General features: G+C 45.0%; 1 protein-coding gene, 3 long non-coding RNA genes and 1 pseudogene across 9 annotated transcripts; 2 read left to right on the top strand and 3 right to left on the bottom strand.

Moving 5' to 3' along the window:
- Positions 1 to 9,601: 9,601 nt before the first annotated feature.
- Positions 9,602 to 12,716, bottom strand: LOC131420615 (uncharacterized). The gene is made up of 3 exons (XR_009223601.1): positions 12,642 to 12,716; positions 10,376 to 10,465; positions 9,602 to 9,701 (listed from the first exon to the last, which is right to left on the bottom strand). It is a non-coding gene; the product is annotated as an uncharacterized LOC131420615 (long non-coding RNA).
- Positions 12,717 to 36,780: 24,064 nt separating this feature from the next.
- On the top strand, positions 36,781 to 70,774 carry LOC131420599 (ral guanine nucleotide dissociation stimulator-like). Of its 4 annotated transcripts, XM_058566782.1 has the most exons (7): positions 36,781 to 36,858; positions 59,419 to 59,466; positions 59,716 to 59,837; positions 66,814 to 67,130; positions 67,897 to 68,112; positions 68,487 to 68,590; positions 70,684 to 70,774. In XM_058566782.1, the coding sequence occupies exons 3-7, from the start codon at positions 59,834 to 59,836 to the stop codon at positions 70,757 to 70,759; spliced, it is 717 nt and encodes a 238-aa protein (XP_058422765.1). In that variant the 5' UTR covers positions 36,781 to 36,858; positions 59,419 to 59,466; positions 59,716 to 59,833; the 3' UTR covers positions 70,760 to 70,774. The 4 variants fall into 4 exon arrangements, with proteins under 4 accessions (XP_058422765.1, XP_058422764.1, XP_058422767.1 ...); XM_058566781.1 differs by lacking the exons at positions 36,781 to 36,858; positions 59,419 to 59,466; positions 59,716 to 59,837 and adding an exon at positions 65,807 to 65,924; XM_058566784.1 differs by lacking the exons at positions 36,781 to 36,858; positions 59,419 to 59,466; positions 59,716 to 59,837; positions 70,684 to 70,774 and adding exons at positions 65,808 to 65,924; positions 70,545 to 70,599.
- Positions 70,775 to 73,288: 2,514 nt separating this feature from the next.
- On the top strand, positions 73,289 to 100,227 carry LOC131420608 (uncharacterized). 3 transcript variants are annotated; one of them, XR_009223588.1, is made up of 3 exons: positions 73,289 to 74,113; positions 78,346 to 78,446; positions 99,768 to 100,227. It is a non-coding gene; the product is annotated as an uncharacterized LOC131420608 (long non-coding RNA). The 3 variants fall into 3 exon arrangements; XR_009223590.1 differs by lacking the exon at positions 99,768 to 100,227 and adding an exon at positions 84,323 to 84,480; XR_009223589.1 differs by lacking the exon at positions 99,768 to 100,227 and adding an exon at positions 79,091 to 80,979.
- LOC131420616 (uncharacterized) lies at positions 75,163 to 109,812 on the bottom strand. The gene is made up of 2 exons (XR_009223602.1): positions 109,747 to 109,812; positions 75,163 to 75,643 (listed from the first exon to the last, which is right to left on the bottom strand). It is a non-coding gene; the product is annotated as an uncharacterized LOC131420616 (long non-coding RNA).
- Positions 91,845 to 92,654, bottom strand: LOC131420604 (large ribosomal subunit protein eL34-like; annotated as a pseudogene).
- Positions 109,813 to 144,179: the final 34,367 nt, after the last annotated feature.

Raw genomic sequence — 144,179 nt, 5'->3', positions numbered from 1 at the left:
AGCAGTATCTCAATGTGGTTTTTATGTGCATTTTTCTCAAGATTAATGATGTTGAGCATCTTTACATGTGCTTATTTGCCATCTGTGTGTCTTTGGTGAAGTGTCCAAATATGTGCCCATTTTAAACTTGGAGTTTCTTATTGCTGAGTTTTGAGAGTTCTTTAAAGTCCTGTCAGATATGTGATTTGCAAAGGTCTTCTCCCAGTCTGTGGCTTGCCTTCTCCATCCTCTCACCAGTGTCTTTGGAAGGTCTGTGTAACGTAACTCGAGAGGCTCCACATGACCTTATCTTCCTTCGTTGAGAAACAGAGTGAGGTTGGAGCACCTGAGTCCAATCAGACGTTGATCAGAGTTGGGGCCGGGTCTCACTTTTAGTAAAGCCAGCCCTTCCGCTTTCCCCCTGTTCCTGTTTGCTGTGCTCCTCTCCCCCGCACAGGTGTCTGGTTCTAAGTCTGGTAGATCTCTGTCTCCTCAAGTTTAGGAGCCCACAGAAAATTCAGCTACGCCCTTCAGATATCTCAGCGCAGCTCTCCAGCCTCTTACCTTAATATGGCAAATTCCCTGAAGGTCAGACTAGCAGTATGTTTGACTTAGGCCACTTCCACCACTTCTGGAGGTTTCACTTTGCTTTGTGGAAGCTTTTGGCCTAGTTCCCCAGATTCCTGTGTGGCACCAAAACGTAGCACAGGTGCTGTGAGGAAGAGCAGCTGTGTATCTGAAAGCCCTCAGGTTTCCTCTGCCAGACCAGTCCTGCAGAATCACTACAAGTTTGGCTAGTTGCTCTTTTCCCTAGCCGAGGCTCTGACTGAGCAAGCCAGATCCTTGGCAAGCACCCAGAATTAGAAAATGCCTGCAGGGGAAAGAAAGATAAAAACTCTTGCTCACATAAAAGAGTTTTTCTTCTTTCTGGAATTTTAGTTGGTTGATTCTGAAGTTGTCTGATGCTCTAAAAATATAATTTATCTGTCTTTGTCCAGTTGTGCAGAAAGAGTGCTTTCCTGTCCTAGTCTCCTCTAAAACAGAAGTTCCCTTGTCATTAGTTTTTAACTCCATCAGTTATACATTGTCAATATTATTATTATTTGGTAAAGTCATCCTTTCAATGATTTATTCAGATGTTTACCCTTTTTTATCCTCACAATCCATTTTTACATCTTAGCATTTTTTCTTCTATCAATTTTTTCCTTCTTAAAGTACATTCTTTTTTACTTTTTAAGTTTTTTCCTCGAGGAATATTAGCCCTGGGCTAACTTCTGTGCCAGTCTTCCTCTATTTTGTATGTGGGTCACCACCATGGCATGGCTGATGACTGGTGTACGTCCACGCCTGGGATCCAAACCCACAAACCCAGGCGTCTGAAGTGGAATGTGCTGAACTTAAACCACTACACCAGGTGGCTGGCCCCCTTAAAGTACATTCTTCAGAAGATCCTTAATGAGCATTTGTTCATGGTAATACTCTTAGTAAATGTTTACATAAAAATATCATTAATTCACCCCAGTTCTTGAGATATGGTTTGATTGGGTATACACTGAATGTTATTTTCTCTCTGTACCTCGAAGATTTAATCCAACACTCTGTTGCTTTCCATTGTTAAGAAATGTATCATAGTCTAAATGTAAGTCTCCATAAGTGTTCTGTTCCTCTGTGGGGCTTTGAATATCTTCTTTTGTATTTAGTATTCTTTGCTTTCCCTGTATGGATCTGGCTCTAGATTGTTTTTTTAATTGTACTTGAGATGTATTCAGCTGCCTGAATCCAGAATAGGATTCTTTTATTAATTCTGGAAATTTCTGTTATTATGTCTGAATATTCCTTAAATCATATATATATTTATATTATTTAATTCAAATATATATACATATACTTATGTTATTTGTACACATTCAATATATATTCATTACATATATATTTATATTATTTAATTCAATATATTATATTACTCAACATAAAGATTTATATTATTCAAAAAATACACATATCTTATTTATATATATGATCCTGTACTTGACCAAACCAAGCCAGGCTCCTTTGAGCCCTCTTCTTGACTAGGCCTCAATCTTGGCCTATAATAACTACGACCTCTCAGCACAAATGATTTCACCACACACACACATTATAAGACTTAAACGCTGACATAGTCTCTAACAGCTCAAATCCACATCCCTAGGATGACCCCTGCCCCCTTAAAGTGCCTGCCTGAGAATGCTCAAGGCAGCCAAAAGAATTGACTGTTCTGGCCAACACTTGATCATTGGCCCCTGACATCCCTTTCTTAGAGCATTTACCCAAAAGTGCTTACAACTGTGAATCTTTCCTCTGTCCTTTCGAGTTGTATATGTGTCTCCTATAACTGCATTTCTCAAGGTCCTGAAAACCATTCCTTGAGAAGAGGACAGGGTGTCTGTCTCCCAGACTCAGTGAGAGGAGAGAAGTGAAACTTTGATCATTTCCAACTAGCAAACACAACTGGCCAGATCACACTGCACTGACCAACACTCTGTAACTTTCCCTCCCTGACTCTTCTGAGCCCATGCTCACCCCCTGCCTACTGCCTCACTCTCCCTTTCAAATGCTCAGTCACCTCCGTACAACAAAATTGAGTTCAGTTCACCCTGTTCCCTCTTCCCTATTGCAGTGGTATATTACTGACTAAAATCTGTCCTGACCACTTTAACTACAGTCTGGCTTTGTGTATACTCTACAGTTAACACATATACAGATAATGTCATGCGTATGCATATATACGCATATACCAACATAACCATGGGCCCTCCAGGACGAGTTCAACTGACCTAATCTTATCAACAGAGTAGTTAAGAGTTTTCTTTCAGGAACTGAGATCCCTCATCCAGTTCAGGCCCGTTGAGACCACCAACCTATCAACTGGGCCTGCACAAATGCTTGATAAGTGACCTCTTTAACATCAGGGAGCTAAAAACTCCATCCTCAGATCATGGTAACACTACCAATTTGTGAACACATATCCAATGAAGAGCCATGAACCTTGACTATGCTTACACAGATCATCAATTACCTCACTTCTGGTATCACACTCCCTGATTTCAAAATATACTACAAAGCTATAGTAACCAAAACAGCATGGTACTGGCACAAAAACAGACACATCGATTAATGGAATAGAAGCGAAAACCCAGAAATAAACCCACACATCTGTGGACAGCTAATCTTCAACAAAGGAGCCAAGAACATACAATGGAGAAAAGAAAGTTTCTTCAACAAATGGTGTTGGGAAAACTGGACAGCCACATGCAAAAAAATGAAAGTAGACCATTACCTTACACCGTACACAAAAATTAACTCAAAATGGATTAAAGACTTAAATGTAAGACCTGAAACTATGAAACTTCTAGAAGAAAACATAGGCAGTACGTTCTTTGACATCGGTCTTAGCAACATATTTTCAAGCACCATGTCTGATGGGGCAAGAGAAACAATAGAAAAAATAAACAAATGGGACTACATCAAACTAAAACCTTCTGCACAGCAAAGGAAACCATCAACAAAACGAAAAGACAACCTAAAAATTGAGAGAAGATATTTGCAAACCATACATCCGATAAGGGGTTAATCTCCAAAATATATAAAGAACTCGTGCATCGCAACAACAAAAAAACTACCAAGCCAATTAAAAAATGGGCAAAAGACCTGAACAGACATTTCTCCAAAGAAGATATACAGATGGCCAACAGGCACATGAAAACATGTTCAACATCATTAACTACCAGGGAAATGCAAATCAAAACTACAATGAGATATCACCTCACTCCCGTCAGAATGGTTATAATTAACAAGACAGGAAACAACAAGTGTTGGAGAGGATGTGGAGAGAAGGGAACTCTCATACACTGCTGGTGGGAGTGCAAACTGGTGCAGCCACTATGGAAAACAGTATGGAGATTCCTCAAAAAGTTAAGGATAGAACTACCATATGATCCAGCTATTCCACTGCTGGGTATTTATCCAAAGAACTTGAAAACACCAATGTGTTCACTGCAGCATTATTCACAATAGCCAAGACTTGGAAGCAACCTAAGTGCCCATCAAGGGATGAATGGCTAAAGAAGATGTGGTATATATACACAATGGAATACTACTGAGCCATGAGAAACGATGAAATCCAGCCATTTGTGACAACATGGATGGACATCGAGGGTATTATGCAAAGTGAAATAAGTCAGAGGCAGAAGGTCAAATACCGTATGATTTCCTTCATTAAGTAGTAGATAATAACAACAATAAACAAACACATAGAGACAGAGATTGGATTGGTGGTTACCAGAGGGGAAGGGGGGAGGGAGGAGGGAGAAAGGGATAATTCGGCACATGTGTGTGGTGATGGGTTGTAATTAGTATTTGGATGATGAACATGATGTAATCTATACAGACATAGAAGTATAATGATGTACACCTGAAATTTATACAATGTTATAAACCAATGTTGCTGAAATAAACAAAAAATTAAAAAAACAAACAAAAAAATACCTTCACCCCTAAGCCAATATCTTAATATTTGATTAAACTGCTTTATAATAAATCTTAATACATTGTAGAAAAAGAAAATCAATTACCTCACTTCTCCTTACTTCCAATCATCTACCTCCACATGTCAGATCACCCTGCCCTTCATCCCATAAATTGTGCCCCAAGCCCTGGATCGGGGAGACAGATCTGAGACAGACACATGCCCCCTGTTTCCTTGCAGATCAATCTCACAAAATAAAGCTACAATTCTTTTCCCAAGAGCTGATGCCAGAATAATTGGCTTTTTTAATGTGCATTGGGCAAGAGAACCTCAATATTGTGTGGTAACATCAATACATATATATACACTTAATGGATGTTTTATCTTCTTTTTTTTTTTTTCTTTGCTGAGGAGGAGTCACCCTGAGCTAACATCTGTTGCCAACCTGCTTCTTTTTGCTAAGGAAGATTCACCTTGAGCTAACATCTGTGTCAGTCTTCCTCTACTTTGTGTGTGGGTTGCCGGCACAGCCTGGCCACTGATGAGTGGTGTAAGTCCATGCCCAGGAACTGAACCTGGGCTGCTGAAGTGGAGTTCTCTGAACTTAACCACTAGGCCATGGGACTGGTCCATCTCTAATTGTTTTGAAGATGTTACTAGATACGCAACTGAAGTTTCACTATGATCTCTGGATTTCCTTGTTGCTCTTTTAGTCCCTCACTTCAGTGTATGTGTTTCTTGCTCCATCTTTCATGCTAGAGGAATTCCTCAAATATCAAGTGGTCCTTGGCTACCCATTCATATTTCTGTGATGGGGAGGAAAACAGCTGAGTAGGATCTCTGTGGGCCTGATGGGGCCTGTGTCTGTCTGGATTCAGTGTTTCCTCAGGGGTGTAGAGTGTTGAACTATTAACAGGCAAACAGTGTTGGAGCCCACACTGATCTCTAAAAACATATTTATTCCACACATTCCCACAATGACAGACATCCTCTGAACACGTGGAAATGCTGACAACACACACCCACACCCACATACACACTATTCGCAAATGACCAGCAGCATTCAGACTGTAAACTACACCTGATAATGCACACTGATACTCAGAACATATACACAAACACACACACATACAGACCACTCACTGTCTCAGAGCCCACAGTGACTTGAACTCTCTAAACACACACAGACATCAACAAAACACACCTTCACGTGGATGCCATAATAGACATGCACCCTGTGACCATACAGAATTGCTGAACACACACACATCCACACAACAAGGAACGTGGCTGTGTACGTATGGGCTTGATCAGGAGGTTTTTCACACCTCAGCATCAACATGGACACCCCGGGGAGAGAGGGAGAGGCAGAGGGTACAGGGACAAAATGTGGGGAGCAGTCAGGAGACAACCGCATAAAGCAAATATGATAACTGTAAAGCTGGTTGCTAAATGACATGTGACTCAAGGGTATGAGGACCCAAGAGGATCTGAAATGGTACAAAGGAGGTGACTGATACAAACTCATCACAAGATATTTAAATGTAAGGAACAGTGATATTTTAAAAGACACTGAGGAGAGTGCATCAAAGCTTAGATATAATTCCAAACAATGAATGACATGGAATTCTGGCCAAAGAACAGCCATATTGCTGTTAAAATTCCTATTTAAATGTTTCTTATAAAATTATAGAAATACTCATTGAAAAATGACAAATATTCATTGGTTTAAAACATTTAAAACATTTCAGGGTAAAATAACTGCAGGTTCCACTTTTACTGAGTAGCTTTCCTTGGGCAGCTAGAAAAGCAGGACAAAGCACACAGAGCAGCTGTGTGAAGGGTCAGAGAACATCCTGTGCAGACAGGACTTGGGAGTCTATAATCTCTGAGACGAGGGAAGCACAAGATTGTGAGCACCAGCTCCATACAGCTTCTCCCCTAAGACATTTGCTATTTCAACGATGAGAGAAGAGAGTCTGAGCAGAAAGAGGAGGAAAAATGAATTGAAATTTGGTTCCAGCCAAGTCCAGTAACTTCTGCTTCCAGTCAGATGTGGTAAAGGCAGAGCAACAATTAAACATTGATTTAATAAATACTGTATGTTTGAGAACACCAAAGGGATGTGGAAGCAAACAGGACTATATGAAATAAAATTTCAAGAAGGAAAGAGCCTTTTTAGGTGAGATTGCCACACATGCCCTCACCCAGGGGAATTTGCTTAATCTGGATTCTGATAATCAAACCTGTCTTACCAGAAAAACAATTAAAAGTATAATCTGTCATAATTGATCTATGTTAGCTTTTTAATATCACAAGCTTTGTTTGGATGTTAATTTTTATTGCCTCCACTAGAAGACTCTGTGAAGGGAAGGCCATTGTACCATTTGCCACATGATCTCCAGAACATTCTTCAGTTGGGGCTGTATGACTTCTATAAATATTTGTTAATTGTTGGTTTCATGAATGCTATGGACTGAATGTCTATGTAACCCAATTTCATACGTTAAAATCTTAATCCCCGATGTGAGGGTATTTGGAATTGGGGCCTTTGGGAGTTAATTAGCTTAGATGAGGCCATGAGTGTGAAGCCCCCATGATGGGATTAGTGCCCTTACAAGGAGATGGAGGGCCAGAGCTCTCTCTGCCAGATGAGGGTAGAGCAAGAAGCTGTCCTGCAAAACAGGAAGAAAGCTCTCACCAAAAACAAATCAGCTTGAACCTAGATCTTGAACATTCCAGTCTTCAGAATTGTGAGGAATGCATTTCTGTTGTTAAAAATGCCCAGTCTAGGGACGGCCCCGTGGCTCAGTGGCTAAGTGTGCATGCTCCACTTTGGCAGCCAGAGGGTACACAGGTTCGGATCCCGGATGCACACTGATGCACCACTTGTCAAGCCATGCTGTGGCGGAATCCCATATAAAAAGTAGAGGAAAATGGGCACAGATGTTAGCCCAGGGCCTATCTTCCTTAGCAAAAGGAGGAGGATTGGCATCGGATCTTAGCTCAGGGCTGAGCTTCCTCACAAAAAAAAAAAGAAAAACCCCAAAAGTGCCCCGTCTATGGGGCTGCCCCACTGCCTAGTGGTTAAGTTCACTGAGCTCCTCTTCGGTAGCCTGGGTTTGGTTTCTGGACACAGACCTACACCAGCATCAGCAGCCATGCTGTGGGGGTGACTCACATACAAAATAGAGGAAGACTGGCATGGATGTTAGCTCATGATGAATCTTCCTCAGCAAAAAAAAATAAAGTACCCAGTCTATGGTATTTTTGTTACAGCATCTCATACTGACTAGGACACTGAGTGTGTGGATAAGTTCATTTAGATTGACGATCTTTCTTCTACATTACACGTTATTGCCAATGATTCCTGAATGGGTGTGAGTCAGATTTCACTTAAGGATCATGAAGACATTAGGGCCCTTCTTTGTAGTTATGCACATATTGATACACATGAAAACATGTTGCATCAAGTGATTTATTGACACCTTAGTCTCACACCTCATCCCATTAGCCTTCAGTGAACCTCAGTGTTAACAGCCAGTGCTTTGGGCAATAAAGGAAAGTCCCTGAACCGAAGAGGGGCCGGTATCCATCATGCACCTCCTGTCCTCTGCCCAGCCAGCTCCAGAGCAGGGTCAATTTACAAGATAGGCTTTTCTCCAGGCAGCTCTGTCTTCCTCCCATCCTGTTCTCATTTAGGATGATCTCACCAAGAGCAATGAGTGGAAATTGGGAGGGAAGAGCTACAGACGGCATCTCCCAGGGGAAATTCTTTGTGTTACATGATCTAGAATATGGATAACCTGGGCCGGCCTCCTGGCTTAGTGGTTACGTGCACACTCCACTATCAGCAGCCAGGGTTCAGGTCCCGGGCGCGCACCAACACACCACTTCTCCGGCCATGCTGAGGCCACGTCCCACATACAGCAACTAGAAGGATGTGCAACTATGACATACAACTATCTACTGGGGCTTTGCGGGAAAAAAAAGGAGGAGGATTGGCCATAAATGTTAGCTCAGAGCTGGTCTTCCTCAGCAAAAAGAGGAGGATTAGCATGGATGTTAGGTCAGGGCTGATCTTCCTCACAAAAATAAATAAATAGATAGATAGATAGATAGATAGATAGATGATAGATAGATAGATAGATAGATAGATAGAAAGAAAGAATATGGACAGCCGGCTGCTCTAAGGTGTCCTGAAAATGGAACCCTTCCCATGTCTGCAATATCCTTCCATGTCCTCTTTCCCCTCCATCTCTCTGTTCTTGGTGGCCAAATTCCCTTGGCAATGACAACAAAAAAATGAAAGTAGGGAATAGCCCATTTCCAGTCTCAGAATTCTATGAAATTTTACTGCCTATCCCCAGTCTCCCAGGACTGAGACCCTTTTTACTCTTTTAAGATTAGATTACATTTTAATCTGCTTTAATCAAAGTTTTCTCTCATCCTTGTTATGTATATACATATTCTAATACATAATATTGAAAACATTATTTTTGGCCCTACAATTTCCAGATGGATACATGCCTTTGTAATTATGTTTATAACTCCATTAACTATAGCAATTGGCTAAGTGATGAGTAGTAATGTACTAACACAGGAAAATGGCCCATTTTTATTCAACATAAAGTTTCATGTTTTCATCAAGACAAATACCTGAATACTTAATTGTTCAGCAAAAACTCTTACTGTGTACATGTAAGCAATTACAAATCTATTGTAGTTGGTTTACCTTGTTGATTATTCTTTGTTTCTGAACTGTACATTCAGCATTTCCATGAACACTTTAGAGTCCTGCATCTTTATCCTACCATTTTAAATACTAGGTCATCGACAAAAGTCCACATGACTTGTTCAGTTGTGTGCTAGTGGGTCCTTTGTAGGGTGTCTTCCTAGGTACATTTTCACATGGTCATCAACAAAAGTCCACATTACTGGTTCAGTTGTGTGCTAGTGGATCCTTTGTAGGGTGCCTTCCCGGGTACGTTTTCACATGCTCATTGACAAAAGTCCACATTACTTGTTCTGTTGTGTGCTAGTGGGTCCTTTGTAGGGTGTCTTCCTGGGTACCTTTTCCAATGTGAACTCCAGCTGATGGCCTTGTTACACTGATGTAAATACTGGTGTCTCCACAGATCATGGGGCCAATGATGTGGTCCTTTACAGAGTCATATATAAACTAATACTTTTCATTCAATTAGTGTAAGGAATGCTATGGAAAGTAGATTGGGGACAATTAATAAGAGAAGATTGATTATGAACATGTTGTTAGGGAGAAATATTGAACCTCTGGCTATAAAGGTTTACATTTTATGCAATTAATGAGCCACCCTAACAAACCCCGTTCATAGGCAGGGCTATATACACATAAAGGCTATAAAGGTTTATGTTTTATGCAAGTAATCAACCACCCTAGCAAACCCCGTTCATAGGCAGGGCTATATACACATATATATTAGATTAAGATTACATCATCTATTAGTTTGAATGTGCTTTTTTAAAGTACGCCTTGTTTCTCTTGCACTTTCGTACTGGGTGAAATATGGAATAGATAGAAACCGACTGGATTACTCTGGTCTGAACTCAGATCACGTAGGGCTTGAATTGTTCAACAAATGAGCCACTAACAGTGGCTACACCACTGGGATTTCCTGATGCAACATCGCGGTCATATGCCTTATTGTGGATATGGACTCTAGAATAGGATTGTTCTGTTATCCCGAGGGTAACTTGTTCTGTTGATCAACACTTTGGATCAATAAGTGATAAAATATTTTGATTAGCTGGTCTAAATTTTAATGACTCAGAGGTTATTTTCTTCTCTGAGGTCACCCCAACCAAAATTGTTAGTCCATTTAAGTTTTGTTATCCCTTGATTTGGCTTACCTTTGGTTTTTTTTTTAATTAATTGAAGCTCCATAGGGTCTTCTCGTCTTATTTTCTCATTCCTGCCTCTTCAGGGAAAGGTCAATATCACTGATTAAAAGTAAGAGAGAGTAAAACCCTCGAGTGGCCGTTCATACAAGCCCTCATTTAGACAACAAATGATGATGCTGCCTTTGCAGGGTCCAGTCACTGCGGCCTTTACACCGTGTCACTGGGCAAGCAGTGCCTGTAACACCAGAAATGCCAGAGGAGATGCTTTTGGTAAACAGGTGAGGGCTGTGTTTGCCGAGTTTCTCTTACTTTTTGAAATCTTTCCTTGAATGCCTACCTGTGTTGGGTTAACGATTAATGTAATAAATGATTATTGGGTTGAATTTATTTTATTGTCAACTTTCGGTGATTATCTGTTCTGATATAAGATTATGCAAGGAGAAATAATTCTTGTCCCTCATAGTAACAGTACTACTTCTATGAATTAATAGATTAATGCAGCATTAGATTAGGAGTTAGTTTCTGTGATTGAAATTAAGATAAGTATATTGTTGAACCTGAAGACTTTCTTAATTTGTGGCTGAATTTAGGCCAACTAAGGTATTGTTTGTACTCCCTTTCTAAGGAAGGTTGTATCCTGTATCTAAAAGGCTGTACCTCTTTAGGGCTGGGTCGTGATGAGCAGGAGGCTGAACAAGTGTGGAGCTGGCTCTGGCCCAGAGGGATGAGCAAGAGACACAGGGCACCTGTTGCCACACACAGCCGCAGCAGACATCACCCATCAGTTCATGACATGCTTGGCTGCAGAGCCACCAGTCCTCAACAATGTGCACTCCGAAGCCACTCCCGGGCAGAGCAGGGGACTGTGATGAACCCATTTGCAGTCCCTGCTCCCCTAAGATGTGCTCCAGGCCTCCTCTCCCCACTTACTTCAGCAGCTCCTCACTGTCCTCAAGACTCAGGTCTTCAAGGCCCGCCAGCAGACTGCTCCAGCAGTTCTCCTTCCTTACCATCGTCTCCCCTCACTGCTCACACTCTAGCTCCAGGGCAAGATACCTGTGTCTCCTGAGTGCTGCTCCTTGGCCTGGAAGGCTTTTCCTTCACCCCATCCACCCTGTGCACTCCTATTTACCCTTCAAGACTCGACTCCAGTGATGCTTCCTCGGGAAACCCTCCCTGACGCTCCATCTCCCCAGGCCTGCTCTGGGCCACCACCCTGCCTCCTGCCCACGTCCATCACTGCCTGGAACCTTGCTGGGCTCCCTTGTCTGTTCTCCACATCCAGCCCAGCCCATCAGGAGGGGAGGAAATGCTTAGGCTCAGGGCAACGGAGCAGATTCCTAGACTGTGGTGACACTGCCCACCCCAGGAGAAGTCATTCTTTGGTCACTTCCAGCTTAGGCCCAATGCAGCTCAGGGGGAGCCAGGACAGGGAGGATGGCCCTGCGCTCAGCAGGTCACAGGGTCGGCCTAGGGAAAGGGCACAGGGGGCCACACACAGGGGTTCAGGACAAAACTTCAAGTCGACGATACCCTTGCTAAGGGCAGCAGGGGCCAAAGGCAGCTGCACAGCCTTTGAGATTTTCATCTGCTCAGAGAGTTCCAGGGCTGGATAGAAGGAACTCAGGAGGCCCATCTGAGGTGGAGGTCACCTCGGGGGCATGCAAGCAGAAGCTGAGGGTCCCACAGCAAGTGGAATCTGAAGAGGTGACCCTCAAATGTCTTGCAGCTCTAACGTCTCCGAGTTGGAAGTCAGTCCCCTCAGTCACAGCCTCTAGCTGCCCCCTCACAGGGCTGTGCCTCTCAAACACCGCTCCCAAGGCGAGTGGAGGCTGAGGGTGAAGGAAACCTCCTACCCGTGAGAACCACTGTGATCACAGCCTCCTGCAAGGGGCCAAGGATGATGAGCAAGGGACAGAAGGACTGACCCACACGACTTCCCCTCGGATGCTGAACATGCTTGTGATTCATGGGGCCAATCAGTATCTGTCTTCATCCTCCACTCCTCTCTCCCCAAAAGGACATGTCAGTGTTTACTATGACATCCACAGACACATCAAGGGCATCTGGGAAGAATCATGTGTACATCTGGAGAGAAGGGAACTGTGAACACCAGTAATATCTGCATCCATGTGTGCAGACACCGACATCTACATACAGCTGTCACATTCCTCCAGCAGCCCCGGAATACTCCGCAATCACGCTGGTAGGTTTTGGCACATGGGAGCCAAACCAACTGGTGGTGTCCCCGAATGCCACCACTGCTGGGGCCTACCTTGATGTTGGGGGGAGGCAGGGTGCCATGCCCCATCTCACAAAAGTCTGGCTGGTGTCCAGGAGGGTCTCACAGCCTTCGACAATCATGCCCTCCATGGCTATGTTTTCCTGGATGCTCTCTGTCTCGTTTACTTCATTGTGCATTATCCTGTGGAGACAGAAAATAAGTCAGAGACAGGCTGCCCCCGTCTCTCAGGGAGAAGGGAATGCCAGGCCTCTGGCCAGACCTAAGAAGAAGGCCTGGCACCCAGGATTCTCAGGTGGAGCCTGTGGTCACGAAGGGGGAGAGAGAATGCATATTGAATACCCACTGTGCTGGGCACTCTATGGGCATGAGCTCACATCAACCTTCTGATAGCCCAAAGAGAAAGGTGTTCTTATTTCAGAGTGAAGGAAATGGAGATTAATAGCTAGAAAACAGGTCTGATTTAAAAGTCTAAACCACGTGGAACAGAGATGGAAAAACTAGGAGGAGGATCGGAGTAGAGGAAAGAACCTTTCTTCACTATTCTGCCCCCCACACCACTACTGGCCTTATCTCCATCCATAGAACTCCACCCACCCATCCTGCCTCAGGGCCTTTGCACTTACGGTCTCCATCCCTCCCCCAATGCACGTTATACAGTTGCTTCCTTAATGTTCGGGCCCTGGAATGGCTTAGTTTTGGAACACCTGGCAATCCCACTGGCTCACAGAAAGACTGACTCCAGTAGGCTCCAGCACGTCTGGGGGGAGGAGGACACACCTTGCCCCTCAATCTGAGAATAATGACAACACTCTTATTTGTCATCTTCTGACTGCCGCAACACCCCTCCTCCAGAAGGTGGCGCCATTTAACTGCTTTTTAAAACTAGCATTGCTGGGAAAAGAGGCTTTTGAGTTGCCAACTTTGCTAAGAGCCTTGATGAGTTTTCAGGAGTCTTAGGAATTAGTAATTTTGGCGGGATGAGCGTCTGGAAAGAGTACTCCACCTACTCCAAGAAAAGTACAAAACCCCTTATTTGTCTACTGATGCCTCAAATTCTACAACCACGACCAGATCACCAAGAGGGCTGGTTAATATGCGTGGCTTACGAAGTTCTCTAGTAGACACTGTCCAACTTAACTCTCCCAGCAATGAGAGATGACACTGGTCGAGCTGGATCGGTGATTAACTAACACAGCGTGATGAGCAAATGACTGGGCCCTTCTGACCCTCAGTTTGCTCATCTGTAGAAGGTCGGAGTGAGGATGGAAGAGAATGCATTTCACGTGCTGACCTCAGGCCCAGCATATGGCAGGTGCTTGAGTAAAGGGCAGTGATCACTGTTTCTAGTATCACTGGTTGCAAAGGTGTTATTATAAAACTACTATTGTCGTTGTTTTCTGGTTATCAAACTGAAGCATGGAGATGGGGTCTCTTTCTTAGGAGCTCAGTCCCTCCATCCCAGCAATTCTCTTCTCAGCAGCCCAGGCCCTAGCCCTCTTTTGGAAGGGACAGGGTACAGGGAGGCACCTTTCAAGGATATGCTAGTTCCCTGGATATGGACTCATTTTTGCAGGTTAGCAAAGGTAAGCAGAACCATTTCTTTTGACGAGGGTGGGGATTTTGCTGAGGAGGGCTGTATTTGCTACAAACAAGGGGGCGATCCCACAGTAGCAACACGAGTTTCACTGTTAGACAAGTGCCAGATGCAGCTGCTCAGGACTGCTGCCAGCCCCGGCTGGGGTTTGTGCTGAGAGCCACACTGTCACTGCAGCTGCGGAGGAGTGCCCAGGGCTGCAGTCGGCCGGGGAAGCTGGAATTGACGACCTGGGTTACAGTGAGCCCAAGAGATGAGGTTCAGGAGAAAAAGCGGGACAAAGGCCAGAGGTAGGAGAGAGTCAGCCCCAGGGGAGGAGTGTTTCTGAGCAGAGCCAGGGAGGGTTTGTTATCTGATGGCTTCCTGCTGGGCTGGGAGCTTTCCTCAGTCCCCCAAGGGAGGGAGAGGAGGATGAAAGGGCTGCTGTCAGGGCGACAGGAAAACCCTCTTCTGTGCCACTAGGGCTGTGTTCAGGCCAGGTGCAGGTGATCAGGTGGGACAAGAGACGAGGAGGCTTCGGGAAAGGGGATCAGGGTCTTGGGACAAACGTCTTGGCACTCATGTGCCTTCCTCACCGCTGCCCACACCAGGATAGGGCATCCCGCAGGGACAAGGAGCCTCGTTGGAGCCCCAAGTCTTCTCCTTGGGGAAGTGTACAGGATTTGGCTCCTTGGGGCATGAGAGGACTGGGGTCCCCACCCCACAATGCTTTTTGTTAGTCTGCAATCACGCTCTGATTACATCTGCTCCCTGAATGAACCTCCACTCTGGGGCCTGTGCCCTGCCCTGGTCCAGCCTGGTCCTCCCTCTGCCCAGCTGGGAGACGTGGCCCTACTGGCTGCCTTTTGCTGTACTCAGGAAGCCATTTAGGACACTGAGTGGTTGGCAGGGCTGGGGACTAGACCCCACACCCTGCAGACCCACCCTCCTTTGCAGCTTCTGGCAGCCCATCACTGACTACAAGGTTGCTCATCATCTCTTGTCTTGCACAAAGTGGAGACCCCAGGGCTCAGCTCTTGGTACACATCTCGATCCTGCCTAAACTCACTCCCCTGGTGATCTCACCAGTCTTGTGACTATAATACCATCTCCGAGCTGATAGCTCCCGAATGGCTCACTCTCTTACACTCCAGACTCAAACGTCCTCCTCCATCTTGTCCTCTCCACCACTGTTGTCCATCTCAAGTTCAACATGCCCCCAGTCAAGCTCCAGTAAAACAAGAAAGACTTCCCCTCCACACCTGCCCATCCTGCCAGTTTTTCCATCTCGGTTTTGGCTGCATGCTCAGCCAAAAACTCTGGAATCACCCTTGACTCCCATCTTCTCTCTCCTCACATCTAATGCATCAGAAACTCCTGTTGGTTCCATCTTCAAAACACACCCCGAATCTGAACCTCCTCCTCACCTCCACTGCCACCACCTGGTGCAGGCCACCGTCAGCTGCTGCCTGGGCTGTTGTAGGCCCCTCCTCCCTGGTCCCTCTGCTTCTGCCCCGGCAGAGGAAGGATCCCCCGGGGTTTGGGAACAGAAAGAGGGGCAGCAGAGGGGCCTTGACCAGAGGGCTGGGGCCTCTGACACTGGACAAGTCATTGGCTTGTCCACCCATGACACTGCCTGCTGTTGACTGCAGCCTTGGGCACATGAAGGCTCGTCACCCAGGCTCCCCTCTGGGGCTCCTATACCACACGTTGTGACACACTGACACTGGAGAACAGGGGAAGTTGGCAGAGTGCCTGCGAGTCACTGGGTGGATCCCCGTCCTGGCAGATGGGCCCACGTGAGTGCCCAGGGCCCTTCCTCGAACCCCATCTGTGCCAGGGACAGCACACCACCCACACAATCCCACCAACTTTCCCCTGGGCTTGAGCTGTGAACTCCTCAGATTGCTCCAGGGGCCCTGCTTCCAGGTGGGGCAGGCTGGGGGTCCCCCAACCACCAACCCTTGGGATCCTAACCTGAACATGAGATTTTACCATCTGGGGCTCAGCAAACTTCCGCTGGGGAGCATCCTCAGTCCTGGCCTGTCCACTGGTGGGGGCACCTGGGAGCCGGGCTCACCCAGACAGCCCCCCCAGTTTAGCCCTGGCGTCGTCCAGGCTGTTGGCTTGATGTGCTCGTGAAAAGTGGGCCAGGAGCTCGTGCAGTGTCAGAATGTGCCTGGGAATCTGCAGTAGGGAGAGGCAGGGGTCAGGGACAGAGGCAAGGATGGGGAAGGACAGAGGGACAGGGAGACAGAGACAAGGAGAGAGACAGTGATGAAGCAAGTCAGAGACAGAGCAGCAACGTAGCGAGGGAGAGAGAGACAAAGGAGACAGAGAATGGTTCTCTCAGCTCCCAGCACTCCCACCAGCAGGGCTGAGGCTAGACACCCACAGCACTTTTGATCTCAGACTCTAACATGGAGCCTCTTCCAGGGTCTTGTCTGGGCCAAGAGCCCAGAGCTTGAGGTTCTAAGCTAGCAGGAGGAAGGGCCTGGAAGTGGGCTCAGGACCAGGAGCTCCCCCTCACCTTCGCACACTGCCTGCTCTGTGGAGCTGGACAGGCCTGCCATCCGCTGGGTCAGGGTCTGGCTCTAACCCCATTCTCCAGGCAGCCCAGAGCTGGGGCCTGTTAGGGCCTGGGCTGTCCCGGCCATGGCCCCCTGGTGCCCCCAGGTGTGGCTTCCTCCCAGCTGGGGCCCTCACTGACATGGTCCCCAGTAGGCTCCCCAGGCATGTGTCCTCCAGGACAGGGCTAGGTGCCAGCTGGAACATGGGGTCAGTGAGGAAGGCCTCCAGCACCCTCTCCTTGCAGTCACTTTGGCCTCATAGTGCTTCAGCAGCTTGTCAAAGTCACTGTTCTGCTTGCAGTGGGCCAGGATCTGCAGGCTGTACTGGTGGCTGGAGACCAACTCCTGAGAGAAATTGACCATCGGCAGCAGGATGGCCAACGGGCCTGCTCGGGAGATGCCCCACAAGCCCTCGGTCACCCAGCCCCACCCATGGAGGTCAGGTCCAGGTTCAGAATTCCCACCCAGAGACACCCTTGTCTTTGTGGATGACTCTGGCACCACTGCCCTATCCAGGGCCAGATAGGTGGCCCCAGGCATCGGGACTGCATCAGAGTCACAGATCTTTATAGAGATGGGGCCCTGTCTAGTCCGACACCTGTGTATTGGAAGGTCAGAGAGGGCTGTTGTGGGTGCTGTGGTGTGCCTCGCCGCCTGAGGGTCGAAGGGCCACCCAGCTCCAGAGCTTTGGGGGTTCAGCTGAGGCCTCTGTGGTAACTGAATTGCAGCTCCACTTCCCCCTCGGCCCTGGCTCTCCCAAGAGGCCTCCCTCCCAGAGGGCCCCACCAGTGACAGAAGTGACACATCCATGGTCATAAGGTGAGTCAGTAGCTGGCCTGGAACCAGGTCTCCTGAGTCCCCCATTCCAGGGCTTCCCCCACATGACATGCCCTCCCGGGTCAGGTCCCTTCAGCTGTCTGTCCCTTTATCCATGTGTCCCTGTCCTTCCATGCCTCCCCAGGTTCAGCAACTTGGGTCTGCTGCTGGCCTGCTCTGTCCCAATCTCCTGGATACACAACACCCTGCCTTCCAGCCCCTGACACACCAGCTAATCTCCCCAAACCTGCCCTTCAGTATTTGATTGGCAGAGATGGGCCCACTGAAACCTCTGCTTATAAACTCCATTAAAAAAGAAAAATGTGCTTTCTTTGCGATGAACTCTAAGTGGGAGCTTACGCAGGGCATTCCACTACCCAAGGGACAGCACCTTCAACCATGCAACTACAGGAAGTGCAGACCTCGTCTTTCTAGGGCCTCTTCTCATTGTGACCTTGGGGAAAAACGGGGCTCTCTGACTTAGGGAAGTGAACAACAAAATGTCACACTCAGTGTGGGAGAGGCACGATGCAGGGGTCCTGCTGTGCAGCCCTCGGGGCCGTCATGGCGGTACAGCGCGCAAGGAGAGCAGTGACGCAGGGTGGACGGAGTGGGAGCCTTGACCGTGCTTCTACCTTTTGTTTGTCATTCTACTTTTGGAAACCTGTCCCAAGGAGATGCTCTCTCATATGAACATTTCAGATGCAGAGATGAGTGTTTCTAGTAGCAAGAAGTTGCAACAACGTTAAGAGCCAATGATGGGAGATGGCCACATGGATGAGGGCATGCTCACAGGTACTGGAGCATCATACAGCCATCAAAAAGCATACTTTCAGCATGAGAAAACATTTGTGCTATAATGTTAAGTAAAAAAAAACACATCAAGATTCAAATTCAATATTTATGTGTGACATTATTATTATTATTTTTTTTTTGTGAGGAAGATCAGCCCTGAGCTATCATCTGCCAATCCTCCTCTTTTTTTTTTCTTTTTTTGCTGAGGAAGACTGGCCCTGGGGTAACATCCATGCCCATCTTCCTCCACTTTATATGGGATGCCGCCACAGCATGGCTTGACAAGCGGTGAGTCGGTGCGCACCCGTGATGCGAACCAGTGAACCCCGGGCCACCACAGCAGAGTGCATGCACTTAACCACTTGTGCCACCGGGCCGGCCCCTGTGACATTATGTAAATAAAACGGGGGTAAAAACCCCAAGAACTGTGCATAGAAAAAATTTTGAAGAAAACACACCAAAGTGTTTACAGTGGTTATCTTTGGGAAGCAGAACTATGGCTGTTATAGCTTTTAAAATTTTCTGCTTTTCTAGATTGTCAAATTTTCTCAAATGGGTTCATATACATAATTTTTAAAAGGGGAAAAGTAGATAAGAAAATAAAAATATCTTGCTTCGTCCTAGAAAAACAGCTTGCCAACTTGTCTTTCCTCTTCTGCTCCCTCTGAGGGATTCTGTGTGTTTTTAAGGGGCCGCTGTTACACCCCGGGAGGATGGAAGTGCCGCCAGCCTGGAGGAGTGGGCCCTGGAGAGGGGCTTCTCAGGTGGATTTGGGTGCAGGTGGGCCTGGGGACCTCTGCCAGGGCTTCCTGCTCACCCAGGCCCCAGTGGGCCAGCTGGAGATGCAGGCCTTCAGGCCTTGGTAAAGATCTGGTGCAAACACACGATGGCCTCACTGACAGAGGAGGCACAAGGTAAGCTCCCGCCACGGAGTTCCTGCCCCTCCAAGGGTCCCCCGCCCCCAAATCCAGCAGAGCTGAGGGGCCCAGAGAGAGGGCAGGGGTTGCCACCACCCGTGGGACTCTAGCAGCAAATGTCTTTCTCATGTGACACCTTATGTGAAAACCCCATCAGCGGGATACACTATGTAACTTGTGGGGTCCAGTGCAGAGCAAATAAGGACCCCTTTTTAAAAAATGATAAAATTTCAAGATGGTGACAGCAGAGCACTAAACCAAACACAAGCTTTTCTAAACATGGTCACATGCCCCAGAAGCTGGCAGAGGACAGGAGCTGCTCTCACTGCCAGCCTTCCTGGCCCCCTCAGTGCCCACCTGCTGGGGTGACCCTGAGGGATCTTAGAGGAACTCAGGGCTCTGGAGAATTCAGAGGAAATGCCACTGATGATGTGAAAAGAGCTAGGGCTTGAGACCCACACAGAGCAGGCTCAAATCTGCCCTATGCTGCTTCTGCTTCTGCAGCTGCTTCTCAGCTGTGTGACCTCTAGCAAGATGCATAACATGTCTGAACCTCAGAAAACCTCTTTTCTGTAAAATATGAAGGTGAAATGAGGTCACCCCTGCAAGTAATGGGACAATTTGAGGGCCTGTCTTGACATGAGTGCAGCCATGTTTGGCCGTTCCATTGACCTACAGCCACCAGCACACAAAGAAATATAAAGATGCTTTCTGTGTGGTGGGAACTGGCCTTTCTCCCACGGAGATAGTTGCAATTTGTAACATCTCAAGGTCCTTTGGGCATTGTAGCCTGGGACAGACTGGCCATCTGTGCTGGGCTGGGACCATAACCAGGGAAAACAATGCACGTGCACAACTGCCAGGCTGGGACAATAACCAGGAGGCTCAGTGCACATATGCCACTGATAACCATTTGTGCATGGGAACACTGAATGCTTGCTCTGTAAACTCTGTAACTGTTTACTCTGAAAACTACTGACGCTATATAAACCGCTGGAGACTGAGGCCTGGTGAGTCTCACCTGTGAAGGGGACACCTGGTCCAGGACCTTTGATGATTGGATTCCCGCCCAGCCATGTCAATTGAAGGCACTCTCCCAGCAGTGGGGTGTGGATGTTGTGAGTAACCAATCCGATGTGTACTCTTTTCAGTCAACCTCATGTCTGAATTTCTGATTGATTTGTGTCATTTCCCTTCAGTCGATGTCGATGTTTCCCTTTCCAATTGAGCTAGTGTTTTTCCCTCTTATTATTTGACCTATTCGGATCTGTTTGCGGACTATCGCCTTTACTCTCTTCTGTATAATAAAATATACCTTCAGTCCATTTGTTTGGAGTGGCAAGTTTCTTTTACATCTCCAATCGAATCCCCTGAACCGCTTAAAACAGGGCCTGGTGCAGAAGAGGTGCTCAGTAAATGCTAGCTCTCCACCACTCCCTTTTGGAGGGAAACTTAGAAAAGCAAAAACACCTGGATTCTCCCAAGCACCTGCTCTGTCACGACCTAAAGAGCCCTGGGGAACATGCCTTCTCACTGTCAGTTTTGCACCAGGCTGGGTAAGGGGCCCCTGAGTACCCCTGGCAGCCACATTTGCCATGGCTCCCCTTCCAGCACCCTCTTCCCCGCCCGTACTCCCCAGCCAGCCATCTCCAGAACACAGCCCAAGTCTCCTCTCCCAGGATGAGCTGTAAGGATGCCAGAGAGACTTCTGCTACTTCCTGCAGCCCCCTCCCCTCCCAACTGTTCCCCCTCTGCCCCTGCTCATCACTCCCAGCTCCTACCACCCTGGAGACCTGGGAACCTCCCCAATGTGTCTGGGGTTTGAGCTGAATGACAGAGGGGAAGCCAAAGGGACTCTGTCATGCACTCCATTTGTGGACAGGAAAACAGGCCCAGAGAGAAAGAGTGAACCCCTCCAGGAGTCAGGGTAGCCCCAGCCTAGGAGACTGTCCCCAATCCCTGCAGTGGTCTCTGTCTTTCTCTGCCACATCAGATGCCCCTCCCTGGTCCCATTCTCCATGTGTGCTCTCTGTTCCATCTCTCTGTGATGACCCAGCACTTTGGCTGTTGGAGACCCCTGGTGTTGTCCTCCAAGGGGAGCTGTCACAGGGGGCTGTGCCGTCTCACAGCAGTTTGTGCCCTGAGGGCAAACCCCCACCCTGGGGTCTCACTCGCTCAGTACAACAAGAGCAGGGGGTGGAAAGTGCTGAGTGGGCGCAGAGACACCTCTGAGCTAAGTGGCACACATCCAAACATAGTAGCTCAGGAAATCACAAATGTGCCACAGAGCCAGCTCTGCTCCCTTTTCAGGGCATGTGGTTTTGTCCCCTCAAGGCCACTTGCTGAACCGCAGGATGAATGGGCTCTGACAATTGAGCCAATGGAGCACTTTAAAAGCAAAATGGGACAGTTACCCGCTCTCCACTTCCAGGTTGCTAAAACTACCCTGGCCTGTGCTTGAAGAGCGGCTGAAAATATCTAATGGAGAAATATTCAGGGCCGATGCAGGCTTTTCTATTTTTTCGATTATCTGAGAACCTTGGCACATGAAATAATGGCTGTTCTTGGATCTGACCGCTAAAGAGCTAAGAGACACACACAGGCTCGTGCAGAGCTCAGAGACACGTGGATGCCCAGTCAGCACCCTCACTGCCCTGATGTCATCACCCCCATGCCAGTCTGCTCTTTGCCAGTTCTGGGATTTGCATGTAAAAGTAGTCTGTATGTAAAACTGATGGCGCTCTTCTCAGAGACATCTACAGGACATCTACTCCCCAGGGACCAGAGCAAAAACCAGACGCAGTCAGGTCAGGCGCTCTGCTCCCTGCACAGGCAACACCAGTAGTCTGGGAGTCGGATTTAAAGATCGGGCCAGGTGGGCAAAGCTCTGGAGAGCTGTGAGCCTGGGGACCCTGCAGAAGCCTTGGGCCACAGACCATCCCTGCTATGAACCAGTGTCAGGATGGAGGCAAGAGCCCCAGCCCTGCTGGGCTCGCAGAGGCTGCTTTTCTCTTACCCTGCAGGTCCCTTCTGGGGATGCATTTGCTTTGGATCCGGGTTGGCTTGGCTGACGTCCAAGGCTGGCTCAGTTGACCCTTGTCAACGATGGCGATGGAGAGTTGGGACTCGGGCTTACACCCCAACTTGACTGCTAGAGTCCAGCTCTGGCTACCCAACCTGGCTCAATGCCTGGCATCTCAGCTGAGCCCTGCCCACTTGCCATCCAACAGTGTGGCCTTCTTGGCCCATCAGAGGCAAATCCTCGTTTGCCACACCCATTAGCAGCACTGCTCATTGGCTCCTGCCACACCCCAGTCCCCTCTCTGGAGACAGTGTCTTTAATCCAGAATGCATTTAGTCAGTGCAGTCATTGATGGGGGAATTAGTCCAGGGTTTTCTCTTGTTTGTTAGCAGTCAAGGTTTTGCTAAAGATCTCTGTACTTCTTGCTTTTCCAACAGCTGCTACACAACTCAGTTCTCTCTCCATTCTCCATTCCCTCTGGCCTCTTCCAAGCCTAAGAGATGCCCATCTCTGTCTCCCTTTGTGCCAATCCTGTCAGCATGTCCTGATGGAGTCTCTGTGGTGGGCACCATGCTGGGCATGGGTGAGACACAGCCGGAGGTGGATGTCAGATCCCTTCCCTGGAGGAGCTTCCAGCCTAAGAAGGGTGTCAGATACCCACAGAGGTAACTTATACTCCAACAAGGTGAGGCCAGAACAGAGGTGTGCCCCTACTGCGGTGGGAGGGTCTCACCATGGAAACCACAAGCGCTACCCAGAGGTTTTGCAGGACAAAAAAGGAGCCCAACTGGGCTGGCCCCATGGTGTAGAAGTTAAGTGCACACCCCCTGCTGCTGGCGGCCCAGGTTTGGATCCTGGGTCTGCACCGATGCACCGCTTGTCGGGCCATGCTGTGGCGGCGTCCCATATAAAGTGGAGGAAGATGGGCACAGATGTTAGCCCAGGGCCAGTCTTCCTCAGCAAAAAGAGGAGGATTGGCATGGATGTTAGCTCAGGGCTGATCTTCCTCACACACACACAAAAAAGGTGCACAATAGGTGTGCTATAGGATGGAAGGAATTAGAGCAGAGGGGATGGTGTGAACAAAGATGCAGAGTATGACAGGGTGTTGAGTGCAGGGCAGCAGGGGTGTGGATGGCAGGAGGAATATGGGAAACAGGACTCAAGGAATAGAGTGGGCCCTGCAGAGGGGCTGCCTCGGAAGGGGTCAAGGCGGCCCTCTCTATGTCAAAGTTGGTTTTCAACCCTGATTCCACGGCTACAGTTTTACCTTAAACCATGCATTAAGATCTCTGCAGTTTATTGCAGAGTCAGCCTTCCAGGATTCTGAGTGCTCCCAAGCCAGGAAAATACCACTACTGTCTCTAAACTCCTACCCTGCCCTTTAGGGCTGCCTAAGCCATCCCAACTTACTTCCAATCATAAATGGGAGAAAAATAGCTATTAAAACAATGAAATGGTGGCAAACTGAGGATTCTAGAGAAGTGGAGGATTCTTCCTAGAGGAGGATGCTCCCGTTGTTTTAGATGGTCCTTGGAGCTTTTTGATTACCAAAGATGGGGCCCAAGAGGGCTGTTTAGATGGGAGAGAAGAGACTGAGCAGAGCTGGATAGTTTTGCTTAATAAATTTTGTGCAGACTTTTGTTTGAGTGTGATCTCCCGTTACCTCTAGGGAGAGATGGCTGCGGGTGGGGGCTCTGGGGGTGGAGAGTATAGAAGGAGTAGAGACAAGGCCAGTGTCCTCGATGTCTGACCTGTGCACAGCCTGCTTAGAAGGGCCTAATGCCTGGTGTAAGGCTCTGCTGTTGCTGCCTTGAAATTCTTAAGAGCCCTGCATTTTCATTTTGCACTGGGCCCAGCAAAGTATTTAGCTGGTCCTGAAAAAAGGTGTAGACAAGGATATATTGGTAAAGGATTAACGACCAGCTCTCTGAAAGAAAAACTCTGACTGGTAGCACTGGCTGATTTCCATGGTGTAAACATTCTTACCTTGGCCCATTTTAAGCTACCAAAGGGTGAATAACAAGCTTGCAAGATTCTTGAAAATTTCACAACCAACTTGCAAGTTGGTATGAGCCAGCTCTGGCACATCACTGGATGGGGTAAGGGTCTTGGCAGATAAAGGGATTATGAACACCCCCACCACCAACAAAATGGCACTTGGAAGTATGTGGAGAGAGGCCAGTGTCAGGAGAGGAGGTCAGCAAGAAATCCCTGTAGCAGGAAAGGCTGAGTGACAGGAGGGCAAGGATGTCTTCTATTCACCTGTAAGCCATTTTCTGTTTCAGTACTGGAAACCCCCTCTACTGTATCTAAGCCTTTCAGAGAGTCTGGTCCATACTTGCCAGTGTCGGGGTCTTGGGAACTGAAGGAGGAGCCAGTCGGATGTCATTAGGGCTTTCGTGGATACTCTGGTTCTCCTCCTGGGACAGGGCAGGACTGTACTGCCCAGGACCCTGAAGTCGGGTGTGGTCATGTGACTCGCTTTGTCCAATGAAATGTGAGCAGAGCTGTCAGGCACCATTTGCCACATTGCTTCCCCTGCCATGGGACTAGTGAATTTCCTGATGGTGGAGCCCCGTCAGCCTGTGTCCCTGTCTCTGAGAATGTTGTGGAGCAGAACCCACACTGAACACAGTGTGAGAGAGAAAGCAATCTTTGTTGTTTTAAGCCACTGAGACTTGGGGGCTGTTTGTAATTGCAGTAGAATCTAGCTCCACCTGACGGACACATGGAGTGACCACACCGGGGTAAGGAGCAGTCAAGACTGAGTGAAGACAGCCATTGTGAGAAGTGATACAAGAAGCCAGGAGAGCAGAATTGGAAGCCAGATGTGGCCAGGAAAATGGAAGACCCTAGAAAATCCTCAGGAATATGTGGGATGGTGCCTGAGGAATTTTTCTGGCTATCAGAGGAAATCTGGCCCACGAGAGCTTGAAGCCATCCAGGTGACACAGTGGTTCCCGAACATGCACCTTTTATCTGGCCCGTCTCCCCAGCAAGGAAGGAATCAGTTGTGGGGCAGGCACAGGCCAAGGATCTACACCAGGAGACCCAAGGTTAAGCCTGGATTCCAGCGCTGGAAGTGACCTTAGAGTGACCTTGCATAAGTCCCTTCCTCTTCTGTGGACCTCAGAGTTCTCAGATCCCTCCCAGCTCTGACGTTCTAAGACCCTCTGTCTTTGTCACGGGCGTCACTCCTCACTTACTTGGCTCATCAGCGCCTCCTGCCTACCTGATGGCCTACTTCCTGGGAAATGGGCTCTGTTTCACCTTCCTGGAGCCCCTCCAGAGCACACAGGTGCCCTCTGCCCTGCAGGATATGTCTGTGTGTGTGTGAGAGAGAGACAGAGAGACAAAGAGAGAAAAGGAGGGAAGGAGGGAGGGAGAGAGAGACTACAGCCAGAAAGCTTTACCAAGCTGATCTTTCAAAGTCTTCTTTAAAAAATTTATTTGCCCTGGAGAGTAATGCACTCAGTTGGAAACATTGCTCCAAATTCCCACCAAACAGGCCTCTGCTGCCACACTGACACACACACATGCACACACACACTTTCAGTCAAAACTGACCAGTTTTGTGCTCCCCAGCACCAGAGAGGGCCCTGCCCTTTGCACCCACCCCTTCTCTGGCCTACCAACCCCCAAAATCTTTCAAGGCCATATGCGACATGAACCCATACCCTCTTTGGCCATAAAATGACTCATTATCTACCTGGATTCACACCGCAAGCTCTAATATGTCACCAAGCACACTCTACTACAATCAGACCTTAAGGGTAGAAACTTCCATCTCTTTACTGTCTACCACAGAGCCTGATGTCCATTCATTCATCAAGCCCTTACAGAGTACCTACTATGTGCGAGGCAGAAGGGACAGAGTGATAAATGACTCTGCCTTCATGGAGGTCCCACCATGCCTGGTGGGGTACAGAAACCCAAGGAGCTGGCTTTGATGTGGCATGCTTAGAGTGGGAAAGCCGTTGGAGCAGGGGGCATGGAGCACATTCTGGGATGAGAGTCCCCAGGAGGAGGCATTCGAGCTTGGTAGGATTCCACCAGGCAGGGAAGCATACGGATGGCAGGGGCACTCCAAACAGAAGCCCCAGCATGTGCAAAGGCCAAGAGGTGCTCAGCCCATGACCAGGGATCACTGGCTGGAGCCCCGAGTGATGAGGGAATGTGAGCCTGGGGAACAGGATTAGGCAGTGGTCAGCTGATCTTAGGCAGTTAGTGAACAAGTGAGTGAGAGAATAACACCCTTGATCATGAAGCCACTAACTTGATACTGGTCCCTAGACCTATTCCCTGGTCCCTAGCAAGGACTCAGCTTGGTTTCAGGGATATGTGTAGGGCTAGGCTAGATCTCAGAATGAACCAGATGGTTTAGACACGGGACAAGCCCCCATCCCAGGAGCCATGTGGGAAGAGGCTACAAGTAGAGTGAGAAGACTGGCAAGTAGACACACAGACCTGGGTACTAGTCCTGCCTCTGCCACCTCCCAGCTGTGTGAGCTTGGGCAGGTGACTTGAGTTCTCTGAGCCTGCTTCCTCGTTCCATCCTATGAGGATGGTTGTGGGGACTGATTAAGGAAGCATGTCTGACAGAGCCTGGTGCAGGGTAGAAGAGGTGTGTGGAATCTGAAACTTTTGTTCAACCTCAAGTTCCAAGCTAATGTGACCATAGTTCAGAGCTTGGCAGCGGCACCATAAGGTGGAATTGGCAATTTCAGATCTTTGAACATTCCAGGCAGAGCTGGCTTCAAGGGCGTGTGATGGGGTCCTATGCTCAGAAGGCCCCATGCTTGGGGCTTCAAGTTCTGCGGTTGCCACCTTGAAGTTCTTAACCATTTCTCTTTGAATTTGTGTTTCAGGAGTAACATCTGATGGAACAATTGAGCACGCCCCAGGGGAGTGGGACTCAGCCCTCATGTGTTCCTGCCTCCTGCTGCCTCCCTGGGATTGTTTCTCAGCTGCTCGCTCCCCACATGCTGGCACCCCAGAACCCATGACCTCCTCTACCCTCTGTCTGGGAGCAAATGGGTTGAGTCAGCCAGGAAGACTCACATCCCACTGTGAGTCACCCTCCACCCTCTGCAGGGGCCTCGGGGTAGGTGAAGAAAGGGTGGGTGCAGTGCACACCCAATGCTGTCTCAGAGCAGGGGGAGGAGACAATACCTGGGCACTAGGTGGGTGACTCAGCATGGGCATCTTGCCCACCCCTCATCTAGGTACCAAGTGTATCCTGGCACAGAGGTTAGAGGAGGTTGGAGATTGATATTGGGGGGGTCACCTGTCTGCCATGGTGGGTTGGTGGGCTGTGAGAAGGGGAGGTCGACTTCCCCGACTCCACCCAGGGCCTTGCATTTTTCCCTTGCCTCAGGCCCTACAAATCATGCAGCTGAACCTGGTTAGAATCTGTTTCCATTTTCCCGTCCTCAGCTCAGCGTCCACGGTCCTCGTGTGACATGGCCAAATGGCTCTGAGCACCTGGTGAGCATGGTGAGATGAGGGGGGAGAGGCAATCACATCATTCGGCGCTGGGGTGGACAGCTGGTGAGGGGCGTCTAAGGGACAGAGAGCCAGCGCCTCCCAAGCTTTAATGTAAATGGCAATAGACTGGGATGTTCTGAAAGTGCAGATTCTGATTCTGGAGGTCTGGGCAGGGCCTGAGATTCTGCATTTCTAACATGCTCTTGCTTCATGGACCACATTTTGACTAGTGAAGTTATAGAAGGCTTAACCTAACAACAGTGTGGCCTCCAGACTGATGTCCAGTGAGCCCCTGTAGGAGCTCTTACAACAGGCAGAGGGAACGACTGCTTGGAACTGAACCAGGAGCCCACACTATGATGACCTACCAGGACCCTGTGTCCTCGGACACTTCAGCTGATAATGTGGGAATGCTTAGTCAATGTGATCATCAGCAGAGTAACTAAAAGCTCGCCCATAAATAACCTCACTCAATCCTCACACTCTTGTCAGGCAAGTAGAGAAAGGCTGTTTTATAGATGAAGGAATGGAGGCACAGAGGATGGGGGGACGTACTCCAGGTTGCAACTGTCAAGTGGCAGAGATAGGATCTGAACTCAGATCTGACTAAGGCCCTTCCCACTCTGCCAGCATCACTAACTTTAAGTTTGGAGGCTGGCCTAGCTGTGACTGGAAGCTGGTCCCCCTGCCTGTCATGTGCCCCCTGATCCTGCAGGAGCCTGGAGTGTGAGGTGTTGGGCCTGTGCCTTGGGCCTCCTGGCCAGCCTCCTCTGCACCCCTAGCCAGCAGTCACCTCTGCCTTCAGCCGCTTGATGTTGATCTCCCCATCCTCGATCTGCTGCCGTAGCTGCTTGGCCACTGTCTTCTCGGCTCCACGATGTGCAGCAGGTGCAGGTACTTCTGCATCAGTGCTTCGTGCTCCCTGGCCAGGGTCTGGGAGCTGTGGACAGACAGACGTGGTAAGACACTGCCTTCTTGTCCCCCAGGGATCCAACCAGAAGTGGGGCTCCCCCACTGACTGCAATTAGGAGAAGGTCCTGACTCCCAGACATGGTGCACAGGGCCTTGACCTGGCTGCTGTGCTGTTACCAACTGCTCTGGCCCCTTCTCCAGCTGCTGTCTCACACTCTGACCTCTGGTTCCTCTAACTGATCCTGTTCTCTCCCCTCCCCCTCCAATCCACCCCCCCACCCCAGCCCGGGCCTTTCTACAGGCTTACTCTCCTGTTAGGCGTGATGCATCTGGTGACTTTAAGTTAAAGTCAATGCTCAAATGGAACAACAAAGCCTGGATGACAGGACATCTGTTTATAACATGGTTCACTGAATACTTTGAGCCCACTGTTGAGACCTACCACTCAGAGAAAGAGCTTCCTTTCAAAATATGACTGCTCACTGGCAAGTGCTGTGGTTCCCATGTAGAGACTGATGCTGGTGTGTGCCCCCCTCCACACACACACAGAAGTTAGGAAAAGTCTTATGACTCACATAATAGAGGTCTCCGAGGAGAGCAGGTCCAGACTCTCAAGCAGCTCTGAAATGGCTTGAGGGAGCAAGGAAAGGAGCCTGGTCTGGGTTTTTATTGTGGTTGGGGGTTTTAAAGAAAAATATTCAATGACACTTGTCAAAGATGGTAAGGCATATTTTATTCAGAACCACTGTGATACGTAGAGACCACCGTGATGGGATTTACAGTGGAGGAGAAACAAGATTGGGCTCGACTCTGAATGCAGCACGGGCGAGTGGGAATTCATGGCCAGGCAGCATGGTGGGGGTCAGGGGATGGAAAATTACTAAGAGAAAAAACAAGTGTTGGGTTACTGGCTAACCTGACCTAACAGGATTCTTACTGAACACAGGCCAGAGTGATCAGACACCACCTGAGGGATGGTGGAGGAAGAGGAGGAGCCTGAACAGATGGCGAGGGCGATCAGACATACAGGTGTGGGTTCTGGTTAAAGTGACTTAGCAAGGTTCTTGCTAAAACTGGATTTTATAAGTAAGTGCACAGACAGGCCTACAAGAAGGTTCAGGAGCCTGACTAAAGTTTGGTCAAAGCAAGAAATCTTTGCCAGGGGTGAGACCAGGGCAAGAGTTCTGCACACAGACAGGGGATTGTGTGCTTGGATCCAAAGCCAATGCCAGAGAAGGGAGCCTCTGGACTTTCTCCTCAGCTTGTCCAGGTGTGGACACGAGGGGAAGAGGTAGAGGAGAGGCGTAAGCTGTCAGCATACATCAAAACGTGTGGAGTCTGACCGCTCATTACAAGGACTAACATGCGTACAAAAATATGCATTCTCAATGGCTTGTTTTTATATAAAGAAACACCAACAGGAAGCTCAAGAATGATCAGAACTGTGTACTGGGGGTGGCTGGAGTAACAGCGCTGGAGGGGACCCAGAAGTGTTGGCAGTGACTCTTCTGAAGTTAGACTTTTCTATCTTACAGGTTTATCTAATATAAACAGAAATTTACACATACCATGTTTTTCTTTAATTTTAACTTTTGTACATAGGAAACCATTCTAAGATTTAATTCCTTTAGCACACTAACGGTTACAAAAGAGTAAACCAGAGGAAATGAAATTTTCATATCGCTTGCTAACTAAAAGGGCAAGGTGCATCCTAGTTTGTCCTTTCACTGTATCTCACACAGGCAGTATTTTCAGGAATCAGTGGCATATTATAACGCAACAGGGGTTTGGGTTTAGCTCCTTAAACATAGTAGGAATAGTTTGATTAGTTTTCTTCACATCAATTAAAGTAGAAATTCCATTGCTTTAGCTTTTTAAATCTGTGTTCTCTAGGGACATGCACACGCAAACACTGATGTAAAGACGAAAACTGCACCTGAAAACTTCAACACATTCATTTCACATCTTGAGAGTCTCTTGCCTAAAAGGGACAAAAATTCTGTTTAGTTCCACAATTTTCTTGCCTTACTGACATTAGATCTCTCCATTAATTCACATTTTTAAGCCCAAGAAACTCGAAATGTTATTTGTTATACAGGAAATAAAATTACAAGGCGCTAAGGGAAACCAGAGGCACAGGGCTGCACTGTTCAATCGATACAGGAATCCAAAGCAAAGAAACACAAATATTGGAATCAGCACAGATAAGCAGCCTGCTTCCCAGGGACAGAAGGAAAGCCACATTCAGAAAGTTAAACACATTCTAAACTCTCCTGGTGGGGACAGAAGCCCTGAGTGGGTCAGTTCCTGGTGCAGGAGGGTGGGGACACCTGAGCAGCCACAGGAATGGACTCTGGGAGCTCACACACCCTCCTCTGCCGGGGGAGGAAGAGAAGGGCTCCCTCTCTCAGGTTCCACTCTCACAAGTGAGAAGACTCTCGGCAGGATGCAGTTTAAGGTTGTGACCCAAATGAACCCTAAATTCATAAACCCTAATCCAGACACAGAACTCCTGATTTCACAGACTTTCCCAATGTGCATAAATTACCCTCTGCAGGCATCTGCACTGTGGGTGCAAAACTCCACCCTACGTGTAGACACAGGCCCAAGGGGAGCACAGGAACAACCTCAGGAAGGGCAGCAACTCCCTCCCCCTGTGCAGGTGCCTTCCCAGCTTTCCAGGGCTCTGCAGCTTCTCTCAGCAGAAAGGCTCCTTCTGCAGTGGGTATGACCAGGGAGGACACCCAGGAAGAACGTGTGGGCCCTCAAGTACTTCCCTGTGCAGGCTCAAGGGGGGCTTAGCTTACAGACCCTGACCCCAGGCTTCTGCTCCCAGTCACGTAGCTTTGGACCACAGTGATCTTGTAAATGACACAACCCAGTGTTTGAAGAATCCAGCAAAGTCACACAAACCCACAGTTTATGTGGAAAGCAGGGAAGAAAGCATTTTTCTGGTACAATGAGAAAAGCCACATGTATTTATTACTTTCAGAAAATAATATTAATTGTTATTTCCACAGCAAGACACTGTTTTATAAACAATTAATCATACTTAACACATTTGCTGTTCAAATGTAAGCCCTGGAATTCTATTTGGAACACCCAATCCCAAAGAAAAGAACTGACCTCAGAACAGGACTACACACGCTCAAGGGGGAAACAAGAATTTTTAACACATTCAATGTAACATTTAATATTAGAATCTTTTATTTTTTTCTGAAGTACCTATTTCTTGCCTCTTTGGAAATATTTTATACTGCTTTTCAAGGCCACTGATTACATAAACTTTAACTTTTGAAAACCTGAGGCTCCACTAAGTGAGTAAATCTTTTCAAGGTGACAAACCCAGGGAGGGGCAGTGCTAACAGGCCAGAACACCCAAGAAAGATTGCAGAGAGGAACCTCCACTCCAAGGCCTTCCCATAGGATGTCTGTGCCAGAAGAGAGCCTGGGAGGGGCACAGGGACTTCATACGAAGGATTCCAGGCGGCCATTCTCTGCTCTCCTCTGGTGGAAAAGAGCCACAGACTCCCCAACGCCCCGCTGCCCCCCGCCCCAGTGGCCAGCGCCCCGGCCCCGCCGGCGCACCCCCTCCCCTCCCCTCCCCAACGCCCCGCTGCCCCCGCCTCCCCGCCCACGCTCCAGCGGCCTTCGCCTGTCAGGCCGACGCCCCAGCCCCGCCGGCGCACCCCCTCCCCTCCGCTCCCCTCCCCAACGCCTCGCTGACCCCCGCCGCCCCCCACGCCCGAGCGGTCTTGGCCTGTCAGGCCGGCGCCCCACCCCCGCCAGCGCACCCCCCTCCCCTCCCCACCCCAACGCCCCGCTGCCCCCGCCCCAGCAGCCGGCGTCCCAGCTCCGCCAGCGCACCCCTTCCCTCCCCTCCCCTCCCCAATGCCCCGCTGCCCCCGCTCCCACACGCCCCAGCGGCCTTGGCCTGTCAGGCCGGCGCCCGAGCGCAGCGGGCGGAGTGGAAGAGCGTCCAGACCCGCAGGGAGCGGGCTGTCAGAGGCGCCGGTCTCACCACAGGCGCCGCCACCCGCTCCGCTCGAGGACCATGCTCCGCCCCGCGGCCCCGCCGCAAACCGCGCCGGCCAGTCCTGGCGGCCGAGGGCCCAGGCGAGCGCAGCCTCCCAGGCCGCCCCGCCCAGGCACGCCCTCACCCGCGTTCTTCTTTCTGCTGCCCCGGAGAATGAGCGCCACGCGACGGGCAGCCGCTGGGGCCAATCCGGCCGAGCAACATGGGCCAGGCCGGAAGTGCAGGCAGAAGTGCGTGGGTCGCCATCTTGGCGTACGGCAGGTCCCTGCGCAGAGGGCCTGCCCGCACAGTCAGCTCCCCCGCGGTCTGGGTCGTTCGCTCGGAACACCACAGCAGCGACCCATCGGGGCAGCGGAACAGACGCGTTTGGGCAGCGCGACCCTGGGCGGGCGCGTCGGCTGGCAGTTTGCCTAGGCTCATGGGCGCAGCCATCTTGCTTTACGGCTGACGGGCAGGCGCGCGCCGCCATCTTGCCGTCCTGCAGGCCGCGGGGATCAGCTCCACGTCGCAGAGTGTCGCTGCGAACCCTTACCCTTGTGGCGGTCCCGCTGTGGGGTGGCGAGGAAGGGGCCGGAGCATGGCGGCGCGATAGCCTGAGGCCCGGGATGGTGATCGCTGCGCGGCCGCGAACTGCTCCCATCGCCGGGCAGCAGGAGAAACCGCCATCTCCTTCCACAGGTAACCGGCGCTGCCGCCCGGTCAGCACCCCCGCGCGGTCCAGCCCGAGGCGTGCGGCACTTTGTCCTCGGCCGGTCCAGCGGGTGAGTCAGCTCCGGGCGCTGTGTGGCTTTGTCTGTGCCACCGTCTCTAGTCCGGGCGCCTGGGGCCACCACGGCCACTGGCGCCCACTTTATGGCCTCCACCACCCTCTCACCCCCACCCCACGGCCACCCTGGTCTCCACTGATTCGGGCTGAGGCCAACAATGTCGAGAAACAGGGTGTTCTGGAAACGCTCTTCCTTAGGTCACTATCTTTTTGCATTTGCTGTGACTTTTCTGCTCTTCTGATGGCATGGAGCCTGCCTTGATCTCTGCGATCAGGAATGCAGCTGAGCAAATGCAGCTTGTACCTCTTTGATGGACGTGCCTCCCAGAAGCTCTGTTGTTAGAAGGGTCCTGGCAGTGCAGGGAAAGGTGGCTCTGTGCTGGAGGTGAGTCCTGGAGAGGCATCTGACAGCATCCTGGGCGGAGCAGGGCGCAGCCCACTCCTTGCGGGGAGGCTGACCCTGCTGGCCAGGCTGACCCTGTGGACTGGGACTCTGCATGTGACAGCATCCTGGGTGGAGGAGGGCACGGCCCACTCCTCACAGGAAGGCTGACCCTGCGGGCCAGGCTGACCCTGTGGACTCGGACTCTGCATGTGACAGCATCCTGAGCGGAGCAGGGCGCAGCCCACTCCTCGCGGGGAGGCTGACCGTGCGGATTCGGACTCAGCATCTGACAGCATCCTGGGTGGAGGAGGGTGTGGCCCACTCCTTACTGGGAGGCTGACCCTGCAGACTGGGCATCTGACAGCATCCTGGGTAGAGCCGGGCGCAGCCCACTCCTCACAGGGAGACTTACCCTGGGGGCTCAGGGAAGGGGCTTCTCTCTCCACCGTCTTCCTTGGGCTCCCACAGTGGGGTGAGGGGTTTGCCTTCCCCCTGGCCTGGCTCCCTTCAGGAGGGCTTCTGGAATTCAGCCAGTTCAGTGAGTCCTTTGGACTCCACACTGGACGTCCCAGAACAGTGCACTGAAGACATTCTACTTTGAAAACCTCCTGGCAGATCCTTTTGTTTCGTGTTGCAGGTTGTTATTGAAGTTTGAAAGACCTGAATGGCACTTGTTGTCTGTAATCTTATTGAAAGTTTACAGTGGTTTGTTCTAAGTCGGAAGTTGTTACAATCTATCCAAAGAACTAGTAACATGAGCTGGTCTCAGAGGTCAGCCACCATGCTTTCTTGACGGTTTCCTTCAGAGCCTGTGTCCCAAAAGTTTTGTTACTGTTTTTGAGAATGAGGCAAAGCACTGCAGAGAAGGCTGCTCTTGGCACTTGTTGTGGTCTAACGTGGTCTGGGGGCAAAGGAGGTGGGGGTCCTTTGGTAACTAGTCACAAAGCATTGAGAAAGGTTAGAAGGTCATGTTGCTTGAAACTCCCTGAGGACCTAGTATTCATCTGGTCTGGTCCACAGCGGCCTCAAGGGGCTAGATGACCTCAGGTGGAGCAGACAGCCCTCGGGAGAGACCCCCTCCACCCCCGCGCCCCCGCCCATGTGCACAGTTTGGTCTAAATAGAGATTTTACCTTAATGAGGAGAAGAGATGATGAAGTGCCTTAGTCGGTGTCTTGCAGGGGCTGCTTGCTTTGTACAGGGAGCAGCTTTCCTCCTGGTAGTGGAAGGACAGGAGGAACACGGAACTGCAGCTCTTGGGGCTGACCTCCTCTTGGCGGCGGTCTTGCATCCTCAGCTGCTTGCACAGAGCTGGGGCCAGGCGCCCTGCTGAGTGCCTGGGAGGCTCTGCTGGCCGACACCTGGCCTGGCTTTGAAATAGGGGGACCAACCCTCTCTGTTTTAGCACCCCAAGTCCTGCATCCCAGGGACAGCAGGAGGGTTGGGCAGCCATGAGCTTCTAGGAACTATGTCCGGGGCTTCCTGAAGCCTTTCCTGTTGTCTTGATGCCATCCTGTGCTATCTGCCCGAGCATCTGTGTCCCTACAGGGCACTTACCACAGCCTGGGAGGAGGTCCTCCCCTTCCTTCTCTGCCCTACAGACGGTGAGCTCCTTAAAGTAGACAGTGGGTCTTTCATCTTTCTATTCCAGTAATAACTTGCAAGCAGAAGGTGCCTTAATCTTTACTAAAGATTCCTTAAATCTTTACTAAAGGTTTAATGGGCAAAGTCGCTACAGGTTTGGGTGTCCGCAGAAACACTTGTTTTGCTTTTATAGTTGATCATTTTAGGGCGAGACATTTAATTCTTTCTTTCTAATTACTTTTTTATTTATCCTTGCAGGCTCTGCATAAAGAGCTCAAAATGTGTGGTCCAGTGGTTAAAAGCTGTTCACAGGGATGACTGGACCCCACTAAGCATTCTTTCATCTGTAGTGAACATTTCACCAAAAAAAGCTCTCGGAAAGGCTGGAGGATCAGTATTATGTGCTCAAACCCGCGGCCGTGCCCTCCATCTTCCACCTGACTGAGAAGAGGGGGCTGAAGGCCCTGGCCGCCCCAGGAGAAAGGACACCAGGAAGGCCGCCGGGGGCCTGCGAGGGAACATGCGAGTGAGGCAGATGGGAAAGGAGCTGCAGGTTCATCGTCGTCCTTGAGGGAAAACCTGAGGGCCTAGCTGGGGTCCCGCAAGTTGAAGCGACCCCCTCTGCAGGGCGAACCCGCAGCCAGGGCTGCCCAGGAAGCCGCCAATCGGGAGCGGGCGCAGAGTCTCTGGAAGGAACTCCAGGAGACAGTGTGGCCTCCACAGCATCAGGCAGCCAGGGAGATGCAAACACGTCTGCTGTAGATGCTGGCGATGAAACCCCCTCTTCCCAGCGAGGGGCTGCTGGGTAAGAGTGGCCTTTCCGTGGGTGACTTTACCCCCAGGATCTGAGGCATGCAGATTTATTGGCTGGTTTCCTTCTTACAGGTTCTCCTCAGTGTACCTTCAAGAGAGGCCATCTGTCCCCCAGAGCCTGTCGACCGAAGGAGGCTGAAGAGAGACGTGGAGCCCAGCTGCAGCGGGACCAGCCTGAGGCCTGACGAGGGCTTGGCCCAGAGCCCCCAAGTTCATCATTCACAATGATGCCTCAGAAACCCTCCCAGAGCCCCTCCACTCCAACAGACGTCACCCCGAAGCCAGCCGCAGAAGCTGTGCAGGGCGAGCACAGCGACACCGACCCCACGTCCCTCAGCGGGCTCATCCTGTCAGCACTGGGCGCCCAAGATCTCCTCGACTTGCTGCACTCCTACTGCTTCTGCTCCCGGGGGAACAGGAGCACGGGTGCCGCCTGCGGGAGCAGGTGGATAGAACGGCGAGCTGAAGAGGGGCAGCCGCCGACAGCCAGGTGCACATGTTGCAGGAGGAGCTGGACGAGCTGAAGGGAGGGGGCTCCCTGCCTTAGCAGCCTGGTGCCCCCCGCCGAGGTCAGTCCCGGGGCTCGGGGCTCCCCCACTGCCTGCTCATCATGAGGGGTTTCCTGCTCTGCAGCAGACGGCCCCTGAGCACTTCTGTGTGCAGCATGCCTGCTGCTGTCTTGGGAGAAGGCTCTGCTGGTAGCCGCCCCTCGCAGACAGGGAGCCCAGGTTGCAGAGCTCACCCCGCTCGCTCTAGGGCACTCGAGAGGCTGCGGTAGCTGTCGGGGTTTAGCAAGTGGGAAAGGAGGCATTGCAGGTCAGCTGTGAAAGCCAGACCTACCCAATGAATGGTGCCTGGATGGTTGGTTTTCCACTTGAACAGGAGAAAGTCAGCTTCTGTTGCATCTCTCACACAAATGTAAATTCCAATGAGTTAGGATCTAAATGTGAAATAATATCGACATAATAAACTATTAGAAAAGTTATGGGAGACTCTTAAAGTCATGGGGAGGTTCTTTCCATTCATGTTTTTAATTAATTAATGTATTTTATTGGTGTTTTAATAGTTTATAACATTGTGAAGTTTGGGGTTGTACATTTTTGTTTGTCCATCACCATATATATGTCTCCCTTCACCCCTTGTGCCCACCCCCCACCCCCATTGCCCCTGGTAACACAGTAAACCGTGTGTTGGTTTATATTCCACATATGAGTGAGATCATACAGTGTTTGTCTTTCTCTTTCTGGCTTATTTCACTTAACATAATACCCTCCAGGCCCATCCATGTTGTTGCAAATGGGATGGTTTTGTCTTTTTTTATGGCTGAGTAGTATTCCATTGTATATATATACCACATCTTCTTGATCCAATAGTCAGTCGAGGGACATTTAGGTTGCTTCCACTTCTGGGCTATGGTGAATAATGCTGCAGTGAACATAGGGGTGCATAAGCCTCTTTGGATTGTTGATTTCAGGTGCGTTGGATAGATTCCCAGTAGTGGGATGGCTGGATCATAGGGCACCTCTATTTTTAATTCTTTGAGGAATCTCCATACCGTTTTCCATAGAGGCTGCACCAGTTTGCATTCCCACCAGCTGTGTATGAGGGTTCCTGTTTCTCCACATCCTCTCCAACATTTGTTGATTTTGTCTTGGTGATTATAGCCATTCTAATGGGCGTGAGGTGATACCTTAGTGTGGTTTTGATTTGCATTTCCCTGATGATTAGTGATGTTGAACATCTTTTCATGTGCCTGTTGGCCATATGTATATCGTCTTTGGAGAAGTGTCTGTTCATTTCCTCTGCCCATGTTTTGATTGGATTGTTTGTTTTTTTGGTGTTCAGTTGTGTGAGTTCTTTATATATTATGGAGATCAACCCCTTGTCAGATGTATGTTTTGCAAATATTCTCTCCCAGCTGGTGGGTTGTCTGTTCATCTTGATTCTGGTTTCGTTTGTCTTGTAGAAGCTCTTTAATCTGATAAAGTCCCACTTGTTTATTCTTTCTTTAGTTTCCCTAGTCTGGGTAGGCATGTCATCCAAAAAGATTCCTCTATGACCAATGTCAAATAGTGTGTTCCCTATATTTTCTGCTGTGAGTTTTATAGTTTCAGGTCTCACCTTCAGGTCTTTGATCCATTTTGAGTTAATTTTTGTGAATGGCGATAGCAGATGGTCCACTTTCATTCTTTTGCATGTGGCTGTCCAGTTTTCCCAACACCATTTATTGAAGAGACTTTCCTTTCTCCATTGTATGTTCTTAGCTCCTTTGTCAAAAATTAGCTGTCCATATATGTGTGGTTTTATTTCTGTGCTTTCAATTCTGTTCCATTGATCTGTGTGTCTGTTTTTGTACCAGTACCATGCTGTTTTGATTACTATTGCTTTGTAGTATGTTTTGAAGTCAGGGATTGTGATGCCTCCAGCTTTGTTCTTTTTTCTTAGGATTGCTTTAGCTATTTGCGTCTTTTGTTGCCCCATATGAATTTTAGTATTCTTTTTTCTATTTCCGTGAAGAATGTCATTGGGATTCTGATTGGGATTGCATTGAATCTGTAGATTGCTTTAGGTAACATAGACATTTTAACTATGTTTATTCTTCCAATCCACGTGCATGGGATATCTTTCCATTTCTTTATGTCATCATGGATTTCTTTCAATAATGTCTTGTAGTTCTCATTGTATAGGTCCTTCACCTACTTGGTAAGATTTATTCCTAGGTATCTTATTCTTTTTGATGCAATTGTAAATGGTATTATCTGTTTGAGCTCTCTTTCTGTTAGTTCATTATTAGCATATAGAAATGCAACTGATTTTTGTAGATTGATTTTGTACCCTGCAACTTTACTGTAGTTGTTGATTGTTTCTAATAGTTTTCCAACAGATTCTTTAGGGTTTTCTATATATACAATCATGTCATCTGCAAATAGTGAGAGTTTCACTTCTTCGTTACCTATTTGGATTCCTTTTGTTCCTTTTTCTTGCCTAATTGCTCTGGCCAAAACCTCCAGTACTATGTTGAACAGGAGTGGTGAGAGTGGGCAGCCCTGCCTCGTTCCTGTTCTCAGAGGAATGGCTTTCAGTCTTTCCCCGTTGAGTATGATGTTGGCTGTGGGTTTGTCATATATGGCCTTTATTATGTTGAGGTACTTTCCTTCTATTCCCATTTTATTGAGAGTTTTTATCATAAATGGATGTTGTATCTTGTCAAATGCCTTCTTTGCGTCTATTGAGATGATCATGTGGTTTTTATTCTTTGTTTTGTTGATGTGATGTATCACGTTGGTTGATGTGCGGATGTTGAACCATCCCTGCGTCCCTGGTATAAATCTCACTTGATCATGGTGTATGATCTTTTTAATGTATTGTTGTATTCGGTTTGCCAATATTTTGTTGAGGATTTTTGCATCAATGTTCATCAGCGATATTGGCCTGTAATTTTCTTTCTTTGTATTGTCTTTGTCTGGTTTTGGTATCAGGGTGATGTTGGCCTCATAGAATGATTTAGGAAGTGTTCCATCTTCCTCTATTTTTTGGAATAGTTTGAGAAGGATGAGTATTAAATCTTCTTTGAATGTTTGGTAAAATTCACCGGAGAAGCCATCTGGTCCTGGACTTTTACTTTTTGGGAGGTTTTTGATTACTATTTCAATCTCTTTACTTGTTATTGGTCTATTCAGATTCTCCATTTCTTCTTGGTTCAATTTTGGGAGGTTGTATAAGTCTAAGAATTTATCCATTTCTTCTAGATTGTCCAATTTGTTGGTGTATAATTTCTCATAGTATTCTCTTATAATCCTCTGTATTTCCATGGTATCCGTTGTAATTTCTCCTCTTTCATTTCTAATTTTATTTACTTGAGCCTTTTCTCTTTTTTTCTTAGTAAGCCTGGCTAAGGGTTTGTCGATTTTGTTTATCTTCTCGAAGAACCAACTCTTTGTTTCATTAATCCTTTCTACTGTTTTTTTGGTCTCAATTTCATTTATTTCTGCTCTGATTTTTATTATTTCTCTCCTTCTGCTTTGGGCTTTGTTCTTTTTCTAGTTCAATTTAAGGCTGCTTATTTGGGTTTTTTCTTGTTTGTTAAGGTGGGCTTGTATCGCTATGAGTTTCCCTCTCAGGACCGCTTTTGCTGCATCCCATATGGTTTGGTATGGCATATTTTCATTTTCCTTTGTTTCCAGATATTTTTTGATTTCTCCTTTAATTTCATCAATGATCCATTGGTTGTTCAGTAGCATGTTGTTTAATCTCCACATTTTTGTCACTTTCCCAGTTTTTTTTTCATGGTTGATTTCCAGTTTCATAGCATTATTGTCTGAAAAGATGCTTGTTATGATTTCAATCTTCTTAAATTTATTGAGGCTTGCTTTGTTTCCCAACATATGGTCTATCCTTGAGAATGTTCCATGCGTGCTTGAGTAGAATGTGTAGTCAGCTGTTTTTGGATGGAGTGCTCTGTATATGTCTACTAGGTCCATCTCATCCAGTTTTTCATTTAAGTCTACTATTTCTTTATTGACTTTTTGTCTGGATGATCTATCTATTGATGTAAGTGGGGTATTAAGATCCCCTCCTATTGTTGTGTTGTTGTTAATGTCTCCTTTTAGGTTTGTTAATAGTTGCTTTATGTACATTGGTGCTCCTATGTTGGGTGCATATATATTTATAAGTGATATGTCTTCTTGGTGGAGTGTCCCTTTTATCATTATATATTTCCCTGCTTTGTCTTTTTTAACCTGTTTTATCTTGAAGTCTACTTTCTCTGATATGAGTATGGCAACACCTGCTTTCGTTTGTTTGTCATTAGCTTGGAGTATTGTCTTCCATCTTTTCACTCTGAGCCTGTGCTTGTCTTTAGAGCTGAGATGTGTTTCCTGGAGGCAGCATATTGTTGAGTCTTGCTTTTTAAACCATCCTGCCACTCTGTATCTTTTGATTGGAGAGTTCAATCTATTTACATTTAGGGTAATTATTGATATATGAGGGCTTAATGTTGCTGTTTTGTCACTTATTTTCTGGTTCTTTTGCATTTCCTTTGTTTCTTGTCCCATTTGTTTCGGAATGCCAATTCAGTTTGGTTCTTCTGTCTTATGACTCTTCTAGTGTTCTCATTGTTTATCATATGTGATTTTGTGTTGATTATTTGTTTAGTGTTTACCTTGAGGTTTGTATAAAAAATCTTGTGTATGAGATAGTCCATTATCTGATAGTGGATTTCCTTATACTAAGTCAATTCAATCACTTTCCTCTTTGCCTTCTAAGTCGTTCTTGTTATACCTTATTCTATCTTGTGTTGTGGGTGTGTGTTTACAGTGATAAGGTTAAATTTATTTTTGGTGAATTCCTTCCTTTGATCTTTGATTTTGGTATTTAAGTGGTTGCTAACCTATTCCGGTAAAGATCTACTATTTTTCTGAGTTTGTCTACCTATTTTTCTCCTTGCTCCTAGCTTTGTATTCCCTTTCTCTTCTTTTTTTCAGGCCTGAGGGCCTTCTTGAGTATTTCTTGTAGTGGGGGGTCTCGTGGCCATGAACTCCCTTAGCTTTTGTTTATCTGGGAAAGTTACTATTTCTCCATCATATTTGAAGGATATTTTTGCTGGATAAGAGTATTCTTGGCTGAAAGGTTTTGTTTTTCAGTATTTTGAATATATCACTCCAGTCTCTCCTGGCCTGTAAAGTTTCTGTTGAGAAATCCGCTGAGAGCCTGATGGGAGTTCCTTTGTACGTTATCTTTTGTTTTTGTCTAGCTGCCTTTAATATTGTTTCTTTGTCATCGACTCTGGCTAGCCTTACTACTAGATGTCGTGGAGTGGGCCTTTGCCTGTTGACGTATTTAGGTAATCTGTTGGCTTCGCTTACTGATATTTCCTGCTCCTTCCCCAGATTTGGGAAATTCTCACCTATTATTTCCTTGGATAGACTCTCTGTTCCTCTTTCGCTCTCTTCTCCCTCAGGAATACCTATAATTCTTATGTTACATTTTCTAATAGAGTCAGATATTCCTCAGAGACTTTCTTCATTTCTTTTTAGTCTTAGTTCTTTCTCCTCTTCCATCTGGAGCATATCTGTATTCCTATTCTCTATAATGCTAATTCTTTTCTCCATGTTGTCAGCTCTGTTCTTTAAAGATTCCAGGTTCTCCTTTATCTCCTCCATTGTGTTCTTCATCTCCATCAGCAGTGATTGGTTTTTCTTTATGATTTCAATCTCTTATGTGAAGAAACTCCTAATCTCATTGAATTATTTGTGCTGTCTTGTATTTCATTGAGTTTTTTTGAAATTTCTGTCATTTAGGTTATGGATTTCTGTGTCTTCAGCATTGGTTTCTGGGTGCTTGTCATTTTCCTTCTGGTCTGGTGATTTTATGTACCTTTGCATTGTGGTTCCTGTATTGGCTTTGCTTTTCCTCATCCTGGAAATATCTGGTTGCAATTTCCACCCGCCGCCACTGTGTGGGGGTAAAGGTCTGTGTAATCTGTGCCCCCTGCACTCTGCCCTAGCTGTTCGCTGCGATCCGCAGGGTCCAGCTTGCGGGCGGAGGGGGTGCTCTCTCTTTTGCCCGCTGGGTCCGTGGCATGAGGGGCTTCTCATTCGCCCCTCGGTATCCGCTCTCCTGGGGTGCTCAGATGTTGATGGTACCCCGTAGCAGTTCTGAGTGCTCTGTGTGGGAGTTTCCCACTGGCGGAGAGAGCCGGAAGGGCTATGGTTTCCCCGCAGAGGGCCGCCCCTACCCCCTCACTGGGAGCCATGTGGACCGGAATTGCTGATCTGATGGGGAGGGAGAGGAGTTCTCCTTACCTCTCCTCACTTCCTCCAGGGGCCTAGCACATTCCTCTCTCAGATGTGCAGCAGTGTGGATCTTTCTGATCTTGCTTTTCACTGTCTAGGATTCTGTTGTTGGTCTGTGGTTGTTCCTTTTGTTGTATCTTATCGGGGGAAGAGTTTACGGGAAAGCTCACTCCGCCGTGTTGCTGACGTCACTCCTCCTATTCATGTTTTAATGAATATCCTTGAATTGAAGTCATTTTGAATATTTTAATAATTTCTTTAAAATTTTAAACATCTGTTTGAGTACAATACGTTCACTTTTGTAAAAATTAAAACTACAGAAATATATAAACTAAGAAGTGTAAAAACTCCTATTTCTCACCTATCTCCCAACTTTTGTCCTTGTCCATGGTAAAATTTGGTGTGTCATCTCCTAGACTGTTTCCTGTGCTTTACATACATATTTCTCCACCTGTACAAATAGGTTGGATATATTTTTGCTGTATTTATTGGCTATGTTTCTGATTTTCCCGCTCTTTTACAGTTTAGTAGTTGTAAACAGTGGTTTCTCGATATTCCTTACATACTGAGGGTACCATCTTTTGCCTGTTATACTTCCATGGAAAACATTTCCCTACCATATTGTTTATTTATTTATTCATTTGTTTGTTTGTTTCTTTGTTTTTTTGCTAACATCTGTCAATCCTCCTCTTTTTGCTGAGGAAGACTGGCCCTGGGCTAACATCCATGCCCATCTTCCTCCACTTTATATGGGACGCCACCACAGCATAGCTTGATAAGCAGTGCATCGGTGCGCGCCCGGGATCCGAACCCCAGGCCACCACAGCAGAGTGCGTGCACTTAACCCCTACGCCACTGGGCCGCTCAGCCACATTGTTCATTTAATCTGGATCAGTGCTTGTCTTTCCAGATGTCAGTAACACTTCAGGTGGGAAATGGCTCTATGTGACATGCTGTTCAGGACCTCCTGGACCCCCAGGGCAACAACCATTAGGACAACACAAAGCAAGAAACAAAACCCATCCCGTGTGTTTCCAGATGCATCCTGGGGGAAGGACAGCTCCAGCTGAGGACCGCTGATGTCCTGGTCAAAGTTATCTGCTTTGTTCTCCTATCACGTTAAAGCTGTTTCTGTAGTTTGTCGTACCTGATGGTACAGTTTGGTGCCTTTGTCTGTTCCTCTTGGTCAGACTGTGAAGGTTTCTCACTGTTACAGGTCTTTCCAGACAGCCAGCCCTTGACTCCATTGCTCAGGTCTACGTTGTTGTTCCTGCCTCGTGAATCCTCGCTTCGTTCTTCTGTCTTTGGTTTTATTGTGGTGTTGTTCTGGCTCCTGGAGGGAAGTGCTCAGCTTCTTCATGTACAGGTGATATTCCCTGATACCTGCAGTGGAGGCTGTGTCCCTTCGTCTGTCCCTTTGTCCCCACGCCATGGATTTGCCTCATGCTGCTCTCCTTGCTGTTCATTTCTAAAGAGTTTGTCTGTCTGTCTGGATCCCCCCTTTAACCTGAGAGATTTAGAAGAATGTGGACAGATTTTCAAGTGGATAGGTTGGGGGAGGGGAGCCAATATTTTGTGATTATTTTTTACTTTTATTGCTTGAAGGTGCAGTAATATGGTCACTTATAGATTTCTGCTTTGTGGACAATATAGAGATTTCATTGTGGCTTAGCACACAGTCCATTGTGGTGATTGTTTCATTGTGGTTTGAGGAGAATGCATCCTCTCCGCTAGTTGCTTACGTTGTTGTCCCTCAGGCTGAGGCCAGATCTAGCTTTTTTGTGTTCGTCAGCAGATCTGTTTCCTAACTTACTGTATCACTTGACCTGTGGATTTCTTTTTTTTTTTTTTAATTTTTATTTATTTATTTATTTATTTTTCCCCTAAAGCCCCAGTAAATAGCTGTATGTCATAGCTGCACATCCTTCTAGTTGCTGCATGTGGGACACGGCCTCAGCATGGCCGGAGAAGCGGTGTGTCGGTGCGCGCCCGGGATCCGAACCTGGGCCGCCAGCAGCGGAGCACGCGCACTTAACCGCTAAGCCATGGGGCCGCCCCATGACCTGTGGATTTCTAAGAGAGGTAAGGTAGGTTTCCCTGTGATCTTGGAGGTGCCTGTGTCTTCTTGTTTGTCCAGTTTTGCTTTATGTTTCAAGACCATATTGTTAGGTGCATAAGTGTTCCTGACAGTTATCAACACAGAAAACCCCTTTTTGTCCGTTTAAAGTCTTATTTCTTTATCTCCTCATTTTCAACCATATTATATCCCTTTATTTTATGACTATATTTCAACTCAACTTGAGAGCCTTAGTCTTTTTATAGAGCAATTTCATCCATTCACAATTGTGATTATTGATAAATTGGAAGTTGAGTCTACCATTTAATTTAATTTTTAATTTGTTAGGCTTTCTCATGATTTTTCTATTCTTCTAGTGGGTGTCTTTCAGCTTTTAGGAACAACAGTTTCTGCCTTTCTTTCTGGAAATGCTTAGAGTTGATCAGTTCCTGTGTTCTACGCTCTCAGCTCATCACGTTCCACTCCCCAGCTTGAGACTGTCTGATCTCAGTTCTGTGTTCTTATTTTCCCCATCAAGCAACCATGATTGGATGTAAGTATACGTTTTATCGGTTACTTTGTTCACCACTATTTATTGTATGCAAATTTTTCCTCCTTTTTGGACATATTTGATGCTATTTTGGAACTCATATGACAGTGAAATTTTGAGAGGAATCGAGTCTAAGATACTCCTTAGGTGCTGATGCTGGGGAGCTAGCACCTAAGCTCTTAAAGTTGCATCGGTGTGTCTGCAGAGTGAGGATGAGGTCAGAGATGTTTAAAAACGTGGAATGGAATGAGGTTTCCTGGAGACACTGCAGCTGTGGAAGGACCCCGGGCCCAGCCTAGGAGCAGGCAGTGTTTGCAGAGGTGTAGCTGAAGAGGGTCCAGGAAAGGGGACTGAAATGGTGGAGCATGAGGTTGCAGGAGCCACGAGGGGAAAAGGGTATTGCAGAAAGGAGGGGTGCTCAGCGGAGTCGGGTACAGCTCTGATCAGAATGGAGAGAAGATGGCTGGACTCGGCCACGTGGGATCACTGGTGACCTCAGTCTCCTTGAGAGGGTGGGAATGAAGCTGGGTCTAGAGTGGGGGAAGGGGAGCCATGGGAGGGCAGTAGGGATGAGGCACTTTACTTAAGAGATTTCACCATGAAGGGGAGTCGGGCAAGTGGACAGTAGCCAAAAGGGAGCATGGGTCCAAGGGAGAGTTTGTTTGTAAGGTGGAGATGAGCTAGCAGGTGCTGCAGGGAGGACCGGATGGAGAGGAGGAGGCTGAGGGCCCGGGTGGAGCGTGCTGGGCCCTGAGGAGGTGCAGGGCTGGGCTCCGCCGCCTGGGGAGGTGCAGAGAGCAAGAGGACAGCTGTGCTGGTGGAAAGGGCGCCCTGCGTCTCTGCTCCTGTGTTCCTGGAGCATGAGGTGGGCAGTGGCTGGGAGTGGAAGGGCGATGCAGGAGGTGTTAGGTGAGCGGCGGGGGAAGCGGGGGAGGAAGAGAAGCGGGGGAGGAAGAGCGGGCACCCTGACTGGGTCTCCATGGCCCACCCGGAGCCCCCCACTGGGGTCCCCGGTCACCAGCTTTGTCTCTCTTTGATGTCTTCCTCAAAATGTCGGCTCTCTTGATGGTTCCCAGGGCTATTATGAATTTGTTCATCAATGAAGGAATCTTTGGGTCATTTTTTAGGGATTTTGTGTCAAAGGGGCTCTACATGTGTTTATTCAGTCCATCATCTTTACCCAATCACTTTGTTTTTGGACAGAGTCTGTACAACAGAGCAGCCGGGCCAGTGGCCTGCAGGTTCCAGGGTTCGGGAGGTTTGCCCTCCAGAAAGCCGGTGCTGATTGGCATTCTCACAGGACGTGGTGCTCTGTCCCTGAGCCCGCTCTAATTCTGGGTGTCTCGACGTTGTAAATCCTGGGGCAGTTCTGTCAGGGCCCATCGTTGGCATTTCTGTGACCAGTGAGGGCGAACATTTTTCCGTGTTCATTATCTGTCACTTCCCTGACTGTGCTGTCGCCTGCCTTGCTCACTGAGCTCTGAACCTTCCTGGTGGAACCAGGACGTTCACTCTCTATCCAGTGTGATTGCACGTTCCCTCAGTGTGCCCCTTGAGTACTTGCTTCAAAAATATCTGCTTTCTTCACATTCTTTGATTCCTTGTATATATAATCTAGATTTAATCTGGAGCTTTAAAAATGTTTTATTGTGGAAAACCTTGAACATTCACAAATTAAACAGAAAAGTGTGATAGCCCCCTCGTGTCCCTATTACTCAGCTTCAACATTTGTCAATATTCGGATATTCTTGTTTCATCCCTATTTCTACCCACTCCCTACCTTCCATTCATTAATTTTTAATGATTGTTTTTTAGGAAAGTTTTAGATGGACAGAGAAATTCAGCAGATAGTGCAGAGCATTTCTCCCTCCTCCCCTGCAGTTTCCCCTACTGTTAACATCTTGCATGACCACCTGTGTTAGTGCGGCTCATTCCTCACAGGTGAGGAGCTGATGCTGCTACAGTGTTCGTAACCAAGTCAGTGGTTTACATTAAGGTTCGCTGTCTCGCTGTCATGTACTTGGATTTTGACAAATGCATAATCTCGTGTATCCACCACGACAGTATCCCACAGAAGAGTTGGATTGCCCTAAAAGTCCCTGTGCTCTACCTCTTCGTCCCTTGCCTCCCAACTCCTGGCAACACTGATCTTTATAGTGTGTCTATACTTTTGCCGTTTCTAGAATGTCGTGTAATTGGAATACATGAAAACTATGGAACAGAGTATATAGCCTTTTCAGGTTGGCTTCTTTCACTTATCAATATGTATTTAAGGGTCCACTATGTCTTTTTGTGGCTTAATAGCTCATTTCTTTTTTTTTCCCCTTTTTGTATATTGAGTTAAAATATACATAACAAAGAAGTGTGCCATCTTAACCATTTTTAAGTGTACACTTCAGTGACATTAAATACATTTACACTATTGTACAGTCATCACCACCATTCATCCCCATAACTCTTATAAATCTGAAACTCTATACCTATTAAGCAATAACTCTCCCTTCTCCCCTCCCCCCAGCCCTTGGCAGCCACCATTCCACTTTGCATCTCTTATGATTTTGACTACTCTCAGTTCCTCGTGTAAGTGGAATCATACAGTATTTGTTTTTTTGTGACTGGCTTATTTCTGTTAGCATAATGTCCCCAAGGTTAATCTATGTGTGGCATATTGCAGAATTTGCTTCCTTTTTAAGGCTGAATAATATTCCATTGTGTGGATATACTACATTTTGTGTATCCATTCATGTGTCAGTGGACACTTGGGTTGCTTCCACATTTTAGCGATTGTGAATAATACTGCTATGAACATGGATGTACAAATATCTCTTCAAGGCTGTGCTTTCAGATCTTTTGGGTGTATATCCAGAAGTGGAATTGCTGGATCACGTGATAATTCTATGTTCAATTTTTTGAGGAACATCCATACTGTTTTCCATAGCGGCTGCACCATTTTACGTTCCTGTCAACAGTGTACCAGGGTTCCAATTTTGCCGCACCCTGGCCAACACTTGTTGTTTTCTGTCTTTTCCATAGCACTCATCTTAGTGGGTGTGAGGTGGTGTCTCATTGTGGTTTTGATTTTCATTTCCCTAATAATTAGTGGTGTTGAGCATCTTTTCATGTGCTTATATGCCATTTGTAAGTCTTCTTTGGAGAAATGTCTCTTCAAGTCCTTTGCCCATATTTGAATTGGCTTGTTTTTTAGTTGTTTAGTTTTAGGACTTCTCTGTATATTCTGGATATCAGTCTCTTGTCAGAAACGTGATTTGCAAATATTTTCTCCCTCTCTTGGGTTGCCTTTTTACGCTGTGGACAGTGCCTCTTGATGTACCAACTTATAAAATTTTCATGGAGTCCAATTTGTCCATTGTTTTTCTTTCGTTACCTGTGCCTTTGGTGTCATATCCAAGAAATCATTGCCAAGTCCGGTGTCGTGAAGATTTTGTCCTATGTTTTCTTCTAAGAGTTTTCGTGTTTGAGGTCTTACATTTATGTCCTTGATCCATTTTCAGTTAATTTTTGTATATGGTGTTGGATGGGGTCCAGCTTCAATCTTTTGCATGCGGATATCCAGTTTTCCCAGCACCATTTGTTGAAAAGAAACCTTTCTCCGTTGCGTGGTCTTGGCACCCTTGTGAAAAATCAATTGACCGTATATGTGAGGCTTTGTTTCTCGGCTCCCTATTCTATGCCATTGGTCTCTATGTCTGTCTTTATGCCAATACCATACTGTTGATTACTGTAGCTTTGTAGTAAGTTTTGAAATCAGGAAGTGTGAGTCCTCCAGTTTTGTTCTTTTTCAAGATTGTTTTGGCTATTATGAGTCCCTTGAGATTCCATGTGAATTTTAGGATGGGTTTTTCTATTTCTGCAAAAAACATCATTAGGATTTGGATAGGGATTACATTGAATCTGTAGATTGCTTTGGGTAATATTGACACTTTACCAATAGTAAGCCTTCCAATCCATGAACATGGGATATGTGTCCATTTATGTATGTCTTCTTTAATTTCTTTCTGAAATGTTTTGTAGTTTCTGTGGTGCAAGCCTTTCACCTCCTTGGTTAAGTTAATTCCTAAGCATGTTATTCTTTCTGATACTATTATAAATGAATTGTTTTTGTAATTTCCTTTTCAGAGAGCTCATGGTTCATGTATAGAAATGCAACTGATTTTTGTGTTGACTTTGTATCCTGCTACTTTCCTGAATTCGTGTTAGGTCAAACGGCTTTTTTGTGGAGTCTTTCGTGTTTTCTACATATGAGATGATATCGTCTTCCAACAGAGACCATTTTACTGCTTTCTTTCCAATTTGGAAGCCTTTTATTTATTTATTTTTATTGCCTCATGGTTCTGGCTTGAACTTTCAGTATTGTGTTGAATAGAAGTGGTGAAAGTGGGCATCCTTGCCTTGTTCCTGATCTTAGAGGAAAAGCTTTCAGTCTTCCATCATTGAGTATTATGTTTGCTGTGTGTTTTTCATATATGGCTTTTATTATGGTGAGGCACTTTCCTCCTATTCTAGTTTGTTGAGTGTTTTATCATGAAAGGGTGTTGAATTATGTCAAATGGTTTTTCTGCATCCATTGAGATGGTCATGTTTTTTTCCCCTTCATTTTATTGATGTGGCGTATTACACTGATCGATTTTTGTATGTTGAACTCCCGTTGTATACCAGGAATAAATTTCACTTGGTCGTAGTGTATAATTCTTTTAATATGCTGTTCAATTCAGTTTGCTAGTACTTTGTTGAGGATTTTTTCATCTATGTTCATCGGGGGTAATGGTCTGTAATTTTATTTTCTTTTAGTGTCCTTGTCTAGTGTTGGTATCAGGGTAATGCTGGCGTCATAAAATGAGTTTGGAAGTGTTCCCTCTTTTTCAAATTTGACAGAGCGTAAGAAGGCTTGTTTTTAATACTTCTTTATAGGTTTGGTAGAATTCACCAGTGCAGTCATCTGGTCCTGCGTTGTACTTTGTTGAGAGATTTTTTTTTAGATTTCTTGAAATATTAGTGACATATAACATATGTAAGTTTTCGAGTTCAAGATGATGATTTGTGAAAGGATTACCACAGTATGGTGAGTTAGCACCTCCATTCCCTCCCATAATTAACTTCTTTCTTCTAGTCATCACTTTTTTTTTTTTTTGGTTTTTTTTTCCCCTTTCCTCCCCAAAGCCCCAGTAGATAGTTGTACATCATAGTTGCACATCCCTCTAGTTGCTGTATGTGGGACGCCGCCTCAGCATGGCCAGACTAGCGGTGCGTCGGTGCGCGCCTGGGATCAGAACCCGGGCTGCCAGTAGCGGAGCACGTGCACTTAACCGCCAAGCGACGGGGCTGGCCCCCGTCTAGTCATTACTTTTAAGATCTACTCTCTTAACAACTCTTGAGTATATAATATAGTCTTGTTAATTATGGTCATCATGCTATACATTAGATCCCCAGAACTTATTCATTTCACAGTTAGAAATTTGCGCACTTTGACTCACATCTCCCCATTTCCCCCACCCGCGAGGCCCTGGCAAACACCATTCTAGTCTCTATTCTTTTTTTTTTTTTTTTTTTTTTGTGAGGAGGACTAGCCCTGAGCTAACATCCGATGCCAATCCTCCCATTTTTTCTTGAGGAAGACTGGCCCTGGGCTAACATCCGTGCCCATCTTCCTCTACTTTATATGGGACGCCGCCACAGCATGCCTTAACAAGCGGTGCGTCGGTGCATGCCCGGGATCCGAACCTGCAAACCCCAGGCTGCCGCAGCAGAGCGCGTGCAGTTAACCACTGCGCCACCGGGCGGCCCCGAGTCTCTATTCCTTTGAGTTGGGCTTTTTTAGATTTCACATATGTGTGAGAACATATAGTATTTATCTTTCTCTGTCTGACTTATATTGCTTAGCATAATGCCTCAAGGTCCATCTATGTTGTCGCAAAATGCAGGATTTCATTCTCTTGGATGGCTAAATAATATTCCATTGTATATTTCATGTATATATACATATATCTCACATTTTCTTTATCTGTTTATCCATTGATGGACACATGGATTGTTTCTATGTCCTCAGTTTGTGAATAATGCTGAAATGAACATGGGGGTGCAGATATCTCTTCAGAATAGTGATTTCAATTCCTTTGGATATACAACCAGAAGTGGAATTGCTCATTTATATAGTATTTCTGTTTTTATTTTTTTCTTTTTTCTTTTTTTTTTTTTTATAATTTTATTTATTTATTTTTTCCCCCAAAGCCTCAGTAGATAGTTGTATGTCATAGCTGCACATCCTTCCATTTGCTGTATGTGGGACGCAGCCCCAACATGGCCGGAGAAGCAGCGCATCGGTGCGCGCCCGGGATCCGAACCCGGGCCGCCAGCAGCAGAGCCCGCGCACTTAACCGCCAAGCCACAGGGCCGGCCCTGTTTTTATTTTTTTGAGAAAATTCCATATTTTTTTCCATAGTGACTGTAACAATTTACATTCATACCAAAAGTGCACAGGGTTCTCTTTTCTACACAGCCTCACCAACACTTGTTGTCTGTTGTCTCTTTGAGAATAACCATTCTAGCAGGTGTGAGGTGATATCTCATTGTAGTTTTGATTTCGTTTCCCTGATGATGAGTGATTACGAGCATCTTCTCATGTACCTGTTGACCAGTTTTATGTCTTCTTTGGAAAAGTATCTATTCAGGTCTTTGACCATTTTCATATTGTTTCGTTGGTTTCTTTGCTTTTGACTTGTAAGAGTTTCTTATATATTGTGGATATTAACCCCTTTAGTTTGCCGATTGTTTCTTTTGCTGTGCAGAAGCTTTTTAGATTGATGTCATCCCACTTGTTAAGTTTTACATTTGTTGCTTGCACTTTTGATGTTACATCCAAAAAAAATCATTGTCAAGACTGGTTTCATGGGGTTTTTTCTCTATATTTTCTTCTAGTTGTTTCATATTTGCTGTCTTACATTTAAGTCTTTTATTCAATTTGGTATCATTTTTAGAGTGGTGTAAAATAGGGATCCAATTTCATTTGTCTGCATGTGGTTATCCAGTTTTCCCAACACCATTTATTGTAGAAACTATCCATTCCCCATGGAGTCTTCTTAGCTGACTCATCAACTGTTAGCAAACTGTATGTGTGTGGTTTTATTTCTGCGCCCTTGATTCTGTTCTATTGGTCTATGTGTCTCTTTTTATACCTGTATCATACGGTTTTTATTACTATAGATTTGTAATAAAGTTTGAAATGGAATTGTGATGCCTTCAGCTTTTTCTTTCTCAGCGTTGCATTTGTTATTTGAGGTCTTTTGTGGATCCATGTGAATGTTAGCATTGTTTGTCCTATTTCTGTGAAAAATGCCATGGGAATTTTAATAGGAATTGCATTGAATCTTGAGATGGCATTGGGTAGCATGGACATTTTAACAGTATTAATTCTTCTGATCCACGAACATAAGATATCTTTTCATTTCTTTGTGTCTTTGGTTTCTTTCATCAATTTCTTATAGTTATCAGTGTGTAGACCTTTCACCTTCTTGGTTAAATTTATTTATGAGTATTTTACTATTTTTGATGCTATTGTAAATAGGATGTTTTCTTTATATCTTTTTTAAATAGTTCATTGTTAGTGTACAGAAAGGTAACAGATTTCTATATGTTGATTTTGTCCCCTGCAGCTTGAGTGAATTTGTTTATTAGTCCTAACAGTTTGGGGGGGAGTCCTTAGGTATTTCTCTATATAAAATCATATCATCTGCAAACAGAGACCACTTTGTTTCTCCCTTTCCAATTTGGATGCATTATATTTCTTTCTCTGGCCAAATGTCTCTGGTTAAGACTTGTAGGAGTATGTTGAAGAGTGGTATTGAGACTGGGCACCCTTGTCTTGTTCTTTGTCGTAGCAAGAAAGCTTTCAACCTTTCACTGTTCAATATGATGTTAGCTGTGGGTTTGTCATGTAAACCTTTTATTATGTTCCTTCTGTAACCCTTGATTGAGAGTTTTTATCATGAAGGGGTGTTGAATTTTGTCAAACTGCTTTTTCTGCATCGACTGAGATTATTTTATGATTTTTATTTTTCATTCTATTAATGCGGTGTGTCACATTCATTGATTTGCATCATGTTGAACTTGATCCTGTTGTTTGACCCTTTTTTTGAGTTTACATAGTTTTGTTATAATGTGTCTTGGAGAAGAAAGTTTTAGTTTGAAATTTTAAGGTGACAGATCGACTTCAGGACCTTGGATGTCTAAATCTCTCCCCAGATTTGGGAAGATGTCAGCTGCTATTTTTTTTTCTTTAGATCTTTTTTTTTTTTTTTTTTGTGAGGAAGATCAGCCCTGAGCTAACATCCGGGCTAATCCTACTCTTTTTTTGCTGAGGAAGACTGGCTCTGAGCTGACATCTATTGCCAATCCTCCTCTTTTTTTCCCCAATGCCGCAGTAGATAGTTGCATGTCGTAGTTGCACATCCTTCTAGTTGCTGTATGTGGGATGCGGCCTCAGCATGGCCGGACAAACGGTGTGTCAATGCGCACCCGGGATCCGAACCCGGGCCGCCGGTAGCGGAGCACACGCATTTAACTGCTAAGCCCTGGGGCCGGCCCAGCTGCTATTTTTTTAAGTAAACTTTCTTTTCCTTTCTCCTTGTCTTCTCCTCTGGTACTTTAATAATGCTTATCTGTTTCTTTTCACGGTATCCCGTAATTCACACTGCCTTTCCCCGTTCCCATCCATTCCTTTTTTACTTTTTGCTTCTTTGACTGGATGATTTCAAATGACACATCTTCTAGTTCACTAATTATTTCTTGTACATGGTTGAATCTGATTTTGAAGCTTGCTATTGAATTTTTCAGTTCAGTCATTTTGTTCTTCAACTCTAGAATTTCTGTTTGTTTTTCCTTAAAGATTTCTGTTTCTATGTTGAACTTCTCACTTGCTCATGCACTGTTTCCTTCTTTCATTTAGTAGTCTATCTGTGTTTCCTTATAGTTTTATGAATTTCTCAAAGAGGGTTGCTCTGAAGCCTTTGTCACATAGTTCCTATATCTCCATTTCTTGGTCGGTCATTGGAGTTTTATTCTTTTTCTTTGGTGGTATCATGGGTCTTTGAGTATTCATGATCCTTGTGGCCTCCATTGGTGTCTGCAAATTTGAAGAAGTAGGCACCTCTTCCACTCTTTACAGACTGGCTTTAGCAAACCAAAGCCTTCACAGTCAGCCCATCTAGGGGTCCTGGGTAGGCCATCTGGTGGTGTCCAGGGGCAGGCTTGCTGCTGGAGTCCTTGGGCAGCCTGGTACTGGGGTGAGTGGAGAGCTTGGGTCCACAGTATTGTGTCTGGCCCTGGGCACAGCTGGGACCCTGAGTTCATGCGTAGCTCCACTGGCGCCTGGTTTGGCAGGTCCTGCTTGAGAGCCTACAGCCACAGGAGTCATCCAGGGCCATGGGAGTTGGCCAGTGCTGAGATGACCTGAGAGCCTTGGTTCACGGGAGCCTGCCAGGACCCTGGCGCCATGAGAGACAGCTTGTGCTGGGGGAGGCCAGAAGTCTGGATTCCTGGGAGCCTTCTGGGGGCCTGGGGCCACAGGAGCTGCCTGAGGCTGCAGAAGCCAGCAGGCACTGGATCAAGATGGAAGCCTGGGTTCATGGGAGCCTGCTGGTGCCTGGTGCCATGGGAGCTGCCTAGGGCTGCCTGAGTCAGCAAGCACCTGGGTGAGCGGGGGGCCTGGTTTTGTGGGAGCCTGCCAGGAGCCTGGTTCCATGAGAGCTGTCTACAGCTGCTGGAACTGGCAGGTGGTGTGGTGAGCCATGGGCCTGAGTTCCCAGTAGCCCCGAGGGAGCCTGATGCCATGGAATCTACCTGGGGTTGCTGGAGCCGGTAAGTGCTGCAGTGACCTGGGGTCCTGGGTTTGTGGGAGCCCACTGCGTGCCCTGTTGCGGAAGCTGCCTCTGGCTGTGGGTGCTGCCTGTGGCTGCCTGGAGTAGGCAGGAACTTGGGTGAGCCAGGGTCTGGATTCACCAGAGCCCACCAGGAGCCTGGTGCCAAGGACACCACTTGAGGTCACAGGAGCCACCTTGGGCTGTTGAAGATGGCAGCCCCTAGGCTGAGATGGGGGCCTGGGTTCCCAGGAGCCTGGTGGGAGCCTGGTGTCAGGGATGCTGCTTGGGGCCGCCAGAGCTGGCATGCTCCAGGGTGAGCCAGGGGCCTGGATTTGCAGAAGCCTGCAGGGAGCCAGCTAGGTCCACGGGAGTCAGCCTGGGGCTGGGGCAGGCTGGCTCAGGGGTCTGTGGTGAAGTCAGGCATTCACTTTACACTCCTCTCGTTGGGAGGTGTTTGATTACTGATTCAGTCTGCTTGTTTGTTACTGGTCTGTTCAAGATTTCTGTTTCTCCATGATTTAGCCTTCATAGGTTGTTTCTAGGAATTTATCTATTTTGTCTAGGTTACCCAATTTGTGAGTGTACACTAGTTCAGAATAGTCTCTTCTGATCTTTTTCTTTCTGAAGCATCAGTTGTAATGCCGCCTCTTTCATTTCTGATTTACTTTATTTGAGTCATCTCTCTTCTTTTTCCTCGATATTCTATCTAAGGGTTTGTCAATTTTATTTTTTTCCAAAAAATCAACTCTTACTTTTATTGATCTTTCATACTCTCTTTCATTTTTTCCCTCTCTCTTCTTGGTGACTTCCATCCTTCTGCTAACTTTGGGTTTCATTTTTTTTTTTTCTAATGCTGTGCGTTGTAAGTCAGGTTGTTTCTTTGACATCTTTCTTCTCTTATAATGTACAAAATTATCACTACAAACTTTGCTCTTAGTACTACTTTTGCTGCATCCTGTAAGTTTTGGTGTTTTTATTTTTTCTTTTTGTATGTCTGGAGCTATTTTCTAATGTCCCTTTTGATTTCTTCTTTGATCTAGTGGCTGTTTAAGAGTTTGTTGTTGAATTTCCATGTATTATGAATATTCCAGTTTTCTTTCTGTTATTGACTTCTAGTTTCATGCCATTGTATTTGGAAAAGATACTCGGTATGGTTTCAGTCTTCTTAATTTTGTTAAGACTTGTTTTGTGACCTAACACTTGATCTGTTCTGGAAAATAGTCCGTGTGCCCTTGAGAAGAGAGTGCGTTTTGTTGCTGTTCAGTAAAATGTTCTGTGTATGTCTGATAGGTCCATTAATGTTTTCATGTCTGCTGTTTCCTGATTTTCTGTCTGGATATTCTATCCATTGTTAAAAGTGGGGTACTGATGTGTTCTCTATTTGCAAGTTATGTAACTGAGAAGGCTCTAATATTGAGACTATATAAAGATCTCTTAGAACTCAATTATAAGAAACAAAGAAGCCAATGAAAATGGGTAACCAACTGGAATAGACATGTCTCCAGGAGATACACAGATGGCCAATAAGCACTAGGTAGATGCTCAGTATCATAAATTATTAGGAAAATGCAAATTCAAAGGATAGTGTGATACTATTTCACGCTCAAAATGAAGGCTATACTCAACATAATGGAAAATAACAAGTGTTGATAAAGATGTGGAGAAAGGGAAACCCACATAACATTACTGGTGGGAAAGTAAAATGATGCAGCCACTGCAGAAAACAGCTTGGCATTTTTTAAAATCTTAAACCTAGAATTACCATTAACCTGGAGAGTCACATGGTAGGTATGTCCAAAAGAGCATTGGAAACATATGTTCAAAAAAAAACTTGTCCATGGACATTCAAAGCAACATTATTCACAATGGTCTAAAGGTGAAACAAACCCAAATTTCTATCCAGTTATGACTGCATAAACCAAATGTGGCCTATTCATAATATAGGATATTATAGAGCCATAGAAAGGAATAAGGTACTGCTACATGCTCAGCCATGGATGAACCTTGAAACGTGTGCTCACTGAAGCCGTCCACAAAGGCCACAGATAGCATGATGCCATTTGAATGCACTGTCCAGAATAGGCAAATCCATAGGGGGAGAAAACAGATGAGTTGTTTCCATGGGCTTGGGTTAGGAGAAAATAGTGCGAATGAGTATGGGTTTGTTTGAGGGTGTTGAAAATGTTCTGGAATTAGAGAGTGGTGATAGCCACACGACATAATCATTGTACTAAAAGCCATTGAACTGTATACTTTAAAATGCTCTCAACGGTGTATTCTGTGTTAAGCAGATTTTCCTCGATAAAAATTTTAAAGTTTTTAAATTAATCAGGGTATTGATTAATTTTAATTTAGTTAATTTTAAGTTGGTTGGGGTATTTAATAAGGGTAATTAAGGGAGTTATTAGGGGTAGGGCATGTTGTAGCCAAAAGAGTAAACGTCCGATGAGGGCTATAGAAACAAGTCCTATGATTGTACAAGCAACAGTGTAAAATCCAGTCCATTTCCATCGTCCCCAACTTGGAGGGACCAGCCATGAAAGTAGGTCAGTGATCTCAGGGGCCTTGGGTATCTGTTCAAGATGTGGGTAATATTATGCAATATTTTAACCTCTTGGGCCATCTGGTGGTGGTAGGTTTGGACTTGTGTGTTGATGTACATTCAGCAAGTGGTTCCAGGAAAGGCACAAACCCCTCCTTCCTTAGCTGGTATATACACTCTAGGGCCAGGCTGTTTTCTAAAACCATTTAGACAAGAGACTCATGAGACTGTTGTACAAGGGCTAGGATAGGGTCTTACGGAGTTGTAGTCCATGTTGGGTTAAGGTTGTCGATACTTCTTGGTTGCCTCAGTTACCTGATTTTGTGTGGGTAGGGCCACCGCACCTGTGCCCAGTCCAGTCAGTCAGTCCTAGTAGAAGTGAACACCCAGTGCTATAAGACTGACAGTGTCTATATGGGTTGGTGGTAACCAGTCAGGGCAGGAAACTCAGGGGAAGTTTCCTGCGACCTGAGGGAAGCAGGCTGAGAGACAGACAATGATGTATTGCAGAATGTAGCCTGGAGAAAGCTGCTCAGAGGGCTGGGGAAGAGAGACGCTCACTGGGTGAGAGCCTTGTGATATCAGCCCACAGTGAAACCCAAAAGTGGATGCTCCTGGTGTCAAATATTCCTTAGGTGTCTTGGAGGTAAAATCAGTAATTTGCACCCATTCACTGGTTACCTGTGCTATATGATTTCAGGGGGTATGGTTAAAGTGTTTGTGGGCCGAGGGATGTTTGTGCCTGGGCACAAAATCACCAAGGTGGCCTCGAAGGCTACCCCAAAATGACCCCTCAAGGAGCAGTTGGGGCAGAAAGTGGGTGGAGCATTTTGAAGGAAGCCTGGGGCAAAGATGATGTTGTTCGATGGAGTTGGCTACAACTGAGTCTCTCCGCAGGGTAAGCACATCAGCTGGGGTACAGTAGGTGATTGGAGGCCAAGTGACAGACCCTGCAACTCCTGATTCCCAGTGCACGGGCAGCCCTCTCAGCCCATTGGACATAAATGGTGGTGGTGTTTGTGAAGCATCTGGCTGGCAGTGTGGAAGGTATAGGGGACGTGTGGTGGGAGACGTCATGATACTGTCGGGAGGAGCTGTGTGTGAGATTACGGTGTTGAGGGGGAAGGACTGGAGGCAGGTGCAGTGGGTGTGTGACCAACAATGGTCAGTGAAGGGACAGCTAGGGGGTAACTGGGGAAAGCAGGGACCAGCAGAAGTCATGTGTTTAAAACAAGACACCAGGCCCAAATGGAGCCGCTTAGGCTAAGCCCCACGTCAACAAGCTGAGACTTAATTAGACTTTTGGCCCTCCCAGGAATGAAATCTTAAACCAGTCAGTGGGGAATCGCCTGATGAGCAGCAGGTAGGTCATCTTCCTGATGGAGCCCTGCCATCCCCTAAAGGAAGGTAACCTTGCAGTAACCAACCCGCTGTTGTGTCTAGTGTAACTTCCTTGTTCTTGCTCCCTTCTGCCTATAAAAGTCCTTCATGTTTTCCAGCTCCTTGGAGCTCCTTTCTCTCTGCTAGACTGGATGCTGCCTGATTCATGAATTGTTGAATAAAGCCAATAAGATGTTTAAAATTTACTCAGTTAAATTTTGTTTTGTAACAGTTTGGTGGCAGCAGTGGGATTCAAAGGACTCATCTGATGGCTTCGGAGATGAGAAACACAGGCATTGGTACCCGCAAAACCTTTGAGTTCTCCATCTTTTTCGCTGTTTCCGAGGGCCATGGGTAAGTTCCTCTCGGATCTGAGATCCACTGTCTTTGTGTTGAGCTCCCGATCTAACTGGCTTTCCAGTCCAGGGTCAATGGGTCAGTCTAGACTGACAAGATGCTCTAAGAGAGCATCAGTCTTAGCCCTTGGTTAGTCCACAGTCCCCATTTGTTGGAGTCTGCTGGTTGAGTCTGCAGGCCCCTTGTGTTAGGGTCTGCTAGTTCAGTCCGTGGTTCTTGCTAATGGAGAGGAGTGGAAGAAATGTGTGCTCCATGCACACCCAGTCCTTGAAAACTTACCACGTGCATTTTACATGCATTTTGCCTTCTGTTGACTGTCGATGGGTTCTAAGGAAATGGTGAAGGCACAGTGAGGAGGAATTGTGGGTTTCTGCATGACTACCTCGAGCACTCGTCAACCTGAACAACCGCCCGGCGCTACCAGAACTGAAAGACATCCCATCACCATGGATTGGAAGACTCCTTATTGTGACGGTGTCAACATTGTCCAAAGAGATCAACAAATGCAGTGCAGTCCTTATCAAAATCTCAAGGACATTTTGTACTGAAATAGAAAAAAACCCATCCAAAAATTCTTATGGAATCTCAAGTAAGTTCAGATACCCAAAACAATCTTGAAAGGAGTTACTAAGTTGGAGGACTCATTCTTTCCTGATTGAAAACTTACTACAAATCTACAATATCGAAACAACATTGTCATGGCATAAAGACAGACATGTTGACCAATGGAAACAGAATTGAGAGCCCAGAAATTAACCCTCACCCATATGACCAAATGATGTTTGACAAGGGCGCGAAGATTATTCAATGGGGAAAAGACAGTCTTTTCAACAACTTGTGCTGGAAAAAGTGTATATCTACATGCAAAAGAATCAACTTGGACCCTTATCTAACACCATATACAAAGCTTAATTCCCAGTGGATCAAAGACCTAAATGTAAGACTATAATAGCCTTAGAAGAAAACATAAGACAAAACTTGACAAAATAGGATTTGGCAATGATTTCATGGATATGACACCCAAGGAGCAGGCAATAAAATAAGAAGATACACATGCTGGACTTCATGAATATTAAAAAGTTTTGTGCCTCAAAAGACATTATCAACAGAGTAAAAGCACAACCCACAGGATGGGAGACCATATTTGCAAACCATGTATCTGACAAGGGCTTACTATCCAGAATAAATAGGGAACTCCTAAACTCAACAATAAAAAACAAACAACCCAAATGAGAAATGAACAAAGTACTTGAATAGACATTTCCTCAAAGAAGATCTGCAAGTGACCGATAAGCATATGAAAAGATGCCCAACATCAGTAATCATTAGGGAAATGCAAAGCAGAAACACAGTGAGAGACCACCTCACATTCATTAGGATGACATCTATCAAAAAAAGAAGAAAAAGAGTAGAACCAGTGTTGGCCAAGATGTGGAGAAGTTGGAACCCTTGTGCACTGTGGTAGGAATATAAAATATATAGTTGCTGTAAAAGTCAGTATAACAATTCCTAAAAAAAATTAAAAATATAATTATATAGGATCCAGCAATTCCACTTGTGGGCATATACCCCCGCCCAAAACAGTTGAAAGCATGTTCTCAAAGACATATTTCAGCACCCATGTTCATAGCATCATTATTCACAACAGCTAAAACATGGAAGCCACCCAAGTATTGTAACCGAGGAAGGGCTCGCTGCCCAATGCACCCCTTAAGCCAAACATGGGATACCCCCTCTTGTAGAAGGGAAAAAGCTTTATTACGTGGTTGGCCAGCAAGGAGGCAGGAGACAAAGGTTAAATCTTTCTCCCCAATGGGCTGTTGAAAAGGGCTTTTTAAGGGCAAAGCAGCAGGTGCAGGAAGGTTGGGGGCAGTCCTAGGCATTTTGTGCAAGCGCAGAAAATGTTCATGTTCTGTCATACATCCCCCGTTCAAAAGGCGGTGTCCTTAACATCATCGACAGGGGAGTTCTTGGCCCCCCAGGTCATCCTCCAGTCACTTGTGCACTCGTGGTTTGAGTCTTGCCAGCCATCTTGTGGTCTCATTGGCTCAAACCAGTTGAAACTCGCTCAAGGAGCAAAAACGGAGTTTCTGAAAAACAACTCACGGCCCAAGATTAGATCCTTAGTAAACATCATATGAGACGTGGCTTAAGAAAGGAGTCTCCAGGGGACAGTTGATAAAAATCGGGCTGGGGCCCCATTTTATTTTGGGCTTGCTTTTGGGCCCGGTTATGGTTTCTGTCCAGGGTTGTATGGATAAGCAAAATGTGGAATATATGTACAATGGCATATTATTCATCCTTAAAAAAGGAAGGAAATTCTAAGATATGGCACACCGTGGATGAACCTTCATGATATTACTCTAAATGAAATAAGCCAGTCACAAAAATACAACCTTGTGTGATTTCCCTTCTATGAGGTTCCTGAAATCGCTAGATTCAGAGAGACAGAAAGTAGAATGGTGTTTGCCAGGGGCTGGGAGGAGGAGGAATGGGGGGTTATTCATGAATGGGTATAGAGTTTCAGTTTTGCAAGATGAGAAGAGTTCTGAAGATGGATTGTGGTGATGATTGCACAGCAATATTAATGTCTTCAATACACTTAAAGCGTACTTAATGTATCTATGGGGCCTGATGACTTGTCCTGGCCGAGCACATGCTTGTGCTGTTGCACATCTTACCCCTCACTGTACAGTTGGCAAACTGGCCCAGGAAGAGGCAGGTACTGGCCCAGACCACAGGAGGTGGTCAGGGTCCCGAAGACTAGAGAGAGCTCCAGCTTCCTTGGCCAAGGCTCCACCCCTTCCCTCAGGTTTCCTTTGGCAATGAGAGGCATTAAGATCCTAGGGGATTGCTGCCCACCCCTCTCCATATGGGGTCATTTTCCCCTCATCATCGCATGTGCACAGGCACACCCACTCTCACTGACGTCTCATGTGGGGACCATGGAGGTGCAAGTCAAGAAAGAGCCGACACCGGGGAAGTGACAAGAGGCAGGAGGGAGAGAGGTTGCAGGCAGCTCTCCCACGGGGCAGTAACATCCGTTCTCCTAGATACGTGTCCCGGGGCGCAGAGATGGGCAGAGGAATGTGTAAGGTTCCTAGGTTTCTACCTGTTCCAGACCCATCCCTGGCCCAGCCTGGGGAGCACAGGACTGGGGTCCTGCAGTCCACCTCTGTGGGCACCCAGAACTGTGATGAGCCCATCCTCCCCTAGTGTAGGCATTGGGAAGAGGAGAGAAGACCTCAGTGATGGTCCTCCTGTATAAAGTGGAGTGCATCCAGTGGGTGACTCCAAGTGTTCCATGCACTCACAACATGTCTGTTGGACTGGGTTCTCTGTCGATGACCTACTGTGCTCTGAAACCCTGAGTAAACGCTTTCCAGCCCCTGGAGATCCTTTAGAACTGAGGCGGCTTGGGGGTTTGGAAACATGAGAACTGTGGATAAGGAAGAAGATGCCAGAGCACTGGACACCAAGTCCAGAGTCCAGGGAGAAGAGTAATTCTTGTGGGAACCTCAAGGTCCTCATCTGGAGGTAGGGGGAATCATTGTCCTGGTTGAGGTTAGGATGCCTCAGGAGTGAAGAGGACACCTGGTGGGGGACAGCAAGAGTGGGGGAAAGTAGGCTCCCGAGATTGCTCCCACTCCCTCGAAGCCAACAGGTCCTGCTCCTTTAAGCCTGGGACCCTGGAGAGCCTCTGCTTTGAGGACACCTGGAGAAAGTTTCCTTTCTGTTTGATGGAGTGCCTCCCTGGGTTGCAGTGGTAGTGCTGGACATCAGGGGGTGGGCAGCCTCTTGTGTCAGTGGTGGCCAGTGAGTTTTTTGATTTTTTTCTTTTCCGGTTGTATTGAGATATACTTGATATACAGCACTGTGCAAGTTAACACTGCTGTGTGGTATATTTGAAAGTTGCTAAGAGAGTAGATGCTAAAATTTCTCATCCCCAGGAGAAAATGTTTTATTTCTGTTTGGTGATTGATGTGAACTAAACTTATTTTGGTAACCATTACATAATATATATACATCAAGTCCTTCTGCTGTAAACCTGGAATTTACACAGTGTCCACTGAACTTTGCTAGAGCTCCTGGAGCAGTGATGAATCAAACAGAAGTATTTCTGGCTGTTCCCCTGCCTCAGAAACAACTTGTACCTCCTATTACTAGTGTTCATCTCCACAATCAAAGTTGGTCATAAGCAGGGGGAGGGGTGCAAGAGCTTCCCATGTACTCATTCAGCAGCTGTGCACTGAGCACTCACCCTGTGCCGGGTGCCCTGGTGGGCCGAAGTGCAGGATGAAAATGACCAAGTGGTCCCTGCCCGCCAGGAGCTCACAATCTAGAGGGGAAAGGGACAAAAGCAAAGACATGAGAAAGAAAAGAGCAAGTGCTGTAGAGAAACACAGCAGGGGGTTGTGAGGGAGGGCTGGGGGTCACTGGTAGGAGGGTCTGAAAGGCCTCACTGGGGTGACATTTGCTGGGACCAGAATGACAGGGGGGAGCCAGCCCTGCACGAGCCTGGTAGCAGTGTGTCAGGGAGAAGGTGCGACTGATGCAGAGTCTTGCAGGCAGGAGTGAGTTTGGCCAGAAGAGGTTAGAAAGGTGGCCAGTGTGGCTGGAGGGACCCTGGGAGGAGAGAACAGGAGCTGGGGTGGAAGGTAGGGCCAGGGCCTGGTGGGCTGTGTCAGTTACCTTTCCCTCTCTGACTTCATTGCCGCAACCTTGCATTTCAAAACTACAAATGTTGACTATCTCACAATTTGTGTGGATCAGCAATCAGGCACGTTTTAGCTGGGCGCCTCTGCCTCAATGAGTTTAACAGGTTCGGGCTGTGGCCTCAACTGAGGCTCGACGGGGGGAGGACTGGCCCCCAAGTTCACTCTCAGCCTTCAGGGTTCAGTTTGGACAGAGAGCCTGAGTTCCCTTCTGTCTGTTGGCCTGGGCACTTCCTTGCTTCTCTCCTCGATGGGCCTCCACATTGGGCAGCCCCAAAACACCAGTATTTGATTCCTCAGTTCCAGGGATTCAACAGAGTGAGAGAGAGACACGGAGTAAGAGGAAGTGAGAGACTTTTTTAGTTAAAATCTAGACAAGACATCTTGTCACCTTGGCTGTTATTATGTTCAGAAGCCAGGGACTAACCACTTAGTGGTTCCACGGGGAGGTGTATAACATGGGTGGGGCTTACTGGGTACCACTCTGGAGGCTGTGCACCTCATAGGCCAAGATGAGGCACTTGGGTCTGATTCTACATAAAGCAGCAAACAATTGAATGGTTTTATGCCACAGTATGGCAATATCTGAATTTCCATTAGTTTCAACCCCCTCATGATGCTGACCTGAAAATGAGGCCAAGTTGGATGTGACTGTCCCAATATCACATTCCTGGAACCCAGGCCTGTTTTGAGTGGTGGTCTGTGCTGCGTGTCACCCCTCATTATTATTCTTCCATCTCTAAGTTTGCGCCTTAGGTACATGTGACACCAGCCCACAGGGGTAATAGATATTATCTCATATACACTGGGTGACATCCCTAGGAAGTAGATTCTAGCCTGATCCCCATGGTACAGGTTTGGAGACTGGGGAGGACCTGAGAGGCACAGTGACTTTCCCAGGATGCAGAACTGGTAAGAAAAAGGAGGTCTGCATTCATTTCTGTCTCCTCAAAGCTAGGACCCTAGTGAGGTTTCCAGGGAGCTGTGGCTAGGGCTGTGTGGGCTCCTTGTGTACAGTTCAGGAGATGACATGGGGGAGGAGGGTGAGCAGCCCGGGGGCAGGGAGAAGCTCTGGGCAAGTCTGATTGAGGGAAGGGGCCCAGGTAATGGAATCTTGAAAAATGGCCTCACTTCTTTGGTCATAGACCTCAACAGATCTTAGAACTCTGGTAACCAGGCACCCATAGACCCCCATCCAGCTCACTTGACTGGCGACGGTCAACAGACAAAGATGTTTAGTTGTTGTGTCCTGATTTTTGGAAGATCTGGGCTCAAAAAAGCCCAGAAAGAGAATCTTTTTCGTCGTTGCCGACATTGGCTCAGCCCTCTTCCCCGATGCCTCTGGGCATCTGGCAGGAGGCAGCGAAAGGTAACAACGGGGCAGCCCAGAAAAGGCTAGAGCATGCCAGGACACAACTGTGGTCCCACCTGATCAGCCCCACACTCCTTGCCCCTCTTCGTGTGTGTGTGTGTCTGTGTGTGTGTGTGTGTGTGCATGTGTCTGTGTGGAGGGGGGAAGGCAGGGCATGAGGGGTGGGTCATTCCTAGGCAGGAGCTGGTAGTTAGGTGTCGGAAGCCTGGTGGGTCTGTCATGTTCATACAGGGTCATGGCTGACAGCGTGAGAAGGTGAGCTCCTCTACTCATATGTTACCGAGCCCTAGAGGTTTCATCTCTTTCCTTCCCTGACCACAGTTCTTTGCAGTGATGCCCCTCTGTGCCTGAACTGAGGAGCAGACTTTCTCTTGGGGGTCGGCCCCAGTGGCAGTGTGCAGGCAGCCCCTGATTCCTTCTGGCCCAGCACCCGGGCAGTCTTTGCAGAACTCCACTCAGGAGGTCGTCGAGGAGCTGCCCAATGGTTTCGACTCCACCAACTCACTAGACAAGGGGCAGGTGCACGAGGCCACCTGCACCATCCAGTGCTGCTCTGAGATGAGAGCAGGAGCAGAGGGTCTCCACACTCAGGACCTTGAGACGCCGGGCTTGGACCAGAACTAGGGCGGGGCCAGACTGGGGCTGTCCCTTTTTCAAGCTAAAGGGGATGTACATGCAGGTCACCTTGCCTGGTTCGGAGCTGAGCTGCCGTGACCCTCTTTCCCTTGCCCGGTGTGAGCTTCTGGAGGCCACTGAGGCAGAGCCAGAGAGTAAAGGGGACTGCAGGCTGGGTATTCCCGGAAGGGAAGTGGGATCTTTCCTGTGTTTAGAAGGACACGTGGAAAGTCAGCTATGTGGGTGAACCTTTCCCTTTATCCCACTGCAGCGCCAGCTGCAGAGCTCCAGCCGGCGGCAGAAGCAGGGCAGTGGACAGTGGTGGAGGTAGAGCTGGCTCCAGCTCCGTCAATACCACCCCCTCTAGCGCTGGAGCCAGCGTCCCCTCCCTCAGCAGTGTTGGAGCTGGAGCAAGGGCCCACGTCGGCTCCAGCAGGAGTGGGAGCTGCTGAGCTGGAGTCACCTGGACCATCACTTCTAGTGGGAAGTCCATCTCCACCTGTGGCCATTAAGGAGGGTGAGAAGAAGCCTAACCTCACGGCCTTCCCTCCTAAGCTGGTGGCAGAGCAGTTGACCGTGATGGATGCGGTGAGCAGCTGGGCTCTCAGGGCAGAGGGGCAGGCCTTCCCTCTGCTGTCAGTGCCCCAGACCTGATCCGGACTCCTATGACCTGGGCCCAAATCCTGGCGCTCCCCCTTACCAACCGTACGACCTGGGCAACTTTCTGAACCCCCAAGGCTTTGCTGTCCACCTGCAGACCATAGAGGTGGATACTAACAGGACCTGCTGCACAGAGTGGCTGTGCCGGCTCCATGAGGTAGAAGAGACGGAAAGCTGCGCGGGGCCTGGCCCATCAGTGGGGGAGGGGAACTCACTGTGTGCAGCCAGGTCCCTGGTGGCCCAACCGGCTGCTCAGGAGGCTCAACAGCCTCAGCATTTATTAGAGACCTGATGTGTACTTCACTACAAGGGAGACAGACAGAGCCTGTGGTTGTAGCTGCCGCAGGGGAATGTGCATCAGAATCGGAGTGGGACCAGAGGGGGCATCAGGGTGGTGGAAGATGCCCCCTTGGGATGAGCCTAGTTGAGCCACCGTCTGGAGCTTGGAGTTAGCCAGGACGGGCTGGGTGCAAATGCCCCCTCCCTTCCCTGCCAGTATTGGGTCCTGGGTCATCCTGTGCTGGGTGCCCGCAGTGGACAGAGAAGAAAACCCAGGGACTCTCACAAGGCTCAGACCACATCCTGAGCTTCCTGAGCTCCAGCTCTAAACCGTGACCCCTGTGTGGCACTTTGGGGGCGGTAGACACAGAGCTGGGGTGTGGCAGGGCTGGGTGACACTCCCCCTGTTCCCCAGGAGCTCTTCCGGAAGGTGGTGCCCTCTCAGTGCCTGGGCTCCACCTGGGGCAAGAGGAACAAGCCCGGCAATGAGCACCTGGCACCCACCGTCCAGGCCACCGTCGACCACTTCAGAAGGGTGGTCAGCCTCGTCGTCACCACCTGCCTCGGGGACCCGAGCATGACGGCCCAGGACAGGGTGAGGGTGGTGGAGCACTGGATCCAGGTGGCCCAGGTGTGCTGCGGGAGGCCCAGTGGAGCCCATCTCTGGAGCCTTGGGAACGGCCTCTCCACCTTTATCAGCTCCCAGGATTGCAGTGTGTGGTCTAAGCCCCTGCACAGTCCCTAGGCCCTTCCTGCCAGGGGCCCGCTGACCTTGACTCCAGGTCCCAGTGGGAGGATGCTCACTTCCTCCCTGGCTCCTTCCCTGGGTTGAGCTAAAATCCTCCTCCCTGTGAGTGTTACTCTCTGGGTCCTAAATGTGCCCTTCTGGGGCTCTCTGAGAATCTGTCTCATCCAGGAGGGGAGATTTAAATAGAAGGGGACTGAAGCTAGAGCACGCAGGTCTCCAGCGCCCCACCTCACAGCTCATTCTCTTCCCTTCCCCAGGAGTGCGAGATCCTGAAGAACTTCTCCTCGCTCCGCGCTGTCATCTCTGCTCTGCAGAAAACCTCCATAAGCCACCTGAAGAACACGTGGGCGGATGTTTCCCGGTGGGTAGGCCCCTCTCCATAGGAGGATCAGGGTGGATGGGGGATCTCTCGTATGTCTGCCATTGCCCCCTCAGTCACGTGGGAACTCCTGGGAGGCAGCAAATGCTGGGGACAGGGCCTGGGCCTCGGTGAGGGGTCTCTAAGCCTCCCTGGGTCCTTAGTGCACCAGTTCTGCTTCAGGACTCAGTTTCCCTAAATGCCAGGGTTGAGCCACATTGGAGATTTTCAAGTGTTTATGGCAACAGAACTCTAGGCCCAGTTGAAACTCAAAGTGGTCAAAACAGAGGTGCTCTGTAGAGCTGGGGAATGGAGACCCCAGTGACCAACAGGAGAGCCCCCGCCCAGTCCCACGAGACCTTAGCGCTCAGAGGAGCCCAGTGAGAACACTCCTCCAGGCAGGTTGCATCTCTTGGGTTTGCAAAGAAAAGGGATTTGCACTCAGACCCCTCACATTATCCCCCAATTTATCCTTCCTTCTTTCCACTCCCCTCAGGGAGGGCTCGGAAAAACTTAAGGAGCTCTATAGCCATGACAAGTCCTTGAGAAGAGAATTGATGACCAAGATAGAGTGGAGGCTGGACGTCTGGAAAGAGAGGAGGGGCGAGGGAGAAAGGGGGACTGGGCAGGCTGTGGTTTGATAGTTTCTCACTTGAACGTTCTCTGAAACATTCCCGTCTGTCTTGTCCAGATTAACAAGCAGAGGGATCTGTTTGGTCCACGGGCGGGTGGGGTGCCGTTGTGGGCACGAGGACCCCCTGGTCCTGGGACTCGGTGGTGTTGGCTGGGCTGTTCCAGGAGGAGTTGCCGAGCTGGCACCATCAGCAGGTCTCTGGCTTCCAAGCACGTCCATCCTGCTGGATGTAGCTTCTTCCAGGCTGTTGGGTGGTTGGGGTGGGTTTAGCCCTCAGCCTAAACCTGTCCTCAAGAAGCCAGGCCCCTGCTGCTCCTTGTGTCTTCACCATGTCTCCAAGGGGAGGCCACCCTGCCTGCCCCAGGTTCGGGCATGGCAGGGGATTCCCGTGGCCCAGGTGGACAAACAGGCTGCTCAGCCTTTGTTCTGAACATCTGGACCAGAGACAGATGTGTGTGCATTCTGGGACCCCCTCCGGAACCCCTAGAGCAGTCACTGGAGCCAACCACAGGAGTCTCACCTGAGTGCCCAGTTGGCAATGACATATGCCCCAGGTGGCTTATGTGAAGCGTCTAGGCAACTGACAGATTCTTAGTGGATCTTTCTGAAAGGACGTTGGGAGCTTCATGTAAACGAGGAAGCAAAGCTTCCTGTCACCCCCTTCCCTGTTGATCGGAGATGGCACCTTGGGAGTCCAGTTCCTGAGTGGATAAAGAAAGAGTTCAGTGCAGGGGAATGTCCTGAGGGGTTCCTTGGGGAGGAGTAGGCTTTTGCACGGCCTCTGTCCCAGCTTGGGGGCCAGACACTCCATGGGACTGGGGCAGGCAAGAGCCACTCAACCGGACTCCCAAGACACCTCATCTTCTCCATCCACAGCTCGGCCCAGGACCACGCTTTGAGAGCTCAGGGGACAGTACTGTGGTCAGTGGTGGGGCGGGGGTTAGGTGAGGACGTTGGAACTGGGCCTCTGGCTGGGAGGGGCAAGCGGCCTCTCCTCTGTGGGCCCCTGAGCAACTCACTGCCCCTGTTTGGGCCTCTGCCTCCTCATCTCGGAAGTGGAGGGATGGTGATTGTGTGGTGCAGGCCTCATACGGTGGTGATGAGATAAGAAGGAGGAAAGGAATGTGGGAGCTTTCTGCCTGCTCCACACGGAGGGGTGAGGGCGAGGACAACGATGGCAGTCATATGCCACTGAGTCCTCAGGAGAACCTCTGAGGTAGCTGGAGTTCTCACACTTTCCAGATGAGGAAACAGGCTCGGGGAGGCCAGGCCACAGGCCCAAGCTCACACCTAGAGTGCGAGTTGGAGCTGGGTTTGTTCTAGAATCACAAGACCTTGGAGGATGGAGTGGCATTGGTACTAGTTGACTCAAGTCAGATGTCCAGGGTCGGAGGCCAGTGGTGCTGGAGAGAAATGGGGTGAGGGGAGTATGGCCTGCTGACACTGTCCTCGACCCTGGCAGGAGGGGCCCTCCACGTTTGCCCCCCCGGAGATCATCCCCCAGAGAGTGCAGGAGAAACAGCAGCAGCAGCAGGTGAGTGTGCCTGTGGGGGTGGGACTCTGCCCTCCCAGCTGGGGGCCTCAAATCAAGAGAGGAGGGCCCTTCCTCCTGGTGCCACAGTGCCTGAGTCCCCCAGTATAAGTGACCAGGAGTGGGGCCTGGAAGAGCTGGTGCAGGATGGGTTGTGGGGAGGCCCAGGGACCGCATACCCTGTGATTTGCCAGAAGCCAGCCCTGGGAGGTGAGGAGGAGGAGTATGGGTATTCTTGCGGTGTGAAGGGAGGAGGAATTGAGGGGAGTCTGCTAAGGGTCCTAGGCTGCTCCCCGTGGGAACCCTGGGTTGGGCCAGGAGGCTGAGGGTGAGGACTTTTCAGGGGAGGGTCTGCACAGGGACGACTTGAGAGCAAGGGCTCATCTCACCCGAACCCCCATGTGACAGGGTGTCGTCCCCTACCTTGGCACTTTCCTCGGTGACCGGCTGATGCTGCACCTGGCGATGCGTGATTATCTCGAGGTGGGTGAACATGGGGACCAGGCAGGGAGGACCAGGATCCTGAGCCTGGGGATGCAGGAGCCCCCGAACTGAGCTCTGAGCTCTCAGCACTTGGCACATCTCTCATGAGAGCCTCGCAGCCGCCCCTGGGAGCTGGGGCATCAGGCCCATCTTAGGGATGAGTGAACACAGGCTCCGCCTGAGACACCCATTCTGGTTCCCCAGGCTGGGGAAGCTCAGAGCTGCCTGATGGCACAGCTGCGTGAGGTTTTATCTGAGCTGGACTCAGCCTCTCCGTCCCATGCTGCCCATGGGGGAGAGAGATGTCGGGTCCCCCCAAGTCAGGCAGCACGTAAGTGGCTGAGCAGTCCCCTCTGCCTGAGGCCTCAGCCTCCAAGTCTGTCATCAGAGAGGGTTGTGCTGCCAGGTCCCTCAGCCTCACCCCCCTGTCCTCCTCCTCTGGAGCCCAGAGCCCAGCCTAGGTCCAAGTCCTGTTTTCTCTGCATGCCCGGCCCCCTCTGGGGACCTGGCAGTCGTGCACCATGAGAAGGGCTGGGCATTGGAGGGCTAGTCAGGCTGGGGGGCTCTGTCTGATGGACTTTGGCTGTCTGCCTTCCAGGGGAATGAGATCAACCTTCAGAAAAGGACTGAGGTGAGCAGCTGTGGCCCTCCCTGCAGGGGAGGGGAAGGAGGTGGAAATCAGAGACCCTCTGGGCAGAACAGTCCCTGGCCCCACCCCCCTGTATCTTAGATTGAGAGGAAGAGTTTGATAACAGAGAAGAGGGAGATCCATCCAATTGGCGGGTGGGTTGAGGGGAGCATGGCGTCAAGGAAAACTTCCTGGAGGAGGGGCTGATTATTCCCCTTCTGAGAACAGGTAGAGCCTGGATGGGACTGGAGGGAAGGAGGGTTGCCAGGACTGGTCCCCTGCCCCACTTCTCACCCCCCACAAGGCCCCTGCAGCATCCCCCACCCAGGCCCTGTCTGCATCCTCTCCTTCCCTCTGGCCCCAGGAATACCGAGTCATGAGGGAGATCCTGCTGCTCCAGGTGGCTGCAAAGAATTACAACCTAGAGCCCGAGGAGCGATTTGGGGCCTGGTTCCAGGACATGGAGCTGCTCAATGAGAATGATAGGTGAGGCCGGGCAGGAGTTGGCTGAGGGCAGAGGTGGACCCTCCCTGTTGGCCAGTCCAGAGAGCCTGTCTCCGTGGCCCCCTGGTCAGCCCCAGGCCTTATCGTGTTGTGACCTCTGGGACACCCAGACTCCAGCTGCTGGGCAGGCAGTGGGGGGCACCTGTGGTGTGGCTCCTGGTAGGCTCATAGGTGCTTCTCTGTCCTGTAGCTACAGCCTGTCCTGCCAGCTAGGCCCCCAGGCCTAGTTGGCCAGCAGAATACTCAAGGCCAAGAAGAACCGGCCATCATCAAGGTCAGGGGTGAGTGAGTGTCTGGGCCGGGGTGACTGACTCCTAGGGGTTCAGTAAAGCTTCGGGCTAAGCGTGGCTTTTGCAAGTCGGACAGCTGGCACTGGGATCCCAGCTCCACTACTGAGCAGTCCTGTGACTGGGGTGACTCTCTCCAGCTTCCTGAGACTCTGTTTCCTCCTCTGTAAAATAGGTGATACTAAATGGTCGCTCATGTGACAGGGACAAATGGGGTACTGGTGGCTGACAGCACTGAGCACAGGGACTGGAGCACCCAGTGCAGTGGGGACAGGGTGTGGCGCCATGGTTCTGAGGGAGGCCCCCCCAAGATAACCCGACTCTTCTACTCAGCCCCCAGGCCCCAACACCGAGCCCCGTACCAGTGGCCAATCACAGCCGCATCCTCAGCAGCGGGGACACAGCTGGGACGCTTGCGATGCACCGGACCGGCTCCTCCCACCTGATGGGAAGGGGAGCATTGCAAGCTGATTCCTGGGGCCCCGTGAAGCCCAAGAGAGCGAGGACGACCCCACCCCAGCTCCCTGACATGTCTACCCCAGCATCTAGTCACCCATTGGGGAAGGACAGTAGTTATGTGTTGTAAATAATAAATGCCATATTTGAATATTTTATTAAAGTCCTGGGAGTTGTGGTGTGGTTCTGTGGCTTTCTGTAGGCATGTAAGGGAGACATAGAATCTCACGTTTCTCCTTGAATCAAGAACTCTTCTGGGTCATCAGCTTATTGTATGTAGGAGAAGGGAGAAGGGCCAGCCCCTTCCCTGGCCAGTGGGGACACTCCCAAGTCCCCCTAAGTCAGAGGACAAGTTCATTTCAGTATCATTCAGCTGCTCCAGGAGCAGACACGGCCCGCTGCCCATTCTCTTGGGATTTAAGGTTGAAGGTACTTTCACAGGCAGAGCAACAACCACTGAAATGTGGGTGTCTTTAAAACAGCACTACCCAGGACCATGCCGTGCCACAGGCAGGGGCTGCCTTTCTACATTCTGGAGGAAGAGGGAATAGTTTCTGCTTCTCTTGTTGAGGTTTCTTTTGATCACATTTTAGGAACTTGTAGTTTTCTAGTTCAACCTCTGGAATTGCATCAGCTGTAAGTGGGGAAAACAATGTAAAAATATCAAAACGTGCACAGGGAGAGGACAAGGCCCGAGGAAGGTCTCTTGTAAATGGTCTAAAGGCAGGCAGGACTTTCCCTCCTCAGGCCCCTCTAGGGGCTCCGTGTTCACCCCTGACCTAGATTTGAATCCTCCTGGGATCCTTGTCCAGGTCTCTGACTTCCTTTTCCTGCTTGTTTTCTATCCACAGGTGAAGATTTGTGATGCAGCTTTTAAGGCCACATCTGGGCCTCCTTCCATCATGTCTATGCTGCCTACACACTAGGCTCTCCAGCATCCCTGCACGTACTTATGTAATGCTGTTTCAGGAGGAAATGTCCTGGAGGCCCCAGCCTCTGTCAGGTACATTGTGGCCACTCTTCCCTGAGGGAGTTGATCTGGTGGATCAGGGACGGGTTTTCATTTCCCAGGCTATGGGTCCCTCTGTTTGGCCACAGAAAACCGCCACCCTCTCCGTTGCATGCCAAGGTGGCTTCTGGGTTTGTGTAGTTCTGAAGTCCATGGTCTCTGACATTCGCCAGTTTACACACTCAGTCATGATATTACTGACGTGTCCTAAAGGGCTAGATGGGCCTCAACCTATAGATTTTGTAGCCCCCTGGGATGGCTGTGTTATTTTCCACAGCCTTGTGCTGTGGTTATGTGTCATGGAGGCTGTGAACTTTTCCTGTTGGGAGCTTTGAAAGATGAGGCATGAGAGGGGAGGGTGTAGGCAGGTCCATTGAGGGAAAGCCACCACACTGATGATCCATGGCCATGAATGGACACAGTCTTACCAATCAAAATACTGAAGTGCTTCCCATCTGGTGGTGAACAGACACTGCTCTGAGCTCACCCTGAGAACCCATCCCATGACCAGGAACTAAAGGGTTCCCACGTGGCTTTTTGAACATCACGTCTGGAAACACCCTGTAAGACAAGGCCCAGATGAATTTCTTGGCAGTTCTGAGCTATCCTCCTCCATCAGAAGGCTGCAAGTGTCCTTCAGACACACAGCAGGCTGGACTCTGCCAGGGAGGCCTTTACAGTGCAAGCTGGTGTTGAGCATACATCCTGGTTCCCAGCAGCCCAGGCCCTTCCTGACATGGCACAGCCATCCAGGAAAGTGATTTGCTAAAGGAAAAATAGGGAAGACTATACTTTACCTCCAAATAGAAAGAGAAGCGCCAGCTCCCATGTCTAATCAGGACGAGGAGGTAGTCAAGGGTGCCCACAGGGTTTCTACTGCAGGACTGTGAGGCTCCTGAGAACTGATCCTGCGTGTAGCAACATTTAATAACCCTTGTGCCCAATGATATAGCAGAAGGGCGACAATTTATTGCACCTTTGGGCATCCATTTGTCAAAAGTGCACTTACAGTCATCCATAAGAGAATCACGTTTGCACAACGGTACATATCACTCAATCTTTTACTGCTTTTTTAAACTTATGTAAATTTAACTAGTGTACAAAATACACAAAAGTACTCAAACTTATTCATACCTGAATAAGGAAGAAATATAACAATCACTCCATGTTTTTGCAGGTAGTCACCCTTTCATAGCTGGTATTTATAACTACCTTCTTCCATTACCCACTTCATATTCCCTTTGCCTCAGCAAGCACCTCAGCTGGTTGTGGTTCTTTGCAAACCCTTTTCAATTTCAGTGGTAGAACCTGACCTTCATTCCTGAAGGGTCACAGCCATTCGTAGTCCTGCCTGGACTGGTTTCTTGTAGTTTTCCATTGACGTTAATCACAGGGCACGTGATACTAAGAAAACCCTAAGGAGTCTCCTGTATTCCTTACCTCCATTGTGGAGCAGCAGTCCAGTTTCCTCTTGGTAATCAGGATCAATCACCGCGGCCTGCATGGAAACTCTCTTCCTTTTGCCTGTAGAGTCAGAGGCAAGAGGAGCCGTAAGGGGCTGGGTGGCAGTCTTAATTTCCAGTCCAATGAAATCAACGTGTTTTCTCCCTTTGGAATGAAGATCCCTAAACCAGTAGAGCATAAGGTCACATGAACATGAAAAAAAATTATGCTAGTGGATCATGAGGGGTAACAGTGGTAGTAGTGAACGGTGCCCCTCGCATTTCCACCCCTGATTGCTGGACTTGTGAATCCCGGCTATGAGAAAATCAGTGCTATATAATGGATACTGATTTAGAGCATAAGCAGCTTCCTGGGGAACACTGCCCCAAACCTGCAAGGTATTGCCACCTAGGTAGTAGTACTGTAACTCCGTCTTCACACGCCTATTCTTCTCTCAAGTCAGCGGCTTCAGATGGTGGGGAACAGGAAAAGACCAGTGAATTCCATGAGCATGGGTCCATTGCTGCACTTCATTTATGGGCAGTGAGTTCCTTAATCAGAAGCCATGCTGAGTGGAATACCATGGTGGTGGATAAGGCATTCTGTGAGTCTACAGATGGTAGTTAACAGGAACATTGTGTGAAGGGAAGGCAAATCTGTATCCAGCGTAGGTGTCTAACACATTAAGAGCAAAACACTGCCCCTTCCATGGTAGAAGAGGTGCATTGTAATCACCTGCCACCTGGTTGCTTTCTGATCACCCTGGGAAATAGTGCCCTATCAGGGACCCTGTTTTGGTCTAGGCTCCTGGCAGATTTGGCACTCAGCAGTGGCTGTGGACAGATCAGCCTCGATGAGTGGAAGTCCACGATGCTAAACCCATGCATAACCCCCATTCCTGCCTCTCAGCCACTTTGTTCATGGCCCCCTTGGGCCCCGACAGGAGTGGCTGGGAAGAGAAGCTGGGTAGCACCCACACAACAGGTCATCTTGTCCACTTGACTATTAGAATCCTCCTCTGCTGAGGTTACCCTTTGGTGCGCATTCTTATAGGAAACAAAGAAATTCACCTTTTTTGCCCATTCAGAGAAGTATAGGCACATGCCTCTTCTCCACACCTCCTTGCCACCAATGTTCCTCTCACATTCCTTCCAAGCTCTTGACCAGCCAGCCAAATCGTGCCTCTGTGAACTGAAATTGACTCGTTATCTCTGGCCATTTCTCCCTCCAAGCAAAATAAACAACCAGGTGCATTGCTTAAGTCTGGGCCCCCTGGGAGGATTGTAGCTTGTCACTTTCTTTCAGGGATGTCCCACACAGACACTGTAATGCTTCAGCTGTCCACTTTTGGGTGGCGCCTGCCTATCACATAGAACCATATATAAAGCAGACCTGAGTCTTCTCTTCCTCCGTCAACTTATTGTAGGTATTCTCCGTGAGGCCATAGATGTGGTCTGGGAGAGTGAAGGGAATGTGTCAGGGCTGGGGTCACGGACATTGGGTACACACACTCATGTGACTTGATTGTGCCTGAGGGCCTGCTCCAGCCTGACCTCGTAGACACCACTTCATGGGACGGTGGGGTGCTGCCTCACCTAGTTCATGATGGGCATTCCAGGTCATGGGGTAAGTTGGTGGCCCATGGTTATGCATTCAGTTCTCCTAGGGCTCAGCAACAAGCCAAAAGCTGAGCGGTTGTCTTCAGTGGATAGTAGGGCTTTGCTCCAAAATCCTAAGGGTCTGTGCTGTGATTCATCTTAGGGGGCTGTTAAAGGCACCAAACAACATCTCCAAATGCCACCAACACTTCAATCACCATTGGATCTGCTGGATCACACGGCCCTAATGCCAGAGTAGCTTACATAGCAGCCTGCACCTGCCCCAGGGCCTTCTTTGCTCTGGGCCCTGTTCAAAACTAGCAGCTTTTTGGATCATGCGCTAAAAGAGCTGGAGTTGCCCACCAAAATAAGGAATACGTTGCCTCCAGAATACACAAAGGCGCACTAGGCAGTATGCCTCTTTTTCATTTGTAGGAAGGGCCAGATGCCGCAACTTATCTTTAACCCTAAAAGTGACACCTCAAAATGCCTGACACCACTAGACTCGCAGACATGTCACAGAGGCGAGAGGCCCCTGATTCATTTCATTTATTTCCCACCTTCTGACATGCAAGTGTCTTCCAATAAAACAGCTGCTACTTTTGCTGACTAGGTTGAATGAGCATGATGTCAAAAATGTCACGGAACAGGGGCTGGCCTGGTGGTGGGTGGTTAAGTTCATGCACTCCGCTTTGCTGGCCTGGGGTTTGCGGGTTCGGATCCCGGGTGTGGACCTACGCACTGGTCATCAAGCCATGCTGTGACGGCATCCCACATATAAAATAGAGGAAGATGAGCGCAGATGTTAGCTCAGGGTCAATCTTCCTCACCAAAAAAGTTCCCAAAAAACAGAAAAGTAACGGAACAGTGTTATGCCTCATGGAAGAGAAAGGTGATCAAGGTCCCTGTAGACTAAGTTATGACATAGAGCTTGAGAGCTGCTACACCCTGAGGTGGGACATTGAAGGTTTATTGCTGGCCTTGACAGGCCAAAGCAAACTATTTCTAGTGTCTTTCCTAACAGATAAAGAAAATACCATTTACCAGATCAAAAGCTGCATACGAGGTATCAGGACTCAAGTAATGAAACTATATGTGGGAAAGCAGCTGTAGTTGTAGTCACCATCTGGTTAAGTTTATGACAATCCTTCATCCTTCTCCAAGATCCATCTGTTTTATACACAGGCCATGAGATGACCTGAATGCAGATATAGTGGGATTCATCACCTCTGCATCCTTCAGTCCTCGGTGGTGGTCCTAATCTCTGCAGCCCCTCCAGGAATGCGGTATTTCTCTTATTTTACTATTCTCCTAAGTAGAGGCAGTTCTAGTGGGTTCCATTTGACCTTCCCTACTGTAATTGCCCTCACTCGACCGGTCAGGGAACCAGTCTCATGATTCTGCCATTTGCTGAGTATGTCAATTACCACTAAGCATTCTGGGACTGGGGGAAAAGCTATAGGATGGGCTCAGGGACCCACTAGACCCACTATGAGACAGATATGGGCTAACCTACATTGATCACCTGATCCTATAAGCCCTACTCTGATTCATGGAGCACAGTGATGTTTTGGGTCTCCTGGAATTAGTGTGTCACTTCAGAACCTGTATTCAATAATCCCTATAATTCTGATTATTTCCTTTTCCCTAATGTATGGTCACCATCACAAAAGGCTGTACATCCTTTGGGGGAAGGTTGGGAAAAGATTAACTGTTTTAATTTTAAATCGTATATCTAGATCCTTACTCAAAGGAATCAGCCTCCCCTTCACACCAGGGCTCCTGTATCTGTCAAGTGGCTCAGGGTTGGGAAATGATTGAAGGGCCATGACTGTTTCAGTGATTCAAGTTAGACTTCTGTTCACTTGATCTAGAACTATTCTTACACAGATCAAGAATTTCATCGACTGCCTTCTCTTTCCCTCTACAGACACTCAGATCAACTAGCTACCACCATAGGTTTCTGTGAGTCAAATGGATTCTCATTATTGCCTTGACTTCACTATCCATTACAGAAACCATAACCACCTTGTCTCTTGAGATTCAGTGCCTCTGCTTGGTCTCTGCTGCCCCAGGATCCAGGTGTCCTCACTGCATATCAAGATCCCAGGTCACTGGCAGCAGTTCCACTGTAATGTCTGCCCTAAAGAGGAGAGTGGCCACAGAGCTCTTCACGGACTCTGGGGCTGCCCTCATGAATTTATTTCCACAGTAGTAGTGCAAGTGTGTCCTCTGGACCCTGTTGGGGTGGGTAGGCATGTCTTACATGATAAATACACTCTAACGTTCCAATCACCTAAGCCTTGGATACCTTCTTCTATAGGAGACCAAGGAAGGTCAGCCTCACTTAGTGTATTCCCGGCAACCAATGACACTGCTGGAACTCTTTGTGCCCTCTCAAGACACAGCAAAGAGTAGAGAATCTCTGCTTAGTGGGCCCATATCAATAAATTAGACCGGATCCAACTTTATGTTCCTTCCGCCATTATCCAAACCCCTTAATAGCCATTTGCACACAGTTTTCCTAGATTTGTTTCTGTATACACTGGGGAAAGGATGCAGCTATTTTGGAACGTAGCACAACTCCTCATGGGTCATATTTTACACTTCAGTCTCTGGGACATGCTGGGAATTGAGGCTACTAGGTCTAGTAGCAAATGGGGCTGGTGGGTGTAGGTCCTCAGGAGAATCAGCAATACTTCCAAGGCAGCTTCCCGGGGGAGACCATTACCGAGTCCTTAGGAAAAGCAGAGTTCACCCCCTCACGCAGGGCTGGGAGGGCTTCTTCGTTGGCAAAGAAGACTGTACAATCTTATAATCATTTTTATTCCCATAGAGTCGGTAGTAATATCCAACGTTCATTTCTGGTTATAATAATTTTATCTATTTTCTTTTTTGCTGGTTAGTCTAGCTAAAAGTTTGCCAATTTTATTGCTTTTTTCCTAGAAAACACTTTTGATTTGACTGATTTTCCCTCTTGTTTTCCTGTTCTTTATTTCACCTCTGCTCATATTTATTATAAGCCTCTTTTTGCTGGTTTCAGGGTTGGTTTACTCTTCATTTTCTACTCTTCAAGGTGTAAAGTTAGGTTATGGTTTTGAGATCTTTCTTCTTCTAATGTAGGCATTTACAACTATAAATTTCCCGGTGAGCGTTTCTTTTTCTGCATCCCATGAGTTTGGTAGGTTGTATTTTCATTTTCATTTTATTCAAGGTGTTTTCTAGTGTCCCTCATATTTTCAACTTTCATCCACTGGGTGTTAATGCTGTATTGTTTAATTTTTATGTATTTATGATTTTTTCCAGTTTTCTTCCTGTTCTTGATTTCTAATTTCACTCCACTGTGATTAGAAATTATATTTTATTTGATTTCAATGTTTTAAAAATTTGCTAAGACTTGTTTGGGGGCCTAAAATATGGTCTATCCTGGGGAATGTTCCATATGCACTTGAGAAGAATACATATTCTGCTGTTTTGGGTGGAAGGTTAAGTCTAATTGATTATGGTGTTGTTCAAGTTCTTTATTTCCTTAGTGATTTTCTGTCTGGTTGTAATATCCTTTTTTGAAAGTGGAGTATTGAAATCTCCATTATTGTTAGAGAACCGTCTATTTCTCCTTTCAATTCTGTCGATTTTGCTTCATATGTTTTGGGAGCTCTGCTGCTAGATATGTGTGTTTAAAATTGTGACATCGTCTTGATGGATTGTACCTTTTATCAATACATAATGCCATCATGAATGAGAGAGACCTGATCACTTCCCTTGAGGAACTCACAAGCAGTCCAGGGAAGAGACTGAGAGACTATCACAGCAGGAGCTGCGAGAGAGGCCTGTGCCACGTGCTGCAGCAGGACCTCATCTCCTTAGGTGTCCTGTGTCCCTGGAATGGCAAATGCACGTAGCACGTGCTCAGTAAGCACTGGCTGGATGCAAGTGAGGAGCACTGACTGTGATGGCAGCACTAGCTCTCATTCAGGGAAACTGAGATTTGTGCTAGTGGCAGAGCTCAGACCAGAACCCCGTGTTCCTGATCTTCTTCTCATTCCCACTTGTCCGTGATGCCAGTAGTGATTTCAGTATTGAATTCATGGCTGAAAGACTCATTCATCATAGCCTTGTTCTTTTACTCATTCCAAGATCTTACCACGTTACAGGCACGTACTTGGTAATGGTGAGTAAAACTGGAGAAGGCCTCTTTCTTCATGGATCTGGGAGAACAGTGAGAGGTGCGAAGACAGTCATCAGATCACCACAAAGTGTCACATTACAAAAAACAATAACTGATATTTATGGGGAGTGTAGGACATGTCACATACTAGATTGACAGTGTTTGAATGCATAAACTCGTTTTGTCCTCAGAAGAATTTTGGATGTGGTAGGTATCACTCCCTATTTATATATACGGTAAAAGGAGCACAGAAAGGCAAAGTAGTTTGGCGGATGTCACACAACTAGAAATTGGTGCTGTGGGGATCCCAACACTCTGAGTCCCAGTTTCCTCAGTTTCTGAAAGCAGAATGACAAAGCTTAGTTGTGCAGATTAAGTTAAAAGAGGAAAACACACCTAGCAACATGACTGAGTTTACAATAGGTGCTCACTAATGATTACTGAATTTCAGTGGCTGTGGGACTCACGAGGTGGACAGGACTTCCCTCATCGTGTTGGTGGGTCCTCATAGCTCTTGCGCAAGCTTTGTGAGTGACTTTGAATGGTCAGACTTTGAACAGGTCCCAGGACATCACAGACCTTACGCTTGAAGTGTGAAGAATTTGGGTAAGCCCTGGGCCTCCCAGCCTGGCGTTCTGGCCTCCTCAGAATGGCCTAACCAGCCTCCAACACTCTTAAACTCAACACACCAGATGGATCACCCTCCTCAAACATGCCCAGGGCTTTCCTCCTCCCACACCTCTGCTCTTCTTGTCCCCCACATAGAATGCCTATCCACCCCATCTCTGCCTCCTCAGACAGGTGGATTTCCTAGGTGACTCCACCCTGTCAGAGAGAATCTGTGTGTCTTCCACGTGACCAAGGCCAGGTCACTTCTGATCCTTTCATCATCCCAATGGCAAAGGGAGAGAGAGCTCAGTGTATTCCTGCTTGCCCTACCAGATTGGAGGATGGGATCATAAATTACGTTCTATCCCATGCACTATAAGACATAGAAAGGAGGAAGCAATGGGAATCTTGTTGGGTTGAGGCCATACTTCTTCCAGAGAAAAATAGACCCACACAGTTAAAAGGCCCTGATGTAGATAATTTATCACCTTCTTCAGTAAAACAAAGTTCTGCCATGTAGTCAAACTAAGTGCTTCTTAACATGCAACTCCCTGAGGCTGCTCCTACCCATGAATGGTGGAAATCATTGGGCAAAGTTTGATCAACAGGACTCTTCACTAGTACTGATCTTTTTGCCGAGGGAGTGAAATAGACCTAAGACTTGATCACTCAGCCCAGCTGAGCTCAGCTCGTGGCCAGCCCCGAGTAGTCAGTGCTGTATGCCATCTGCATGGACAGTGGTTGTGCCGTCCTATCACGCTGCAGGGGATAACTTCTGGGTAGTCTGCATCTTCTCTAGGGGGCAGACATCCTGGAGTGGCCTTGGAGCAGATGCTGGAGGACAGTATCAACTCTTGAACCATGTCTGCAGAATCTGGGTAAATTCACAGGAACCATGGCCTGGTTTTGATTTTCTGAGGATGACCAGTCTAGGGTTATGGATCAAAGTCTGCAGCAGGAGCCACCTCATCCTAGACCTAGCTGAGAGGCAGGAACCTAAGATAGAATCAGAGTAGATGGACCAGGGGAAGGGGCAGCTTGTCTCTGTTCTTCTCAGAGGCTGTTGGAAAAGCTTTCTGGGTGGTGTGCCATGTGAAAGGAGGAGCTAGACCAGGACTCCCGGGGACATGAAGATGGCTGGAGGGATCTGAGGTTGTCCCACAGAGCTGAGTATCTACAGTGTTAGGAACAGAAATGAGCTGAGTCCCGATTGGCACTGAATGTCCACAGATAAGACATGGCTATGGGCTTCCAAGGAGAAGTCAGAGCAGAGGAATAGGGGTGGAAGGAGTGGGAGGAGACACTATAGAGCCTTGAGGGGGCAGGAGTTGGTGACCTAGAGAGCTTCTGGTGAGCAACAGGGCAGATTAGGCAAAACTGAGCCCCATCTTGGAGGGCAGCAGGCCTACAGCCTGGAATATGGAGAGAGACTCCAAGAAATGGGGGATGGAGGACTCAGCTAGCAGAGGTAGAGTTCATTTCCAGGAAAAAGAGAAGGGCCTATTTGGAAGGGCAAGGACACAAGGCTCCAGGGGTCCCATGGCCAGGCTGACAGGGGGCTAAGCCTCCTGATCTCCCAGGTAGAAGGGCTCCCAGGGCGTGGAGTGTGGAGAAAGGGGGCAGGGGAGGGGGAACCTGAAGCATCTCAGGGATACCAGGAAAGTCAGCGTACTTGTATCCTGGAGTTCAACCCCAGTGTGGATTCAAACAGCAGGCATTACCTGCTGACTGATTTAGGCTCCAGTATTTGACAGCCTGTGGCCTGCAATCAGGATGCGAGAAAAGCTGATGAGCATGGGTTGGTGTGATAATGGTCCACATAGAGCCCCCAAAATCCCGAAGGCAAGCCAAGCCAGGCAGTAGGTCACAGGCTGGCCCAGCATCAATTTGTTCCTAAATGGTGCCTGTGTCTTTGCTGAGAATCTAGAAAATGAGGTACAGAAAGCTGGAAGGGTTCTTAGAGATCACATTCTAGTCCATCCATCTTGTGAGGAATTTGAATCTCAAAGGGGCTGGGAGCTGCTGTGGCTAATAGAGAGAAGGCATCAGTCACATGACAAATGGATGACTGCATGAATAGACGTGGGCCCGAAGTAGAAAAACTACCTTTGCTGCACAGAAATGGCTGATTTTGAAGTATTTCAACTGAACAGACCATTTTTCTTTACTAAATAAGTTTCCAACTGACACCATTAAATCTAAGAGGCATTTTTTCTCAAAAATGTCTAAGCCACGCATCCATAAATTAAACTTCTAATTGTTCAGCTCGAATCCCGCTACCTCTCTCTGCCCTCCATTACACTTCAAAGGTCTGTCAAAAGTGCTGGTTACTTAGTAGACTTAAACTCCCTTCTAACCACTGGGTTGAATGTTTTTCCCACTCAGCTTTATAGCCTCCACGGGAAGGTAAGCTCTGAGCACAAGTGAAGAGTGTGAACTGTGAACTGCTGATACCTGACCTCCAGGCAGCTTCTACAAAGGTGCAAGACCAGCCCTCCCCAGACGTGTGGCCAGTTGGGATGGGCCACTTACCCACGTCTCCTCCCTCACAGCCATTCGTGGCTATGGCCACGACAAGGCATGGTGGCCTTGTCTAGGCGGGCAGTCAGCCACGTGCCCTCGAGGCAGCTGCTGAGCAGCCTGGAGAGGCAGGCGCCCAGGCCCAGCAGCACGCTGTAGAATGTGAAGTAGTTGCAGCTGTGGAACACTTTCCTGTGAAGGGGCAGCACCCTTTCTTATGAGAAGACGGCGAGGCAGGCCGGCTCAGGACCTCCCCAGACTAGTGCTCAAATCCTGACTGTCCCATATCCTAGCTGTGTGACCTCGTGCTGTAAGCAGGAGCTGATTGTCCCCACCTCACAGCACTGGTGTGAGGACCGACTCAGACACAGTGTAGAGGGTGCTAAGCAGGACAAATGTTAGCAGGGACTGTAACATATCCTGGGATCCTTGGGTTTTGAAGTTTCTTGTACAATAAGAAATCTCACGTGGTTACAGCTGGTTTTGTTGTTATCGTAAAGACTGTAGCTTTCCCACTGTGTGTTGTAACAGTGACCTGCCCCCAGCTGGAACTGCTCAAGTCCTCCAGAGGAAACTTCCCAAATGACCACCTGATCACATGGTATCCTGTTGCCTATGGGATAAAAGCCCAAATTTTATTCTTAGTTTATGGGTCCTCTTACAGAGGGGCCGATCTGGCCTTGTTGCTTTGTGCCCACTCCCTGCCCCTGATCATCTAAGGCCACTACATGGCCACCATATTAGATCCCCTCTCTTCTTCTAACATGCCCTGCCTTCCTGTCTTCATCTGCACAGTGGGGGCTGTCTCCTCATCTCTAACTGTAGCAATCCTACCATCCTACTGACCTCAGCCCAAATGTCCCATCTGCAGTTGAGTTACCTCCTGCCTCTCATCCACCACCCTGCCTCTCCTTCCTCATTATTTGTGTTTCTCCTATAATCTTTTCACACCCTCTGGAGTCTACATGTCTGTGTCTGTGGCTCCAGTGACTGTGAGCTTGTCACAGCACGTCCTATGGAGACATCTCTTTATCCTCATATTGCTTGCTCAATGAGTGAATAGCTTTGAATGAATGAATCAGAAAGGATTACCATCTGCCAAGTAGTATTGTTTCCTCTTTGAAGTAGCACAATTATTTGCAAGGTTCCTAGATGATGAGTGAGTTTATGCATGGTCACAATGCTCTAATGGGTGGGGCCAGGATTTGGAAGTCTGGCAGGCAGTCTGGCTCCAGAACCCACTCCTGAAGCTCTGTCCCACCCTCTCTCAGAGACCATAAATCACACCTAGGAACCTGCCAAGGATGAAGGGCCAGCACAGACAGACAGCTGAAGTGGAAACCCTACAATTCCACATTCCCTCCTTTGCCCCCAACTGTTAAAGAGAGCACAAGGCTTCTGCTTGTGAACTGTGTCCAGGTTTGGCTGCAGGAAAAGGCCCAATTAAAGTAATAAAATAAATCTCCAGAAACTGATCCTAAAGAAACAGGGATCTATGAATTGCCTGACAGAAAATTCAAAATAATTGCCTTAAAGAAGTTCAACATGCTACATCAGAACATAGAAAGACACAAATTAAATCAAGAAAATGATTCATGAACAAAATCAGAATATCCAACAAGAAATATAAAAATGACCTCAAAAAATTCTTGTGTTGAACAATATAATAACTGAGTTGGACAATTCACAAGTGTGGTTGGACACCAGAGTTCATCAAGCAGAAGAAATAATCAGTGAACTTGAAGATAAGTCATTTGAAATCCTTGAGTCACAGGAACAAAAAGAATAAAGAAAAATGAAGAAAGCATAAGGGATTTTTGCAACTTCATCAATCAGATCAATACACATATGGGAGTCCCAGAAAGAGAAAAGAGAGAGAAAGGGGAAGAGAGCTTCTTTGCAGAAATAATGGCTGAAATCTTCCCAAATCTGAAGAAGGAAATGAACATCCAAATTCAAGAAGCTTAAAAGGCCCCAGCTAAACACGTTATAGTCAAACTGACAAAGGTCCCAGACGAGAGAGAATCTTGAAAGCAGCATGAAAGGGGCCTATCAGATACAAGCGAAGACCTATAAAACTATCTGCAATTTCTCAGCAGGAGCATTACAGGCCTGCCAGAGGGGAGTGGGATGATATATTCAAAGTGCAGTCAGATTTTAAAAACCCTGCCAACCAAGCATACTATATCAAGCAGAACTGTCCTTCAGAAATGAAGGCTTGATAAAGACCTCCCCAGATAAACAAACCTGAGGAAGAACATCACCAACAGAACTGCCTTACGAGAATTGTAAAAGAGTCCTTCATCTTGAAACACAAGGACACTAGAAAGCAAAATGAAAACATGAAAATAGAAAGCTCTCTGGTAGGGTAAACATATAGACAAATACAGAATCCTGTGATAACGGTAACAAAAATCACTTAAAATTCTCGTATACCATTTAAAAGGTAAAAGCACAGAGGGTAACTATAACAATAAAACTATGTTAATAGATACAAAATATAAAAATATGTAATTTTGAAAGTGATAACATAAAGTGTGGGGTGGAAATGTAAGGGAGTAATGTTTTTGTATGCAATTGAAGTTAAGTTGTTATCCATTTAGAATAGATTGTTATCACTATAAGATGTTTTATGTAATCCTCACAGTAACCGGAAGGATCATACCTATGGGGATGACAGCAAGACAGTGGATAGGACGTTTCCTCCTCTTGTCTCCCCATAGGAACAATAATTTGGCAGCCATCTACGGACAAAAGTGCCTTTTTGGGAGCTTCGAGATCCAAGTAGGCAGCTGTGAAACACTGGTGGAGCCCAAGACCGGGGAGGGACTTTTCTTTGAGAAGGCAACCCCACAGCCAGGTCTCAGGCTTGCTGACCATATCCCTGGCTGCAGCCATGCTAAAAGCCTCGTTTCCTTGTTGAATTGGCTACAGCCCCATTTGGCTTTGGTCCTGCCATCAGCACCAACCACCAAGAGACCCAGAGGGAGTTACGCCTCTCTGTGTCTTAGGTAACAGGCCTGCCTGCCTTGGTCCTTGCTGTGGACCCTGCAGTGGCCTATGACTAAGCTACAGCTTCTCTCAGCCATGTTCCAGGAATAGACAAGTTTCTACAGAGACCCAGTGGGAGACACACACATCCATGTCCCCAGAGGATGGCTCACGGACATCATTCCAAAAGTGGATCTTGAATCAGCCCTGTAACCTGGCTCCCATCCATCCAAGCCACACTCCAGTAGCAGTTATGCCTGTCCAGGGACCTGCTGGGAGACACGCCCATCTGTGCCCCTGGAGGCAGGTCCACTAACCTAGGTCCAACCATGGGTTCTGAAGCAGTCCTGTAACGTGGCTCCAGCCCCTCTCAGCAGCAGTGAGGGAGCAGACATGCCCACCCAGGGACCTGGTAGGAGGCACCCCATCTGTGCCTTCTAAGGAGGACCTGCAGACCTCAATCTGGCTGCAGATCTGAAGGAGCCCTGTGACTTATTTAGAACACCTCTAAGCTGTGGCACTGGGCGAGTCCTGCCACCCAGGGATCCACCTAGTGTCCTGGTGGGGCCATCCCAGGAATCTGACAAGAGATTTACCATTTAACCATCCACACACCTGGAAACAGGTCCACCTTCTGCAGACTCAAATGTGAACCCTGAAGTGGACCTTTGTCCCAGCCAGCCCTATTGACCAAGGTCCTGGATGCAGTCCTATCCACTGAGGGGCCAGACAGGATTCAGCTTGCCCAAGCCCCTAGTAACAGGCCCACAAATCATGGACACCACTGTGGACCCAGCCACAACCACATGACCCATCTCCAGTAGGCTTGACTGTGACCTTGGAGGCAAACCCTTCAGACCATGGACCTGACAGGAGAAGGATTTTTACCAGTGGAACCCAGTCTGTAAGGCTTGAAGAAGTATTTGCTTCTTCACATGTACTAACAACAGTACAGAGCTACACAGATCATAAAGAATCAGGAAAACATGACACCATCAAAAGTAACAAAGTTCCAGTAACCTAACTCAAAGAAATGGAGATCTACAAACTGCCTGACAAAAAATTCAAAATAGTCATCTTAAAGAAGCTGAATAAGATGCAAGAGAACACAGACAGACAACTAAACAAATGCAGGAGAATAATGAATGAACAAAATGAGGTGATTAATAGAGAAATAGAAATCATAAACAAGAATCAAACAGAAATCCTAGTATAATGACAACACCAAAAATTCGAGAGAGCTTCAACAGCAGATTTTATCATGCAGAAGAAAAAATAAGCAAACTCAAAAACATCATTTGAAGTCATCCAGTTAGGAGATCAAAAAGAAAAAATAATGAAAAAGAGTGAAAAAGTGTATGAGATCTATGGGACACCACCATGGGAAGGAATACGCATACTAGGAAGTCCCAGTGGGAGAAGAGAGAGAGCGAGATGGGCAGAAAGCTTATTTAAAGAAATAATGATTGAAAAGTTCCTAAATCTTGCGAGGGATATAGATATTCAGGTTCTTGAAGCTCAAAGGACCCCACCAAGTTCAATATGATGAATATTACCCCAAGACACATTATAATCAAATTGTCATAAGTCAAAAACAAAAAGAGAATTTTGAAATCAGCAAGAGAGAAGTGACTCATCACATTTAAAGGGGTTGTAGTTTTCCCAGCAGAAACCTTGCAGGCCAGGAGGGAGTGGGATGACCTATCCCAAGTGCTGAAAGAAAAGCACTGCAAATCAAGAACACCTTATTCAGTAAAGCTGTCCTTCGGAAATGAAGATAAGATGAAGACATTCCCAGACCAATAAAAGCTGAGGGACTTCATCAATACGAGACCTGCCTTACAAGACATTCTCAAGGGAGTTCTTCAAGTTGAATGAAAAAACACTAAGTAACAACATGAAAGCATATGAAAGTATAAATCTAACTGGTAAAGGTAACATATAGTTAAATTGAGGATATTCCAACACTGTAATGATGGTGCATAACACTTTTAACTATGGTATGAATGTTAAAAGCAAAAATATTAAAATAACTATAGCTACAGTAATTTGTTAGTGGATACACAATATAATAATATGTAAAATCTGACATCAATAGCATAAAATGTGAATGAGGGGAGAAATAAAAGTGTACAGATTTGTATGCAATTAAAGTCAAGTTGTTATCACTTTAAGTTGGACTTCTATAGGTAGGAGATATTTTACATAAGCCTCATGGAAACCACAAAGAAAAATTCTCTAGTAGATACACAATAGATGAGAAAAGAATCAAATCATAGAACTACAAAAAAATCAACAAATCACAAGAGACAACAGCGAGAGGAAGAAAGAAACTACAAAACCACCAGAAAATCCAAAAAACAGCAACAGTGGAGCTGGCCTGGTGGCGTAGTGGTTAAGTTCGTGTACTCTGCTTCTGGTGGCCCGGGGTTAGCAGGTTCAGATCCTGGGCGTGGACCTACACACTGCTCATCAAGCCATGCTGTGGCAGACATCCCACATAAAGTAGAGGAAGATGGCACGGATGTTAGCCCAGGGCCAATCTTCCTCAGTAAAAAAGAGGAGGATTGGCAGCAGATGTCAACTCAGGGCTGATCTTCACACACACACACACACACACACACACACACACACACACACACACACACAAAAGGGCAATAGTAAGTCCTAACCCGCCAATAACTACTTTAATGGTAAATGGATTAAATTCTCCAATCAAAGACACAGGATGGCTGAACAGATAAAATAAACAAGATATAACATTGTGCTACATATGAAAGACTGATTTTAGCTTTTAGGACACACATAGAGTAATAATAAAGGAATTGAACTAAATAACATGCAAATGGTAACCAAAAGAGAGCAGGAGTGGCTATACTTATGTCAGACAAAATAATCTTTCAGTCAAAATCTGTTCACCAGAGACAAGGAGGTCACTATATATTGATACAGGGGCAGTTCATCAAGAGGACATAAAAACTGTAAATATACTGCACTCAACATCGGAGCACCTGACTATATAAAGTAAAAATTAACAGAAATGAGAGGAGAAATCGAGAGTAATAAAATAGTAGGAGGGGACTTCATTCCCCCACTATCAACAATGGATAGATCATTGAGACAGAAAATCAATGAGGACACAGCAGAAGTGAAAAAACACTATTGACCAAAAGGAACCACAAGTCTTGTCTAGAACATCCCATCCAAGAGCAGCACAATACACATTTTTCTTTTCCTTCCTTACACATGGATGATTCTCCAGGATAGACAAAATGTTGGGCCACAAAACAAATCTTAACAAATTTTAAAAAACTGAAACCATCCCAGCTATCTTTTCCAAACACAAAGGTGTGAAACGAGAAAACAATAACAGGAGGAAAACTGGAAAATTCACAAATATGTGGAAATTACACAACATACTTCTGAACGATCAATAGTTTAAAGAAGATATCAAAAAATACCTTGAGTCAAAGAAAATGGAAACACAACATACAAAAACGTATGGGATGCAGCAAAAATAGTTCTAAGAGGGAAGTATAAAGTGACAAATGGCTACACTAAGAAAAAAGAAATCTCAAACAAACAACCTAGCTTTATGCCTCAAGAAGCTATAAAAACTAGAAAAAGGAGAACAAACGAACCCAAAGGTTAGCAGAAGGAAAGAAATAATAAAGATTAGAGGATAAATAAATGAAATAGATCCTAGAAAGACAATAGAAAAGATCACCAAAAATATGAGTTGGTTTTTTGAAAAGATAAAATAGACAGACCTTTAGCTAGACTAACCAAGAAAAGAGACAAGACTCAAATAGGTAGAATTTAAACTAAAAAGGAGGCATTACAACTGATATCACAGAAATACACAGGATTATCAGAGACTGCTATGAACAATTACATGCCAGCAAATTGGATAATTTAGAAAAAAAGGAACCTAAGCAGAATGTAAGCCCCAAGAGGGTGGAGATGGCTGTCTGTTTTGATCACTGCTATATCCCTAGCACCCAACAGAGCACCTGGTATACAGCAGTCACTCAATAAAAATTTACTGAGTAAATGAATCAGTGAGTGAATGTGCCAGGCATTGAGTTCAGCACTTTACATGGATGATCTCATTGAGTCCTCACAACACTCTATGCTTTAGCCAGTGTTAATACCATTGATACTTCAGCTAGTATGTCTGACCCAATGGACACTCCCAAGGGCCTTGCTTTGAGCCTCAGGTCCAGCTGCTCTAACGCAGCACTGCCCAACTCCCTTGGTTTTCCCCAGGGTCCTCCCAAATGGACCTCTTGTACAACACATAGGCTATATTTTAAGTCAGGTCACCCCAAATATATCTCCCAATTTGGTGAAAAATATGCCCATCCATTTTCCCATAATGTAGGAACAGAAGAAACTTAAATTTTTAGAAGGCTTTTATTTTTATTATTCAAAAAAATCTCCATTTTTAAATCTAGCTTTCTGACTGTGCTTGTGCCGTCGACACTTTCACAATGATTTTCTGTTCCTCCTTTAGAAAAGCATACTTGATCCTGTCACAGACATATTTAGCAACCATGGAGGCACCACAGGCCCAGATGATATGTTTTTTTGTTTTAGACAATCTCATAAGAACTTTAGGTCTCACGGCATGAACTCCTTGAAGCTGACCTGGGCACACGCGACATGTGGATTCTGGTGTTGTCCCTCCCTTCTTGGTATAAAGATAGACAATTCTAATACCAGGGGCTCAGGACAGCCTGGCATTGCTGGAAGCTGTATTGTAAGATAGCCTACAACAGTATGTCAAGTGCTGGACCATTTTGAATGCCTCTAGACACTATCCCCAGAAAAGGAAAAGAAAAAGAAACTTAATTGTATTTATAGAGATTAAAAAGAACTGTGTATTAAAAACATTAGCCCTAATCCTTTGTCATACATTTTGCCAATACCTTCCATTATTTTCATTTGCCTTTTAATTTTATTTACTGTATTTTTTTTTTACTTGGAAATGTTTTCCCTTTTTTGTAGCAAAATCTATCAGTCCTTCCTTTATGGTTTCTTTCTTTGCTATTATATATAGAAAACTTTTGTAGTTTAAGTAGGCAAATAATCATACATAATAACTACTTCTCTGTGGAATTGTCTGGAGTTGGAATAAAAAACCCTTGGCTTTCCAATGTGAAATCAGGGTGGTGGTGCACAGAATCCCTCCATTTCCACATAATGGCACTAGATTAGCTTTGCAACAACTCCAGGGTGATCTAAACCTCTCAGGGCGCTGGGGTGTCGAAGTTCTTGTCTCTGGAAGAGAAGATGGAACCATCAGTTCTGTTTCTTCTCCAGCTTCTATAGACTTGGCTCTCTGCAAAGCATCCATCATCACAAACACGACTTCAGTTCCTTGGGCTCAATAACTTTGGGCATTACCTAGCACCTAGGCAATAAGGGAGTATGTTTGCATTACTATGTGTATATTCATACAACTTTCCTCATTAAGCTTCAGAGGACTGAACAACAACAACAATTAAATAGTTTCAAAACAGTCCTCTACAGTAGTTGAAAGTTATATAAGGAAGGAAAAGAAAAAAAAACTCAACCAAATGTAATACTATATGTTAAAACGTGGAATTTTCTATGCACATGAGTGAGAATTGGTTAGGATGAAGAAATTTGCACCATAAAATGAGTTAACTGGTAACGAGTAATGAATTCTAAGTATTCATTGAATTCCAATGAATCCCAAGTAAAGGGCCCTGCTTCCAGTGCCTTGCAAGAAAACCTGGAGACATATAACCTTCCCTATGAGACAGTGGGAAACATAACACAGGCTCACTGTGAGACACTGGTCTCCCAAATACACAAGCAGACCAACATTGTTTTGGCTCTACATTGAGCGCACTGGTTGTCTGGAGACAGTTATATCTTACAGAAATAATAGCAAAGGTAGTGTTGTTCTCTGTGCTATATAATTATCAAAAGCAGCTTCAGAACTTGTTGGAGCCTCCCTCTGTCTTCTTTGAAGAAATAAAGTTACAGCAGCAACATGAGGGTTGTGTGATGACAGGGTGCAATGGTAATTAGTTGCTAATTAGAATTTTCTGAAATACTAGGGTGATCATCAGAGGAAAACCCTACTCAACGTCACATGTAAGTTAAAAATGCCCCCGGGTAGCTATTAACTTCTGAATATAGTAGCAGGTATAAGCACTTCAGTTGAGGTTAATCAACAGTTCTATTACCTACTTAGCTTTTAGAGGTTACAACTTGATAATTTTTATGGAACTACATCAGTCTAGGTTTATACCCAGGCTTATGAATTTATACATTTAAAAATATCTTTTATTTTATTGCAAGGCTGCTGCTAAAGAAAATTGGCTTTAATAAACATCCTTTTGATATTGGACTCAGTCCTCTTTCTTTTTCCCTTGAGATTTTTTTAGACTTTTCATCAGGGAGAGGTACTTAGGTAACTACCAACACGAAGATGTAAACAGATCTCAAAGACAAAGTCATGTTGACCTCATACGGACCTTTCCCTCATGGTGATCCGTGTCAGATCTTTTAAACAAGGAGTCAAAGGAAACTTGGCAAAATGATTCTTTTTAACCTCCAATTACAATTGAAAATCTCATTGGAACCACAAAAAAATTAGAGGAACAGTCCAGAACACAGCCAAAAAATGTAGTCTAGACTTTAACTAGCTACAGAATGCTGTAATTACTGTATCTTGATTTAAGATTTGTATAAGATACAATGCAGCTGCTATATATTCAGTCTATTTATTGATAAAAATAATACTCAATAGTTTCATCTATGGGGGAAAAGTTCATTTTCTTCACATTCAGCACAGAAAATATTCAAACATGACAGAATCACATATGATATTTTCACAGATTTGTTTATCTGATCTTGTATGTATTTACCTATTTTTGGTCATTTGCACATAAGAACATAAATATTACCTTATTTTACCAACCCCAGTGTATTAGTTATTTATTGATGTTTAACGAATTGTCCCAAAGCTTAGTGGCTTATAATGATAAAAATGTATGATCTCTCAGTTTCTGTGGGTCAGGAATCTGGGGACAGCTTAGCTGGGTGCCTCTGGCTCCAGTTCTCTCATGGGGCTGCAGTTGAGCTGTCAGCCAGGTCTGCAGTCTCATCTAAAGACTGGCGTGGGGGGGATCCACTTCCAAGCTCATACACCTGGTTATTATCAGTCTCAGAAAGTCCACTTCCAAGCTCATTTAGCTGGGCCTCTCCATAGGACTGACTCACAGCATGGTAGCTGGCTGCCCCAGAGTGAACAATCCAAGAGAGAGCTAGAAAGAGGGCATCCAAGATGGAACCTGCAGTCTTTTTTTTTTTTTTTTTTTGCCAAGGAAGATTCACCCTGAACTAATCTTCCTCTTTTTTCGCTTGAGGAAGATTGGCCCTGAGCTAACATCTGTGCCAATCTTCCTCTATTTTGTATCTGGGATGCTGCCACAGCATAGCTGACGAGTGGTGTAGGTCCACGCCTGGGATCCAAACCTGTGAACCCAGGCCACCAAAGCGGAGCGCACTGAACTTAACCACTAGGCCATGGGGCTGGCCCCTGGAACGCCCAGTCTTTTATAACCCAATCTCAGAAGTGACATTCCATGCTTCTGCCACATTCTTTTCTTTAGAAGTGAGTCACTAAATCCCCCACCTTTAAAGGGAGGGGATTATACAGGGGTGTGAATAGCAGGAGGCAAGAATGAGAGGGGGATTATCTTAGAGGCTCCTCCCCCAACCATAATCAGTCTATGATGACTTATAGAGAGGAAGCAGATAGTTGTTCTCTCTTACTTCTTGTCTGCCGACCATCTACTTGGGAAATGACTTCCTCCTCATTCTCAGTCTGTGTGGTTCTGGGAGGCTGACTGCTCCCCCTCGCCCTGGCTCTTCGGGTTGGCAGCTGTGCTGTCCCTGGCCTGGCCAGTAATGATACTTCAACTTTCTGGCCACAGTGAGTGGTTCAGGGCTGGGCCATTCACTGTCCTTTTTCAGGAATTGATGTGGGTACTGGGAAAAAAAGGGTCACAGGTGCTGTGCAACACAGAAAACTGGAATTTTTTCCACCTTCCATACCCATATGTAAGCCGCCTTTACTCCCTGTGAAAAAACTCTTAGAATGAACCCAACACAGAATAACAGAGAGCTGAGAGGTGGAGAGCGAGGGAGCCACACCAAGCTCTCGTGACATCTCCTGCCTCTCCACACCCAGCTATGCCTGAAGTCAGGCTTACCTCTTTTTCAGTTGGTTTTGAATTGGGTTTTTGTCCCTTGCAACAAAAAATGGTCCTGATGTATAGAGATATTATGGATGCAGCCCCAAATATTCTAGCTTCCCTTAACAGAGCTAGCATATCAGTGCCTTTTAGGAATTATCTAAATATTTTGAGTATATTTACATTTTGCAACCTTAGCTTAACTCTTAGAAAACTAAGCTCCATGTGTTTCCTGTTCTGTGAGCTACATCTTTTTATTCACCTTTAATTTACTTTTCTCAAGATTCAGGAATATCTTCTTGTTCCATTTAAGCTCTCTCACAGCAGGGAGACACCCCTTCTCAATTATTTTCTCTCCAACTTGTAGCACAATATCTGGCCACATAGTAGATCCTCAATAACTGTGTAATGAATGAATGAGTAAAGAAACTTCTAAGTACACTTGAGATTATTTTTCCCTAAGTTCAATATTTTATTTTTGCCCCTATAAAGAACAATTCAATATTTTCTGCCTTCTCACATAGCCTCATACTAACATCAATTTATTCCCATATCCTTGGGCTTTTCATTGTGCCTTCCCTCCTGCAAATAAGTCATAAAAATACTAAACAAATGTAGTCATAGGGGAATGCCCGTGTTCACGCTTCTTCCTCCAAGAAGTGCCCTTTTATCCTAAACCATTGTTTCTTGTCTCTAAGCAACTTCCTTGTGCATTGCACCAGTCTCCATCATACCAGGATAACTCCATTTTTAAAATGGCCTTTTGTGTGGAACTTTGTGAAAGGCTTTTTGGAAATCTAAATAGACACCATTGATGGGCTTTTGTCCATATGCATATATGCCTCCCAAAAGAGCTTTCATAGATTGATGAGGTCTGATTTCCTCTTATGGAAACCATACGCTCTCCTCCAGCTCCTTCCTTGCCTCCCCCAATCCTACTGGCATGCAATTGTTTTTCTGGGGAGAAGGGCTCAGCTCTTCTCTGTGGATCTGCTTTGATCGGATCCTTGTCAGGTATTGTAAATAATGTAGGGTTAAGATTGCCAAAGTCAAACTATCCTAAAGAGATGAATAACTATGGGTTATCTTAGCACGTTGAGATGAGAAACGGAAATATAAACTCAAGTATGGTAAATATGGGCAGAAAAAAGGAAGTAAGGTTAGAAATATAGGAAGTTGTTGGTTGCCAATCAAAGCTTAGGAATGTCTTAGGTCCTTTAGGAATTTGACAATATTATCAATTTCCCTTTTCTTTAGATTCTGCCTTCTTTTGATTTCCTCAACTTTATGCTCTCATCCTACCTTGATAAATGTTCCTTCTCAGTCTTTCTCTGGATACACTTTTTGCCTCTTTAATGTGGTTGTTTTCCAGGTCCCATCCTTGGCTTTATTTTTGTTTCCCTCTATATCTTCTCCATTGTCAATTTCATATACTCCTACAGATTTAGGGAGTCTATTTATTCTATAGATGGATAGAATAAAAATGTAAATTTGGGGTGCATACTTGTTCTCTGAACTTCAGAGAGGTCTGTTCACCTGCCTATTGGACATTACCATGTTGATATCCCATAAACACTCCCATCATGAGTCCAAAATCAAATTCATCACCTCTATATAATTTAAGGGCTTTTTCATTATATATGACAAAAAACCATATTTCATGGAATCTAAGAAGAAGCTGAACAGGACAAGGGTACAACTAAGCTCAGAAGCAACTGGAATCAGGACCTGGAAAACTCCATGATTTCTCCCTCCATATCACACCTCTACTTTCCTCTATATGTCTGTTTCTTTCCTCCCATTGTTATAGACTAACTTCTTCTGCTTCTCAGTCTACCTGGTGGGAAACAATGAAGATTTCTGTGTTCCTGCTTCAGTCACACAGAGTGACACTGGCTTGATTCTCTCTGGGTCCTAAATTCACAGTCCCAAGGAAGAAAGTCACGGGCCCAGCCATGGTCAAGGTGTCCACCTATAAATCAATCAGCTTTGGCCTCAGGTACAGGGTTACAGTGTAAGCAACTTGAAGTCCCATAGCTCACTGACGCTCTGCTCATTTTGCTTTAAACTTTTGTTCTCTGTGTGTTTCATTTTGGATAGTTTCTATTGCTACACATTCAACTTTACTATTCTTTTCTTCTATTGTGTCTAATCTGCTGTTAATCCCATCCAGTATATTTTTCACCATAGATATTGTATTTTTCATGTCCACAAGTTCAGTTTGTTTATTAATGTCTTCCATTTCTCTACTTAATATGCTCAATCTTTCCTTTAGATTCTTAAAGAAATGGAATATAGTTATAATAACTGTTTAATGTCTTTATCTACTAATTCTATCTTTGTCTAATTTAATGTCTGTGTCATTTCTGGGTATGTTTCTATTGACTGATTTTTCTCCTCATTATTCATCGTATTTTTCTGCGTGTTTGCACACCTTGTCATTTTTCACTGGATACCAGACATTGTGAATTTTACCTTCTTAGGTGCTGGATATTTTTCTATTCCTATAAATATTTTCTTGAGCTTTATTCTGGGAAGCAGTTAAAAAAACTTGGAAACAGTGTCATCTTTTTGAAGCTTCTTTTAAGCTTTGATAGGCAGGATGAGAGTGGCCTTTATTCTAGAGCTAATTTTGCCACACTACTGAAGCAATGTTCTTTAAATACTCTATCTGATGCCCTGTGAATTACCAGGTTTTTCATTCAAGGACTATTCCCTCTGCTCCTATCCAACGGTTCTTTCTTGAGCCTCGGGTAGCTCCCCCACCCTCAGGTGATCAGTACTCCCCTGAAGACTCTGGGGGCCTCTGCGGGTCTCTGGAGTTCTCTCCCTGTGCAGCGCTCCCCTCCCTGCTTCTCTTCCTGAGAATTGAAGATGCCATGGCCTCCCTGGACACTCAGGCTCCACATGGGCTCCCACTCTCTAAGCTGCACCCTGGAGACTCTCTCCAGGCAGTGAGCTAGGATGACCACAGGGCTCCCCTCATTGGTTTCCCCTCTCTCAGGGGTCACTGTCCTCACTGCCTGGTGTGCAGGGTCTGAAAACAAGAGTTTTCTACATTGTGCCTGTTTTTTAAGTTGTTTCTGATGGGAGGGTAAACCCAGTCCATGTTACTCCATCTTGGCCAGAAGTGGAAGTACAATTCAATCTTTTGGAACTACTTGCCGTTTTCTTGTGTGTGTGTGTGTGTGTGAGGAAGATTAGCCCTGAGGTAACATCCGATGCTAATCTTCCTCTTTTTTTGCTGAGGAAGATTGGCCCTGGGCTAACATCAGTGCCCATCTTCCTCTACTTTATATGGGACGCCGCCACAGCATGGCTTTACAAGTGGTGCATCGGTGCGTGCCTGGGATCCAAACCTGTGAACCCCGCGCCACCGAAATAGAGTGTGCTCACTTAACCACTACGCCACCGGCCAGCCCCTATTTGCAGATTTTTAAAACTCTGGGCTCTTGCATGTCTCTGTGCTTTTATGTCAGTTCGAAACTTCCTTCCTTTCCACCCTGTCTGTCTGGCAAGGCTCGGTTCCAGCATCATCTCCTCCCAAACCTTCCCAGCACCCCCATGCCCCCAGCATCCCTCCTCTGTGCTCCATGGCATCATACACACACCATACGGGCTGGTGCCCCTCACTGAACTCTAAGCCCTGTGTGCACAGATCATAGCTTATTCATCTTTCTAGCTTCAAACTTAGCACAGATGAAACACAGCAGGTACTCAACATATGCTTGGTGAAACGAAGGGAAACATTGCACATAATCACACTGCAACAGAGAACAATCTTCACTGTTGATTTCAGAGTATTTTACAAGCTGTTAACCTGCAAACACTGGCTGTAACTTAAACACTTCTATATTCTGAAGTTCTGATATTGCATTTCTTTGAATCAAGTATGTCATTAGCAGAATTCTCAGTCATTAGATGTGGTGGTTTAGTTAGAAGTGTGTCTGTCTGTAGCCTTCCTTTGAGGACGGTGGCAGACTGTTTGGCACAAGTCTGTGCATTTGGTTTGGTTGCTTATGTTGAGCATGAAATCTTGTCAGTGTGTCACAGATTTTGAAAAAGGGCTTGTGTCTTTACAGCTCACGCTGAGCAGAATGTAACTGTAAACTGCCAAGGAAATATTCTCATCCCTTCCCGACCCAAGACAAAGTCACACCATCGTCTCCAGGGTGCGTTATATCCTGTGTAAGCTCAATGGCCCGCTCAGTGGAAACATGCTCAACTTCGACAGGAGCTGTGTCAAGAGTTAGAGCTCTGCGATTCCATCCCAGGTCCTTCGTGGACTGCACATGTTCTCTTGTGCCCAAATGTGCCCCACCCCCTCCAGATCTCCAGAACACTTTGTGTAGTTTGAGCTTAAACCTACCTGAGGACTCAGTGCTTTCTTTTTGACCTAAATAATTAACTTTATAAAAAACTGACATAAATAGGACACGTTAACTGGAAAAGAAACAAAATATGTGTGTGTATGAGCAAGTAAATAATAAAAATCCCCTACAATCACACCACTGAGAGTGTATTATATGTCACATATTATACACGAAGTGTATAATATGTATCTTACATTGTACCTGCTATTTTGTAACTTGTAATCTGCTTTTCTCCCCTCGGATTTTTCCAAGTTAGTATCTTTTCTAAATCCCCAAAGTAGGAAAATTTAAAATAAAATCTTTCACAAACTTTACTTTTTGTTATATTCTCTCTCTTTTTCTCTCTGGAGTATCTGCATTTTAATACAAAACTCTTGAAGACATAATGCCTACCCAAAGGAATTATTCTCAAGTGCTGCAATTTCAGGCATAATGGGGATAAATATTTTGAGTGCTCTTACGTGGCTGTACTCATTTCATTCCTGCATAAAGTTAGCTCTGCCAGATTATGCATAACACTAACAGTGTCACTAAACAGAAAGAGTAGGACTAGAAGAGACCATTTTAAAAATTCCAAATGTCATTTTCACTATGTCCTAAGAGACAGCTCCTTTTAGTAAGAGCAATGGTATCTGTGAAACTTTACTCCCTAAAGGACAGAAGAAAAATCAGTGGTTTGACATCGCCAACACTTTCCATCAACTTACTCAAGCCAACAATGACCAGTTTCATTGATTCCATTTATTTTCATTTAATTTACTTTTATATTTCTATCTTGAGTTGAGAAAGTCAACAGCCAATTTCCTTTCGTCTTTTTTGGGACAATATCATACTGTGAAATAGTCTAATCTAGGCTGATACAAAACTTAATGTTCAGGTCCCTTTAGAAGGATATACTAAGATTCATGATGGCAGGAATGGTGTCTACCTCTAGTGTCTAGCATGGTGCCTGGCAAAGAAGAAGTGCTCAATACACATTTATAGAATCTTATCAAGTGACAGTTGTTTGGAAGTGATCAATTATAACTGAATGATAAAGAATAAACATTTGCATTTGATAACAAAGTACCATCTAAAAATTAATTTCTTTTTGTATCCCTATGTTTTAGAATGACATTGATACACACACACACACACACACACACACACACACCAGGGTTTCTCAACCTTGATACTATTAACATTCTTTGCTTACTGTGCACTGTAGGAGGTTTAGCAGCATCTCTGGCCTCAACCCACTAAATGCCAGTAGCACCTCACTCTCCTCCAAGTTGTGACGATCAAAAATGTCTCCAGATACTGCCTGGTATTCCCTGGGTGAGGGGATTGTCCCCAGTTGAGAACAACACACACAAAGTTAAGACTCTTAAGAAACAATTACAGGGACTCTTACAAGAGATAGATCATATCATTCAAATGATAAATTACTAGTAACACATCAATTCAAAGGAGAGACTAATTTAAGAAGTAGGACTATGTACCTCAATTTCCAGAAAAATGGCTAGTTATCTTGACAATATTAACTGAGTTCTGGGGGAAAAAATCATACCATGTAAAAAAAACACTCTTTGAAATAGTTCTGCATTAATTTTACACATACAGTTATTTATGTACTTGAACTTTAAGAAAAATATCATCTGATGTCAAATTGGCACCAATATCCTAGTGATTCAAAGAGATTACATGTAAATTCCTTCAAATTAAGATTCTATGATAATTAATGACATTCTTATTTTCTTCACCATGTAAAGTTAATTCTCAATGATACATGCGTGGATTATTCTGATTCTGCCAATGACTAGTTGTATGATCTTGGGCAAGTTGTTTACCCACTCAGGGCCTCAGTTTCTTCACCTCAGAATGGAGATAATACTAATATCTACTCCTGAATGTGTTGTCAGACTTGAAAGAGTAACTACAAGTGAAGTGCTTAGGGCAGTGACTGAACACCCAATGGATGTCAACAGTTATTAACATCTGCCAATTTGCAACCAGTGTTTCACACCATCTGACCCATCCACTTCCTTCCCTGCCACACATCGTGTTTGGCTAATCCATTCCACTGACCTATACTAAGCCAAATAAACTAACTTCAAGATTAGCTTAAATAAAATATAATTGGGTATTCACAGCTGCTTTACTATTCTATTTATACTATTATTCCTTCTGTTAATATGAATGGAAACGAAGATTTCATGAGAAAAGAACAACAGTGGATTTCATAAATTCTCATTTTTTTCTCCCCAAGTTAAAAATCAATTTTAAATTCATTTTCTCAGGTAATGATTTTTTTCTGTATGAATCAAAACAATAGTAGGAACAACAATAACAAGTATTTACCCTCTGTCAGGTACTTTTCTAAGCATATAATTTAATCCTCAACCCTATAAGGTAGGTAATTTTGTTCTTCCCTTTTTATAGATGAGGAAGCTGTGGCAGGAGAGATTACATGACCTGCTCAAGGACATTCGGCTAGTAAGTGGTAGAGCTTGGATAAAAGCCCAGGAAGTCTGACTACGGAGTCTGTGCTCACAGTCTAAATGACTGTAAAACAGCAGCAGCAACAACAACACAGACATAGGACTATATGCTTTGTCCCCTTGGATTTTTCTTAGTGTATCTTAGTATTAAGATAATGACTTCTCATGACCACTGTGAAGCTGAATGACAATATCCCAATTCAATCACTTATTTGCAATTGAAATGGTTAAGTAAATTTTCAGTTGCAGCAAAGTCAGAAAAATCAGTTCTCGGTTCAAAGGAGTATAGTGTATTACATTTAAAAATAGAGCTTGAGAGGGTGGGATATCAGCAAGATATCAGAATAGGAAGACCCAGGCCCTTGTTGCCCCATAGAGACACCAACTTAACAACATACAGACCAAATTGCCTTTGTCAGACTTCCAGAAACCAGTTAAGAGGCTGCAGCACCCAGGCTAATACAAAGCCAAGAGAGCCACATTGAAGCAGGTAGAAAAGCTTGTTGCATTTTGCCTGCCCTAGCTTTCCCCCCCCCATAGCATGGCACAGTTGGGAGAAAACTCCCAATGCCCAGCTTCTCCTGCAGGAAGAAAAGAGAAGAGTGGAACATAGGCCCAACGTTTTTGTGGGGCTCCTTGAGGGAATATTCTGTCTCACTTGACTAAGAGTGCTGATGAGAACTGGTGGCATAGTTGCTTGCCAGGTTGGGGGCCACTGAGAACAAAGTGAGGTGTCAAGATGCTGCAGCATCAGGGAGACTGCAGTATCTCAGACACCAGGGAAAGAGAGAGGACAGGCTCGTGAGAAGAAATGGGGGCAAGCCTATTTGACTGGGAAATCACACGCACAAGCCCAGAGAAGACACGTCCCAGAGAAATTCTGAGAGGTCCCAGAATCTCTAGTGGGCTGACTGGTGAAAGTCTTCCCCTACATGAAGCCAGTCTATAAAGACTAGAAGAGGTGGCTGTTTTTCAAATGGCAGTGTCTCAACAAAAGATCACAAGGCATACAAAGAAATAGGGAAACATGGCCCAATCAAGAGACCAAAACAAATTTCCAGAAATTGACCCTAAAGAAACAAAGAACAAGGGATTACCTGACAAGGAATTCAAAATAACCATCTTAAAAATGATGAACAAGGTAAAAGAGAAGACAGACAACTAAGAAAATCAGGAAAATGATACATGAACAAAGTGAAAAATATCAAAAAGGAGATAAAAACTATAAAAAAGAACCAAACAAATTCTGGAACTGAAGAATATAATAATTGAATTGAAAAATTCACTAGACGAGTTCCATGCTGAGGCCACGTCCCACATACAGCAACTAGAAGGCTGTGCAACTACGACATACAACTATCTACTGGTGCTTTGGGGGAAAATAAATAAATAAATAAAAATTTATTAAAAAAAAGAAAGACAGGAGGACGGAATTAGGAATATTTGTTGTTATGAGGTATTTGCACTACCTGTCTAACATTATAGTGTTATTTGAACACGGACTTAGATTAGTTGTAAATGTATAAAGCAAACACTATAGCACCACTAACATGTTTAAAATATATATATAATTGATATGCTAAGAAATAAGACAAAAGGGAATCTCATAAAATGCTCAGTTAAAACCACAAGTCAGAAAAAGTGTGAAATATGAAAATAGGAACAAAATACAAGGGCAACAAATAGAAAATGGTAACAAATATGACAGGTATTAATCCAACCATATCAATAATCATTGTAAATGTCAATGGTCAAAATACACTAATTAAAAGACAGAGATTGTCAGAGTGGATCAAAAAGCAAGACCCAGCTATATGTTGTCTACAAGAAACCCACTTTAAATATAAAGACACATATAGATTAAAAGTAAAGGTATAGAGAAAGATATACCATGCTAACACTAATCAAAGGAAAGTAGGAGTAGCTATATTAGTTTCAGACAGAGTAGACTCCAGAGCAAGGAAATCTATCAGGGATAAAGGGGAACATTATGTAATGATAAAGGGGTCCATGCTCAAAGAAGATGTGGATAGCCTAAATGGGTACATGCCTGACAACAAGGTGAGGCAAAGCCTGATAGAACTGCAAAGAGAAATAGATGAGTCCAGTATCATAGTTGAAAACTTGAGCACACCTCTAACAGAAATGGACAGATCCAACAGGCAGAAGGCAGTGAGGACACAGCTGGATCAACAGCAACATGGACAGCAACTGGACACAGTTGACATCTATGGACTAAGTCCTCCAATAACAACAGATTACACATTCTTCTCAACTCACCTAGGACACTGACCAGGATAGACACTATAAAACATACCCTGAAGAAATTTAAAAGAATAGAAATCATGCAATATTTGCTCTCCGACTGCAATGGAATTAACCTAAAAATCAATAAAAGAAAGATAGCCGGAAAGTCCCAAAATACTTGGAGATTAAACAACAGAGTTCTTTTTTTTTTCTCTCAAACTACATTCTGCCCAGTGCCAAATCTGGCCTGCTGCCTGTTTTTGTATGGCCCCAAGCTAAGAATGGTTTTTACAGTTTTAAATAGTTGGAAGAAAAAAGCAAAAGACGAAGACTATTTCAGCATCCCTAAATAACATTTTAGAGCAACACAGCTATGCTCATTCATTTAAATATTCTCTATGGCTGCTTTTGTGCTAGTGTCAGAGCTGGGTGGTAAAGACAGAGACCACATCACTCTCGAACCTAAAATATTTACTCATTGGCCCTTTCCAGAAAGTTTGTTGACCTCTGCGACCCCCCCCAAAAAAACCCCCACACATATAAATAACACAAGTCAAAGAAGAAATTTCAAGAAAAATTTTAAAATGTTTTGAATAAATAAAAATTAAAACGCAGCTTATCAAAATGTGTGGGATGCAGCCAAAGGTGGGCTAAGATGGACATCTGTGACATTGAATGCATGTATTAGACAACAGGAAAGATCTAAAATCAATAATCTAAGCTTCCATTTTAGGAAACTAGGAAAACAACAGCAAATAAATGAATGTCATGGCTAAGAGGCCTGACCAAGGTATGGGCCCTTCAGGCAGGCAGGCTCCAAGAGGCGCTCTGCAGCGACCCTGACCACGGGGTCCAGAGGGAGGATCTTGGCAGCCAGAGGGATGGAGGGGATGGCGGGACAGGTGGCTTTGAGAAGGCAAGATCCAGGTTCCCAGGCACCCAGGATTTCCATTTTAGGTCGTGAACTTACCTTTCACAGACCGGCCAGGGAGTTTCTACGTGGGCTTCCACTAGGCTGGTTAGCCCCACCTGGGCGCCAGCCTCAACGTGCGCAGCCCGGCCCCGGGGGGGGCGGGGCAGGGCGTGGAAAGTGGGCGTGGTGGAGAGAAGGGGCGAAGTCGCGGGAGGCGGGGCCCCTCGCTGCACATGCTGGGACCGCAACCGTTGTCTCTTAACCACTCACAGCCGGCAGCCCGCAGGGCTGCAGGACTACAACTCCCAGGATGCTCTGGGCACGGGGCGATGCCTAGCCCTGGGGGGAGGAAAAGGGCGGTGTGCACTTGGCCGAGGGCCAAACCGCCCTTGACTCAGGACTCAGGTCCTGCACCGCTCCACGTGGACTGAGTCCTGGAGGGATGTGACGGGCACACGAGCACCAGGGAGTTAGGAGGGTGTGGCGGCTGCATGGGCAGCCTCGGGCCTGCAGCGTGCAACTGCTTTTGTCCAAAATTGAAGCCGGGCTCGCGCCTCTTCCGCACCTACTCCCTCCTCTGCTTGATTCCTCCTCCCCTCTGTGTGCCTGTGGGTCTTTCCACAGCCTCCTACCTAGTCCAGGGCCAGGTGCTTCTCTAAACCGCTTATGGGAACTGGTTTGACATCCCAGAAACTTTCCACTTTGCCTGTTGCCCTCTGCCTTCTCCAGCCAAAGTGCCATCATTTCATCAGCCTCTGGGAGAAATTCGCTCCTGTGGCCCCTCTTGCAAGCACAACTTAAGAGCTTTGCAGAGTGGTATCATTGGCTGTTGCTTGCCTTTTTCGCAGATGTGGAAGTTGAGGCATCCCTGACGTTAATGATTGGTTTCCCCAGGAGCCACTGAGAGCAAAGAATGGCCTAATTCCCAGGCAAGTATCTAGTAGGCTGTTTTCACCAACCCATTCCAGTGCAGAGGCCTCCGAAACAGCAACCTTAAGATGATAATAGCTTAAGTATTTTGCCCTTTAGATTGATTGCCTAATCTCAGCCCAAGTGTGAGTGGCCAGTCTCTCAGGGACACAGGTGGTGACTCTGATCCCTCAGGAAGAGACCAGTGGTCCAGCTTTGGGAGAGGGATGTTCAAAGTAGACAGCACTTGGCCAGCATTTGAAACCCGTCAGCTTTAACATCTCTGCTTTGGATTCTGGCAAGGTTCCAGGATAAACACACCTAGGGATAGTCAGTTGTACCATATTTCTTTAAAAATTGATTAGAGTAGTGAAAGGAACAGAGCATAAAATAGCTTGCTTATTTGCAAAAGATAAAATGCAAGCAAGACCTTCCTGTTAATTTTTTTCTGCTCATTCTCTTGGCCGTACTGTACGCTTGAATGCAGAATCAAAAAACTTGAATTGCCAAATTCTCTTTTCCTGAGATCAGTAAACTAACTTCAAAGTTTTATTGAAACCTGTGGAGGAATGGTTAGCAGCTTTCATGATTTATGTCATCTCTAAAAATCTGGGCATTGATCTACGTGAAAAAAGCCCTTGTTTATATTACATGTCCCAATAGGTTACATTTCCAATTCCTGAATGTGGGATATTATCAAAACAACTGAAAAACCTGGTCGTGGAAACTGGACTCTGTCACTTTGTCAAGAATTTGCCTCTTTATGAATTAATGACACATGAATTCCTTACTATTTTTGTAAAGAAAGGACAAGAAACTCTGTAGTGTCTCTGAATGCGGCAAGACGGGGAAGTCTCGTTAGACCACATCCTCGGGTTCTTCTCTCATGTTCAATAGGTCCAGGTGATAGTCCGTGTAGTCAGGTGCAGCGCCGCTCCCCCAGCCCCCAGTGTTGCATCCTACTCTGGCCTGTGCCCTCTTCAGGGGGTTCTGATGACGCTCGTCCACAAGGGTTGGAAGGAGACATTGTAACATGAGGATATTCATCATCTTGAAACAAGGATTAATGGAGATGAAAGTCTCGGGGTGTGTGTGCTCTGATGCACTGCTGTTGGGGTGTGGCCGCAGTGACCACTGTGCTCCCAGCAGTCCCCACAATGGCTGTCTCAGACGTTTGATCTCCTGGCGCAACCACAGCAGCTGTTGAGAGCTGGGCGCTCATCATGGTTCAGTGTCTTCCATCATATTTTGTGCCTCTGACCCTCCTCTGCTCACCCCCTTCCCATTCCTATCTGTTTCATTGATTGCTTTGTAGTTGTTTCCTAGGAGCCACTGTGTGTAACTGTATTTGACAGTGTCTTTAGGGACCCACGATCTCTAAATAGGTCACTACACAACACCCACTTATACTGTTGTAGCCTGTGTTCGTCCTCTCCAGTGGAGCTGTGAAGAACCCTGCTTACTCAGAGGTCCTCTCATTCTCATGCTGCTGGGGCTGCTTACGAAGCTGGGTATCTCATCTTTGGTCTCATCAACATTATTCTTTTCATCGATTATTCTGAAGTCGGATACGACTTTGTTAATAATGTGGACAATCGCTGTCACAGGCACTTTTATGTATCTTCCCCAACAGCTCTGTGAAGTAGGCCTGTGACACCCATTTTACAGGGGAGGACACTGAGGTTCAGAGAGGTCGAGTAGCTTCCTTCACTTCACACAGTTTCTTGGTACATTTTGAGCCTCCACCTGGAACTCTGCCTCTCAGGTGTGTGCACTTGGCTGGTGTTCCACTTTGCACCTCTCTGCCAGACCCCCTCAAGGCACACGCCCCATCCTGAGTCCATCATCTGCTTGATGGCAGTCACTCTGCACAAACAGGCTCTGGGCGGGGAATGGACTAGTGGGGCGTGGTCCTCAGGCTTACCCTGGGCAGGTTCTAGGTTCATTGCGAGAGCTGGAGCAGTGGAAGATACTGACCGTCACTCACCTGGAAGGTTTGTTACATAGAAATACTCCACTGACTTTTTGCAGGTGTCCTGTCTTCTTTGTCTTCATTGCTCCTCTGGGCTTTCTCCTACAGTCCGTGCTGTGCAGTAACATACAGTACAGAGACTGGTGAACATAATATTGTTGCCCTGCACCAAACGGTCACATCACTCATTTTTCTAATTATGAAAGAAATACATACTGTAAAAAAAGTCAAATTACACAGATCTATGTAGAGTAAAGTGAAACCCTCCCCTTCCATCCCCTTCCCTGCAAACTCCTCTAGTCAGAAGGAACTATTGTTAAGAGGTTGCAGCTTATTCTTCTGGACATTTCCTATGAATTTATAAATACACAAAGTTTTTTTAACATAAATTACATAACTACATTGTTTTGCAATTTCCTGTTTCTCAAACCATATATCATAGATGTCTCTCCTTATCCATGCACGTCACTCTAACTTAGCTTTTTAGATGTTTTACAGGTACTCCAAAGAACAGGAATACCATGATCTGTTTATTTCTTCTTAGATAGAGTTGGGATTACATCCAGTTTCACTATTATACATCATGCTGCAGTAAGATCCTTGTATGGAATTTTTTACACTGCTATTCAACTGCTCAATTTGTTTTGTTTCCTTTTAGTCAGAGACTATGATATTTTCAGCATTTTAATGGGAATTAATTTATAGGGAAATTAATTTTTTCACTGAATAAAGACATTTATGGGGAAACTGGCCTTCAAAGTAATCCATCTTAGTATTCTGGAGAAAAATCATGAAACTTAGAAGGTATTCTGCTTGTTCCATCACATTCTAACAAGTCATGTTAACAATTTAAAGTTGAATGTTTGACTAGCCTCTACTCTCTCTGTCCCGAAGAAGGATGACTTTTTCTTGTCTTAAAAACTTCTGACTCCAGGGGCTCTCAGTTGGGCTTCAGAGAGGATAAGATATTGGTGTTGTATCTGTTTCTCTTCAGCTGTAGGCTGCATCTTCTAAAGATCATAGAATTGAACATGGTCTAATCGATATATATGATTTGGGTCAAAAATTCAAAGTAATGAACCCAAGATAGGAATCTATAACTTTGGTTCTTAATAAAGAATTTCCTTTGATATCCTCAAGTATCTGTGATTACTAGTAAAAACTCACCTGTGGGTGATGAGATGTGGCTCTGCTGGCAATGTCTGGCTTGAACATCCATAGTTAAGGCTGCCACATCCATAAGTAGATTAGACTTGACCTCTCGATGACCTCTGCCCTTGGTCTTTGACCTGGGAAATTAAAGAATTTTAAAAAGCTGCTGTTATTAGCACTCAATGCTAGAAATGCCTGTTAATGACTGAGTTTGATTTGGTAAACCAAAGAGAGTATAAGCAGAACAAAGTCTTTAATATCAATAAAATTTCAAAAAATTCTAATTTTTTAAAATATAACTCTACTTTTGCCACAGTGCAAACTGTGTACATATGAATGAAATATCCCTTTGTCCATTTCTTAAGTTGTTTCCATTGATTTGATGGATTTATCCTCTAATCCGGATTCCAAGTGTGAAAGAACATCTTGGTCCTTCAAAGAAAATAAGCCATTGAAATTTGATTTTCTTTTAGCTCGGCATCCTACAGGTTTGAAGAATAAATTATCATGTAGTGATACAATGATTCTGAAATCTAATTGTTAATTAGAGGGGTGTAAGTGATGATTGAATGGTGGTTCACCCCCATGGTCAGGGGTATTGTATACATGGACGTGTAAACACGATTCAGGAAGCTGCTTCAGCCCCGTGACATCCCTGAGAACCACAGTGCAGGAGGATCTAGGCACACAGCCATCTGCCTCGATCTCCTGGGTTACATGTAGATCCAAGGGGTCTTGAGAGTGGCTTCAGAGCAGCTAACTTTTATCTATTTCTCCCCTTCCTTCTCTCCAGCTTATCTCAAACAGTCTTGACTATCATATTTTAAAGACCATTATAGTTATTTATATGAGCTGCTTGTTCATTATTGCAGAGTAATAATCAGGCATACCATTAAATATCATTTAATTGACCTAATTAAATTTGTTGTACCATTTAATTGATTAGAACACTAAGTTTACTTCAGAGTTGGATATTCACCAAATGTGTTAATCTGCTTACAATTGCCATGTGCCTCACTCCTCTTAGAAGTGTATCTTTGGCCCATCACAAGATTTTAATGAATCAAATCATCATAAATTAAGATAATGTACTATCTGGTGGATGACAGGCACATGGGTCCATTTTGGAAATATGCCCATCTGTCTTTGCTCCCCATGGGAAGTTTCTGGTCACTAGGTCTCCAGGTGGCTTGCACAAGCCCTAGGTCTGTAATAGCTTGGTGCCTTTCCTTCTACTTGGGGTCAAAATAAAAGAGGTCAGAGAGACTTACTGAAGTTTCAGAGACTTATGAAGTCTTCTATGAAGACAACCCATGCATAAGTTCTGAATAGCTCTCTGTTCCTAAGACTACCAGTTACTTTAAGGGCTTGTCAGGAACTGTAAAGGCCTGATATTTTCCCTTGCCTGCAAACCAATAAGTTAGCCTACCATGGTCTTATAGATGCTGGCAAAAGACATGAGACCCATGGGTCAGAGACAAAGGACTTAATGACACAGCAATGGCAGTGGCCAGAGTATCAGCATTTGCACCAGTTCACTAAGTCCCACTTCCTACAGGGTGATACACAGTGGGCGAGGTGACATGCAGAGGGTTGCAAGAACTCAGAGCTGAAGGAACTCAAATCTTTGATAACGGGCAGGAAGTCTGCTGACCTTTGCCCCGGGGGGGTGTTAGTTTTATTATACTGGGCAGTAAGCAAGCCTGCCCTTTGCTCCAGAGGAGGCCACTATTTCTATCTTCCAAGGCTCACAGCTCTACACACATCCTTGAAAAGATAACCTGGTCTTACTGGCTTTCAAAGATAAGCTTGACTGAGACTCGATCATCATTCAGTTCTTCTGTTTCCTTTATTGAGATTGTGCAAATAGGCTCTTTTCTCTGTAAAGTTCACTAACTTTATTCATACATAAGGGATGCTTTTGGTTTTATTTATTAAGTTGAAATTTTCTTATTAGAGCCAACGGTGAAACTATCATGGGTTGGATCTGAAAGTATGCTTTTCCAGGAAAAATGTGAAAGAAGATCAGTGCTCACAGAACTCTGCCACAAGGATCTGATAGCAACTTAAATGATTTTAATTTGAATACTGTTTTGTACAACTTTCTTCCATCTTACTTCATCCTCTCTGCTTCTTGTAACTCCCATATGGGAATGGGGCAGTTTCAGGGATTCACTGAACTCATTTACAATATTCAAACGGTTTTGCCTGTTGTGTTTTTTTTATTGAGGTAAAGTTGACATACAACATTATATTAGTTTCAGGGGTACAACATGATGATTCAATGTTTGTATATATGTTGAAATGATCACCATAGTAAGTCCAGTTAACATCCGTCCCCATACACAGTTACAATTTTTTTTCTCTTGTGATGAGGACATGGTGTATTTCAAGGTGCAGAAGAATCAACGATGATGTCATACTTTTCCATATACAGCTTGATGAATTTGGACATAAGTATACACCCTTGAGACTGTCACCACCAAGGCCACAAACATATCCATCACCTCCCAAAGTTTTCTCTCACCTCCTTTATTACTATTATTCTGTGGTAAGAACTCTTAACATAATATCTACTCTATTAGCAAATGTGATGTGTGCAATACAGTCTTGTTAGCTGTAGGCACTATGCCATATCCTAGATCTCCAGAACTTATTTATCTTGATAACTGAAACTTTGTATCCTTTGACCATCAGCTCCCCATTTCTCCATCCCCCAGCCCCTGGCAACCACCATTCTAACCTCTGCTTGTATGAGTTTGACTATTTAAGATTCCACATATAAATGAGTATTTGCCTTTCTCTGTCTGCCTTACTTCACTTAGCATAACGTCTTCTAGGTCCATCCATGTTGTCAAAAATGGCAGGAATTCCTTCTTTTTTCATGGTTGACTAATATTCCATTTCTTTATCCATTCATCCATCAGTGACATTTAGATACGGTTACTTCCGTATCTTGGCTATTGTGAATTAGCTGCAATGAACATTAGAGTGCAGCTATCTCTTCGAGACCCTGATTTCAATTCCTGTGGGTATATACGAGAAGTGGGATTGCTGGATCACATGCTAGTTTTAATTTTTGGAGGAACCTCCATACTGTTTTCCATAATGGCTGTACTAGTTTACATTCCCACAAGGGTTCCTTTTCTCCACATCCTCACCAACATTTGTCATCTTTAGTTATTTTGATAATCGCCATCTTAACAGGTGTGAAGTGATAGCTCATTGTGGTTTTGATTTGCATTCCCTGATCATTAGTGATGCCAAACACCTTTTCATACACCTGTTGGCCACTTGTATGTCTTCATTGGAAAAAGTCTATTCTGTTCCCTTGCCCATTTTTTAAATTGATTTGTCTTTTTGCTATTGAGCCAACACAAAAAAAGAGAACAAAATTTCCAGGCATTATGGGTGCTTCCCAGTTGATGCAGATGGTTTTGTATTTACAGTGGTACCAAAAGATCATGTTTTCTGCTTTTTTTTCAGCTTGTTGTAAGATCACCAGTAGCTACGGCATGGCAGATAATCGGGATCTTCTGGGTTTGGAGGTTTACAACATAAATGAGTGGTAAGGAATTTTTTATTATTCCAAGAAAATTATTGAGATCATAGTCCATGGAATCCAGGGTTGATAGGTGTAGGAGGAAATTAAGGTGAGGATTGGTGATCTGGCATTATTTCTGATCTTGAGGGACAGGTATCTACTGCATGAGTGTTTGAATAAAAATATTAGAGATCAGGAAATTGTGGTGGGTGAATATGTTTTCTGAATTATTTACTTTTGAACATCACCATCTGGATTATGTGAACATCTGGGATATGGGAGTAAGTCGCTAACAGGGGGTGGTTGATAAGGTCACTATTGATTTAACTTCTATGAACACCGAGTGGTCAATGGATTAAGCAAATGAGTAGTCAGAAAACACAGAAATGGTAGGATTTGGGATTTAGTAAAGGACTGGGGACCGACTGTCCTGAGGGGGAGTGTCAGGACTTGTGCGGTTGAGAGTGACAAGGACAAGAAGAGAATAGAATCACACTCAAACAAGGAGGGGGTGTTGACAGGATGGAGGGAGAGAAATGATCTGGAGTAGCCTTGAGTTTTGACATTGAGCTTTCTGTTCTTGATGCAAATCTGCCTGATGACATCCCGGGACACAGGTCAGATCTATCCCCAGAGGATAGAGGGAGGGTGGAAGTACAAAACAACCAGGATAATTGTCCTAAAAAGGCAGGCTTCCTTTATCATTTGACCCACTTTCATGATTTATTTTTGTAGGGTAAGAGGAAAAGAAGGATGATAAGAAGGATGATGGTCACATCTTCACAGAGGAAGCAGCATGACTGTGGGAACCAGTCCAAACCAAAGCCTGGTTTAAGCATCTCCATCCCTTTGAGGCTGTCCAGTGACATATTCAAGAGGCCGGTTACTAGAATCCCATCCCATCCTGGCAATGACGGGCCTCGGGGAGGACACCTTGGACCAGCTCCACCAGGTCTGCTGGCCCGAGAGACCGCAAGGACTCCAGGCCTGCAGCAGTGCAGGACAACTGGTAAGTCCTTTCAATCTTGCCAAAGTGTTGGAAAAACTTGCACTTAGTCACACAGGTGAATCCCTGCCAGGTGTGCTCGCAGGTGGTCTGCACTCCAGGTCCCATGCCACTCCTGCCGGTCTTCAGATTTGGCAGGGATGATTCCAGGAGCTGCTCTGGGCATTCCACAGCTCCACTGCCAACAATTTCTGGTGACTGAGGAAGGTATCAGGAAGGAGGAAAGGGCAGTGAGGAGCACAGGAGAGAGACTGGTGATAGCACTGACGGCGGACACACTTGCTAGCGATGCAGAGAAAGTGAGGGGCCAAGAAGGACTTCCTGACAGCAGATGAAATGGAGCAGGCACCTCAGTGAGGTCTCTTGGCAGCATCCCTAATGTTTCCTTACTTTGAGATCTTGAAACTTTAAAATATACCAATACTTTTCTTTCATTAAACTCTGCTGCGTGACATAAAAAATATAGACAGCAGTTTCTTTCTGAGGTGAGAGGTTGGGTTTCAGGTGAGGAGAGAAGGGAGATCTTCCTTTTTCATGCTGTTCTCTGCTTTCCCTTTACTGTGTACTTTATTTATTTGTACTTTAAAGTCAGCAGAGAGTTATCAATGTCATGGGATGATTCAGGTTTTTCCCTCGCAGTCAGGGTAAAACCTACTTAAAGTGGATAATCCTTTTGTGTAATATTCCAATAGATTCCAAAATACTATTTCAAAAGTGCTTTTATGTCTATGTTCTCAAATAAGGTATCTACTTCTAGATCTGCATTTTTCTGTTCTTTGTTGCATGGCTGTCCCATGTCACAAAGGGCCTGGGATGCTGGGAACCAAGACTCATCCTCAGCTTCTGGCTGTCCCGAGAAGGTCTCCCTGACAGAGTGCAGCCTGTGTGTCTGGGTGACACTCGCAGCCATCAGAAACGAGAGGATAACTCACAAGTGCCAAGCGATTTATCTGGCCTTTGTCTTACAGGGTGTTCCCAAGGGATGAGGTTCAAAATGCCGCATTGTAACCCTTTGAAAGCTCCTGGTCAGGGCCAGCCCCTTGGCTTAGTGGTTAAGTGTGCACCTTCTGCCACTGGCGGCCCAGGTTCAGATCCAGGGCACGCACCGACACACTGCTTCTCCGGCCATGCTGAGGCCTCGTCCCACGTACAGCAACTAGAAAGATGTGCAACTATGACATACAACTATCTATAGTCATCTCCTTTGTACCATTTCAGATCCTCTTGGCTCCTCATATCCTTGAGTCATATGTCACTTAGCAACCAGCCTTGCAGGGATCAAGCCCACATTACTTTATGCAAGTGCCTTCTTTTTTTTTAAATTTTATTTATTTATTTTTCCCCCAAAGCCCCAGTAGATAGTTGTATGTCATAGCTGCACATCCTTTTAGTTACTGTATGTGGGACTTGGCCTCAGCATGGCCAGAGAAGCAGTGCATTTTTGTGCGCCAGGTATGTGAACCCAGGCCGCCAGCAGAGGAGCGCGCGCACTTAACCACTAAGCCATGGAGCCGGCCCTGCAAGTGCCTCCTGACTGCTCCCCACATTTTGTCCCTGTGCCCTCTGCCTCTCCCTCTCGCCCTAGGGTGTCCATGTTGATGCTGAGGTGTGAAAAATCTCCTGATCAAGCCCACACGTGCATGACCACGTTCCTTGTTGTGTGGATGTGTGTGTGTTCAGCAATTCTGTATGGTCACAGGGTGCACGGCTATTATGGCATCTATGTGAAGGTGTGTTTTGTTGACATGTGTGTGTTTAGAGAGTTCAAGTCATTGTGGGCTCTGAGACAGTGAGTGGTCTGTATGTGTGTGTGAGTTTGTGTGTATGTTCTGAGTATGTGTGTAGTTTATAGTCTGAATGCAGATGGTCATTTGCAAATAGTATGTATGTGGGTGTGGCTGTGCACTGTCAGCATTTTCACGTGTTCAGAGGATGTCTGTCATTGTGGGAATGTGTGGAATAAGTATGTTGTTAGAGATCATTGTGGGCACCAACATTGTTTGCCTGTTACTAGTTCAACACTCAACACCCCTGAAGAAACATTGAGTCCAGACATTCACAGGCCCCATCAGGCCCACAGAGATCCTACTCAGCTGTTTTCTTCCCATCACAGAAATGTGAACAGGTAGCAAAGGACCACTTGATATTTCAGGAATTCCTCTAGCATTAAAGATGGAGCAAGAAACACATACACTGAAGTGAGGGACTAAAGGAGCAGCAGGGAAATCCAGAGATCATAGTGAAACTTCAATTGCATATTTAGTAACATCTTCAAAACCTTTAGAGATGGGCCAGTCCCATGGCCTAGTGGTTAAGTTCAGAGAACTCCACTTCAGTGGTCCAGGTGCAGTTCCTGCACGTGGACCTACACCACTCATCAGTGGCCAGGCTGTGGTGGCAACCCACATACAAAATAGAGGAAGGTTGGCACAGATGTTAGCTCAGGGTGAATCCTCCTCAGCAAAGAAAATAAAAAAGATAAAACAACCAGTAAGTGTATATATATGTATTGATGTTACTGCACAATATTGGGGTTCTCTTGCCCAATGCACATTAAAAGAGCCAATTATTCTGGCATCAGCTTTTGGGAAATGAAGTGTAGCTTTATTTTGTGAGATTGATCTGCAAGGAGACAGGGGGCATGTGTCTGTCTCAGATCTGTCTCCCTGATCCAGGTCTTGGGGCACAATTTATGGGATAAAGGGAAGGGTGGTCTGAAGTGTGGAAGTACATGATTGGAAGTAAGGAGAAGTGAGGTAATTGATGAGCTGTGCAAGCAAAGTCAAGCTTCATGGCTCTTCATCGGATGTGTGTTCACAAATTGGCAGTGTTACCATGATCAGAGATTGGAGTTTTTAGCTCCTTGATGTCAAAAAGGTCACATATAAAGCATTTGTGAACTCCCAGTTGATGAGTTGGTGGTCTCAACTAGTCTGAACTGGACGAGGGGTCTCAGTTCCTGAAAGAAAACTCTTAACTACTCTGTTGATAAGAGGGGGTCAGTTGAACTGGTCCTGGAGGGCCCATGGTTATGTTGGTATATGCATATATATGCATATGCCTGAGATTATCTATATGTGTGTTAAATGTAGAATATATGCAAAACCCGGCTCTAGTGAAAGTGGTCAGGACAGATTTTAATCAGGCATATACCACTGCAATAGGGAAGAGGGAACAGGGTGAACTGAACTCAATTTGATTTGTACAGAGATGACTGCGCATTTGGAAGGGAGAATGAGGGAGCAGGCAGAGGGGTGAGCAGGGGCTCAGTAGAGTCAGGGAGGGAAAAGTTACAGAGTGTTGGTCAGTGCAGTGTGATCTGGCCAGTTATGTCTGTTAGTTGGAAATGATCCAAGTTTCACTTCTCTCCTCTCACAGAGTCTGGGAGACAGACACCCTGTGCTCATCTCAAGGCATGGCTCTCAGGACCTTGAGAAATGCACTCCTGAGTTACAGGAGACACACATACAACTCAAAAGGACAGAGGAAAGATTCACAGTTGTAAGCACTTTTGGGTAAATGCTGTAAGAAAGGGATGTCTGGGGCCAAGGATCGAGTGTTTGCCAGAACAGTCAATTCTTTTGGCTGCCTTGAGCTTTCTCAGGCAGGCACTTTAAGGGGGCAGGGGTCATCCTGGGGATGTGGATTTGAGCTGGTAGAAACTATGTCAGTCTTTAAGTCTTATAATGTGTGTGTGTGTTGGGGGGGGGTGAAATCATTTGTGCTGAGAGGCTGTAGTTATTATAGGCCAAGATCGAGGCCTAGACAGGAATAGGGCTCAAAGGAGCCTGGCTTGAGTTTGGTCAAGTAGAGGAAACTATATATATAAATAATATATGTATATTTTTTGAATAATACAAATCACTATATTGAATAATATAATATATTGAATTAAATAATATAAATATATATTTAATGAATATATAATGAATGTGTATGTTTATATATATTTGAATTAAATAATATAAATATATATATGATTTAAAGGAATAGTCAGACATAATAACAGAAAGTCACAGAATTGATAAAAGACTTCTACTCTAGATTCAGGCAGCTGAATACATCTCAAGCACAATTAAAAAGTAAAAATCTAGAGCCAGATCCATCCAGGGAAAGCAAAGAACACTAAATACAAAAGAAGATATTCAAAGCCCCACAGAGGAACAGAACACTTACAGAGACTTACATTTAGACCTATGATACATTTCTTAACAATGGAAGGCAAGAGAGAGTTGGATTAAATCTTCAAGGTACAGAGAGAAAATAACTTTCAGTGTATATCCAATCAAACCATATCTCAAGGACTAGGGTGACTTAAAGATATTCTTATGCAAACATTTACTAAGAGTATTACCATGAACAAATGCTCATTAAGGAACTTCTAAAGAATGTACTTTAAGGGGGCCAGCCACCTGGTGTAGTGGTTTAAGTTCAGCACACTCCGCTTCCAAGGCCTGGGTTCGTGGGTTTGGATCCCAGGTGTGGATCTACACCACTCATCAGCCATGCCGTGGTGGTGACCCACATACAAAATAGAGAAAGATTGGCACAGATGTTAGACTAGGGCTAATCTTCCTCAAGGAAAAAACTTAAAAAGTAAAAAACAATGTACTTTAAGAAGAAAGAAACTGATAGAAGAAAAAATGCTAAGAGGTAATTTGGATCGTGAGGATAAAAAAGGGTAAACATCTGAATAAATCATTGAAAGCATGACTTTATGAAACAATAATAATATTGACAATGTATAACTGATGCAGTTAAAAACTAATGACAAGGGAACTTCTGTTTTAGAGGAGACTAGGACAGGAAAGCACTCTTTCTGCACAACTGGACAAAGACAGATAAATTATAAATATATTTTTAGAGCGTGAGAAAACTTCAGAATCAACCAACTAAAATTCCAGAAAGAAGAAAAAGTCTTTTATGTGAGCAAGGATTTTTATCTTTCTTTCCCCTGGAGGCGTTTTCTGATTCTGGGTGCTTGCCGAGGATCTGGCTTGCTCAGTCAGAGCCTCGGCTAGGGAAAAGGGAAACTAGCCAAACTTGTAGTGATTCTGCAGGACTGGTGTGGCAGAGGAAACCTGAGGGCTTTCAGACACACAACTGCTCTTTCTCACAGCACCTGTGCTAAGTTTTGGTGCCACACAGGAATCTGGGGAACTAGGCCAAAAGCTTCCACAAACCAAAGGGAAACCTCCAGAAGTGGTCGAAGTGGCCTGAGTCCAACATACTGCTAGTCTGACCTTCAGGGAATTTGCCATATTGTGAAGCGATGTAAGGTAGGAGGCTGCAGAGCTGCGCTGAGATATCTGAAGGGCGTAGCTAAATTTTTTGTGGGCTCCCAAACCTGAAGAGACAGAGATCTACTAGACTTAAACCAGACCCCTGTGCGGGGGAGGGGAGCAGAGCAAACAGGAATGGGGGAAAGTGAAAGGGCTGGGTTTACTAAAAGTGAGACCCAGCCCCAACTCTGATCAAAGTCTGATTGGACTCAGGTGCTCCAACTTCACTTTGTTGCTCAACGAAGGAAAATAAGGTAATGTGGAACCTCTCGAGTTATGTTACACAGATCTTCCAAAGACACTGGCGAGAGGATGGAGAAGGCAAGCCACAGACTGGGAGAAGACCTTTGCAAATCACATATCTGACAGGACTATAAAGAACTCTCAAAGCTCGGCAATAAGAAAATCCAAGTTTAAAATGGGCACAGATTTGGACACTTCACCAAAGAAGATACACAGATGGCAAATAAGCACATGAAAAGATGGTTGACGTCATTAATCATGAGAAAAATGCACATAAAAACCACATTGAGATACTGCTACGTACCTATTGGAATGACTAGAATTAAAGAGGATGAACATACCAAGTGTTAATGAGGATAGAAAGTAACTGGAACACTCCTACACTACTGGTGGGAACACAAAGTGGTTCAGCCTCTTTGGAAAACAGTTTTACTTATTTTTTTGTGAGGAAGATCAACCCTGAGCTAACATCCATGCCAATTCTCCTCCTTTTTTTTCCCCCAAAGCCCCAGTATATAGTTGTATGCCATAGTTGCACATCTTTATAGTTGCTGTATGTGGGATGTGGCGTCAGCATGGCCGGAGAAGCGGTGCGTCAGTGCGTGCCCAGGATCCGAACCCAGGTCACCAGTGGTGGAGCAGACGCACTTAACCGCTAAGCCACGGGGCCGGCCCCTGGAAAACAGTTTTAAAGTGGAGTTTGTTATGCTGCTGTAACAAATTAGCACAAATTTCATGGCTTAAATCAACTTAGATTTTTTGTTTTACAGTTCTGTAGGTTAGCAGTCTGACATGGGTCTCCTTGGGCTAAAATCAATGTGTTGGCAGAACTAAGTTCTTTTTGGGGGACTCTAAAGGTTAATCCATTTCCTAGACTTTTCAAGCTTCTAGAGACCACCACATTCCTTAGGCTGTGGCCCACCTTCTCCACCCTCAAGACCAAGAACTCGGCATCTCTCTGGCCCTGCTTCCCTTGTTGCATCTTTTTCTCTACTCTGCTGCTTCTCTTTCCCTTTTAAGGGTCTTTGTGATGCACTGGGCCACCTGGATAACCCAGGCTAATCTCCCTATTTTAAAGTCAGTTGATTAGCAACCTTATTTCCATCTGCAAATTTAATTCACCTTTGCCAAGTAAACTAATATATTCCCAGGTTCCAGGGATTAGGACATCTTTGTGGGCCATGACTTTGCTACCACAAACAGTTTTTAAAATAAACATACACATACCATGTGACCCAGCAATTCCACTTCTAGGTGCTTACCCAAGAGAAGAAGACTAATGCTCACACAAAAACTTGTTTGCAAAGATTTATAGCAGCTTTATTCATAGTTAAAAAAGACAAAACTGAAAATAACTCAAATGTCCTTCAACTGCTGGATGGATCAACTGTGGTACATTCACACAATAGATACTACATTCAGCAATAAAACAGAAGGAAGTGCTGATACAGTCAACAACATGGATGAACACTCAAATAAATGTACTGTGCTAAAGAATCCAGACTCAAAAGCCCAAATACTGTAGGATTCCATTTATATGATATTCGAGAAAAGACAAACCATAGGGAAAGACAACAGATCATTTGTCACCAGGGGTTAAGGGTGGGGGAAAAGTTGACTACAAAAGAGCAGCTGAAGGGAGTTCTGGGTGCTGGAAGTGTTCTGTATCTCAATTTTGGTAGTGACACAGCTCTATGAATTTGTCAAAACAGTTGTACAAAGAGGAAAACAAATACATCATTTCTCACTCATCAGATTGGCAAAACTTTAAAAATCTGACAACGCCAATCTGACAATTCCCAGGGCAAGGATGACTCAGACACTGTTGGTGGGAATGGAAATTGTTAAAACTTCAGAGGATGATTTGGCTGCAGCTCATCAAGTTGCAGAGGCACATCAGCCTCTGGTCCAGCAATCCACTCACAGGCAGGTGTCCATTCTAGGGAGTCCACGTGTGCTCGAGGAGACACACACAAGTATAGTCATTAAACATGGTATGGGAATGAATTAATTGTGGTTAGTAGTTATTTAAAAAAGAAAGAAAAAAATGTATATGGTAAAGAATGAACCCTGCTGGCTACACATATGATCTGGGAAGGTAACTCACCGGTTTGTCTACTTAATAGTACGTAGCACAGACAGCACTGTACTAGGAATCTGGAGACAAGCATCTGAGCATATAGTTCCAACTCTGCCACTAAGTAGCAGTCAGACTATGGACGACTTAACTCGAGAAACCTCATTTTCCATTTCCTAGAAAATGAAGAGTTTAGGCTCTACAACAACTAAAATTACTTCCAACTCTACAATTCTATGCTTCAATAAGTCAACAATCAAAAATTATATTCCAAAGTACCTATGTTCAGAAACTGTTTTTCCCAGACACCCTGAAATTAGAAACTATCAGGGAAATAGGATATCTTAAAATATTGATACATAAACTGGCCCAAATTTCTTGGTATGTCTATGACAAGCTGTTTAATCAAGATCGTAACTCAGAAAGAGCGTATAAACAGTGAAACCTACCATATTGACTTGGGTCACCCTCAGGTAAAACATATGTCCTCTCCCATTTTAACATTCCAAAACAAATTCACCATACTAATGAGTCCATCTTGTCAAGTTCAGGTCTGTCTAGCCAAAAGTCATTCATGTATAATGGTAAGATCTACTTCATTTTTTAACAAAGATAAAATGATGAAAGGCTTTTTGTATTTTTGTCTGTTTCATCTATAAAGATCTTACATTACAATTTAATAGCTTCAGCCTGCTACAATAATTTAAAGAGCCTTTTGAAACTTGTAATATGCCATGTCCAACAGGATCTAGTAAAAAAATCAGTAGTTCAAAATCCAAAAATGCTTATTTAGATTCATTACCAACAATACTTACACTTCAAAGACACCAATAACCAAGATGTTATTTGTTCCTACTGCAGAATTTAATAGGTTGTTAAATTCTGGTATCATCCAAAAGTATAATTAGGATGCTATCAATAAAATGTATTTTTTAATCAGAAATATTAAAACTAATGATTAAACTATAAACTAAATGATTAAATATTAAAACTAATGGCACCTAACGATCTGTTGTCTTTCCCTATGGTTTATCTTTTCTAGAATATCATATAAATGAAATCCTACCGTATTTGGCCTTTTAACCTTTCACCCTCTCAGTCAAATCAAAATTTGAAAATTCTTGTTCTATGAGCTTTCCAAATCTAAATTCTTACAATTCTAAATGAGTATGGAGACAAAACACACACTACATACTACTTCTAAAAACCTCCTCCTTGTCTGATTTTAATTTTAACACCAACTGCCAAGAAAAACCTTTCCACTGAAACCAAAATTCCGTACACATTATGTCAATCATCAATTGATCAGTCATCAGTCTATGTTAACAGAAGGTGAGTTATTATTAGGAAGCTACATAATTTGCACCAAAGACTGTTTAAAGCTCCTTTCATTAAATGCAGTTTACAACAATTCACAGGCTTCAAAGTTCCCCTTGCAAATACAGAGTCAATTATCAGAAACCATTAATGGGATTAGGCTTTTCTGTAAAAGTGGTCCCAAGAAAGTAGCAATGTTTATTTGTTTAAAGAACGCAATGAGGAGTGAAGAGCCTGAGAGGAGTCAGGCAGAGGAGCGCTGACCACAGTCCATCTTCTGAAGGAAAGTGTTCACCCGGGGATGTCGAGACCTGGCCTAGACGGGGCCCCCGGGGGCACCAACTCAAGGGCGCGCACAGAGGGCAGGCGACTCCCTGCCGCCCCCTGCACCTCCGCTGGGTGGGCAGGAGGCCCCGCCGGGGTGGGGCCCCGTCAAGGCAGAGGGACCGGCCAGCCAAGTGGAGCTCCTCTGCTCCTCCAAGGGACGGAGTTGGGCTCCCCCGCCTGGGGCAGCCCGCCAGCAGCCCCGGCCCCCGGCCCCATCCACCGACCCCCCGCACGCTCCCGCCATCTGCGGCGGAGATCTCCACCCCGAGCCCGCCGCCCGCCACCTACCTCAGCGCTGCCTCCTGCCCAGCGCTCCTCCACACTGCAGAAAGGAGAGCTCCCCAGCGCTGAAAATCCTGGAGGAAAGATCCAGAAACCACCAATCCCCCCACACAAACCTCCGAGGCAGCCACCTCCGCACCAGGGGCCCCGCCTCCAGTGCACGCGCCCCTGCACTCTCGAGCTCGCCATCCCCTCTACCGCTCTGAGCGCCAGCCCTGCGCATGCGCGGGCCTCCAAGGCTACAATGGGAACCGCTGGGGGCACCGGGAGTGGGGTGGGGGTGTGGGGATCGAGGTGTCCCTGAGACGGAGAGCGGGAGCGGGCTGGCACTCTGCAGCCCTTGACTCTGCTCTCCCTGGATGACCATCAGCTCCTGGAGAAGATCTGCCTTCCCTTGAGGCGGCTCCTCCTGTCCTGAGAAGCACGTTACACGATCTAACATTTGTTTAATAAAGAAAGATGACATCCTTAACACCTGATGTGTCGTGTCCCCAGAAGAATTCTCTGCTTCCCCAGAAGACTAGACAGCGAGCAGCTAGGACTGAGTTCTGATCCAGGAAGGAAGGACGCTGAGGGCACAGCTGTCTCCCCTGTGCCGGCTCCTTCCCCTGATCTGTGCCCGTGATGGGGCGACAGCATTGGGGACTCCTGCAGGTGACAATGCTCAAATGTTTGCCCATGATATTACATTTCTTATGGTTTAGTGGTTAAAACGGGAGGCTAGCTGTCAGTTTTTCAGACGATTTCACTTGCAGAAATGTCTTTGGACAAAGAAGTTTGTTTTCTTAATTTCTGATTTTTATAATCAATAACAATAGTTAAAATACTTATTTTCTTAATCTCATTCGCATGCTAAAACAAACAAGTCACTTGGTTTTCACCAAATTGGCCACATTTTTATTAAAACTTTGAAAGTATTGCTGTTTGAGGTAAAGAAAGCTTTTGGGAAGAACAATTACCCTTAGATAATATCTTCCCAGAGAAATGTACAAACACACAGTTATGAGCCGTTCTGAGGGGCCTGGGAAATCCAGTTTGAGTTCTACAATGGATCATCTGAAGTAAGGTTAAATTAGTAATTTTCTGAGGAGTTTGCAAGTAAATACTCATGTCGCCTTCATCAAATAGGTCTGGTGATTTAAATGAAGGTTGAGCTTAATTAATGACAAAAGTTTTCAAGAGACTGAGAAATATTAAGTAAATGTACTTAAAACAAAAAGGTGCAAATCAAAGTAAAACATGCCATTATCCTCTTTAAAACAGAGTCACAGTAGCACTATTGTCAAGGTACGAGAAGGAATAGAAATGTTTTATAAAGTCAATTCTTCACTTGTAAAGGACCTAACGTGACATTCTAGAAGTCTCCATAGTCTTTCACTCATCTAGATAAAATTGCTCAATTTATACTTTGAAGACTAATGAATCTGAGGGCAAAATATTCAAGGTCAGTGTTTAATTGTTTTTCCTTGTTGCAAAGTACATGGGTATAAAGTGTGGCTGAAATCCATGGTCTTAGAGAAGAAAAATATACAGAACTTATTTATTACTCTCACAGCGTGTCCTGACTTAATCCGACAAATATCCCAAGAATAACGCCTCAGTGAATTCCATTCTGTTCTTAGATATGACATCTTTCATTTCTAATGAATATTCTCAAATTAGGCTCTAGGTAGTAATTATGTTCCTGATGCAAATAGGCAATAAAAAAGAATCCATGCTTGATTAAATTCGGCTCAAGAGAACTACTTAGAACCAAAATTTGTTTTTTGCTTTGTTTTTCTTTATCGATTTCTTTCTTTCTCCTCAGCGGAGTCGGCAGATAAATGACACAGAAAGCTGAGAGACTGGAGGGCAGGGTCTTGAAGAACGTGGGATTTCCTAATCTTCCAGATCTTTTTTATCTTTAAAATTCTGTGATTTTTGCTAATTATATAGGGTTCATTTTTTTCATTATTTCTAATAGTGATCATAATAGTGAGACTAACAAAACTTAGCACCTGTGGAACATATTTCATCATAAAAATTGATGTTATTCTGACAACTGTTAATATTTTAAAAAGCCACTAAGAGCTAATCTGATGCTCAGAGGATTTTTAGGGTGGTGAGACTGTTCTGTACATAATGGTGGCTACATGTCACTATATGTGTGTCAAAACCCATGGAACTGTACAACACAAAGGGTGACCCTTAATCTAGGGACTGTAGTTCATAACAAAGTTTCAATATTGTTCATTCATTATAATAAACATGGCACACTGATGCAAGGTGTTAATAACAGGGGAGATGGCACTTGGGAGAGAGGGGAGAGGCAGTGTGGTGGGTGTATGGAGCTCTATGTACTATCTGTTCAATTATCTGTAAATCTAAAACTGTACTTTTAAGAATAAAGTTTTTTAAAATTTTTTTGAAAGGCACCGAAAGGTGAGCTAACACTGTAGGGCATCTGTTTTGTGCAGTAGGGCAAGGAAGAAGAAGTTGAAATGATTTAAACAGTTCACCATGTGACAGTTTGAATTGTGGTGTGTTTCTGAAGCCTTAGACAAGGGCAGGACATAGAATATGAGACATGAATGAAATAAAGGAGAAGGTAGACATCAGAGTGATCAGACCTGATCATTTAGGACAAATTACTAAATTGGATGGATTTGTTTTTATTTTCTTTGCTTTTTAGAATCCTTACACCTTTCTATGAAAGCCACACGTGCACAGTGTCCACAGGTATGTTTCCTACTGAGTGGCAGCTGCTTCTCTCCCTCTACATCTTCTCTTCCTTTCCCCTCCTCTCACCACCTCTGACTGATGGTCACTGTGTCTATTTCCCTTCCTCATTCTTCCTCTCTCCTGTTTGTTTTTGTTTTTGTTTTTTTTCTTTATCTTTGTGCTTCTTTCTCCTCTAACACATCAGACTAACCATAACCTTCCTGGTCATTGTTTAGTTCCACTGAAGGAACTCAGTGGTTTCCATCAAGAACTGATAGATCAGTGTTCTGGGAAAAATTTCTCTATTTCAGCTACTTATCCACCCTCAATCTGAAGGAGGAAAATTTCTTGAACTTTAAACCAAATTTTTATATTTTTTCTTTTCTGAATCCAAATTTCAGAGCTCCTGGTCATATTGGAAAAATTCCTGAAGATGGCTGCCTGGAGTTGAGCCGATAGTTCTTTCTATGGCCATAAAGAAGAATCCTTATTTTGGCCATGGGGCCTCAGGAGAAGCCCTCGTGAGAGAGGAATCCTTGCTAACCCTATGTTGTACATAGGACTGGCTTCCCCTAAGACAGTGGTTCTCGAACTCCAGTGTGCATTAGAACCGTGTGGAGGTCCCCTACAACACAGAATGCTGAGCCCATCCCAGAGTTTGTGATCCAGTAGGATGGCGGACCCGAGAATTTACATCTCTGATCATTTCCCAGGTAATACTGCTGACTAGCCACATATTGAGAATCAATGGCTTAGAAACCCTAGGTTTCAAAGGATGCTTTGCTTGAGCAGACAGCCAAAAGTATCAAAATCTTCATCAAGATTCACCAACAACTTGAATGTGTTGGCACTTGGATCTAGAGGCTCCTGAATTTTCAGGGGCTAAAGCAAACATTAGTCTGAGTTCAAGGTTTGTGACTCTCCTAAGTGTCACCCAATTCCTTTGCTTGCTTCCCTCGACCCCTAACTGGCTAGGAAAGAATATTAAAAACAAAGCTAGCTTTGATTATTTAATCCTCAGTCAATTAAGACATTTTTGAGTAAGATTTTTTTTGACAGAATAGCCAACTTTATCTACACTATTGGAAATGAATTATTACTGATAACAATGGTTATTTACTGAGGTCCTAATATGTTTCAAGCCCTTTACATACTTTTATTGCTCTGCTTCTCAGAACCCTACGGCATCCCAGATGTGTTGACTGTTTTTCCACCACTCCTCTAAGGAACTCCTCAGAGAACACTCATATTTGACCTCACCATGCCTTCTCTCATTTAATTTAGCAGTAGTTTAAAATTACAGAAGAAACTTGAAGGGGTCTTGAGCCCCAGCAGGAGAAGGTCTAAAATCTATCCAGGACAAATGGCTTAATGTTTGTTTCTGAGAAGTTTCCAGGGACAAAGTCTCCACAACCTCCAGAAACCAGTTCTGTTGATTATTAATATCTCTAATCAATGATATACATTAATTAATTGTTTTTTATTGATTGGTTGATTGCTATATTACGTTGCCATATAAAAAAATCTTTCGTTGTGTTTAGTTAAATAATTTTCTGTTTATATCTACTTTTTAAGTTTATCCTTCTCTGGACTTCCTCATACATTGAAGATGGTAATTGTCACCTGTTAGCATTTTCCTCTTCAGTTTAGATAACCTCAGTTTCTTTACTGTGTTAAAAATATTTAATAAGTGTTGTGCTTTTTTCCACCAGTTCTTCTCTAGGTTCAATTTATTGGGTAGTATAGTGGAAAGATGACTTCAGAGGTCCTGTGTGGTAAAGAATCATCTTTGTACCGTATTCAATGTGAATAAAATCTCTATTAGTTTTGTGTTCAGTCTAATCTGTAATCTGAACCTTTCCTTCCTTCCTCTCTCTATTGTCTGGAATAGTTAATAATCCCAGACCTAGAGTTTTGCTTGTGGAAAGTGTTTGTTGTTTTTGTTGATTAGTTGGCTTGACGTTCTAACAATTCAATTTATTTAGTAGCTATGTGAGTTTTCCTATTTTATGTTATTTTTTGTGTCAGTTTCAGTATATCAGTTTTTTATAAAGTGAATTTTGACCTTTGTTGTCTAATTTGTAGTTCTAAGTATTTCACAAAATGGTGTATCTCGTTAAGATCTAAGCACTCTGTAGAGAATACTTCTTATTTGATGTCTAACATTTGTGTTTCATTTCTTTTTCTTTTCCTTAATCAGTTTTGCTAGTGGTTTATTAACTTTATTAATATTTTAAAAATAACTTTTAGCCTGATTTGTTTCTTTAGTATTTTTCTATTTCATTGATTCTTATCTTTATTATTGTTTCCATTCTGTATTTTTTCCAGTGTGATTCTCTTTTAATTCTTGACACAGAAGCTGAGATTATCGATTTCCTGTCTTTCTTCCATACTCATACATTAATTTAAGGCTACACACCATTGCCTTCTAAGCACAGATGTAGCTGGTATCTCTTGTCTTCTCTAGTGTATTTCTAAACTCTTTGCTGCAAGCCATGTCTGCCCCATAGGGTCTCCAGCCCATGAGCCTGCAACCATGCCAGCCTTTGTGTGTCTCCATACTTCTACTTGAAGCTCATATCTTCTGTCCAGTGTCACCATCTCATATGACTGCAGCCCATGTCTGCCCTTTTGTGCTGTCAAGGTTTTCTCTCCCCTCTGTCCATACCACCTCTCAAAAGTCTCCATTTCTTGTTCCTGTAGACCAAGCCAACCCATATGTGTCTCCATCCCCCCTCTCTAAAACCCATGTCAGACAACTAGTGTCATTCTCTCACGTACCTGCAGCACGTATCTTTCCTCGAGTGTCTCTATCTCCTGTGCCCACATTTGATACCAGACCTCACATGTGTCTCTCACTCTATGTGTCTGCATCCCTTTCCATCCTTGAGTGTGCCTCTCTGCTGTGCTTCAGCCCATGCCAGCTCGTGTTTGTCTACATTCTCTGTGCCTCCAGCCCATCTAGACAACCAGTGTTTTCATTTACTGTTCCTCTAGCCCTTGTCCAAACTCGTGTGTTTCCCTACCCTGTGCCTGTAGCCCATGTGTGCCTCAAGTGTCTTCAACCAGTGTCCCACACTTGGATGTCATTCACCTGTTAAAGGACATCTTGGTTCCTTCTAGGTTTTGGCCATTGTGAATAAAGCTGCTTTTTAGATGTTCTTAGGGGTCTGTGTGTGGATGTATATTTTCATGGTAGTTGGAGAAATACACTGCTGCACAATTGGTGTACCATATAGCGACACTATGCTTAGCTTTACAAGAATTAGCAAGATGTCTTCTTAAGAGGTTGTACTGTGTGTATTCCCATCAGCAATGAATGAGATTTCCTATTGTCCCACATCCTCACCAGTAATTTGTATTGTCAGTTTTTGGTTTTTAGCTATTCTACTAGAAGAGTGGAGTATCTCATTGGTGTTTTAATTTGCTTTTTCGTAATGCACAATGCATTTTATTTTCCAATAATTCCTTGTTGTTGAACAATTTATATTTGCTTATTTCCCATGTATATATATATTTTTGGTAACTTGTCTATTCATATTTTGGTCTATTTATTTTAATTTGGGGAGTTTGTTTTCTTGTTGTAGCATTTGACTGGTTCTTTGAATATTTTGTATGCAAGTCTTTCTGCAGATATGTGTTTTACAAATGTATTATCCTAGTCAGGAGTTTGTATTTCCACTCTGTGAATGCTGTCTTTCCCAGATTGGAGAGTTTAAATTTAACCAAGTCCACATGATCAATTGTTTTCTTCATGGATTGTGCTTTTTGTGTTGTATATGAGAACTAATCATCAAACTATAAATCATGAAGATTTTCTCTTGTTTCTCAGTATGATTTTTACAGTTTTGCACTTTATATTTAAGTTGATGAGTGATTTTGAGTAAATTTATGTCTAAGGTGCAAAGTTTGTGTCTTTGTTCATTTATTTCCATAGGGTCATCCTTTTGTACCATCACCATGGTTGATGATGACTAGAGACTAAAAGACTAAAGACTAAAAACTATTATTTTTTATGTGGGAGTGCATTTATTGTCTTGACCAAGATCAAGTTTTCTGTATTTGCAGAGGTCTATGTGTGGACTTTCCATGCTTTTTCATTTCCCTCTGTGTCTGTTCATTTTAAAATATCATGGTCTCTTGATTATTGTAGCATTGTAAAATATCACAGTCTCTTGACTTTGTAATTAATCTTGAAATTGAGAAGTGTGAGTTCAACAATTTGTTCTTCATCAGGATTGTCTAGACTACTCAAGGTTTCAAATGAGTTGGTCAATATCTACAAAATAGCTTGTTGAGATTTTTATTGGAATTGCACTGGATCTTTAGATCAATTTAAGAATTGATATCTTAATATTGTGACTTTTAATCATGAGCAAGGAATATATCTCAATAGATTTATTTTTTTCCTTTATTGCTTTTAAGAGTGTCTCATATTTTTTTTCCACAGATATCTGTAAATATTTTATTGGATTTACACTTGAAGATTTCTTTGTGTATATGTGTGTGTTGTTAATGATATTGTTTCATATTCCAATTATTTGTTGGTATGTAGAAAATCAACTGAATTTGAACTTCTCTTCATGATATCTCTATAAATTCCCATCTGGGCACAGAACAGGGGGCTCCATTTCTGTTTGAACATCCCAAATCATGGCATTGAATAATCTGAACACTGAATTTCAGCCATTCACCAGAACTGCCAAGGCACACAGCCACCACTAATACTGCAGTTACAAGCCTTTTCCGAGAGGCACGCCCTCAGATTCAGTAAAGAACGCCCGTTTTCCACTCAGCCTGGCAGTGGCAGTTTGGCAAGAAACTGCAGAGCACTTACAGACTTGTTCCTAGAGCTGAGCCAAACTATCCCTGTCTTCCATTGTTGAAACTGAGTCTGTGCAGAGCCTGCCTCAGTCTAGGTCTTAAGGTTCTCTCGCACATAACTTCCATGACCCACGGCAGTTACAAGCCTGGTCCGAGAGGCATGCCCTTGGATTTACTAAAGAACACCCGTTCTCTACTCGGCCTTCCAGTGGCAGTTTTGCAAGAAGACTGCAGAGCCCTTAGAAGCTTGTCCCTGGAGCCAAGCCAAACTATCCTTGTCTTCCATTTCTGGATCTGAGACGGTGAAGAACCTCCCTCAGCTCTACATGTTAAGGCTCTCTCACACATCACCTCCAAGAACACAGTGTAGTGACAAGCCTTTCCAAGAGGCATGCCCTCGGATTCAGTAAAGAGCACCCATTCTCTACTCGGACTGCCAGTGGCAGTTTGGCAAGAAACTGCAGAGCCCTTAGAGGCTTGTCCCTAGAGCCGAGCCAAACTATCCCTGTCTTCCATTCCTGGAACTGAGACTGTGCTGAACCTCTCTCAGCTCTAGGAATTAAGGCTCTCTCACACATAACTTCCAAGACACACTGCAGTTACAAGCCTGTTCCAAGAGGCTTGCCCTCGGATTCACTAAAGAACGCCCGTTTTCCACTAGGCCTGGGGGTGGCAGTTTGGCAAGAAGACTGCTGATCCCTTACAGGCTTGTTCCTAGAGCTGAGCCAAACTATCTCTGTCTTCCATTCCTAAAACGGAGACTGTGCTGAACCTCCCTCAGCTCTAGGAATTAAGGCTGTCTCACACATAACTTCCAAGACACACTGCAGTTAAAAGCCTTTTCTGAGAGGCACTCCCTCGGATTCACTAAAGAAAATCGGTACTCAATTTGGCCTGCCAGTGGCAGTTTGGCGAGAAAGTGCAGAGCCAGATTGTATGTATAACTGAGATCAAATGGTATTTGTCTTTCTCTGTCTCAGTTATTTCACTTAGCATAATGACCTCAAGGTCCATCCATGACATTGCAAATGGCAAGATTTTTTTCTTTTTTATGGCTGAATAATATTCCATTGTAAATATGTACCACATTTTCTTTCCTTTTTTTTTTTTTGTGAGGAAGATCAGCTAACATGTGCCAATCCTCTTTTTGCTGAGGAAGACTGGCCCTGGGCTAACATCCATGCCCATCTTCCTCCACTTTAAATGGGACTCCATCACAACATGGCCTGACAAGCGGTGAGGCAGTGAGCACCCAGGATCCGAACCCCGGGCCACCACAGCAGAGCACACGCACTTGACCACTACGCCACTGGGCTGGCCCATACCACATTTTCTTTGTCCACTCATATATTGATGGACATTTAGGTTGTTTCCATATCATATAAATAATGCTGTAATAATCACAAGAGTACATATATCATTTCAAGTTAGTGTTTTCATTTTCTTCGGATAAATACACTGAAGTGTATCTGTTTTTAATTTTTTCAGGAACCTCCACTGTCTTTTCCATAGTGGCCGCACCAATTTAAATTCCCATGAACAACGCACAAGCATTCCTTTTTCTTCACATCCTTGCTGACACTTATTATCTCTTGTCTCTTTGATGATCACCATCATTACAGGTGTGAGATGATAGCTCTATGTGGTTTTGATTTGCATTTCCCTGATGATTAGTGACGTTGATCTCCTCCTGTATGTGTTGGCCATTTGGATGTCTTCTTGGGACAAATGTCTACTTAGTCCTTTGCCCATTTTTTGATTGGATTACTTTTTTGTTGTTGGGTTGTATGAGTTCTTTACAAATTTTGTTATGGGTTGTATAAGTGTTTCATAAATTTTGGATATTTAACCCCTTATCTAATACATGGTTTGTAAAATTTTTCTCCCAGCCTTTTGATTTTGTTGGTTGTTTCTTTTGCTGGGCAGAAGCTTTTAAGTTTGATGTAGTCCCATTTGTTGACTTTTTTTGTGTTGTTTGTGGTTTTGGTGGGATATCCACAAAATCATTGCCAAGACCAATGTCGAGGAGCCTCTTCCCTGTGTTTTCTTCTAGCAGTTTTACAGCTTCAGGTCTGAGAATGCCCAAAAGGCTGGGAGGAGCAATGTCCCTTTTTTTCAGAGCTGAACAGATTCAGTGTCTCATTTCTCTATCAAGCAGTTTTGTTCAGACCTTATAAACACAATTCTTTCCAATTTTAAGCCAAATTAAAAAGGTCAGCCTGCCCCATTCACTCCAAAAGTGCCCCCTACTCTTCTCTGGTCAAGGAAATTCCCCCTGGTTTTCTGTTTCCTTGGAATTCCACCCTAGGTTCCTCTGACCTAGGGAATGTACCAGTACCCCCTTAAGATACCTAGCCTTAAGCCTTGAAAACAGCTCAAATAAACTCTGAACTGTTGACTTACAATAAGGAGGTCCGGGTTTCAAGAGAATTCACCGGGGTCACCTGAAGAATGCAGTGATCTGGGAGGCAAAATGGGCCCCTACTGGTACCCAATGCCAGTTCAGTGTGGATTCCAGGTGGTCTCTGGTAGGTTTCTCTGAAATCCTGCCATAACTACACCAACAAATGTCTACATAAATAATCCATAATCAATCCATAAATCAAAATTGGGGTGAGTTTATTATGAGCCAACTTTTGAGGACCATGGCCCTGGGCCTTCCTTCCATAAGGAAGGAAGGGCACCAAAGAAGTGGGATGTAGAGAGCAGTTATATATCTTCAAAGAGCATGTATCATATAGGATTGTAATGTCCCTTTTACTGTAGCAACAAGATCGCCCTGTCAGATTGCCCTGCCAGAATAGCTATTGACGGACACAGTGGGGAGCAGGTCTGCTGTCTCGATGGGCTTGGCTGTTGTCAGGTCTGTTGTCTCAAACTGGGTGGTAACAGGATGACTGCAACAACCAAATCCTAGCTTAGGGAGAAATGCTCATCCTTAAGGTAATGCCAATGAAGGGGAAGTTGCATCCTTATCTTAAGGGCATTTACTCTTCTCTTTGGGACATGGCAAAGCAGATACACAATGCAGGCGACAAGCCATTTTGGAAACACAAACTCCAGCCGAATTACTTTTACCCTAAACGGCTTCCTCATGTGCTCCAATATATCCTATTGCTTGCCATTTATTTATCAGTTCCTTAGTACTCATTGTGTGTCTGTTATGTATATAGAATATGTAATATCCTGGGGAAAACAGGGGTCATACCATATGGTGCCTGGAGGAAGGAGCTTATAACCCTACTTGGAAAATAACTACATTTCTGAAATGCTAAACAGAAATACAGCAGAGAAAAAGACATGCCTCGATGGTCGAGGAAATGCCACAACAAAGTTATTAATTGAATGCAAAACAGCGACAATCAGCACAAATGCCAAGAAAGCTCTGGAGACTCAAGTTTGCTCAACTAGCTTCTCACAATAAAGCAAAGATTCAGCACTGGTTCTGGAGAGGCCTTGATATGGACATATGGTGATGACTTTGAATTCCTCCGAAGAGAATTTTTTAAACACAGGAAATAATGTGTGATTATTCTAACTAAACATAGATTTTTAAAATGTCAAAACGAGTGGTACCCCTGGTGTGTTATTTCTGAATAACATCTGTCATTGTCTTAGCTTTTTCCGCATAGCGTTTGCTCCTGCCTCACACCAGCCCTGTGAACAGGGCCGGGGCGGGTATTATTCCTGATTTCCTGATGAGAACGCTGAGGCTTTGTAAAGTTAGGAGATCTGTCTGGGCGCCAGTATTGATGATATCCAAGGTTTTTTCTACTCAGTATTTTTCCTTATCTTCTGTAATTGCCGTTATGTTTCGATATAACTGATAACTTGCTACCTTGGTTTTTCTAATGAAACCCACAAAGTTTGTGGGTATTTTTTGGTATCTTGTTAAGCAAATGAGGAAAATGAGATTACCAGCTACAGCTGCTGCTCTTATTGACAAGCCATCTCCTTTATTTTTCTACCTGACAAGCATGTTCATTCAATAGATATTAAGTGGCTGTTATGCAGTCATCATGACATTGTCAAGAGTGGGGGGATTGACAGGACAAGTGTGTACACTTCTCGTGCTGAGGAGGCTCTCAGTGCATTTGAGGAAAGATGAGATACACTCAGGAAAGTGTTAAGCCGCCACCCTTCCAGACAGCACAACCCTATTGTCAAAATGAGGGGTGCAGGTGTGCCGTGTCTGTGTGCTGATTCCAGAGTGGTCCAGGTGAGCTGGGGCTTCAACCCGACTTTAGTGATTGATGAGACTCTGTGAGGGGAAGACCAGGGAGGGCCTTCTAGTGGAGTGGAGCTTGACTCAGGAAACAGGGAGAGACGAATTTGGGGGATGGACAGGAGGCATGTAGAAAAATATAAGTGATAGTCTGGTTGAAGAGATGGCATCTGTAGACACTAAAAAGCCATGAAAGAAATTGTGTTTTCCTTATTTTCTGCTACTGGAGCCATGCGGTGAAGGAGAGGTTTTGAGATTACATCACAGCACTGTAATGTGTGAGAGTCCTGGGGTGTGGCTGAAAGCCTGGAGGACCAACTAAACTTTCCATATATATATAGTTTACATGGGGTTGTATAGAGTGCTTATAGCATACATTGTATTGGGGTGAACGTGGAATCCTAAGTGAAACCATTTATCCCTTTGGCTGTTGGTGCCGCCTGTTTTATATGGAGCCAGCTAAGTCCAAGACTGAGTGGCATTGTATTTAGGATGATGAAGTGCTCTAGGCAAGAGTCCCTTCATCAGGGGATGTGCAGCTTGCTACCCGGATAGATGCCCGGCTACAACTTCCACGAAAGATTCACATGATACAGATATGAAGGAGGCAGGATCCTGTGCCTAATGGCTGGCAACAGGCAGGGAGACATTTTCCTAAACCAGCAGCTGGCGCAGCACTGTCAGGACATCATGCCTGACATCCTCCTTTGCCCAAGTCTTACCTTTTTCCTCCAAGTATGAGGATATTCTCTGATGTTTTGGCCAATCCACATAAATGGAATCCCTTCAGTTTCACCAATTAGAGCTCATTTCTAAATTCATGCTAATTAAATGAACCACTCATTTCACCAGTGAAAAGCTATTTCTGATATTCAGTAAGCTAAGTAGCAAAGCCTGTGGTGCTTATCAAGATATGACTAGCTTAAAGAGACGTGAATAGCTGAAACGCACAGCCAGGTCTGAAATGTGACACTTTCTGATACAAGACTAGCTGACCCCTGGAATCTGAATTCTCTATAAGGGTCAATGACTGTCCCTGGAGGTAAAGCTTGAACTAACTGATCTATGCATTGTGTATTACCGTCAATGCTGAAGAATATTTTATGAATTTCTTAATTTGTTAAAAAAATTACAGAAAGAGCATCTCTTGTCCATCAGTTAATTCAGTTTACTTTATAGTCCCAACACGATAACTACAGTATGTTTTTTGTTTTTAATTTGTTCTTTACCTCTGCCACACAGTTATTCTCTTCACTTTGCTTTATAATCAACAAAGGTTTAGGGAAATATACATATAAGTAAGGAAAATATCATGAGGAGAACCCAGGACATGCATATATTGAACACACACATCCTAAACATGTTGTTGTTCTGAAATCCTAATGAGTAGTTTTGCAAGGTGTTTATAGGCCTCAAAGTGGCCTCCTTTGTGAGATTTCCACTTTACTCCCCAGTGCCAGGTGTAGTTATGAGCCTTCTCATTCTGTCCAGATTCTATTGGTCTGTAGCTGGGAAAAGTTTTCTTTGCCAGCAGATCCCTGTCCAATTCTTTTATTCTTGTCTGGTTTATTTACTTTTTCACTATATTTCTGCCAAACAGTTCCCAACGTGGACCCAAGACAAGTCAGTTTCCTGGACCTTTTGTTGTTGAAGGCAGGGAAGCTATTATTATCCTGTGGTGCCTCATATAGGTTGTCCTTTGACTTTGCCATACGTATTCAAACAGATGTTAAAGGGACAGCATATTCGAATGTATTAAAGATGCTGAAAAGTTGGTTAAAAGCTGCTTAAAGTTCAGGGAGTTCTCCGATTGAGTGTCTGGATTTTCTGATCTTATAATCTCTGCCCATACGCCATCTCTACCTCTAAAGAAAGAGACATCTTCTCAAAGAAACAGCTCTTAGTTTCATTGAACGTTTCTATTCTTTTTCTAGCCTCTCTTTCATCTATTTCTGTTCTGATTTTTGTTATTTCTGTCATTCTACTGACTTTAGGCTTTGTTTATTCTTCTTTTTCTAGTTCTTTTCGGTACAGTGTTAGATTGTTTATTTGGACTTTTTCTCGTTCCTTGAGGTAGGCTTGTATTGCTATAAATTTCACTCTTAGTACTGCTTTTGCTGCATCCCATAAGTTTTCATATGTTGTTTTTCATTTTCATTTGTCTCTAGGTATATTTTGATTTCTCCTTTGATTTATTCATTGATCCAATAGTTGTTCAGTAGCATGTTGTTTAGTGTCCAAATATTTGTGACTTTTCCAACTTTTTCTTGTAGTTGATTTCTAGTTTCATACAATTGTGGTCAGAAAAATGCATGATATGATTTCAGTGTTCTTAGAATTACTGAGGCTTACTTTGTTTCCAAACGTATGTCTATTTTTGAGAATGTTCCATGTGAACTTGACAAGAACGTGTATTCTGCTGTTTTGGGATGAAATTTTCTCTATATATCTATTAAGACCATCTGGTCTGTTGTTTCATTTAAGGCCACTGTTTACTTGTTGACTTTCTGTGTGGATGATCAATCCATTGATGTGAGTGGGGTGTTGAAGTCCCCTACAATTATTGTGTTGCTGTCAATTTCTTCCTTTAAGTCTGTTAATAGTTGCTTTCTATAGTTTGTTGCCCCTGTGTTAGGTACATGTATATTAATGTGTTATGTCTTCTTGGTGGAATGTCCCTTTTATCCTTATATAATGTCTGCCTTTGTCTCTTGTCAGGCAAGGGAAACAAAAGAAAAAATAAGCAAGTGGGACTACATCAGACTAAAAAGTTTCTGCACAGCAAAGGAAACTGTTAACAAAATGAAAAGACAACCTACCAACTGGGAGAAAATATTTGCAAATCATATGTCTGACAAGGGGCTAATTTTCAAAATATATAAAGAACTCATACCACTCCACAACAAATAAATGAACAACCTGATCAAAACATGGGCAGAGGATATGAAAAGACATTTTTCCAAAGAAGTTATGCAGATGGCCAACAGGCACATGAAAGATATTCAACATCACTAATTATTAGGGAAATGCAAATCAAAACTACAATGAGATATCACCTCACACCCATCAGAATGGCTATTATTAAAAAGGCAAGAAATAATAAGTGTTGGAGAGGATGTAAGAAAAGGGAACCCTCATACATTGCTGGTGGGAACGCAAACTGGTGCAGCCACTATGGAAAAAAGGATGGCGATTTCTCAAAAAATTAAAAATAAAAATACCATAAGATCCAGCTGTTCTACCTCTGGATATTTATCCAAAGAATATGAAGTCAGTAATTCAAAACAATGTATGCACCCCTAAGTTCTTCACAGCGTTATTCACAATAACCAACACTGGGAAGCATCTCAAATACTTATCAATGGATGAATGAATAAAGATGTGATATATATATACATATATACCACGGAATACTACTCAGCCATAAAGAAGACAACATCATGCCATTTGTGACAGTATGGATGGACATTGACAGTATTATACTAAGTGAAACAAGTCAGATAGAGAAAGAAAAATACTGATTGATTTCACTCATATGTGGAAAATAAACAAACACATAGATAAGGAGTACAGATTGTGGTTACCAGAGAGAAAGAGGGAAAGGTGTAAAGGGGCACATATGTATGGTGACAGATGAAAACAAGACTATTGGTGGTGAACATGATCCAGTCTATACAGAACTGAAATATAGTAATGTACACCTGAAATTTACACAGTTATAAGCCATATGACCTCAATAAAACTGGAAAGAAATTTATTTTTAAATATAGCAAGACCCACTTTACCCCTGGGCTGCAGGCAGCCCACGCACTCACTGAATTATACAGAAGGGCAGTTTCCCAAGTGAGTCCTGCTTTGTCACCATCGGAACCTCCTGAAGAACACAGGCTCAAGGATGCTGAAGCAGGTGGGACCCCTGGAGCAGGGAATGTTCTGAGAGTGTGTGACACAAAGTATCTGTGCAGTGCATACTGAGTAGTGAGTTTGTGCTTCTCTTCAAGGTATGCCTTTGATCATAATCTGCAGATAACTCAAGGAAAATCACTAGTAGGCTTGTTAAATGGAAAATTCTCATGTCCCAACTTCAAAGCTGCTGAGTTTGAATTCCGGGGAAGGGGACACTGGACTTGTCCAGTTATTACCGTGTAGACTGAAGTCTGAGAAGCACTGCTGCTGGCGTCCAGCTGTAGCCACTGCCCGAGGTCAAAGCTCCACATCTTGTGAGGCCTGAGACGGCTCCCAGGGGAGAGTTCTGTCTGTCGTCTGCAGAGGGGCGGCCACCTTACCTCTTCCCGCTGACTCGATTCCCTAACTGGCTTCCTTGTGCCTTTCTTAGTCCTTTTCTTTACCTTCAGAGATAACTGGGAGAGGCAAGATAGAGATACAAATTTTACTAAATCTAACTTTTAAGTAATCTTTAAAAAATTGTACAGCGTTCAGATGTAATATTTAATTTTCTTTTGGGTTTTTTTTTGTCTTTCCGCCTTATGTTGTCTTAAAGTATTTTGTGTTATTGGCTGGGAAGATAGCATGAGATTAACATCAGCTTTATATGGAGACTCAAACCAGGAAAGCACTCTATATTTGTCATATGGAATTAAGAATCACATTTGTGTAATGATGTATAAAGGAATTTGGTTGTTTTATGCCTTGTTTTTTCTTCTTTTTGGCGTAATAAAGTCCCAGTTTCTTCTTGGTGGACTGAGCAGGACTATTGATGTCTGATCTATAAGTGAAGAGTTAATAGAAGGGCATTGTTACTATTCATAAATCTCTCCCTCACCAACTTTTCCTAAATGGTAGCATGGATGTTAGAGTTAAGAATTTTGATTTTCCCCCTATTGGATTATAGAGAGAAAGATAGTCATTAGAGACTTAACTTGGACTTGTAGTGAAAGAGCATAACATAAGAGCACTGAGCTTGGGCTCTGCCATTTATCAGATTTGTAACCTGGGTGAGTTTTCTAGCCACTATACCCAGTCTCTTCATCTATAAACTGGTGAGAAGAACAACATCTACTACATCGGGATATTTTGAGGGTTGTTTGAGTTCATGTATGTTCAAGCACAGAATTAATGTTCAGATTGCAGTACCCTGGCTCAGTAGAAGTGTTTGCTGCTGTTATTATAATTATCATTATTTCATGTCCTTATCTTCCTCATGAGTTCCCTGTAAAACCAACAATGATCTACAGTGTCAATAGTTTTATTGCAGGTCCCTGCTTAAAGGCCTGCAGAGGGAGCCTCGTGCTCATAACCTCCTGTTTTTATCCCAGTCTCTGGAAGGATGCATTTACCTCTTTCTTCTTTGCAATGAGACACTGAATGGGGGTCCACACCCAACCCTGCATGTCCTCCTTTTAATATCCAATGCTTTAGAAACACTGCTTAGTGTTTACTTGGTGGACTATACTCCCTGACATGAACAACTCATGGGAGATAAGATGTAGGAAACATTGTTCCATGTAGGTCTCTGAATTTATCATGACACAGAGTACAGTTGATCAAGGGCCAAGGTAGAGTTCCTTAATGCAAAGATCTTCAGAGATGAGGGTGTTCTATTGTGACACCACCTGAAAATAAAGCAAGCACATAAAAGCATATGTAGTTTTAAAAGGAAAAGCACACAACTAAAAGAATTGATCCCATTAAATACAGTATTCTATTTGTTTATGCATCAAATGACTGATAGGAAATAGCCAGGTGTACAGATAGTAGAATTGATCAATTTCATAGAGAATTCTTTTTAACAGTTGTTCATATCTTGTGTTTTACATCATTGATTAGGGTAATATTTTCATCTTTTCCTTTCCTAGTGTCTTTATCTTTCTCAACTTTTCCAAGAGATATATTTATATTATCCTCTAAAATTTTAGGGGAATTTAAAAGAAGTTATGAAACATTTTAAGTTATTGATTTTGTATACTAGAGGAGCACTAGATTGAAAGTTAATTAGTCATAATTAGAGTTTTAGTTTGGTAAAAGATGGTAGTTGGAATTGATAACAGGAGGTTTGTAGCTTTTCTTCATTATTTGATGTAATTTTCAAAATGACAGAGCAAGTAATTTTTAATATAATAAATTGTCTCTTTTTAAAATATGTGTTCTTGGAGAGGGTGATGGAGGTAAGTAGAAAATAATTTAATGTAGTGACTTGTTTTTCTCCAATTGATCTGTTATAAACCCAACAGCCATATAGCATCCTTTTGTCCAAATGACCTGATGGCACTTTCTTGACTTTTCTTGCTGTGACTCTAGCAATCTAGGGTCACACCACCTTCTCTCTCCTAGTCATGCTTTCAGTTGTAAGAGTGACATTGTCAATAATGTAGTGACAACTTTGCACACAGTCTACTATTTACTAAAATATATATATCAATTGCAAACTTTGATAACAATTATTAAGTAATGAACTATTTGCAGTGCACTTAACAACTGATTGCTACACATTATTGTGTAGTGATATCATGGTTAAAACCATTATTTGCAACATCTGGCCCCTTTAAATTTTATTTTATTTTGTTTTATTTTATTTTTTTAATATTTTTGTGAGGAAGGCTGGCCCTGGGCCCACATCCGTGCCCATCCTCCTCCACCCTATATGGGACACCGCCACAGCATGGTTCAACAAGCAGTGCGTCGGTACGCACCCGGAACCTGAACCTGCGAACCCCGGGCTGCCGCAGCAGAGCTCGCTCACCTAACCGCCTGCACCACTGGGCCGGCCCCTCAATTTTATTTTAAAGGAAAGAGTTCAATGACCTTTTTCTTTTTGAAGAAGAAAGACTTGCATTTCCATCTTAGAAAGTTGAAAACTTGTTTTTTGCCTTTTTTTTGTCTTCAGCTCTTCTTTATATTGGTTATTAACTCACATGTCGAGTTATTTCAGATTCATGCTGCTACCTCTTCTGCCTTTATCATGGCTCTCACTTTAATTTTTCCATAATCTCTTCTGTGAAAGAGGTTTATCTCCACCTCCATATATTGAGGAAGGAACTGACCCTCCTTTATGTGAACTTGGAGACAGAGGTCAAGGTGAAGCCTCGGTGCCCCTCCCCACCAGTGAGCTGCAGAAGGGCTGCAGATTCCTGTGAATCTTTTGCTCCCCTCCTGGCTCCCTACATAGTTGGCAATGTCTCCACAGAGGAGCCTAATTTATTACAATCGAATTTTTGAAGTCTATGGAAGCCGGCTGAAAGATAAGACTGGCTGGAAAGGACATCAGCAAGCATTGTGCTCCAAAAGTTGGTGGCAGAAACATTAATAAGAAGAAAACCTTTCCATTTATCTTGTTTTCTCTTTATCTTCTCTCCCTTCATTTTCCTTTACTTATATCGTACAAACCCTGTCCATGCCCCATGGTGGTTGTTTTTCTCCTCAGAGCCCCAGTACATAGCTGTATATCTTAGTTGTATGTCAACCCATGGTGGTTCTTTTTCCTGGAGTCCCACGACAGTTTATTCATATCTCTTTCATTTAAATTATTTCTGTAGTGTAATTTATCTGTTTATACATATCTGTCTTCCTTCCAGACCAGAAACATTTCAAGACCTTTGGGCACATAATATATACTTAAGTATTTGAGTGAATCAATGAAGATCTTTTGTTGAATAAGATCTAAATAAATAAAATACCTACTCAGCACATGAATGAAAGCATTTGAGAGAGAGTTTTGTGTCTGCTGAAGCAGTCTGTGGACCAGTTTAGGGGTTCAGTGCCAAGGTTACTCAATAGATTTAGACAGAATGAAAGAGATAATTAACTTTTGTTTTAAAATTCTTGGAGAACAGGAACAGCATATCTAGGTGTGGATCAGGACTTGATCATTCTTGTTGCATCTTTGGAAAATCCAGTCCTTTATCTTTCTATGAAAATGTGACTGGCCAAGAGAATGAACAGAGGACTGGCTTTTAGAAAGGCAATTTTGTCACAGGAAATCCTGGAGGAAAAAATATAGAAGGACAGCAGGTAGAAACATGGCAGAAACTTTTTGTGTAGAAACCCTAAAATTTGGGTTTACATGCTCGCTGAAAGAATTGTAAACCAACATTTCTCCAATATAGATTTGAGCAACTTTTCAATATCTAGGTATACAAAAGGATTACAAAGGAAAATAGATCAAACTGAAAGGAATTTAAGATGGAACAATGAAATGAAGCTGAAGTAAGCCAGTGCACTGAAATGTGTTTCAGAAGGACCTGCAGTTTTTAAAGGTAGTTGGAAATGTATCCCTCAGGTTTAAAGTAGAAAGGGAAATGGGAACAATTCTCTATCATCTCATGTCCATGAGATTAAAAGCAACAGTCTCTCAGAGAAGCAAAACTTTTCTGGCCTCTAATGTCCCAAAAAAGTGTTTTGAATGGTGCCTAATGAAAGAGCTTCTGTGTGATGTAATGCAATACAGTGTCATCAACTCATTTCCAAGTTTAGTTTAAACACTTTAGGACACGTTCAACTGAGGTAATGCAGATATTCTATAAGGGGCCAAGGAAGAGGCTGACAGCATTCTCTCTCAGCTTCTCACTTGAAGGGAGAAAATGTTCTTGAACAGATTGACCACGCCTCCTAAAGACAATGCTCCATTTTCAATTTTTTCTTTTTGTAAACTCAGCCTGCATTTC

Source organism: Diceros bicornis, chromosome 23 (genome assembly GCF_020826845.1).
Source record: "Diceros bicornis minor isolate mBicDic1 chromosome 23, mDicBic1.mat.cur, whole genome shotgun sequence".
Taxonomy (NCBI): domain Eukaryota; kingdom Metazoa; phylum Chordata; class Mammalia; order Perissodactyla; family Rhinocerotidae; genus Diceros; species Diceros bicornis.
The sequence above is the reverse complement of the archived record's forward strand: the minus strand, read 5'-3'. Positions and strand labels throughout refer to the sequence as shown.

Excerpts from the sequence above, each read along its gene's own strand:
- LOC131420599 (XM_058566781.1), top strand. The coding sequence starts at position 65,891 with ATGCCTCTGGGCATCTGGCAGGAGGCAGCGAAAG. Across the intron at positions 67,131-67,896 it reads AGTTGACCGTGATGGATGCG|GAGCTCTTCCGGAAGGTGGT; the intron begins GTGAGCAGCTGG and ends CCTGTTCCCCAG. Across the intron at positions 68,113-68,486 it reads ACTGGATCCAGGTGGCCCAG|GAGTGCGAGATCCTGAAGAA; the intron begins GTGTGCTGCGGG and ends TCCCTTCCCCAG.